Raw genomic sequence first — 121896 nt, forward strand, 5'->3', positions numbered from 1 at the left:
TTCCATTCCATTCCATTCTATTCTATCCTATTCTATCCTATTCTATATTGTCTTGCTTCTTATTCTATTCTGCTGAATACAATATGTCAAAAGTGATAGAATGCCTATTCTATAAAAAGACAAGGAGAGGGAAAGACTTCCAGCTAATAGACAGTGAGGAACTTTAAAGACTTAAGTACAACAGTCTACAAGAAACTGAATCTTACCAACAACAGGAAGTGAGCTTGCAGCAGATTCTCCCCCAGCTGGGCCTTCAAATGTGACCACAGCCCTGGACAACAGTTTTATTTCAAGTTCATGAGAGACCTTGAGCTAGAGGCAGCCAACTAAATTGCACCCAGATTCTTGACCTATAAAAACTGTGAGATAATAAATGCTTGCTGTCTTAAGCTGTTATGTTTTGGGGTAATTGTTACCCAGCAATGCATAATTAACACATACTCTGATCAGCAAAAATATTTGGAGTATGCGGTCCCACTATACGTATATTTAGTTATGAATTATAAACATGTATTACTTCCGTAAACCTTTACTTTAAATACAAGTAAAGCTAATTTTTTTTTTAAATTTTAGGTAAAAATAAATGCAAAGGAAAATTTTAATGACTTGTTATGGTTATGGGCCCTAATAGATTTATGGGCCCTATTAGCTGCTACATAGATTTGTTTGTTGACCCTTTGATGTTTCCACAGTTACTTTGGAGAATACTGTGATAGAGGAACATAAAATCATGACCCAAACTCTCCTAAAGTTGTAAACAGAATTTTATCTGATAACTACATCCTTTCAATAGAATCAGATCTTTCTGTCTAAAATATTTCATTTGTTCAGAAGTGTTAGCTCCTCATTTATGTTAATCAATGGACAACTTATCACAGATGTCACCTTGGAAACCTATACTTAGGTTTGTAGGAAATTTTCAGATGTCTAAGAGAGTTTGTCTATGTCTTAAGGGTTACTTGGTCACTGAAGAGGAATGTTAACAGCTGTGGGAGAAGCAATTAGTGTCCATTCTATCCTGATTGACAATTCTGTAAAATGCCCAGTAGCATTTTCTGTTTTACAAAATGGCGACCTTCTGTTTCAGAGTGCTAGGTAGTTACTGAGCTCTGGGTACAGTTATCATCATACAGATGACCCATGCGGCTTCCAATTAGGGAATCAAGCCTAATTTCACTCCCCAACCAGACTGAAATATAAAAGAGACAGATAAGACCATCACAGTGAGGTATGAACAAGATTTCAGGCAAGCAGAATACATGAATATCAACTTTTAGAAGCATTCAATTAAAAATGCAAAGGCAGAGCTCGCTGAGAAACTGGGAGGCTCTGGATGAAAGGAGAAAGATTAGTAAGAACCCTGCGATGAATGCACTATTTTCATACAATGTCCTAATCAGGAGGACAAGTGGTAGTTGTTATGAAGCAGTGAGATTCAGAACAATGCCCTTCCCAGGGAAGTAGTCACCATAAAACTAGGACAATACTGACTCATACACAGAAAGAGAATAATTATTTTATACATTATGCCTAACATCTGGTAAGCTTCCTTGGTCCAAAAATGAAACTACTAGAAACTTGAAAGTGGTGGGTTATTTTTCCCTTGGCTTCCAAACTTCCTATTTTTCTCAACATGCATTTCATATTATCCCAATTATCTAAGTTAGTGCATTAATATAGAAATACTATGATCTTCCATTTTCCTTAATTAAGACTATTAGGAAGACATTTTATGCTCTTATTTTTTTAATGAAATTCAATTTAAAGTCACTGTATCAGATCTTATTAGCTGCTACATTATAATATGTAATATTTCATTGGGGGCAAAATGCCTAAATCAAAAATTAGATCCAAACATCAAGAATACGAATTCTGATAGTAACAGAGTCATGGTCCTTTGCATATATTTCATCCTGCATAAAATAAAACTTTCCTTACCAAGTTTTAATCAAGAATGTCCCCAGGAAATACTATGGCTTGGGAGATGTGGGAAGAAATTTTACCCTTCCATCTTTTCACTAATAGGGTGTCCAAATTAAAGTTTGCACATATTTAAGGAGGGTGTGAGAGATGAATAAAGGAGTTGACCCACATCATACCATTTTTGTAAAGAAAGAAGATGGGGAAATTCTATTTAATTAACACAGCAAGTATATTGAAGTGTCATCTACATGCTGAGCATGAAACTAGTCAAAATAGGATTGAATAACATACTGAAGGACGCTATCCCCAGTGCCCAGCGCACAGGGGCTGCTCAACACCGGATTTTTTAATAAATAGAAAAAGACCTTACTGCTTTCCCTAAAGGAACATGCACTCTAGTTGGAATTAACAGACATTCCCTCATGTGACCTTCACCATGCCTCTGTGAGGAAGGAAATATTTTTAAGCTCATTTTGTAAAGAGGAAACTGAGGTTCTGAAAGGTTATTTGCTCAAGGTCAGAGAACTGGAGAGTGGTGGAGCAAGGAATTCACCCCTGTCTGTCCGACTCTGGAATCCAGGCTGTTCATTTGGACTAGAAGATTTCCACTGCCGATGTTTCACTACTCTGAGAGCTAAGGACTACCCTAATGATAGCCTGCTAATTTCAGTCCTGGATTCTTTTTAATGTATTTTCTTCCCTTACCTATTACATTATTCTCCCTTAGAAATGCTATAGAATAACAATTGAGCCTCCTACAGGAAATCTTTCAGCCATAATTATTAAAACACAAGTAAGCATGATGTACACCACCACCCCCGCCACCCGCAAAAAAATAAAAAATAAAGAAAAAGATTGAGGGAAAACTGTATTTCAAGTCAAACCTTGGGGGCTACCTGGCAAGCCACTTGGCATGTACCCAGGCCGCCAGGACAACTGATACTCAGGGACGTATTCTTTGTCATTGCTGAACAGGAGGGGCTTTCCTCAATGATTTTCTGTCACCACATGAAAGTGAGAAGTTCTATGAACATTTTAATGGCCAAATAAAGGATATCTGTATACCCCTTGGAGGGGATTCTCAATTTTGCTGTGCTCCCAGTATATCTCCCAGATACGCTTCAAGGACACGTCAATGTTCAAATTTTCACCAGGGCTCAGAATTCTCTATTTCTTAGAACAGCTCAGCACTGCCAGGGCTCAGCTGAGACTCAGGATACAGCATCTTAGGAAGCTGACAGTCAGTAAAATATGGGGCCTCATTTTTAGCTGATGGGGACAGAACGGTTTTTCATTTGAGATCTAATTTTTTAAAGCCTTAACCCATTTGAATAAAAGGTACTGTACAATGAATGAATATGTCAGAAAATAAAAAATGACTATTGGGATTCCTCTACCAACAGGAATCCCAATTACATGGCCAAAATTGTTTCCTGATTTTTATTTTTGTTTTTTCAGCATTATATATTTAAAATACACCTCTCTTTCTTAACACTCTATCACTCTTGAAGGAGGTTCAGCTACTCTTAGCCAAAAGACTTCATCCATTCACCCAGAATCGTATCTGACGGAAAAAATTGACAACTCTGATTCCCAAAAGATTGACAGATTGTCAAATGCAAAGTAGACAGCGTTTCCAGAAACCCCACAGAACTAGTCACACCCAATTCTTCTGTTATGCCTGATTTGTAGCATATGAACAGTCTACGCTGCATTTTTGCTGGAATCATGACTGTTTGAGGTCAAAGATTTGTTCTTTCTACCCTCTGGGAAGCCTTCCTTAATCTTTGGGTCTTTGTTCGTTGGACACTCTAGTAGGTAGAGATATGTGATTATGGTGAGAATTAAGAAAGAGCTTCAAATCTCAGAGGCTTTTTGCAACTTACAAAATGCTTTCAGATATATAATTTAATCCTTGTAGCTACTTTGTTATAAGAACATGCATTCTACAAATGAGGGGAGAAATTTGGAGAAATTCAACAAGGTTAAGATGATCAAAGCATTTAAACAGGGGAGCTGAAAACCTACCAGGTCTTCTGATTCTTCAGCCGGTACCCTTTCCACCTCCCCACAATTGAGGTTAGCTAACTCGGCGTATACATCGAGGGTTCTCAAAGGGGGCAGCAGCAGTAGCCTCACCTGGCAACTCGTGAGAAATGCAAATTCTCAGTCACCCTGCCCCCAGACCTGCTGAATCAGAAACTCTGGCATGAGGCCCAGCAAGCGGTGTTTTAGGAAGCCCTCCAGCTGAGACTGATGACCACCAGTGTTTGAGGACCCCTGACACACGCTTATGTAAACAGAGTAGTCCGGATAATACTGTGATTGACCTGCAACTTCCTATCAAACTTCCTAAGGACCATGCAGTATGTTCCTACGCATGTTCTCGTAAAGTCATCCCAGAAACAATCCTTATATCTGTAGTCCGTATATTAAGCCTCCAGAAGACCTCAAAGCCACGAGGAACAGAATGTTTAAAGCTTATCCATACAATGCAGGTAACGTGGCCTTTATTTGCAGCTTCTCCTCCCTTGAGGCCTATCATTTGGAGATAAAGGAAACTCCAACTATTTGTTTGAGTAAAAAACATGTATCCTTTGCAAGTCCTTTCTTATGAGTCTTCAATGCTTTCTTAGTCTGCCCAGAACAGGATTCTTACATGATTCATGGGCAGCCAGAAAACATATGACTTCTTTCCACCTTCGCCCACTCCAGGCATCACAAAAACCAACTCTTTCAAGGGCTTTATTCCACTATAGTTGAAAATGTGTGCCTTGGATTTCATCGAGAAAAAAGAAGGGAGGTTAGGCCCCCTGTCATATGCTCCATAGCACTCTGTACTTCTCCTTTACGGCACTCATCACACTTCTAATTACTTGTTCAATGTCACTGTCTAATTACTTGGTCCCCACATGTTCTCTATTAAGACTTTTAGAGGCCCTAAACTCTGACAAGATAATGGTGTCTCCTCCAACACCATATGGATTTTGGAAGTAAAAAAAAAATCAAAACTTTCAAATAAGTTTAAGATGTCAGACAAGGTTTTGGTAGTCCCCGTCATGACTGATGCAATGCTTCACTCCAAAAATGATATAATAAGCCTAATTTTCAAAAAGGGGGAGGAGAGGAGCTCCTCCTTTGCCGGTGCCCTAAGCATGGGGGTGGTCTTCATGTTGGGGACTCCAGTATCGTTTCCACATAAACGGTAAGCAGTTTCCAGAAGCCCCAAGCTCTATCCGTCTTCTGATACTGCAGCCCTGGTGCCAGCCCAATGCCCGAGCCAAGGAAGGTTCATAATAAATGACTGATGAGAGACTAAGAGAGTGAGTGAGTGGAGGGAACGAGAGGAAGAGAAAGAGGCGGAAAAGATTAAGCGACAGAAAAAGATAAAAGAAAGAAAGAGAGGAGGGTGACAGGGCAGGAGGAAATAAAACCAGTTGGTTACTCTCTTCATTTTGCTAAAAACTAGGAAAGAGATGTATTGGCACTATCCTCCCTACTCTATAGCTAGTGCTCAAGAATCATCTATTTCATTATTGCTTCATCCTAGAATAAATGTTGCCATCATCCTTTTATAGAATTAAGAACTGTGTCTTTATTTACTTACACGGAACAATTTTCAAATATGTGACAGCCCATTGCTCATGTTGTCTTAGAGACATGAGAGAATTAGAGAACTGTAGCCTAAGTTTAAATTTGCAGCTGCTGGCCAATCAATGAGGACCCACAGTGCAGACAGCACTGTGATACATGCAGTTAGCTATTCAACAGTCACAGTCTTGGGACTTCTGATTTCTGTCACCCTGGAAAATGAACAGCACTTGTGCTGACAAGTTTTCTTTTCCAATTCACCCCTTTCTAATGAATCTATTCCAAACCGAGGTATGCATGTAAATACATTTTACACGCATATCAAACCACCAATATTAACGGTGCACATTGCCACAAAATCCCCTGCAAATTACAGGGAACTTACACGCATGATACAGTTAGCCCAAATGGGGCTTTTTGATGACATTAATCTTAAGGTGTCAACACACAGCAATGAAGATACGCAGAATTTATTTTCTGCTTTTTCTCGATGAGAACAAAAGAATGTTTGGCACAGCATAGAAATTCATAAAATAGGCACCCAAGAACGGAGTTACTGCATGGGGTAAAGTTGAATAAAGAAGGCCCATATGCTGCGTAAAAATGCTTCTATATCTTCAGGTCCCCAGATCCTAATGTGACAAGGATATTATTATCCACCAGAGTCATAAAGCCTTTTATAGAGATATTTTCCCCTTAGCCCTGTTATTTTAATTTGTTCACAGATTTTAGCACAGGCAATTTCCCTCCGCAAGAGCTTTTCACTAATAGAATTATACTGCCTTAGCTCAAAATGGCCTTTGGTTCTTAGTCCACTGGGCTCAAAAGATTATTTTCTTGTGGTGGAGAGCTCTCCATACCACCTGGGAGCCCACTATTATCTGCATTGAACACCCCAATCCTGTACGTCCTTCAAGAGCCTTCACAGCTGGGCCCAGCATGAAAAGGACAGGCATTAGAAAGCTCCAGGAGTTTATTTTTCTTTGGTTGGGCATCTTGCCTTCTAGATTCCTGTTGATGCCATCACAACACATGCCTTTCAATAAAAAGAGATAGTAACAGGATTAAATGTAATTTAGAGTCAATAAGGAGAAGTTTTGCCATCGGGGGGAATTATAATAGACAGTATGACCAGAAAATAGAAAATCTGGAAGATTTTCAGGAGCGCGTACTACTGTAAAAATGAAGCACAGAAAAAAATGTTAGTCTCAGCCAAACCCTTTCACTAGTTTCATCATGCACGGAAATCAATTCATGGACTATTAAAGTCATGAGTCATGTATTGTCATTTATGGAGAGGAAAAAAAGAAAGAGAGAAGGAGAGAGACACTTATGGGAGAATGGAAGATACAGTAGATTTTTCATCAGTCTTCTTCAGTTATATAAGTGGTACATAAAATGTTTTCAGTTCTGCATGATGTGGAACACAAACCCACAAAAGGCACATGGAGGCCACTACAGAATCATTATTTGATACAGGGCAGTGTCTAAACCATCACTCCAAAGGCAGGAGCACTGGAAAGGCAGTTGCTCTCCTAGGAGGCGACCATCCTTTCCCTGGACAGCCTGGATCTGGAAACATCATGGAGGAATTGGGCACTGGACTGGGCTTGTGATCCAGGGAGAATAAGCCTCCACTGCAAGAAAAATGAGCTGTTTTCTTGAAGCTGCCAGGGAATGCCTGTCACTGAATCGACTGCTTTAGTGAAGATGGAAGAAATAAAGAAGCAAGGTACGCATGTAGCAAGAGTTGATTGCTTGAAATAATTTCCGAAACTTTGGAGTGTTTGCAGTAATAATAACAGAGAAAAACAATAATACCTAACTACCACTTCATGGACATTATAATTAGTGCTTAGTGGACAGTGTTCTAAGTTATCATACATGTATCGTCTCATTTAATTCTCACGTCAGTCCTATAAAGTCACTAGTCTTATTTCAATTCTCACTTTATAGATGAGGGAAATAAAAATCAGAGGTATGAGTAAGTTGTTTGAGGTCGCACATTCCATACATGCTGGAGCTACAACCCAGCCCTGGGTGATTGGACCCCACCCACGGGCTTAGCCACCACTTCTGCTCAGTCGATGAGTGGAAATGCAGCACTTTGATCATGGGAGGAATTTAGTTGTGGTCAGTGTCATTGCTGGGAAGAGTAGCTAGTTTATTAGAAGACAGAATTCAAAACCAAAATGTCCTGGGCGAGTGTTAAAGCAAAGAAAATAATGTTCAGTATGGACAATGGTCATCACAGGAAAGAAAGAAACTACGCTACTACTTTGTGAAAAGACTAGCTGGGAAGTGTGGAGAGTCAGGTGAGTTTTAAAAACACAAAGGATCTTCTACTGAAATGTTGCGATATGGCTAAATCATGAGTCAGGGAAGCTCTTTGAAAATACCCGGAGCCAGAAGCCCTGGGGCCAGCCCTATTCTAATACAACTTTATCATGAAAGAATATGAAGTAGCGTTTTGAAGTCTGGAAACAGATTGCACGGGTGGCAACACTGGCTCCACCACTTACTAGACAAATTACCTTCTTTCTGCCTCAGTTTACTAATCTGTAAAACAGGGATAATCATTGTAGAATTGACCTCTTAGGGTTATTGTTATTAATAACCCTTTAATGAATCCATCTATGTCTCAAGTTTCTAGTGATAATAAGAATTTGACTACCTAACATCCACTGCATTAATGATTTAATACATATCTGTAAATTGCTTAGATATGCCAGACATCATGCTAGGTAGTAGAAATATTAAGATGAATAACACCTCAAATTGTTCACCATCTAGAAGGGCAAAAACAAAAAAAAAATATGTATGACAGATATAATAAACTGGTAATTATAGTCTAGAGGCAGGAATTAATTTTTAAATATCTCAAAACTGTAACATGAACTTAAGAAATATTTGTTGCCATGATATGTTTAAAGTATCACCTAGAAAAAGTAATGTGTACTCTTGTCAATTTCTGTCAATCGTACCATTGTTCCCATACAGAGCCATTGCTGAACTATCTATCTCCATTACTCTAACATCCAATGAATCACCTTGACTGCTGAAGTTTGTCTTTAAAAATATTCTCTAATAATAAAAGAAAACAAAAGCAAAATAACGAAAATGTGGGAGCAAATTATAAAGTAGAAAAAAATTAGGTACAATACCACAACATAGAGAGAGAAAAAGGGAAATACCAAAGCATTAACAGTGGTATTTCTTTGTTGTCTTTTATGTTTATGTAGACTATATATCTATACTTACATATTCTCTGACTATTGTATTAACTCTTCCCATGTAAATTTTTAAAACTTTTGTTGCGGGGGGATGATTTTAGATTCACAAAAGAGTTGCAAATAAAGTAAAGAGATTTTCATATTGTTCACCCAGCTTTCCCTATTGTTAACATCTTGCATAACAATGGACTATTTATTTATCAAAACTAAGAAGTGTTTTCCAGTCAAGTAGGTAAAAGCTGTGCTCACCTCCGCTCACGACCACATCAAAATTACAACTACACTACAGAACAGTCATCATTGAGACTCTCCTGAAGTAGAGCTGAACTGAAGCCTTACAACTACAGACACACAGAGGAAGCCACCTCAAGACTGGTAGGAGGGATAGAAACTCAGAACGGGCTGGTCCCAAGCACACGTGTGACCATTAAAAGTCAGGAGGGATATCTTGGCTACGGAGGTTCCCCCCACCCAGGAGCCAGGGGTCCCAATCCCTCCCCAGTCCAGGTTCCAGTGCCAGGAAGAGAAGTCCCCAAAATTTCTGGCTGTGAAAACCAACAGAAATTGTGGCTGAGTGAGACAGAGTGTGGCTACATTCACAGGCATTCCTTTTAAAGGGCCCACGCATGGACTTACTTGTCGATGGACTCACTCACTCTGAGCTCCAGCGCTGGGGCAGCAGCTCAAAAGCCACTGTGAATACATGGGGAGGAAAGGGATTGTCTAGTGTCAGGGTGAGGGCTGGAGGGGCAGCTTTCTCCTGGACGAAGGAGCTAGTGGAAGCCATTGATTCTTTGTTGAGTCCTCCTCTTCTCTGTGTGTAGATGCAGGGAGACGCTGTATCTGAATCTCCATCAAACTGGCTAACACGTTTTGTTTGCCCCATCTAGGTAATTCCCAGAGACCATGCCCCAACCAACTTTGGGGCACACTCAAGCCACTTCCATGGGCTTCTGTGTATAAACAGCTTGTTTTCACCCATGCTGCAGACTTTCCTAAAATCTCCCAAAGGTTCACAAAACCCAAACAAGCAGCACCTGGCTTCGGCGTGTTCTGTACCTCTTGCTGAGCAGCCCTACGCCAGGCAGGCTTTAGTTCTTGGCTTGGCCTCTCGAGGCACCTCCGGGCTTAGCATGGGTGGCAGCCATCTGAAGATTGCTTTGTGGTTCATGCCAGGTGGCCCCAGGCAGCGCATAGGCTGTGAATGAAATTGGCCTGTGGTGGCTACCCTCCCAGGAGGCCCCAGAACTGGCACACCTGGTGGCCAGCTTCAGACTAAGCTGGAGCATCACCCGGCCACTTCTAGGGATGACACACCCACAGGGCAGACTGGGAAGGCACCAGAGCCCGACTAAAACTAACCCTGCTCTGTAGCATCAGCTCCTGCACCACAGGTCCTCTACTGTAGTTACAGCCAGTCTTCACAACCAATCAGCCTGAAGGTCACTACCTCCCATTGATGCTCAAACAGCAACTAAGTCTCAACTACAACAGAAAGGCAAACATAATGCACAAAAAAACCACACTTGAAGCTCCCGGCTTTGGTGACCAGAGAGACTGCACCACTGGGCTCCACAGGACACCTACTACATAAGGGCACTCTACTAAGTCTGGAAGATATAGCAGCCCTACCTAATACATAGAAACAAACACAAGGAAGCTGCCAAAATGGGAAGACAAAGTAACATATGCTAAATAAAAGAACAAAATAAAGCTCCAGAAAAACTAAACAAAATGGAGACAAGCGATCTACCAGACATAGAGTTCAAAACTGGTTATAAGCATGCTCAGTGACCTCAGGGAGAACCTCAACAAAGACATCGGAAACAAAAATGGAGATAGAAAACTTAAGAAAGAACCAGTCAGAAATAAAGAATACAACAACAAAAATGAAGAATATATTCCAGGGAATCAACAGATTAGATGAAAAAGAGGATTGAATCACCAATTTAGAAGAGAAGGTACCAGAAAACACTCAATCAGAACAGCAAAAATAAAAAAGAATTTAAAAAAACGAGGTTAGTTTAGGGGGTCTCGGGACAACCTCAAGTGTACCATCATTCATATCATAGGGGTACCGGAAGGAGAAGAGAGAGAGCAAAAAACTGAAAACTTATTTGAAGAAATAATGACAGAAAACTTCCCTAACCTTGCAAAGGAAATAAATATACAAGCCCAGGAAGCTCAGAGAGTTCCAAACAAGATGAACCTAGAAAGGCCCACACCAAGACACATTACAATTAAAATGCCGAAGTTTAAAGACAGAGAAGAATCTTAAAAGCAGCAAGAGAAAAGCAGTTAGACACCCATAGGGGAGCTCCCATAAGACTGTCAGCTGATTTCTCAACTGAGACTTTGCAGGCCAAAAAGGATTGGCAGGAAATATTGAAAGTGATGAAAGGAAAGGACCTACAACCAAGATTACTCTACCAAGCAAAACTAGGATTTAGAATCAAAGGACAGATAGAGCTTCTCAAACAAGAAAAAACTAAAGGAGTTCCTCACCACCAAACCAGTGGAATCTTAAAGGGCCTTCTTTAAGATTATAAATTAATTAATTAATTAATTAAATGGCAGTAACTACATATCTATTAACAATTACATCCAATATAAATGGATTAAATGCTGCAATCAAAAGATAGGGTTGTTACCCGACATCAAATCATACTACAAGGCTATAGTAATCAAAACAGCATGGTACTGGCATAAAAACAGACACTTAGATCAATGGAACAGAATAGAGAACCCAGAAATAATCCATGACTATATGGTAATTTAATCTATGACAACGGAAGCAAGAATTTACATTCGGGTATAGCAAGTCTATTTAATAAATGGTGCTGGGAAAACTGGATAGATACATGCAAAAAAAAAAAAAACTGGACCACCTCCTTATGCCATATACGAGAACAAATTCAAAATGGATTAAAGACTTAAATGTAACACCCAAAACCATTAAACTCCTGGAAGAAAATATAGGGAGTAAATTTGCAGACATTACTCTGAGTAATATTTTTACTGATATATCCCGTTGGGCAAGGGAAGCAAAAGAAAAAATAAACATATGGGATTACATCAAATTAAAAAGATTTTTCACAGCAAAGGAAACCATCAATAAAACAAAAAGGCAGCCATTTGAATGGGAGAAAATAATTCAGTAGGCACATCTGATAAGGGGTTAATATCCAAAAATTTATAAAACACTCATTCAGCTCAACACCAAAAAAACAAACAACAAAATTGAAAAATGGGCAGAGGACATAAAGAGACATTTCCCTAAAGAGGACATACAGATGGCCAACTGACATATGAAAAAATGCTCAACTTCATTAATCATTAGAGAAATGCAAATAAAAATCACAATGAGATACCACCTCACTCCGGTAGGAAAGGCTATCATCAATAAGTCAACAAACAACAAGTGTTGGCGAGGATGTAGAGAAAAGGGAACTCATGTTCACTGTTGGTGTTAATGCAGATTGATGCAGCAACTATGGAAATCAGTATGGAAGTATCTCAAAAAACTGGAAATGGAACTACCTTATGACCCAGCAATTCCACTCTTAGGTATCTATCCAGAGAAATGAAAGATGCTAATTCGAAAAAATATGTGCACTCCTGTGTTTATTGCAACACTATTTACAATAGCCACGCCTTGGAAACAACCGAAAAGCCCATTGGTAGACAACTAGATTAAGAAACTGTGGTACATTTATACAATGGAGTATTACTCGGCTATAAAAAATAATGAAATCTTACCACTTGCAACAATATGGATGGACATAGAGAACATTATGTTAAGTGAAATAAGTCAGTTGGAGAAAGACAAATACCATATGATCTCACTTATACGTGGAATCTAAAGAACTGAATAAATGAGCAAAGTAAACAGAAATAGTCTCAGATATAAAGAGGAAAAACTGATTGCTAGAAGGGAGGGGGGTGGGGATGAGGAAGAAGGGGAAGGGAATAGACAGCATAAATTGGTAACTACAATATTGCTACAGGATATGAAAGACAATTTGGGGAATATAATCAATAATGCTGTAAAGATTTTGTAGGGTGTCAGATGGGAACATGTCTTATTAGAGAGACCACTTCATGGACGGTGTAGGTGCCTGATCACTTGACTGTACAGCTGAAGCTGAAGTTGAATAATATTGCATGTCAACTATAATTTGATATATATAGTCATAGGGTATGGAGTCAATGGGATATAGTCATAGGGAATAGAGTCAATAGAGTTGTAATATGATATCAGAGGGAAAATAGATTGGGGAGGGGGGTTATCACTTTGTGAGGGGTGTCTGACTATTGTACTGTTTTGTACAACCTGAAACTAATTTTAAAAAATGGTTTAGTGGCCAGAGAACTGGACACACATAAAAGATAGGGTGGTTGAAGGGATAAGAAAACAAGACCCTTACATATGCAGCCTACAAAAGACTCACTTCGGATCGAAAGACACACACACACACACACACTGAAAGTCAAGGGATGGGGAAAATATATTTAATGAAAATGGAAATGAAAAAAGAAAAAGCTGGGGCAGTAATAATTATACAAGACAAAATAGATTTTAAAACAAAGGCTATAACAAGAGACAAAGAAGCACCCAGTAAACTCACTTCTGGGTATTTATCTGAAGAAACCCAAAATGCTACTTTGAGGAGATGTGTGTATCCATATATTCATTGCAGCACTGTTTGCAGTGGCCAAGATGTGGAGGCAGCCAGGGTGTCCATCGATGGATGAATGGATAAAGAGGAGGTGGTACATATATACAATAGAATATTACTCAGTCAAAGATGGGAATGGGTTCTTGCCATCTGCGGTGGCATGAATGCACCTTGAGGGTACTATGCTGAGTGAAGTATGTCAGACAGAGAAAGACAGATGCAATGTGATTTTGCTTAAATGTGGAATCTAAAAAACAAAATAAACAAACAAAACAGAAACAAATTCATAGACACAGAGAAAATTTTAATGGTTGCCAGATGGGAGGGGGCTTTGAGGATGTAGGTGAAAAAAGGAGAAGGAATTTAGAAGTACAAATTGGTTATTACACAGTAGTTATGAGGCTGTAAAGTATAACATAAGGAATATAGTCAATAATATTGTAATAACTATGTACGGTGTCAAATGGGTACTGGATTTATTGGGGTGATAGATGGTAGTGGGGTTGGGGAGCATAGTGTAAAAGGTGAAGGGATTAAGAAGTACAAATAGGTAGTTACAAAACAGTCATGGGGATGTAAAATACAGCATAGGGAATATAGTCAATAATATGGTAATAATTATGTTTAGTGCCAGGTGGGTACTAGACTAGTCACGGAGATCATTACTGAAATTATATAAATGTCTAACCACTATGTTGTACCCCTGAAATTAATATGCAATAATATTGAATGTCAAAAAAAAAAAAACCCTAAGAAGTTAACCTTGGTAAAGCACTATTAATTAAACTAAAGACTTTATTTGTAGTCCCTAGTTTTTCTGCTAACCACTAACATCCTTTTTTTTTCCTGTTCCAGAATCCGATTCAAGAGATCATTTAGTTTCCTGTGCAATTTCGACACATTAATTGTACATTAACTTTTCATAGATGCACTTTCCACCTTAAATAGGGCCCTTAGCACATCAACTATATGCATTCTGCTACAAGAAGGTTTCCATCTGGTGCCTACAGCCCACTTTCTTTGCCATCTTTCCACATGTTGCTTTTGAGGCGTCACTACCCTGCTCAGAAATCTTCAACCTTGTCTACAAGAAAAGCCAAAGGTGTTTGAAGCCTATCAGAGTCTCCTCATTCTAGTCCTAACCTGCCCATTCTTCCCACTAAGGTGTACTGGCCTGGGCACTGGACCCCACCTCCAACAGGCCTCATGCTTTCCACTTCCAGATTTTTACTTATATTATTTATATTATCTTAGTATTCTTTATATTATTCTTATGTCACATGATTTTCTCTTGCCCATGAAGTTGTATCTGCCCACCTCAGCTAGCAGAGAGCGCTCCCTCCTTTTGCTCTCTAGAAAATTCACCTGGCATGGCTTGTTATCATTTCATGTGTCTATCCTACTTCCCCAACCAGACCTTGAACTTCTTTGGAGAAATGTCTTGTCTGTAGTATAACATCTCTGTAATGCATTGCACAGTTTAGTTTAATAAATATGTACTGATTAGGCTGTTGAAACTTTCAATTCTGATTATAACAACAACAACAACAAAAAGATGGCGACTTCCCATTTGTGGTACAACATGTAAGGAGTTTGGAAATCACTGCTCTCTTCACAAGAAAAAGCCACATGTATTAAAAATTAACAGCTTTACTCAGATCAGTCAGAGAATTAAGGAAAAACCACTGCCAAAAAATTAGAGAGACAGACTATGAGAACGACAGTGAATCACCAGTAACCAGAGCAGACACCTCTGCAGGAACTGAGGCAGTACCAGGCCAGGAAAATCTCAACAGCAATTGATGATTTGCTGGCGGATCAATGTGCACAAGTCTGAGAGTTAAAAATAACAGTTCATACTAATTGTGGCCTTACCATGTTCCCTGAACTGTTCTAAGCATGTTACAACTAGCAGCTTAGGAGTATTTAACTCTTACAATAGTCTTTTGAGGAGCCCGTTATACAGATAGGAAAACTGAGGCACAGGGAAGTTCAGTAAGTTGCTTAACGTCACTTGGCTGTTAAATGTCAGAGCCAAGATCTAAATCCAGATGAATTGGCTCCAGAGCCTGAATGCTTACTAATCACACTATATTTGCCTTGTACCGGATACTGATAGCCCATCAGACAAGGTCATATAAGCCAGTCACATGTCAGGTGACACTGTGGGCACTGGAAAAACCTGGGACAACAGGCCTTGTCTATTCTCTACAAGAAACACTCAGTAACTGTCACCATTGGGAATTACTTTTCTCCAGGACCCTAGCCCAGCGCTTCTACCATGTGTCCCTTTCGCCCCCACTGCCAAGTGAATAAGATTTATTCTCTTTCATGCTGTGATAATTCTAAAGGACACCGTAAAGAGTCTCTATGTCAAACTTTCTTCTAATTTCATTCTTTCAGGCTCATCATGCTTTGTGCTCAGTACTATATCCCTCCCAGGACAACTGTAGCCTGAAATATTGTGATCAGTAATGAATATGCATTCTCCAGGTAAGGTGTATTGCTAGTAATTAAACAGTATTAATTCCATCAGCTTTGATTTATTCTGTTCTCTCAGTAATGAAGCTCAGTATTCTATTTTCTTTCTGCCTAGCACTGAGCAATAGAATTGGTGTTTAAGGATTATCATATAAATCTACTTTTTGGACAGTCAGTGTTGGGGAATTTTTTCAATATATTACAAATGTATTCATTATTCCCTCGTTCATAAAAATAATTAAAAGGTACAGCCCGAACACAAATTCCCAGAGCACAAAAGCCTGACTGGCACTCCACTGCCAAATACCAAGGTTGCCAGCTTTTTAGTTTATGGGTTTCTTAATGAGAACTCATACCTTCTCATTCAATAAAGGGCTTAGGTGGACATTTTCTGGTGTTTGCAGGAGTTATAAAACTAAAGCCCTCCACATCAAAATGAAAACAGGCTACTGTTATTTCTGCATGTTTTTTAGTAATTCAGAAATGACTTGCCCTAAAATAAAAACTATCAAAAAACAATAATTTAAGCGCTCCCCAGGATGTCAATAACGTGTTTATGTTCCATTAAAAAAAAAAAAAAGGAAGAAAAAAGCAAAGAAGGGAGGTAGAGAGAAATACAAGGAGATCCAATCTATCATTGTGATATACAAGTTTCTCCTTAGATAAAACAGACATAAAAAAATGTGTTTTACAAGCCTCAGATGACCTTCAAGACATCTAAGTACAGTATCTATGGATTTTTAAGTATAATTAACAACTCCTGTTTTTCCATTTAAGGAATCCAAGTTCTGTTTCCTTGACAGGCAAAAGCCAATCAATCTCGTTTTCAAATGTTAATACAAGCAATTAAAAATAACATTAATTACAATACTACAGAGGCTGTTAGGTTTTTGGTTGGTGGATCTTTTTCTTTCTTTCTTTCTTTACCTTAACCTCATGGCAATTCTAATTTACTGGACTAATTAGGGAAGCCCCCTTGGCTTGATCCATCTCTGGGATGGAGAACTGACCTTTAAAATGCAGTGGAGATCTGAAGGCCACCACACTGGAGGGAAGCTTGGAAGCTGCAGCTATAATACTTATGTCACCTGGTAGACCCAACGTGACAAATCCTTTTATTTACAAGCACAAACACTGATTTTCTAGTTTTGGTAACGAAAATACAGTACTGTTGTAAAACTTGTATATATGCCCTATAGGATAAGTAATCGTAAAAGCAACATCCTAATTAAAAGGAAAACTCAGTTGTCTTGCAAGATAATATAAGAGGGCACATAAATTCTAAATAAGATACATGGTAAAAATGAAAAAGACAGGCTGGATAGGAGAGGAATGAAATAAGATTTGGAAATGTGCTCTTTAAATGAACAAAAATTGTGAGATAATGTCTCATTGAACAATAAAAATAACAAACCAGTGGCAAAGATGAAATAGAATTTCCTATGTAGACCATTTTAATCTCCATATAATTTCCCCCTGTGCTTCCACATTTATTGAACTACTACAGCCATTTCTTTCTCATTCTGTCCAAAGTTACCGCAAGTGTTCTTTGCTGTAAATAATTCCCTGAATATGAACATGAAAATGATCCAGAAATTGATCACAGTTTTAAAAAAAAATGACATAGCATTTGCTGAGGGCCAAAAGCCTTATGAGAATGGCAAACTATGTGCAGTTTCTTCAAGCAAGCAGACTGAGGATACAGAAAACCACCTTCCCCACTTCCTCCTGCATAAGGTAACTCCACACCTCTGCTTTGGTTTTCCTCTATCTAAAAAATGCAGAGAAGGCTTCCATGGCAGCCGACCCACGGGTGCGCTGGACAGAAAACAGAGCTGATGCCAAAGAAGTGTTGGGTCCAGGAAACATGAACTAATGTGACTTCAGGAAGATGTCCATCAGGGTGACCTTAATTTCTCAGTCTGAAAAAGGAGGGTGATAATACGTACCTCTTAGCTTCAAGCCTGATACACAAACGAGTATTTAGTAAATACTACTTAAATATGAATGTGAGGGTCCCTATACCACATGAGAGGTTTGCTGGAGTGGAGATATGAAGTCCAGAGAGAGCCCTACGTCTATTACTAAGGAAGCTCAGTAAAATGTCCAACTCCACTCAACCCTATATGCATCTCAAGACATTTCAGCGACCAGTGTAATGAAGCCCCGCCCCCCCCCTTTGCTTACACTCCTGGGGGACAATCAATTGATGTGTGCATTTCATGTGTGTCATCAATGTTCTTTTTGCATCTTACATTTTTTAAAATACCTCAAAGTAGAGACCATGCCCTTGCTTATTATTTTGCTTTTCAATTGATGGCACTGTGGAGTAGGAATCCAGTTTCTCATAAACATCAACAGTCAAATACTGTTTCTGCCATTTACAGTCTAATTTGTTGTATTCATTTATTATTTTTTGAAAGTTCATCAGGCAAGAAAAAGACGTACTTGCTCATGCATAGATAAAATATGTGCCAAATTCATTAACAAATCCATTTTATTAAATAGGTTATCTATTAACCCCTTTGGTGAATGGAATGCATAACTACATAATGTGACTAACATTTAATTTTGATGTTTTTACGTTAGATTAAATAGTAGAAAAATTATGGATTACATGACAATGGATCTAATAGCAAACCATAGCTTATGTAACCAGAAAAAATAAAAAAATAATAAAAAACATAAGCTCTTAAACATGTCTTCTTATAAGTGGTCTGCTGTTAAAGATGCAAATCATGAACATACTGTTTATAAATTTTGCATTATTTTTTCTAGAAAAATTTTAAGGATTTAAATTGAAGTTTCTAAGTCTATTTGATTTCTTAGTATAAAAATTAATTTCAGTGGTTTACTGTTCTTTTTTTAAAAAAAGCCTCATTGATCCAAATGCAAATACAGTAAAAGCCATCATTAAATCCATCCTCATGCATTACCTATTCATACTTGACAATCACGGCTCACAAGGCAGGACCTGTAGATTACAAAGGCAACTTCAAATTGTCTGGGGATCACCAAAGCAGATTTCCTTTCCAAAAGCAGAGGCCTCGTCTCCCAGTGATGTTGTCCAGCCATCCTTCTTACAGATGTCCTTCCAGGCCATTGTTTCTGATGATCTTCGCATATTCTTTGGCTGACATGTAAGGGACTCGGGGTCTCGCCGGATTGTCAAAATCAACGTGGAAGAGACCAAACCGTATACTGTACCCCTGGTTCCACTCAAAGTTATCCAGAAGAGACCATACACAATATATTTTAAGATTGATTTTATCAAGCCGGATAGCTGAAATTTTAAAAAAGAAAAAAAGGAAAGGAAACATTACCGTTTCTGGGAAGGTTTTATGAAAGCACCGACAAAAATCATTGATGACCAGTGTGGGTATCTTTCTCCTCAGGGGATCCCAGTGGGAACAGGGAAAAAGAACTCTCAATCCCCTTTCCCAATTTTCTCTTTTAATCAAGCAGGGGCTTCATTGAAGACATTAAATGACATATTATTGTAATTACTTGGTTAGTTCATTTTGACATCAGTTTTATTTATTCACTCATTTACTCAATACACATCTTTTCAATATCTGTTGCTTTTCAGACACACACACACACACATTCTCCTAGTGCCTAGAATCATATTCAGTAAAGACACGGCCCAGCTTCTAAGTACAACTTCTGGATAATCTAGAAAGCCTAGTGGTAAACAGGTGACAATAACATGGCTAAGGAAGCCCCAGCGCTTCCCTCCTGTTCCCCTGACCGAATTGAGACATGTTGTGTAATTCTAGAGATAGAACCTCCAGAATGAAAAGGGTCAGTACACAGAGATGGCTGGGCTCAAACTTAGACTGAGTCAGCATAACAATGCTATGGCAGCCCCCTCACCCTGCAGCTCCACTCCGATGCTGCCTAAGAGCCAAGGCAACGGACCATCTGCCCCCCAACGGACCTCTAAGAGCCAAGGCAACTGACCATCTGCCCCCCAAAGGCACATACGCACAAACTCAATATTCTACGTAATTTTATTTGTGGATGCCACAAAGTCCATCCATATTAAGGTGCCAAAGCATGGAGAATTCTCTAAACAGTTTTACACTGCTTTCTATCACTTTAGTCAGGGAATTAAGATCGTTTTTTTACTAGTATTTTAAGTTTGGCAAAACTCTGCGGCTGTGTATATCCACACATTGAGCATTTCCTTTTTTACAACAAGACTAAGTAAGCCCTATCTGTAGGATACACTCATATCCATTTCTCAAGGCAAAAACCAAATTTAAAAGGCAGCTTTACTTTATAAGATAGACATACTCTAAAATAAGTTGGGGCAAAATGAACATTCATATAACAAATCAAATTTTAATTGTGCTGGGTATTGCTTTCAACCAAAGTGTGACTCTTCTGGCTTCAGCAAAGCAAAACCTGCCCTAAGTTTTCCTTTGGTGTAAATCTGTACATTTTCGGGCTCTTAGAAGCACTACACCCATATACTACTACACGTGTTGGTTTCCAAATCACCGTGGATTTTTTTTTTATTTTTTTATTATTATTATTATTTTTTTACTGTAGCTATTCTGTAGACAAAAGGTTATGAATGGCCTCAGGGCAGGAATTAAGGCAAGCTGGATTGGCTCTTTTTAAATGAAGTATTGTTGGAAAATGAAATATAACAGACAACCACATCAGGTTTTTCAGGAATCAAAACACTTACTAGACATTCCTCTTTCCCTTACTTGTCTGCCTTGCATGTGTGTCTCCTCCTCTGTCAACCACAATCTACAAAATACCAGTTTGTTTTTGCAAATAATTCTTTTTTAAAAACTAACTTAAGTTCTGGATGGTATATCTCCACGAACGAAAACAACCACGCCAAATATCAGGGCAGAAAACAACCACGTCCTCTGACGGCTTTGTAATTCAATGTGGGGACATGTGAGTATCTGTGTATTTTCTTTCTCCTTCCCAGAACTACTGCCACCCAGCCAGGCACCGGGTATAGAGCCAGACAGTTTCTGAAAACATGCACAGTCTCATGGGTCACACACAGAAGGACTGGATCCATGTGCTGAATCAGGGGATGAAAACGATGCCCTGACTGCGTGGAAAGGGACGAAAAGGAAATCCTGACAACTTCATTGTTCACTGCCACGGGTCCCACGGCAGGCACTACACTGCCCGAGTGACACTGGTGGGTGTCTCTGCGTTTTCATTGCAGGAACACTCAAGGAGAGAATTACCTAGTTAGGCCGAGCAGCTAGTCGGCTCGAGTCCTTCACACTGTGCTACCACTGGGAAAAATTACAAAACCCTGCTGAAACCTGCACGCCTCTCTTCTTCCAATCTCTTCAAGAGCAGAAAGAGACTGCCATCACATTTCTTGTCACCATGATTTATGAGGTCCCCACTCTAAGTAGGGAAAAAATAATTTCTGTGGGTTCACTTTCTTTCTTTAACCGGAGGTGGAGACAAAGGAAACATAGACAGACTGGAAGAACTGTGGAAAGGCACAAAGCACACTAGGATCAAAATGACGCCCATCATAGAGTCAGTTGGTTTTGGACTAAAAGGCCAGTGGGAAGGGTCTTGCAATGAGCATGTTGAATATATAGACGCAAAGGAAAAGTATTTAAGCCTTGCTAATGCCTATTGTAATTATAAGAACCCCCATGCAGAGAGTTGTATTACACAATCACATACACAGACACACACACACATGTACACACATATATTTACTGCCCAGTGCTAGCCAAATTGAAAAGGTTGAGGGCATAGTCTTCCACTAGACTGACACCAACTGCAACTTTAAGGGGTTCCCCAAATCACCTTCAGTTTCGATAATTTGCTATAAAAACCCACAGAATTCACTGAAACCAGTTATTCCCACAGTTATGGTTTATTCCAGATGTGGATACAGATTAACATCAGCCAGAGGAAGAAACACACTGGGCAGAGTCTGATGGGTTCTGAACATGAAGCTTCCATTGTCCTCTCCCCTAGGATCAGAACAAGTTACCCTCCTGGTATGGACATGTGACAGTACACTGAGTATTGCTACCCAGGGAAGCTCACCTGAGTTTCCATGTCCAGAGCTTTCATTGGAGTTTCATTACATTGGCTGAATTAATTGACTGAATTAACTGACTTTGATTAATTGACTGAATGACCACATGGACAAACTCAGTCTCCAGGTCAAGTGACACTGTGTGACCCAAAGCCCCCACCCTCAATCACATGATTGGTCTGTCTGGCAAGACCAGCACCCACCCTAACAAGGACATTCTGTCAGATATGACATAGATTTCTTCCCAGAAGCTGAGAGCAAAGGCCAATGTACTCTTTGGCAAAACCAAATTCTTTACTACACACACACACACACACACCTATTTTAGAAGCTCACTGTTTCATACTACTGGGCAGAATCTCCCCGGGTCACTGGCTTAGAAAGTGTCATGATTATGCTTGTGTTTGTCAAATTACAAAAGGCTAGAAAGTGGGCATGGCGCCTCAATCGGATTTATATCCCCCAGGTTACAAACAGAGATAGCCTTGTTTTCAAGATAGCCTGGGACTTATATGAGACATCCACCAATGTGGCACAGCTATCAGCAGACCAAACAAACCACTAAGCCACAGACCTAAGCTGCCATGACAGGAACCAGTGGAGAAGTTCAAAAGGCAGCAGACCTCACAGAAGAGAAATGAGAGAGATAAAGCTCCAGGAATGAGGAAGAAGAAAAAAATACAGCCTCTACATGTCTGTGTTCAGGTAACGGCAGGCTTCATTATTTGAGAAAACCCTCCTAATGAAAACAAGTAAATGTGCTAGGTAAAATAACGATGGAAAAGCAGACAAAAACGATGGAAAGCAGACAATTTATTAGGGAGATACCTGGCCAAAGCAACAAGTGGACACTGAGATTGGTAGACATAGCAGTTATCTTTGCCTGAAGAAATTTTCCCAATCTTAGGAAATCCGAACCTACTTCTGTTTTCTGGGGTAAGGATAGGTGTCAAGGTACAGAGCCAAACCAGGTGGGAAATCTAGTATGAGACCCCACACACAGAAATCTAAGAGAACCAAAGATGTAATCATGGGATAGGGTGAGCCAGAAGCAAACCAGTCATTCAAAGTTTTGAATTACTTGGTGTTTCAGAAACCGTCAAGTCTAGATTTTGGACTGAGGTGATCCCAGATTGGAAACACTCCACATGCCTGAAAGATACACATTCCAATTCTTTCTGAAGGGAGATACCTATATTCTAAACCTCCAATTATTACTTCAAATATTTTAAGTATAACGATCAGAATTTAATGAGATATAACAAGACATATATGGAAAAATGATAACTAAAACAAACAAACAAAAATCACCAGAATCAATAGACAATAAAAAACAAACCCACAAAGATCTCAGTTATTAGAATTGTCAGACTATAAAATAACCATGTTTAGAGACAAATAAAATATCTTCCAGTTTCAGGAACCTATAAGAAGTGACGAGGGTACACCTGAAATCTATGTAAATTTACTAACAATTGTCACCCCAATAAAATTAATAAAAAAAAAAAAAAAAAAAAAGAAGTGACGAGGCAGAGTTGGAAGAAGACTGACTACAGGCTTGGATTTGAACCCCAGGGCAGTAGTTACATAGCTGAGAGGGGACTCGCATTTCTCATGAGCACCGTGAAGACACTTATACCTACTCCCAGGGCTGTTGTAAGGATTCGATGCAATAGCATGGACCCCAGAACAATATTTGGCCCATGATGGGTTTCTGTTGCTTTCCTCTCTGGCTACCCCTCTGGAGAATGGAGAATCCAGGGTAAGAATACACTTTGATGAGCCCTATCCCCCCAGCCCAAACATTTTGATAAAGTAGAAATGAGCTTCAAATGAAAATGTCAGACTGTGTAAAAGGGGAGAAGGAGTCACAAGTACAACATCTGTCTGAGAAAGGTGAGTTTAAGGAGGAAGGGACAGGTATAAGCAGACTACAAGTATAGAAATCTGAAGACAGGGCTCTTTAAATTAGTTGGCAGACTCCTTTCTTTTCTCGAGTGGCATTCTTTTCTAGAGTGACATGTGACATCTCTAAGTCATGGCCTGTCGTCCTGCCTCTCTGCTTCCTGAGAAGCAGTCCTGAGACTCCCTAAAGCACTGGGTTTCAAGTGTGCAAGCTCCCAAACCTGCGTGATGTTAGTTGAGTGGGTGCATCTGGGGATTTGTTCCTGAGCAGCAAACACTCTCCCAGCTGTGGAAACAACTAGTAGAGTGAGTGTGAGTCAAAATCCTTCCGTAGTATGTGGCTAAGTCAGTATGAGAACAAGCCCAAGGGACAGGACGCAAAGCAATCACAGATTCCACATCATCGAAATAGAATGGAAACAGATCTGAGACAAAGGCACATCAGTTTGGGAGAGGTCGTGGGGACTGACTGCAAAAGGCCACGGAGTATCTTCTATTTGCATTAATTAATTGTTGAAAATATGGTGTATGGATGGCTTAGGATGATGTAAAGACATGGAGTCAAAGCCATGTCAAAACATCTCGAAGTGTTGACTCTGACCACCTGAACCGCTTGCCAAGACCTGGAGCACAACTTTAGCAGTTCATCGGCCCCACCCCAGACTTACTGCAATCAGAAGCCTTTAGTCTACCGCCATACCACCCTGAACGCGCCTGATCTCAGAAGCTAAGCAGGGTTTGGTCTGGTTACTACTTGGATGGGAGAATCGTTCGGATTGTGTCATGCATGGGTTAAATTCATATTTTGAGGCCCCAAACTCTAGTACCTCAGCATATGATTTATTTGGACATAAAGTCTGTAAAGAGGTGATTAAATGAAAATGAGGGCCTAATCCAATGTGACTGGTGTCCTTATAGAAAAGAGAGAGACTCACCAAGGGTGCATGAGTGCAGGGGAAAGACCAGTGAGGACAAAACAAGAAGACAGTTCTCCGGAAGCCAAAAAGAGAGACCTCAGAAGACATCAAACCCGCTACCTTGATCTTGGGCTTCCAGATTCCAAAACTAGGAGAAAATACATTTCAGCTGTTTAAGCCACCTAGTCTGTGGCACTTTAGTATAGCAGCCCTAGCAAAACCCCCCTGAATGATGTTTATACTTAATCTAGGTTGAGAATCGTAAGCCTAGAATAAGCTATGATAGTCCATGTCATGCGGGGCATCCAGCGGGGTCACAGCTCCCGCTCCCCACATAAGAACGTAGGACATGGTGAGGCCAAAAAGGAACACCCACGCAGCCATAGGTAGGGGAGTCATACCACTATATTCTCGCTGGCTGCTGGGTTGGAGGAACAGGAAGCAGGAGCCACACTATCTGCAACCTGCTGTCCACTTCTCTGCAATCTGTGACCTGCACTCCGCCATGCTAGCTGCAATCCACTCTTGCTAGCTCAGCCACCATCTTCTTGCTAGCCCCCATTTTTCAGCTAGTGTAGCCACAGCAGTTATATTAGTGCCCAATGGCTCACTGGTTACAGCTGACCGCCAACTAGCCACAGCTGATGGCCATCCAATCACAGTTGATGGACATTTACTACCTGAGCCAGCACCTTTCTATGTGAGGCCAAGAGCCTGGAAACTGCTTTCTGGGGCTCTGTCCCCACAGTCCACTACAATTTTTTGAACAGCTTCCAACCCCAGAGGTATACCTGTCCAGGCTTATCAATGTTGGAGAGTCTCCCTTTGCCCCTCTCCCTGAGAGTCAAAGCCAGAGGAGCTCTGTGCAGAGACACAGCTATGTGCCAGCCAGGTCACCCCAAACTTTCAGAAATGATGGTTACAGAGAGACAGAGGTAGAGATTCTGAATGCTCAGGAGTGTCAAAATGCCTTCTCATCCCACCGCTTAGTCAAAGTCGAGACTTATGCCAGTGAAGCAAGAGAAATCCTCTGAATTCACCATGTGTAATGGCTTGATTGGTAAATCACACAAAAGATTTGTTCATCCCAAACCTGTGAATATGACCTTATTTGGAAAAAGGGCCTTTGCAAATATAATTAAGTCAAGGATCTCAAGATAAGATCCTCCTAAGTAACGGGGAGTCCTAAATTCAATGACAAGCGTCCTTATAAGAAACGAGAAGGGGAAAAGACATACAGGGAAGAAAGTGATGTGAAGATAGAGGCAGAAATTGGAGGAATGTTTACAGGCCAAGGAACACCAAGGCAGCCACCAGAAGCTAGGAGAGAGGCAAGGAATAGATTCCCCCTCAGTCTGCAGAAGGAACCAATCCTACTGACACTTTGGTTTCAGAATTCTGACTTCCAGAACTCGGAGAAATTACATTTCTGTTGTTTTAAACCACAGAGTTTATGGTAATTTGTGAAGGCAGCCACAGGAAACAAATGCCCCACACTCTTTCAGAGTGGTTGCCAACTAGATTCTGAGTCCCAAACCACCCACCTGATTTTGATGAGGGCTTGTGAGAATCTCTTTCAAGGTCTGTCAAAGCTGAAGAGAGAAAAGCCTTCCCGGGGCACAGTTGGAAGCAGATTTCCTGGCAATTGCCCCCCACACTAACTTTAAAAATGTGTCTCTCTGAAATTGGTTAAAATGTACAAGAGCTGGAGGAAAGCTTTAGCTGAATAATAGTTCTTGCAAAAGAACTGGCACACCGGCTGTTTCCCCCTTTCTTTGGAGAAAAATAAAATAAAACATCAGGAAGATCTAAACATAGAAAATGCACAATAAGCTCCTCCCCATCTCCAGGTGAACATCAGTGGCTGGACAGCGTCTGTGAAAATGCCCAAATAATCCCAAGGCAGAAGGCCCCACCTTGCACATGGGAACTCCTAAGAGCGAAAACTATGACTCTCTGAAAAGACTGTCTTTGAAACCCGAGGGCTGATTTTTAAATATTTTATAGGAAAATGCCAATTAACCAGAAATAATTGTACAGATTTCTTAATTATCTGTATTGTTCCTACTAGTTACATTAGACTTTGGGGGAAAGAAGCTGCAAATAGCAAGCAGTTGAAAGGGATCATGTAAAAAATATCTAAATTATACAGCTGATCTGAGGATAGTACATATTCAGTGTCATCTTCTATAATTTCTCCATTAATATTACTTTTACAGTACTTCTGCTGCAGGAAAAAAATTTCTTATGGGAACCAAAGTCCTCAGCAAGTGAAGTTCTCTTCCACCACACAAACTTCTTTCCTTTTTCTTCCTTCCCTCCCTCCCTCCCTCCCTCTCTCCCTCCCTCTCTCCCTCCCTTCCTTTACTTTCCTCTGGGACTTACTTTCCCCTTCTGTAAAATGGAGGTCTTAGTGTCTTCTGCTGAGAATTGTGATGGGTATTACATAAATTACTACTGATAAAGCTTAATGAACAATGCCTAGTTTATAGTAAACACTCAACATACACCCCTTGTGACTGCCGTTGTTTTATGATTGTTGTTATTTTTCTCAGAGTCTGGGAGGGCAGTGATTAAACCCTGCTTTATCTCCTCCTCCCCTCTGGCTTCCAACAGCTTCCAGAGGGTGTAGAGTCAGCATAAAATCCTCAGTGCTGAGAACTAGAGAAATCAGGGCACCGACAGAAAGTGCGGCATCTGGGACAGGGTTTGTGCTCTGTGGGAATGGGTCAGTTGTGGGTCATGAGAAATAAATCACTAAAGGAAAGGAACTTTGGGTGAGGCCGCCAGGAAGCCAGTGCTGCTGACACTCCCCTGTCTCAGTGCGGTCAGAGGTGGGGATGGCATTACTCAAGGTTTCTAGGATCCTACACAACCCCCACCCTATGTCTACCAAATAAATACATATTGTGTCAGGAGCAGGGAATACAGTGATGGGAAAAAGAAATAGCCCCTCTTTTTATAGAGCTTAATAGCCTATGTGGAAGACATATCTTAAGCAAATTACCACGCGGAGAGTATTTAATGACGATCTGTATAAGGTATTACGAAAGGAAAGAAGTGAGGACTGTGAGAAAGAACAGCATACTTGCTAACATTTATTGTTCATGTAGGTACCACTTTAAGGGGTTCATGTATGCATTAATTCATTTGTATCTTTTACAGTAAACCTATGGGTTAGATGGATATTAGCCTCGTCTCCATTTTACAGATACGGAATTGATGCACAGAGAGGTTAGGTAACCTCTGCAAAATTCATGTATTGAGGCAGGAGAGTCGAGGTTGGAACCCAGACAGGTTAACAACAGAGGCTGCATGCCATGCCACGACACTACACTGAGTCTTGACAACAGGCTACAGTGGAAGATCGATCTTAGCAAGGGTGGGAGAATGGGGAGAATGGAGCAGTTTCTTGGAGTGCATAGAGCTGAGAGCTCATGGATTAATTGCAATTCTCTGCTGCTATCAGCCAGGGTTCTTTTTCAGCTGTAAGGAACAGAAATTGACCTTGGCTGATGAAGCAGAAAAGGGATCAACCTGGAGAACCAGGCTCCAACGAAGCTTTCAGGAACCTTGCACAAAAGCACATCACGAAACTTGTGGTGGAAGAAACTGCTGTAACTGCTAGGTGCACTAAGTCCTACGGTTCATGTTGCTGCCCAAACCCAACTCTCCTGCCGCCACAGAAGCCACCACCATCTCGGCTACTTCTGTACCGGAAACTAAACATCACAACCACTGCGATTCTCAAAAGCTGGATGCCTCGGCCGCTATCCTCCCCAGCACAGTAGGTTCTGCATTCTTCAAGCTGTTCACTTTCCAACCAAATTCTCGCATGGATAAGTCAGACCGGTAGACACTTGATCATGTGTTTGTCCTCTTGCTCCAAAGAGACCTAGGGAATGTCATACTTTACCTTACATAGGCAAAACTCTTAAGTCTGGGCATTCCTCAAATGCAGCAGGTATATTCAACAAGTACTAGATAGCCAGAAAATAGCACAGATGTTTGTTTCACTAGATGAGGAACAAGAGGATTCCAAGAAGAGCATGTGTGGAAGATCAGACATGGGAAAGATCACAGCACATGTAGGGAACTTACAGACGATAGTTCAATGGATCAGAAAGAATTCTCAGGAACTTGTAGAAATAGAGAGTAGGATGGTGAGTACCAAAGGTGGGAGGGTGGGAGGGTATGGGGTGATACTACTCCAAGGGTACAAACTTTCAGTTATAAGATGGATATGTTTTAGGGATTTATGTACGGTGATTATAGTTAACGATTATGTAATTATAAATGTGAGAGTTACTAAGAGACTAGATCCTAAATGCTCTCACCATAAAAAAAAAATGGTAATTATGGGAGGTGATGGAAGGTGTTAGCAAAGGCCATGGTGGGGATTATTTCGTAATAGTATATGTAAGCCTATCAAATCAACACATTGTACATCTTAGACTTACACAATGTTATGTGTCAATTATACCTCGAAAAAGCTGGAGGAAAAAAATAAGTGTGGGGAGAGAGCCTCAAGGCAGGGGCTGAGACATGTAGGTCCTTATAAAAATTGTATGGATTTTGATCTTTATCCCAACAGCAGTGAAAAGTCACTGAAGGAGTTTAAGCATGAGAGTGACTTGAGCTAATTTGCATTTTTAGAAGATTACTGTGACCTCTGTGGAGAATAGATTTGAGTGTAGCAAGAATGAAATCCAAGAGGACATGTAGGAGTGACTGCAGTAAATCATGAGGGAGATGACAAGAGCTTGGTCTCGGGTGGTGCAAGTGAAGATAGAGAATCAAATGGATTCAACAGATACTCAGATAAAATCAACAGGACTGAACCATTCACTGGAGGTCAGTGGTAAAGGAGATAAGGTAGCAAAGTTAGCACAATCTAATGGATAATATTATCAGTCTTTGAGGTAGAAATATTGGACATTGACAAGTTTTGGAGGAGAGGCAGGGAAGACAATAAATCAAACATTAGCTATGATGACTTTTAGGTGCCATTTTTGACCTCTATATGAAGTGCTAAACTGGTAGTTGAATAAATAAATCAAGTGCTCAAACTAGAGTCTAAAATGGAAATGTGAATTTTGAAGTCATCATGTAGAAATGGTAATTGAAATCATGGTTGTTGAACAGAATTTACAGAATAAGAAAACAAGACTTTTGTGAAAGATTTATGGTATTCCATCATTTCAAGATAAACTGGGAAGAGATATGAAAAAGGAAGGTCAAAAATGTCCTATGTCATTGACCTAATACCAGCATAGGTGACACTTTCTGTGGCTGTAATTTGATCACAGTCATTCACTAAAAGAGGAGACTTTGGAAATGAATCCTATGGCTGTCTGACTCCAAAGTTCATGCTACTTAGAATAACATGGAAAGATTGAAATTCTAGAGAGATTGCAAATCTAGGACAGTGCATGATACACAAGGATCAAAGCCACCATGGGAAGCACAAAGCCAGACCATATGCAGAGTGTAAAGTGGGTGGAGGCATCTGTAACATCAATCCCCTAGGGGCAATATCTGGGAATCGTAGTGCAGGGAAAATTCTGAAGACTTCGACACCCTTTCTATAATCCCTCCCCCCATCTCCTCTGGAAAATATCAGGGTCAAAACCAATAAACTTGGCCCCAGTATGAAAGAGTAGCACCCAATTTAGAGGACAATAATTTCACTAAGTTTTGTTTTGTTCTGTTTTGTTTTGTTTTTCCCCTGGGGAGATAGTTTTAGAAGGGATCAGATTATGAAGTTATAGCCTGTAAGGGTAAGGATCTCATGTCATGCATGCACTCTTGAAGTCAGTGGTGAGATGGCACGGATTCTCTCGCCTTGGAGCACACTTCAGCCATGCTCATACTTGGTTCAAAGTCTCTCTTTCCCTTTGACAATAAGCCCAGAGCTTCTTGTCTTGCTTAGAGCCAGGGCTGAAGCAGGCTTGGTGGGGCTGGGCCGGGGGGTGGTGTGTGCACTCTCTCCTGTTCTCTATCGCTCTCCTTCCATGTCCTAGGACACAGTCTAGTGATGTGGCTTTTCATCCTATAAAAAAGATAGTTCAGAGCTCCGAAGATGAATTCAGGGGAAACTGTGGCCTTTTCAGCCTGTTTCAACTTTGGGCTTTAGGCTAATTCTAGCCTGCCTCGAACCTAGGCAAAAAATAACAAAAATAAAAGCAGCTCACTAGACTTCTGAAGACAACTGAGGACCAAAGACCCAACTAATAATAAAGTTTTACTTTACCTTCTTCATCTTTTTAGTGTGGATATCTCCGTGAGCAATGGCTCATCTGTGGCAATATCTGGGTCATCTGGACAAATACTGTTATGGTGACTCCACAATTTATATCTTCAGTTCTGGCATCTTCCTAACCTACAAAATCTATGATTAATTGCCTATCTTCTGACTTCTCCTTTTTGGGTCTAAATGAAATTTAAAATTTAACACGTATATTTGTACGCAATGCAGTATTATTCACAATAGACCAAAGATATCAACAACCCACATGTCCATTGTTAGATGAATGGAAAAACAAAAGGTGGTATATACCTACAACGAAATATTATTCAGTATTTAAAAAGAATAAAAATTTGATAAATCTAAAATATGGATGAACTTTGAAGACATGGCAAGTGAAATAGTCAAACAGAGAAGACACATATTATATGATTCCACTTATTTGGGGTACCTCGAATGGCTAATCCACAGAAACAGAAAACAGAATAGTAATTACCAGGAATGGAGGGCAGGAGGCAATAGGCGGTTATTGTTTAATGGGCACAAAGTTTCACCTTGGAAAAATAAAAATGTTCTGGACATGGATGGAGGTGATGGTGGCACAGGTGAGTGTACTTAGTGCCACTGAATTGTACACTTGAAAGTGGTTTGAAATGGCAGATTTTACTTAAATATTTTAACATGACCTTTAAGTGTGAAATTTTAAAAATTAAATTTAACATTTAAACATTTATTTCAAAATTATAAAATAAAATTTAATGTATAAAATAGAACTCTTGATCTTCAACCCATTCCTCAAAACTGACCCCACTCTAGCTTTTCTAATCCCAATAAATGGCACCATCCATCCAATTCTTCACAAAAAAAGACCTACAAGTCATGCTGCTCCCACACTACACCTCTAATTTTTCCATATTCTTTCACTGCCGCTCTGTAGCTGGCTCTGCCACTCCCCCTCTAAACTAACACAACAGCTTTCTTATTGGTCTCCCTGCCACAACTCTTGCACACAATGGAGCCAGAAAGTGTCAATCTTTGAAAAAAACAATGAGCTTACCTTATTCCCCTGTTTAACTCTCCCACTCAATGGTTCCCTGTTTCACTTAGCGCAAAATTTCAAATCCTTACATAACCTCGTAATCAGGCCTCTGCCTAGCTTTCCTGCATCTTTTCCTTCCTGAGCTCCACCTGCCGTTCTCCAGGTAACGCTGGGCTTCTTACTCTTTTTGAAATTCCTTTCTTGATTCCCATCTAGGTATTAGATGGACAACTAAGACGTCAATGGACATTGACTCCAAGTCCCCACCCAGCCCTGGAATCCATGTGACTGCATGGCTGTGCTGGCTGTCCCTTCCCCACAGGAGTCATCCAGCCTCTGCTTCCAGTCCCGACCTGGCGATTCCAACTCTCCACCCATTCAGATTTGTGGACCCCTGTCACTTTCCACTGGCCTTCCACTGTCTGACATTTCCCAAAAGCTCCACTACGGTCTCACCTGCTGCTACCAAACTATACCTCTGATTTTTGATATATCTCAAAGAGCCCTTTATTTGCTGCTTCACTGGATTTCTAGGCTAGTTCTCTTAAGCGCTTCCCCCTTCTTGAGGACTCTGGAAGCTCTCAGTACTATTGGTCAATATCACTCCACGCTCTCGGACACGGCACTAAGCTTGAATGGTGGCTCCTCGACCCAGAAGTCCCTTAGGTACCACAGTAGACACCCAGAGGAGATTCTATTCTATGACCTTATCCCTAGGCTTGAGGCACACACTTTGGAATAGCTATGGTTTTTTAGGCCATACGAATATTGATCTACTCGTATCTAAAATAACCTATCTCTAGTAACTACAGCCACCTAAGAATAGTCCTCAAATAAAGTAGCTTCTGACCCAGATGGCAATATCAGAGTCATGTACTTCTATACGCAGGTGAAAGGCTATGTTCTAGGATCTATGGTTCTAGAAGTGAAAAAATAGGCACCACGGGTGAATAAAAAATGGCCTAACTGCATGTGAGGGCAAAGGAAAAATACACAGTTTTGCTCTAAAACTGATTTAAGGCTTGAGAACGGTAATTTGTCAAATCGTATCTTGAATACATGGACCAATGCAAATATTTCCTTCTCAGCTTCTTTCATTTCTCTTATCCACAAAATACTTTATTGAGTATCTACGATACACGAGTTATTGTTTTAGGCAGATTGAATCTCATGCAGGGAGGAAAAAACCTGACGAAGACCCTACCCTCAAGGTCAAGTAGGCAAATGGAAGAGGAAAGACCCCACATGGTTGCCTGCGATGCACGTTCACTAAACAACACCCTTACCTTTTGGCGATGTGAGTAAGACATGGGATTAAACATTGGTTCCGTGTGTGCCATGTACTCCAGACTCTATGCTCCACGAGGGCAGGGAGCACATGGATCTTATATTCCCAAAGCTTATTAGCACGGAGGCTGCTGAGGGACAGGCGTTTAATGAATATCGCTGACATGAATGAATGAATGACTACAAATACATAAAGAATACTGAACGTAACGTTAGCAATATAAGAATAGAGAAAAGGTAGTTCTCAAGAAAGCAGGATACCTTGACCAAGATGACAAAATTCCACTCCAAATTCACCTTGTCCAAATAAAGAGAAAGATATCTTCTTTCAATCTGATCACCTCACGGCTCATTGTGTATGCTAGAATATTTTTCTGGGATTGCTTGACTCCAAGATCACGTCTCTTGTCAGTTACTGATATTCCTATGCATATACAACAAATGGTGAATAAATTATATTAAATGCTCCTTAAAAAGCCATTCTCAGAGGAGTCAATGACACCTTTTGTTAATGACAGAGGGAGAAGAAGCAAACGTTAGCATTATCCTCACCGCAAGAACACCACAAAAACACTTCCAGTGCTTCTGTATAGCAGCCACGGTAATTGCACCGCGTCGAGAGTTACAGGAAAGTGAGTAATAGAGAGTTGAGAAGAAAGAACGATGACACCTCTTTAAAATGCTACCATGTAAGTTTTCATATTGCTGGCACTAAGTTCAAGCCCAGGTGGGTCCACCTCACCCAGACTGCCTGTCCTGGCCTCTTGTACAAGTCTCACCAGTCTGCTTTTTAAGGACAAGGAAGGACACTGCTTGGTGATGTGGCCACAAGCTGTTCAGGGAAGAGACTTTGCTCAGCACATTTCAGCTACTGAGCAGGGCTGGGTTCATTTCAGAGAGCCACATAAAATAAATAATCATGCAAAAACAGATTCGTTCTGATAGTGCTCTGACAGCTGCTCCGAGAGGTAGGTCCTTGCAAGCCCATCTTTCAACAGTGAACTGACCCAAAGATCCAGGAAAGCTCCAGACAGGACCATATGGCCTGGAATAAAAACATATTTCAAACTCTGTTTATTATGCATATCTTTCAAAGGTTCACTACTCTGCGATGAAACATTGCACCTGCAAGGCTTTAATAAGCTTTCCAAGCAAGTGCAATTATAAAATTGCAGGCACTTGAAGAATTTGTCTCCTCTTCCACTTAGCCATGCACTGCCCACCAATGACTGGTCTCATTCGTTCTAATTACACAGGTTTGCAGTATTTTGTACGTTGTGATCAATACTTATTCACCAAATAAAATTCCTCATAGACCTTAGAGTGAGGGCCATGAAATCTCTCTCCTTCTAAACTTTGGGGACTCCAAGATTAAGGAACATAGAACCTTCCAGACTGCCTAGAAAGAAAAGCAGCAGGTCAATCATGCAGCCCTGCAAAGACAGGGGAGTATGTGACATGAATGTAGGCTGGCCATTCCTCACCAGCAATGGCAGGGGAAGAGGGGTTACGAAAAGTTTCCCTTCACAAGTGAGTTCTGGACTCCACAGTTTGTTCATCAGTCACTCAACAAATAGCCATTGAGCAGCTATTAGGTGCCAGACTCCCAACTAGGTACGGCGATTCAGAGATAGACAGCAAGTAGTTTCTGGCTTTGGGAGTTGACCGTCTCACTGAGAAGACAGACCCAAAAAGAACTTGTTTGGGAACATGAAGAAACACTGAGGGGGTGACTTGGCTCTCCAGGGACAGCTTTCCAGAGCAACAGACATTTGAACCAAAATGTGAAAGATAAATAGGAGTGGACTGGCTAGTCAAGTAAGAGAAGGTGTGAGCCATATCAGGGTGGGAAGGTCCGTGTGTCGACTATAATGGAGTCTCCCACGGCCACGAACAGGGTGATGCAGTTTGAGGCTGTGAGTCCTGTTCCTATCTCTGCCTCTAATCAGCTTACACACAAACGTGTGTGTCTGAGATTGCTCAGATGATCCAAGGATAGGCACAGGATGGGTGATTTTACAGGTCTGTTGGCACTAGGATCTCTCCAAGGTTCTTCCCAAACTAAAAGTCTACATGAAATTTGGAACTCTTTCATTTCTCTACCCCAAAACAGTGCATAGGGCCCCACCTTAGGATTTTAGAAGTGGGTTTTATATAAGATGGCCTAGCCTAACCATTATGCAGAGGGATGGAGGGGCTGAGTCTTGCCTGCTAAGATCCTGTTGTAGTCCTTTTGAACCCAGAGTCCCACATCAAAACAGCCTTTGGATTATATCGTAGAAGGATTAGATCATACTCAGCCTCCAAAACGAAGAATGTGGGGCCAATAATGGGAGATGAAATAAAGATTTGGACTATGCAGTTACATGGTAGACCTACATACATATAAAAAGAGTACCTGTGGTTTGCTATAGGTACAGATGATGCTGTCAGTAATATGCAAGAAGATGAGCTTCTTCGACCAGAGGATTTATTTGACAAGTACATGAAGGCACAAAAGTAGAGAAGGGAGGAAGTAAGAAGGAAGGAAATAAAGGACAGAGCAGGGAGAGAGGAGGAAGGAGGAAGGTAAGGAAAGAAGGTGAGGAGGGAAGGCAGGGAGAAACATCTCTACAATCAACAGTATCTCTCAGCTGTCTTTAGAGAAACAAACAGGCTCTCAACAATGGCTCACAAATATGAAGCCAGAGCATTGTCTTTCAAGACTTTTCATGTTCAAGGACAACAGTAGAGATGTTACTGAAAGATGGCACATGGTACTGCCCGCGTACACAGAAAAAGGAAGAGCTCTAAATTATTGCTAAAAAATTATGTTGTTCACAAGAACCCTTAAAGATTGATGACGTTATGCCCATTCGACAGACACAGAAAATGATGTTCAGAGAAAGCAAATGTGTTCAAGAGAACAGGTACCAGAGAAAGGATTGAAACTCAGGTGTCCATTTCCAAAGTCCATATTCTTTCTAAATCCCTGTCGTGCCCTTTTACTGATTCACCTTCATGAGAGTTCACACCCTGCTTAGGAGGTAAAGAACTGCCATTTCCCCCCTTAATTTTACTTATTCTTTGAAAGACTGTTGATCACAGCTCTGTAGGTGGCCGCAGTAGATGAAATGCCAGAAGAATTCTGGACGAGTGCCTGACACGGAACCTGAACTGACAGGGGCAAGTCCAACCAGTGCGTCCTTTCATTTGACCTCATGGTGTCTCATAGATCAGCTAATCTTTTCTGGTTTTGAGAATTAAGAAGACAAAAACATTCCTAAGAGGCATCAGCAGAAAGAGAGAAAGAGTAGAGATTGTGTGTGGGAGTTGAAAATCTTGTATTGTTACTGTGAGCTGCAGGGCAGAGAAAAACATCCAACAAAGAGAGAATGGGATCCACAGATTTTTGTTGTCTTTGGCTTATGCCAGGACTCTGTAAGGCTTTGAATTCTATTCTTTTTCTTGATATTGGCTTTGTTTGGATTTTAGTCAATATACTCTTTTATGAGCGACTTCACTGAAGTGAAGAAAACTTACAGATCACCTCTCCCACCCAATCTTTCATTGACCACCTCCAAGAGCAACTTTCCTGAATGAAGAATAGGATGAATTTACTTCTCCTTTGGAGTTAATAGGAGAGTAGTAATTCACATTTACTGGGTATTTACTGGATACAAAGCACTGTTTTAAGAGCCTTATATGCATATTGTATTTATTCTTTCCAACAGTCCTATAAAGTAAAAAGTCTTATTATCCCCATATTACAAGATGAGAAAAATGAGACGCAGGAGATTGTGTCTTATGCCTAAGATCAGGCATTTGATAATGCATCTCAAGTATGGTTTCTTTTGTCAGCCTCATGTAGATGGGAAAGGATTAGCAACTTGGAGATGACACTTGTTTGCAGGACAACAATATTATGTGATTTTCACTGAGTATAATATTCATTCTTTCATTCAATAAACATTGCTGGTTTTTGTTCCAAGCTACTGGGAATGCAAAACAAGCATAATAAGATTATAATCCTCAAGGGTTCCCCTGTCTTATAAGGAAGAGGGACACGTAAAACAGTAGTTATGATACAATGCAATTAGGGCAAACACTGGGTTTCATGGGAACACAGAGGGAGAGTCCAACTCAGTGAAGATATTAGGGAAAGACGATGTCAGACAAGGCTTCTTTAGAGCAGGTGATGCTAAAATAATCTTGAAGGGCAGGTGGAAGATAATGAGGAATAAAAGGCCAGAAAGCACAAGAAAAAGACAAGGACATGTTCCGGGAACTACATCTAATTTGGTGTGACACAGGCATCGATAAAGGCAAAAGGGCAAGAGTGACCCTGGGGAAGTACGTAAAGAGTGTGTAAAAAGCCATGTCATGGGAGATCTTGCTTGTCATGCTACGAAATTGGAATTTTATGCTGAAGGCAATGAGAAACCACTAGGGAGTTTTAAGAAGAGGGATGAGAAGATTGAATTTGTGCCTTAGAACCATCATTCTGCCAGGAGACTCAGAGACTGCAGGCCAGAAGGCCAGTTAGGAGGCTTCTAACGCCTTATATTTAAGGAAAGTGCAGTGGGATAGGAAGGAGGGACCAGATACCAAGAAAAGTCAAATCTTACAGGCCACTAATTGGGAGGAAGTGTTTATGATGACCAGAGGCTTTTTTTTTTTTTTTTTTAGCTGTGTCGACTGGTTTAATAAGAAAGAGAATTCAATAGAAAGATCAGGTTTGGACAATTCACAGTAATAACAACCATGAAACTTGAAGGTTTACAAATGAAATTGACAGACATTATTTTGTTATTCCTTTAAACAACCCGGTGAGTTTGGTGTTATCCTCATCTCATATGAGAGCACTGAGCAGAGAGAATAATAGACTTGTTCGAGCTCCCACAAGCAGTAAAGGGGAAGAATCAGACCCTGAACCCTTTCTGAATCCCATTTTATTTCCACTACGTAATCTAATACATATCATAGTAGCAGAACAATAATGATGATAGTTCATGTGTGTCGAATGCCCAGGACCTCTTCTAAGAACATTATATTTATCAACTCATTTAATCCTCACAACCCTACAAAGAAGGCATTATCATCTTCATTTTGCAGCTGAAGAAAATGGGGCACAAAGAAGTTCCAGCGATAATCTGTATAGTTGGGGCAAAGGATCCCCTGTGGCGAGAGTCTAGTGCCATGGCAAAGAGAATCACATCTCTGTGTTCCTTACCAGAGACCACGTTTCTTTCAGAGCCTGTGAACTAAGGAAAAAAATGCAGACACAGGTCCTCATTGTTTTAGCTCGCCTATGAAAGATGAGCGCCATTGCCCCCCCCACCCCCCTCACCCTACCTCCAGTGCTTTAAGTGTACAGACCAGGATATCCAGGACCTCCTTGCTGGGCTGCCAGTGTTGCCTTCTGAAAGCTAGTGCCAGGCTCACTTGATACAGTTTGACTTTTCGGTAAGGAGCTATTCTCCAGCAGGATTAGTGTTCTGGACTGTACTGTCCTGGAGCGCGATAAACAGCCCGACCTGACTGCCCAATGCGTCAGGCTGTGGAAACAGCCCTCCTGAGGACAACACTCCCCCAAAACCCATTAGACAACTACTCAGAGCCCGTTTCGTAAATGAGCTCTTTCTGTGTACTAATTGGAGACCAGTACAAGTAAACTTGCAGTGAGAAGCTAGCGCTCTCTGGCCACATTCTTTGTGTGCCGCACCTCAGCCTCAGGTGTACTAGAAAAGGCAGGATGGCCTAGTGGTACAGGCACAAACTCTAAGCCTGGACTGCCTAGATTCAAATCCTAGCTCTGGTACCTACCAGCTATGTGGTCTTTAGCAAGTTATTCTGGCCTCAGTTTTCTTACCTGTGAAATGGGGATTATACCATGTTTCTTCAACAATAAGACCTAGCTGGACAATCAGCTTTAATGTGTCTTTTGAAGCAAAAATCAATATAAGAGCACAATATATTATATTATATTATAATTATATTATATTATATTATAACCGGTCTTATAGTAAAATAAGATCGGGTCTTATAGTAATATTTGCTCCAAAAGATGCATTAGAGCTGACTGTCCAGCTAGGTTTTATTTTCAAGGAAACATGATAGGACCTATTTCATGGAATTTCGGGGTCTCAAATTAGGTAATACACCTATGTCCAGCACATAGGAACTATTCAATAAATGTTAGCTAGTATGATTTACTGCCCTAGCTTATTTATGTGGCACAAACCACCTTATTCTAAGGAATGTGATATAAAAAAACCATCAGATAAGGGAGATTAAATTTACCCAAGTTTGAATAAATAAATAAATGTACTCAGGTCATCTGTGATGTCTGCAATACCTTTCATGTTGTAATTAATATGTACTTTATTATTTTGTATTACTATGTTGCTAAGTGATTTTTCATATATAGTAGCATTAATTATCTCATCAATTTGATTTTATGCTCCTTGAAGACAGTTTTCATGTACTGACATGCATCCCAATAACATCCAAACACTCAATAGATATTTGTTTGCTGATTAATAAATTTCTTGAGTAAACTACTGTCATTCCTGATGAAAACTCCCCGGAGAGAATGTTGGTGAGTTAGCTTTCCTACTCATGAATACTTAATTCTTTGAGATTGAAAGATTTCAAACAACTTAATCTCTGTTCATGCTTTGGTGTCAAATTAGACATACATACAGTCAGACCCATAAAACACAATAGTAATAAAATAAGCCAAGGCAAGAGCTTATACTCATGAGCCACAGGTAGTTTATTTTATGTGGGCTTCATAACAAAGTAAAGTAGGTGAATTCCAAAGCCTTCATGGTCTTAACTCCACTGCAGTTGGAGGAGGGCAATTAGCCCAAGAGGTAAAATGACTCTGAAAAAGCAAACTGAAGTTCTGCCTGAATTAATTGTAATTGTCACTGAAATTGTGCAAGCTTGATCAGCTTTACTGCCTACAACATTTTAAGTATATTTCAATATACATAAAAAAAATAGGTTTGGTGTTATTGAAACAATATTAACTCAGTAACTTGTGAGTTTGAGTACTTGATTATTATTTTTAATTAAAATTTATTGGGGTGACAATGGTTAGTAAAATTACACAGGTTTCAGGTGTACAATTCTATAATACATCATCTATACATTAAATTGTGTGTTCAACACTTAGAGTCAGTTATTCTTTCATTACCATATATTTAACCCAGTTTACTCCCATCTACTATCCCCCTCGAGTACCTGATTATTTAAAATTATAATTCTCCAGGTAAATATTAAAAATAATAACTCCATAATGTGGTAAAATCCAATCATTGATATTTAATCTATTTTAAAACTATGAAAAATATGTTGACTTGTTTAAGGGAAAAACAAGAAATAAATATGTCACGTCTTTTGGTAAACAGTTTGGTAGCAGTTGAATGGAAAAGTCAGAACTGAATTTAGACTTGTCATTAAAACCGACTTATATAAAGAGTCAAATTACTCTTCATTATCAAGTTTCTATGGAAATAATTGTACTTTTTAAAAAGGGAAAAAACTCCTGAAATAGCTTCCTTTCTTAAGTGTGGTCATTTTGCTGATTCCACAGGCAGAAATAAATACTTTGTGACTAGCTAATTACTAGCCGTGTAAAGATTGGAATTCATGTCTGAGCACTGGACAATCAAATTATGTAGTAGCACAGTAGCCAGAAATAAACCCAACATATAAATACAGTTTATCCAATATTATTAAATAAAATTTGCACCTACAAGTCTGTGCATTAAAAATAATTTATCTCACATCAAATAGAAGTATTTTGTTACGTCAATCAAATTAAACCAGCAGAAACATACAGAAAGAAATCAATTTTATAACCTTCGAAAATTATGGCATTTGTTATGCTCAACACAGGTTAACTATAGTTCTAAACAAACGCTATCCTTCCAAGTGGGGACTTTTGTTTTCTGTTCTTTTCTTTTCTATGTTGGGATTGTACTCAACACAAATATTCTGTCAATCTATCCATAAAACCCTTTTCTCTCACTCTACATGGATTAAAGGGAGAGAAAACAAAAACAAACCAAATAGATGTAACAATAGACATATAGGTATCGATAGATTAAGATGTAGATAGATATTCAGTAAGTCCTCACTTAACATCATTGATAGGTCCTGCAACTTTAAGCAAAACAACATATAATGAAACCAATTTTACCAGAGACTAATTGATATAAATAAGAGTTAAGTCCCTATAGCAACTCATCAATGTTGTAATGAAACAACATTATTCAAGGACCTGCTGTGTGTATGTATAAATATATGTCTTCACAAATAATCTTATTAGACCCAGAGAAATTTAACTGCATTATTTTTTGGCAAAAGTGAACTAAATATTAAATCTGAAAATTCTATTTGAAAAGTGCTTAAAGAAAAAGCCCTGCATATAATCTTCCAAGCCTGAATCATGAAGAAACAGAAAATCTGAAAATACCTAGTAAATTACTAGTAAGGAGATAGAATCAGAAATCAAAAACCTCACAAAATTCCAGGACCAGACAGCTTCACTAGTAAGTTCTACCAAACATTCAAAGAAGATTTAATACCTATCCTTCTCAAATGCTTCCAAAAAATTGAAGAGGAAGAAATGCTTCTAAACTCATTTTATGAGGCCAGAATTAACCTGATACCAAAATCGGACAAGGACACCACAAAACAAGAAAATTACAGGCCAATATCCCTGATAAACTTAGATGCAAAAACTTTTAACAAAATCTTGGCAAACCAAAGTTAACAGTATATTAAAAAGATCACACACCATGATCAAATGGAATTTTTCCCAGAGATAAAGGATGGATCTTCTGGAAATCAATAAATGTGATATACCATATTAACAAAATGAAGAATTAAATTATATAATCATCTCAACAGATATAGAAAACTCATTGGACAAAAGTCAACATCCATTTATGATTAAAAAAAAATCCTCTCCACAAAGTAAGTATAGAGAGAATGTATCTCACCATAACAAAGGCCATATATACCACACACGCATCTAACATCGTACTTAATGGTGAAAAGCCGAAAGCTTTTCCTCTAAGAGCAAAAACAACACAAGCATGCTCACTCTAGCCACTTTTATTCAGCATGGTATTCGAAGTTGCAGCCAGAGCAATTAGGCAAGAAAAAAAAAAAAGTCATTCAAATTGGAAAAAAAGAAGTAAAACTGTCACTGTTCGTGAACATGACTTTCAAAACAGCCAGCCCTCAATATCTGCAGGATTTGCATTTATAGATTCAACCAACTGCAGATTGAAAATTTTTCCACCAGAAATTTTCAAAAACCAAAACTTGAATTTGTCATGTGCCAAGAACTGCAATGAATCCAAGGGAATGAAGTGATAAGTAGGCATATCCTGCTGTAGAATATATGCAAATACAGGTTAAATGCAAATACTGTGCCATTTTATATAAGGGACTTGAGTATCTGCAGATTTTGGTATTCACAGTGTATCTTAAACCAATCTCCCACAGATATGTGGTATGACTATATAGACTCCACCAAAAAAACTGTTAGAATTAATACACAAATTCAGTAAAGTTGCAGGGTACAATACTAATATACAAAAATTGGTTATGTTTCTATACACTAACAATGAACTATCAGAAAGAGAAATTAAGAAAAAAAATCCCAGTTACAATTGCATCAAAAAGAATAAAACATCAAGGAATAAATTTAACCAAGGAGGTAAAAGATGTGCACACTGAAAAATAAGAGATTGATGAAAAAAATTAAAGAAGACACAAGTAAATGGAACAACATCCCATATTGAATTGGAAAAATTACTATTGTTAAAATGTCCATATTACTCAAAGCAATCTACAGATTCATTGCAATTCCTATCAAAAACTCCAGTGACATTTTTCATAGAAATAGAAAAAAATAATACTAAAATTTGTACAGAACCACAAAAAAAACTCAAAATAGTGAAAGCAATCTTGAAAGAAAAGAGCAAAGCTAGAAGCATTATGCTTCCTAATTTGAAAATATATTTCAAAGCTATAGTAATCAAAAGAGTGTGGCATTTCCATAAAACAGACACAAAGATCAATGTAACAGAACAGAGCGCCCAGAAACAAATCCATGCATGTATGATCAATTAATTTATAACAAAGGAGGCAAGACTATACAATGGGGAAAGGACAGTGTCTTCAATAAATGGTGTTGAGAAAACTGGACAGCCACATGCAAAGAATGAAACTAGACTATAATTTCAGCCACAAAACTAACTCAAAAAGGATTAAAGACTTGAATGTAAGAACTGAACTCATAAAACTCAGAAGACGACATCAATGGTGATGTCTTGACATCAGTCATGATGATCTGATGGTCTGACTCTAAACACAAAGGCAACAATAGCAAAAGTAAACACATGGGACTACATCAAACTAGAAAGTTTCTGCACAGCAAAGGACCATCGACAAAATGAGAAGGCAACCTAGTGAATAGGAGAAAATATTTGCAAATTGTATATCTGATAAAGGGTTCATATTCAAATACATAAGGACACATAAAACTCAGTAGTAATAAAACAATCTGATTTGAAAATGGGCAGAGGACCTGAGTAGATCATTTTTCCAAAAAAGACATGCAGATGGCCAATAGGTACATGAAAAGATTCTCAATTATCATTAATCATCAGGGAAATGTAAATCAGAATGACAGTGAGATGTCGCCTCATACCTGTTAGAATGGCTATTATCAAAAAAGACAAGAAATACGTGTTGGTGAGGATGTGGAGAAAAGGGAACCCTCATGTACTATTGGTGGGAATGTAAATTGGTACAGCCACTATGGAAAACAGTGTAGAGTTTCCTCAAAAAATTAAAAATAGAATTACCTTATGACCTAGCAATTCCATTCCTTGGTATTTACTTGAAGAAAATGAAAATGTTAATTTGAAAAGAGATCTGCACCCCTATGTTTACTGCAGCACTATTTACAATAACCAAGATAGGAAAACAATCTAAGTGTCCACTGATGGGTGGATGAATGGACAAGGAAGATATGGTATATACATACAATGGAACACTATTGAGCCATGTAGAAAAATCTTGCCACTTATGAGAACATGGATGGACCTTGAGGGTATTATAATAAGTCAAATTAGTCAGACAAAGACAAATCCTGAATACTTTCACTTATATGTGGAATCTAAAAGACAATGCAAGCAAACAAAAACAAAACAAAGCTCATAGATACAGAGAACAGAATGGTGGTTGCCAGAAGGGAGAGGGTTTGGGAAGTGGGTGAAATGGGTAAAGCGGGTCAAGAAGTACAATCATCCAGCTATAAAATAAATGAGTCACGGAGATATAATGTAAAAGAAAGAAAAAAACCCTATCCCCTTGTTCCCTGTCAATAGCTTCAAAGACTTACTGTAAAACCAGCTCAGCAAATCTACTTAACTAAAGAGAGAGAAGCCCCCCTTTTTAAATTAAAGTTTATTGGGGTGACAATAGTTTAGTAAAGTTACATAGGTTTCAGGTGTACAATTCTGTATTACATCATCCACATATCACATTGTGTGTTCACCACCCAGAATCAGTTCTCCTTCCCTTACCATCTATTTGACCCCTGTTATCCTCATCTATCACCCCTTCGCCCCTCACCATGGCCATCAAAGCCCTAAATTCTACATCACTCGACAGATGAAAACTGATGGTTTCATCTACCAACAGGCGCAGCATCCACACTACCTGAATCATATTCTGAAATTAGTGGTCTCCACAGCCACCATTAACTCACATTTGAAAGACGTGGCCAAGGCCAGTCTTCAAATCATGTACCACCATAGCCTCCTCTGCAATGATGAATGGATGGACAATACAGATGAGGCAAAAAGGAACAATGTCTGCTGTAAAGTGCATACAGAGTGAAGTGGAAGGAAAAGAAACGCACAGTGTGCACATTTTAGACCAAAAAAGAGACTACGAGTTACCTAGTCTGGGCCTGTAGCTTCCATCACATGAGAATCGAGAAGTAAAACGTGGAATGTAAAAACTTTCCCCATCGGCAAAGAAGAAATGAACATAGAGTGCCAAATGCCCATGGGGCTTCTCAGCATTTGTGCAGATACCTGGTTATTCTTCACAAAAATAGAAACAGTCAAAACTATTATGTCAAAATTAAGAGAGAAGTAGGGTTTTCTGCTGGGGTTTTGAAATTTGCATTCTGTTAAAACCAGTCAACTGAAACTTCAAAGTAAGTGTCTTTGCTTTGTCTCAAAGTTACCATACACATACTAATTAATTCATCAGGCGTTCACTTATTAATTCAACAAATATTTACTGAGAGCTTCCAAGTATCAGGCACTGCCCTGGATGCAGGAACAGCAATAGACAAAGCAGAGAAAGTCCCTGGGATGGCTATCACTAAACAAGTATAGATATGTATATATCAAGTGGTGATAGATGATATAAAGGAAAAGAAATCAGAGTAAGAACTGAGATCATTGGAAAATGCTATTTCATACAGCATGGACCAGGAAGGCCTCACTGCTAAAGCAACATTTGAGACAAGATTTATTAAAGGCAGGGAGCAAATCCTGAGAATATACTCGTACATCACGAGGGTTCAAGGCAGAGGAAACTGCAAGCAAGTGCAAAGGCTCTTGGGTGAAAGCATTTTTGATGTGCACGAAGAACAACAAGGACACCAGGTTACATTTGAATGAGCAGAAGAAGAGCGTTAGAGCAGGAGTGAGAGAGCAATTGGGGCCAGACCAGGTAGGGGTCTCGTAGGCCACAGCAAGAACTTGGATCTTACTCTGACTGAGATGGAAAGCCATTAGAGTGTTTGGAGCAAAGATGTGACATTATCTGACTTGACTGCTGTAAGAAGAATGGACCACTAGGAAGCAAATACAGAGTAGTTCAGAGAAGAGTCAGTAATCAGAAGCGTCCAGTTCCCCACAGAGCTTGCTACATTCAGACCTCAGCTCATCACCAACCAGCAAGATCACTGTCAACACCTCCACCCAGCCCAGTGTATGTGAGTAGGACCAGGAGGAGAGAAAGGTCACTGTATTACAGTGTGTAGAGCAGCAAGCATCCTTTCTGGACCTCTCCACCCTTCCCTTCTGTAATATCAAGAGGACTCAATGTCCTCCCCTACTAAGCCAGGGAATGTCGATCATACCTTGTCTGCAGGGCTGAGCAATGGTGTCCAAAGAGTGCTCAGTGTTGCAAAGAGGTGGGACAAAGGGCAAGAGAACAATGGCAGAAGTAAGACAGACAGTGGTTTCGGGGCAGCCTGCACTCCCACCGATCATTATGACAAGGACGTAGATATTTACTATGGGTCGACCAGATGCCAGAAGATAGATGGATTAAAGCACTTCTACGAGGGTCACTCAATGAATGAAGTGACCCTTCAGCAAGAGGCCAAAGGGTGAGTGGACCGCCCATGCTGTGGACCGATGCTGGCAGGAAGAGGTCAAGTCTGAACCAGGCCTCCTGGGCCAGTGCCACTACGTAGGAAAAAATGTGAAGTGGGCTCTCCTAGGAGCACTCTGAAAATGTAACACTTTGGGAAACTGCCTCAGAGAAGAGGGACAGTCAGTTAGTAAAAGAAAGCAGACTAAAGTGCGCTGAGAAAGGCTGAAAAATCTTACCCTAAAACTGATGTGTTTATGTAATAATAACGTAATTCTAGTGATATCACATTGATGAGTTTGCAAATATGGTTTTTCACGCATACAATTTAAATTGTGAAATTATCCCAGTGAAAATTTTTCCCATTAAAAAAAACACAAAATATCATCATGAGAGACTGATGAAATACAGTATATATATATATGTGTGTGTGTGTATATATATATATATATATATATATATATATATATATATATATATATATATTCTTCCTTTACAGAATTAAAGTAGAAACAATTCAGGGAAAGTTTTAATAGTTCTCTCATAAAGTCATATTCCCTTGCTTTTGGTTACTTTCCAAATTTTTGAAATTAGACAAAAATATCGCTTTCAAAAATTGACTATTTTAGAAATCATCTCTATTATTTATCCTAAGAAGTATCCTTGTCTGAAGGAAGAGCATTAGAATGGTGAGGCTGCCTCTTTTAACTGTGATATCACTTTCACTTTTCAGAGGTTCTATCCTCATGAAGTAATAGTTGGGATATAGAAAGTGTCCCTCATCTGTGTATTTACAGTCCTCTGGGGAGGGTTCTTCCTAATATATCCTACCTTCAATCCTGTCAGTGCTACAAGGTATCTGGGAAGCCACTTGTGAGCCACTTCTCATGGGCATCTGTTAGTTCTGCCTCCCTGCATCTACCTCTTCCCACCAACCACACGGAAGAACACCCCCGTTTTTCTGGAGAACCCACACTGCCCACATTCAGTGCACACAATTTAGATGGGACTGGCCCCATCCCCTGAAACCAAGTGAGGACACAACACCTTTTTCTGGTCAATGGATATTTTCCAAAACTGAAGGCACAGTAATGGTTCCAAGGATGAACTCCTGACTCAAGCTGGCTCATCAGAACTAAACCAAGCATTGGCTGGAGAAGCTGGAGAACATTGTTCTCGTTCCTCCGATCTTGAATCTTGAGGATGTAAGTCTAGATTTGCTAGCAACCACCATAAGGATTGAGTCTGGGAGTGGAAGAAAATCCACAGAAAAGCAGAGCCAGGAGACAGAGAAGAAATAGAACTCTTTGAGCCTCTGAATCCAATTAGTTTGAAAAACTATCCTTGGACCTTTCAGTCTCATAAGCAAGTAAATTCCCTTAGTTCTGTTAAGGTTTTTGTAACTACAAGAGATATGTTTGGTGTATATAATCTATAAGCTGAATAATTTATTCAGTCTAATAGAGATAATACAAATACATATATATATATATATATATATATATATATATATATATATATATATATATATATATATATATATAGAGAGAGAGAGAGAGAGAGAGAGAGAGAGGGAGAGAGAGAATCCTAATCTAAACGTTTTCTAAGCCTTTTTATTAGGATGTTTTCAATGTATAGTAAAGGTACAATTGGAAAATTTCAGCAGTCCCTTCAGGTTATAAAATCCTACAATGGTGAAGAGCCTTTGCATTATATAAATCAAGGTATAAACCTCTGCATAAAACAGCACAGGGGACATTTGTCCTCAGAGATTAATCAATGAGCAGCTGTGTACCTTGTCCTGATATGGTGAAATGCGATAGCATTGATACACTGATGTTACACTACAGGTTTTGTAGGTTAGCGACATGGAAATAAGGCTGTGAATTCTGAGTAAAACCCCCCAAAAATAATAAAATAAAATAAAATCCGAAAGATGCTTTTTGTTTTGATCCTTCTTTTGGTGCCAGTAGAGATTTCACACTGGGTAATATAAATTACCGATGTGCTAATTAAGCTGTGTTTCTCACTTTACGGTCTTTTTGTGTTTTGCTCAAAGTGATAACAAATGGAACATCATCATTTTCCTTAGATCTGAGATCACAAAATGTCCACAAGCAATATACAGTTGTAGTGATACAATAGCCAGCATAAAAATATAAGGCTTTAAATATCACCCACCACAAAACTTGGAATATAAAATGTGAAATTTGCAGAGGTATGACTAATGGGGTGATTTCTATTTTTCCAGCAACTGAATACCCAGTCCATGAACTGAGCACATATAATACTTAGAGAACAGTCTTAGAGAAAACTGACAGATATATAGGGCATTTTATCTTGCATTATGTGATTTGTGGAAGTAATCTCAACTGGAAGCACTTCAAAGGAAGGCATTAAACAAGTGTAAAATAACTAATCTACAAGTATTTATTAAGTGTTTGCTATGTAGCCAGTCAAATCCAAGGTGACTGAGGAGGAAATAAGAAAGTGAAATCTAAGGACCCCACTGAGAGTTACCTGATAATTCCATCCCCCTCTTTCAGCTTCACCCCTCCAACCACTAGGCATGTGGGTCCCGGGCTAATTGATTCAAAGCACAGTCTGACTCATTTCACTCTCCCGCTCAAGTATCTTCAGTGACTCCCTGTTGCCTCCTAAATACAATCTGGATCTTTTGGGTTGGCATAAACTAGTCACAACCTAATCTAGTCTTATCTCCCAGTATTCCCCTTTGGGTAACATGGACACGGGTTAGCATCTTTACCTAAAGATGAATTGGTTCTAGAATGCCTATAACAATGTCAACAATGATGATGGAGAAGAAGAAGAAGAGGAGGAAACTGACATTCTTTGACTGGTTTCCACGTGCTAAGTATCAGTCATCGTGGGAATTATTTGACATCCATAAGTCTCACTATAACCTCATGAGGTGTGTACTATTTTCATCCCCATTTTGTTCTATCCAGGTGAGAGTCACCTAACATAAAATTAACCATTTTAAGTAAACAAGCAGTTAGTACACTTACAATGGTGTTCAATCACCAACTTTAGCTAGTTTCAAACTGTTTTTATCACCCCAAAAGGAAACTGGGTATTCATTAAGCAGTTCCCCTTCATTCTTCCCTCCTTCCAGCCCCTGGCAACCACATATCTATATTCTATCTTTATATCATTTTAAAAATGAAGAAATTCTGTCTTAAAGAGGGGAGGATACTACTCCAACTTCTCACTGGCAGGAATAACAGAGCTGGGATTCTGTCTTCTTCCTTAAAACAACTAAGCTTTGAGGCTTTTGAAACATAATTACTTGAAGAATAAATTTACCATGAACATTGGGTTAAACAGAGGTTGAAAGGTACAACATGGGGGACTAATAAGTAAAAAATAGACCAGTTCCCCACCTACCCCAAAGAGACCACACGCAATGGGCCAAGATGGCTTCACCAGCAGCTGTCAGCACCCCGAGGGCTCCCCCCAAATAACTGTTTAGCTAGTGTTTGCTCGCACCATTTATTTATTACGTAATATGTATTGAGCACCTCTTATTAGCTCAGTGTATAAGCATGATGTGCTGATTTTTTTTCTGCCTTTAAACTCCCGGGGTGATAAATTTCAAAGCAAAATATCTTTCAGCCTGTGCAGCCAGATTCAGTAAAATGGGTCATTTTGTTTCTCTCATGTCGGGATCCCATTTCTTTTGTAGAATATAGTATGAAAATTATAAAATATTTTATATAGGAGATGTAAATTATCCAAACTTTAATATACTATGCATACTTCAACATTATACAACATTACATATTATGGTAATTTAACAGAAATCTAGATATAATATTATTATACATAAGAAATCATACAAATGAACTATAAGAGCATAATGTTGTAAAGCATCTCACTTGACCCTGGTCTAGATGAACAATCACAACAGCTGTCTGACTTATGACCCTAATCACACCCTTGCTACCTGTATTAGAGTACTCCAGACAAACAGAACCAATACAATGTGTGTGTGTCTGTGTGTGTGTGTGTGTGTGTGAGTGTGTGTGTACATGCGCACGCTCACTTATGTGTATGAGAGAGAAATTTATTTTAAGGGATTGGCTCATATGATTGTGGGGACCAGAACGTACAAAGTGTGCAGGGAAGGCTGGATATCCAAGAAAGAGTTGATGTTGCAGCTCAAGTTCAAAGGCAATCTGGAGGCAGAATTCCCTCTTCCTTAGGGGGACTCAGTCTTTTACTCTTAATGCCGTCCATCAACTAATTGGATAAGGCCCATTCATGTTATGGAGGGCAATCTGCTTTTCTTAAAGTCCTGATTTACATATCTTGCCATGTATAATATACATGTTTTTGCCCAAATTTGTGAGGGGAAAATAAGGATGCACATTATACATGGGTAGTACTAATTCCAGATATATATAGATGTTTTTAATTATTTTATTTATGCTTATGAGTTAAAAGTGTAACTCTAGACATCAATAACGATATCCATACACAAAATAATACCCTGGAATTTGATAATCGCTTTGGTTGAACTTACAACAAACTTGCAATGATGAACAGTTCTTGGCCTTCTATGATATGTAAATATTGTAAATTTGTTACTGGTATATAAAATTTCTTGTACCTTTTCTTGTGTTTTGTAATTTGTTACATAAAGTTTCTTGTACCATAATATGTTAAAAAATAAATGCTAAAATTCCTTTATAATACCAAAAAACAAGTACTTAAATGTAAACAAAAAAATATTTGAATTAAAAAAATTGAGATGAAAGATTTTTTCCCCCTGAATGTTTGGGCCTAAAATGTGGATGCGCATTATATACAGCAAAATATGGTAACTCTTAATCACAACTACAAGATACCTTCATAGCAACATCTAGACTGATTTTTGGTCAAACACCTGGCCACCATAGCCTAGCCTAGTTGACACACAAAATTAACCATTAGGGACTATCTATTATGGACTAGATTTTTCTCTCCCTCTCCACAAATTCTTATGTTGAAGTCCTAATTCCTAATGTGATTATATTTGAAGGTAGGGCTGTAAGGAAGTAATTTGTGTTAAATGAGGTCGTAGGGTGGGGCCCTAATCTTATAAGACTGGTGTCCCTATAAGAAGAAGAGACACCAGAGATCTCTCTCACTCTCCCCCACTTCCCATGCACACAGAGAACACAGAAAGAAGACAGCTATGTATAGTATCTCTCACCAGAAACCAACCCTGCAGGCACTTTGATTTTGAATTTCCCAACCTTCAGAAATGTAAGAAAATTAATTTTTCGTCTAAGCCACCCGGTCTGTGGTATTTTGTTATGGCAACCCTAGCAGACAAATATACCAGCCACATCTTTTCTTGGTGGAGTAGCCAGAGATCTACTGAGAACACACATCAGATTGTGTCCATCCTCTGCCCAAAACCTTCCAGTGACGCCTGTGTTCATCCAAGTAGAAGTCAATGCTGCTGAAGGCCTACCCTTTCTGTGGGATCTGTTCACACAGGTCCCTCTATCCCTCAGTGACTTCTCTCCCAACCATGCTGAACCCCCTTCCTGTCTTTGGGCCATACCAGGCCAGATCCCAACTCAGAGATTCTGTGCTGATTCTTCCCTCTGACTGGAAGCTTTTCCCCAAATGTCTGAACTCTCATTACCTCCAAGTCAATCCTCAAAAGACCCTTACTCAACAAGAGTTAGATTGCAACCAGCCCTTCACCTCCACCCACTGCTCTCTGCTCCCAGCATCTCTGGTCCCCTGTTCCTGCTATACCTCATTAATCCTCTCATGAACCCCAAGAAGAAAGTGCTATTCTTGTCCTCATTTTATAGACAAGGAAGCAGAGGAAGAAATGGTTGGCCCATTAATCCCAAAAGTGGAGGGACCAGGATTTGAAGCCACATAGGTCTTATTCTAATTCCATGATCTTAATCACTCAATTAGGCTGTAGCTGTTTGGGGAGAGCAAAGAAAATGCCATTTTTAAAAACTTTATTGAAATATAATGTTGTGTGACTTTAAAGTGTTCAACATAATGATTTGATATATGTATATATTGCAAAATGATTACCACAGGAAATGCTGCTTCCTGAGTGAACACAATGCATCAGGCATAGTCCACAGCCCACGCCAATGCATAACTTTCATACATTGTTTATTTAATTGCCAAATAATTCTGTGAAATCTGCATGGTTCTCTTTGTACAAATGTGGGAATGACCTTTTAGGAGAGATTACATAACACAGCAAATGAGAGAATTCGAATCTCCTTTCCAAAATCTGTATCTCCACTACTCCGTGCTATAGCCAGGCGTCTGGCTGTGGATAGTATGGGTCTTACATAAATGTGAATCTAGTATATGTTCAGAGGCAAGACTGCCATATGATTTAGGGTTTTCTCAAAAACAGAAATTAGTAGAGTTCACGTGTATACTTGTATATAGGGTCTGATGGACATATGCTTTATAGGATTTATTCCTTGTGGTCAGGGCTACCCTTTTACATGGCCTACATATTATGAGCTAAGAGATGCTACAAATTCTGTCACAATGCATGTAATTCTATCATTAAAGATGAATTCTTTTGAGTTACGGCTTTGCTATATTCCAGTAAACCTTTGAAAATTACAATATAGTATCTTCCAGAACTCTTTCTTTTGAGACAGTCAAAGACCCAGACCTAAACAGTAAAGGATTATAGACATAAGTAATTAAACTCTAGAGCCATACTCGCTAAAGGTAAGGTTTGATCCAGAAGCTCAGATGATCTCACCAAGGGACCAGGTTCTCTCCATCTATCTGTTCTGACTTCCATGATATATGCTTGTTTCAGAATTCGCTCAATGCCCCCAAACTTCTAGGCTCTCCCCTTGTGAATGGAACACAGAGGTCAGAATTTCAGACTTCTCTTTCTCATACCACATGAGAAAGACCAAAGGGCTGCTTTTTGGAAGGGAGGAAAATCATCCTTGTAGAAATACCAACAAACATCTTCTTGCATCCCTTCATCCCTTACAGGGTTACACCCTGTCCATGCTCCAATCAGTATCTTAGGAATGAGAGTCTCTAATTGACTTGAAGTAGCTAAAGCTTCTCTCTGAAGTTAAGGGTGGAATCATTCTTGCCGAAATTAGGTGGCTGGAATGGGGACCAAAGGAATCGCTCAAAGGAAATTTGGAACAACGTAAGAGAGGTAAAACATGTCCACTAGAAAAGGGTAAGGTATAAAACCATTTTAGGGTAATCCTTTATCAGGTTACTGATATAGTCACTGATTGCCAATGGCGGCACTTAGCCTAGTACAGGCATTTGAGAAGAAAGGTGTGCAGAGGATGTAAATCTGGTTGGGTGTTGTGGGGTAGGGGCACATTTCATCTCCTGAAGTGAGAAATCGATAGAGCAGGCAAATGTAAGAACTGGTACAACCTGAGAGGACTGAGTGCTGGCCTGTGACAATCAGAGTGTCGTGAGGCAGAACAAGAGGAGGAAGGCAGAAACATGCAGGAAAGAGGAACTGCCTACTTGACAATTTCGCCTTGTGTGTGAGGCATGGGCTAGAAGATGGGCAGGCTACAAAATGAGAAGAGAAAGACTCTGCAAAAACAAGCATACATTACAGAAATTCTCCAATGGGATGATCCTCCCGAGAATTTTGTTATGTCCTAGCTAATTAGACAAGTAGATAATTCATTTCACTCTTGAGAATCCAGTTTTCTCCAAGGGGAGAGGGGGGAATATTCAAGGTCTGCAAAAGGATATTCCCAGATTACTGTGTTACTAAATACCAAACATCCACCCTCCAGGGCCTGAGCCCAACAAGGACAAAGCAAAGACATGTTGTCTGGCTCTGGGAGTAGCCACTCCCCTCACATGTCCCTTCATTCCTATCCATGTAATTTTTCTGTCCCCTAGCATTTAGGCCTGGAGATATCCCAGGCTGTGGGAATGCAGATCTTGGAGAGAATTCCTTTTGTAACAAAATTCCGTTTGTTACTGCCAAAATATCAGGCAGTACAATGTGGGTGGGACACGAGAGGACAGAAGATGTGCCCAGTGTTCAGTGGGTTAGAAGAGCATCGCTGTACAGCAGTGGGTGGGAGCAGACAACTGCCACATGCTCTTGAGAAACACAGTTTCCCCAGGTGCAGAACAAGGCTGAGCAGGGGCCTGATGAAGGTGCACGGTTACACCTAAAGACAGATGTAACAAGAAAAAGGAAAAATCCGCCATGAAAATATCTGTGTCCAGCACAAGGAGAGACTGGCTGTCCTGGGCAGCCAGTACAATTTCTTGTTTTGCCCCATGTAAGACATACCATTATAACTGAGGTGGGTGCCTCAAGCTAGAAGATTACAATGCTGTCAGTCCACGTCGTGCCATGACCATCTAGCCAGTTTCTAAGTTTTTCTTCTGCTTCACTAAAAGCTTTCTTCCAGGAAGAGAATGTGTTGACTAATCAACACAAATATTTTACGTCCTTGACAGTTGTATTTCAAGTCATAAATTAAGGAATTGATGTTTTGGGTTATATACCAGTGTCCTGCAAGTTACTAGATGAGGCTATTCCATGAAAATCTGATATATTCTGGGAATTCTGACAACATTGCAGTTTCTGAACATTCCAAGCTGAAGAACATGGCTTCCACTGGCCATGATAACGTTCTTCAGAGGGCCTTGCCCAACTGTCTGGATGGACTCTCTAGGGATCATTCCTTTTGCTCAGGCCCTTCATATTACAATATCAACAGAGTCATCAGGAAGGCCAGCCTCATTGCAAAGGATGAGTCTCCCCTGTAATAAGAAGTCTAAGACACCTTTATATGTTGAACATTTGTGGCCATTTTATTCAAAGTAGCCAAAAGTCAAAACATCATACAGAATTAAAGAGCTGTAGTGAACCCTTATTTTCACACATGAGGACAAAGTCTCAAATAAGTCAAATGACTTCTTCATGGTCACACATTTTTGGCAAAAGCAGATTCAAGAATTCTTGTTTTAAGTCTAAGGTTCTTTGCAAGTAACATGATGGTTCCCAAAGACCATCAAAGTTATCACCATCCCCACAAAAAGCCGTGCTTCTACAACATCTTTTGCATTCAGTTATTCTTACATGAATTGAATTTGAAAATACAGCCAACCCTCCAACAAAAGTATAGAACTTTTTCTTGTATTTCAAGAAAAAGGTGACATGCTCTGACTAGTCTGTAACCAAATTACAAATGCTCCAAATGGTCCTCCATTTCCTTAGTACAATGATCCTAAGGTTTCATATAAAATTTCAATATAGATCAAGTGAAATCTCAACCTCAGAATTGTCAATTCAGCATGAATTCTTATTTTTACATGGCACACAGTTATGTTACTGATGAAGTTACAACCAGTCAAGTAATTTTTTTTTCCTTTTTGTATGTTTTTCCTCTTAAAGGACTGATATGCATGTTTTTATTGGGTAAAGAAAATTATGCAGCTCATAGTATTTTCCTTTTTGTCCTGGCTGATATCCCTGTTTCCTCAAAAATAGGACCTAGCCGGACAATCAGCTCTAATGCATCTTTTGGAGCAAAAATTAATATAAGACCCTGTATTATATTTGACATAATATTTGATATATATATATATATATATATATATATATATATATATATATATGTGTGTGTGTGATATATGACATGATATGAAATAATATTATACCAAAAGACGCATTAGAGCTGATTGTCCAGCTAGGTCTTATTTTCGGGGAAACACGGAAGGTGACTCAGCAGTGAATATATAACGATCAATCACAGGAGTTGTGCTCAAACAGTGTTTTGGTATATCACACCCTTCACTCTGAGCGGGCCATGCTGGGCTCCAGCCACATTTCGGCTGAGCTATGGATCATGACGAGTGCTATGTTGCATCAGGCCTGAACAAGCTAACTAAAATCTTAGCAAGATGAGAAACCAGGAGCTTAGTACAAACAGTGTATCAGACTAGAGAGAGACATTACAGGCAATAAAATAGGAGAGAAACACATGCTGGCTAAAGATCATGAAATCTTTAGTTTTGCACTTTTGTTACTAATCTGTCTAATGGAGTATGTTAATTTTGTTTTGACAAGAAAAAACAAAAGCATTTGAGATGTTCTAAATGAAATTACAGTGAGCTGGAGAAAGAGAGAAAGAGCAGTTAGCTTGTGAATAGCTGGGGGCCACCTGACAAAAGAGCGCTCCCAGGAGTCTACTAGCAGACCACTAGATGGGCCATCACATCCTGCATATGCATGAACTTTCTGGACCCTTGCCCGAAGTACCCAATCAAAAGTAGTAAATATTTCTTCCTTATAGACTGTGCTCCTATTATTGAACTGACCCGCCTCACTATATCCTGCCCCCCCCTTAGCTGTAGCCAATGTAAATTCTTTCAAAATGACTTATATCTTTCATACCCCTACTTGATGTACATATTAAAAAAACAAATTCAACTCCACAATGGCAGATGTGGGCTTTTCCACCTAGTGGTTTAGACTTAATTCTCCAGGACCTGCTTCTCTATGGCCCAATAAACCATTTCTTTAAAGAAGACTTTCAGTAATGGAAGTTAAATTTGTGTTTAACCATTTTAAGTTTCCTTACTCCTATATTAAAGCAAGGAGATAGAATACAAAATACTCATTTAAGAATGTATGATATTTGTAGGAGCTAACTTGTAGTGCACAAACTATATGCAGATGGGCCAGAAAATACCTTTCTTTTTATATTGTGACTCCAACCCTCACTCTAGGCAGTCATGTGCCTGGAGTATTAAGGAACAACAGGAAAGCAAGTGTGGCTGGAGCAGGCGGATGCAGAGAGAATAATAGGAGATGAAGTCCCAAACTTTGAATAAGAAGGGGACTGTGGAGGACCCTGTCAATCAATTAAGGGTTTCCACTATTACTCTGTGTAAAATGGAAAGCCATTGAAGAGGTTTAAGCCGAATATCTATATGACTTGACTTACTTTTAAGGAGGATAACTGGCTGCTGTAAGATGCAGAAATGGGAAACCAGTTAAGAGCTTATTGCATTGCTCCAAGAAAGATGATGGTAGCTTGAAGCTAGGTGTTTGCAGATTCATTGGCTGAGAGAGCACAAAAGAAAAAGAGGAGAGAAAAATGACTCCATGATTTTGGGCTCAAGTCATTGGAAGCTCGGAGTTGCCACTGAATGAGATGGTGTGGCAAGGTAGCGGGTATATACAGGTGAAGAAAACGAGGTGGCTCTGAGAACCCACTGTCTGGAAGAGGAGATGAACAAGAAAGAAAAATCAGTGAAAGCAAGTTCCATTTCTTCCTGTACCAGGCACTGAACTAAATATTCTACAGATATGACCTCATTCAGTCCACATAATGACTTAATATGGTTGATAAAATTAGACCTATTTTACAGATGAAACTGAATGAAGCTCAGCAGAGTGAAGTGATTTGCCCAAGATCTAAAAGCTGAAAAATAGAGATGGTTTGAACCCATATCTGTCTAACCTCAAACTTAGGTTCTTAAGTACTGCACTTTAGTTTATCTCTGACTCAACTTAATCTGAGGAAATAAGGCAGGCAGGATATATGAAACTGGCCCGTGAGTACAGGGAGCAGTTAACCTGTGACAGGATGATTGCATGATCACTTTTAATCTATAAACCAAGAAGGATGGACTCGGTGATTTCCATGGTTCCTCTCAGCTCTAAAAGCCTATAATTTTAAAACATGGTGATGCTTCTTCTCACTAAAGTGAAAGTCATTTTTATTCCTTAAGATTGAATAGCATATAACACAATTCTCTTATTTATACAAAGCTATTCCAAGCCAGGCTGAATTGAGCCGCAAGCCTTACAGTTTTCCCATTTTAAAATAGAAAGAGTGTTAAGAGTAAAAGAATAGCAGTGAACACAGAAGGGGGAATGAGGAAAAGAAAAAAAGCACATTAAGGAAATAAAACTGAGGTTTGGAGAATTGTCATTTTCCAGAAAAACAGAATTTTTACATTTCTTATACTGAGGCATCTTGACTGTTGACTAAAAAGTTCAGTGACAACTGAAAAAATATTTGCATGTTAACAGAAACTTTAATTTTCATACTCTTTGTTGTTCCAGATCCTGGTTTGTAATATTACACCTTCAATTTATCACAACAGCAAAATCATCTGAACATATTTTTACCCAGAAAGGACATAAATCATATACAGACAGAAAAAGATAATGCAATATATTTATGTTTGCCTTCGATTTGGAATATGTCTGTGAGATTAAAGTAAAATTTGGCCTAGATTTAAGGAATCATAAAAACAAGTTTGGGTTTAATTAGGATGTACCAAGCAGAGTGTTTTTCTTCATCATCATCATTACTAAATTTATAACAGGCATCCATAATGTATGTATCTCTGTACCAGTCGGCGGCTATGAGGATATGCCACTTGATTTGCTGACACTGAAGGCAAATAAAGTTACAGTGACATGATACCAAAATGTTCGATTAGAATAAACAGAAAAGGAAAAACTCTAAACTCTGGTTTTTAAACGGTACCTCATGGAAAGAGAATGTCATAGTCCTGAAGGAAGAACTCTCCTTTCTCTCTCTCTCTCTCTCTCTCTCTCTCTCTCTCTCTCTCTCTCTCTCTCTCTGTCTCTCTCTCTCTCTTTGTTTCTCTGCCACCCCCTCTCTATTTCGCTCTCCCTCTCTATCTCCTCTTTTGGATATCTTCATAAGATATCATTTTTTATAACGACATCTTAAAATCTCATTTTAAGCTTTAAAAATATGTAAAACTGCAAGTAAGATTATAATAACTGGATTCAATGATTTAAAATGTAAATAAAATTGAAGACTTTGCCCCATACATTGAAAACATCATTGTCTCTATATACTTTCTGGGGATTTCTAGGGAAAATGACATTCAGTTATTATAATGGCTATTCTTTTCTTAAAACACATGCTAAATAGGAAAACCACAATAGAATGTTCAGAGGACATGAATAGACACCTCACAGAAGAAATTAAAATAACTAAAGCATCTAGTCTTCTCTGAAATTAAAATAAATGCAAATGAAAACAACAGAAACATATGCAAATGTATGTCATATGAAATTAGCAAACTGTGTGTTATATGTGTGTGTTTTTAAGATAATACTTGGGATTGGTGAAGAAGGGGGACAAAATAGGTGTGCTAACAAGTATTAAGAGAAAAAAATTCTAGAAATCAATTTGAAAATATATATCTAAATGTTCTTAAAAGTGTATTTTTTTGACCCCATAACTTTCCATGTAAAATTATATCTTGAGGACATAAACAGAAATTGAGTCCAAAATTTTTTCCCAATAGTTTATCATGATTTTATATAAGCTGTCAATGTGAGCAAAAGCATTTAACTCTCCTAATTTCCATATTCCTATAAATATTTCAAAATATACAGTAGGTTAAACCTGCATTAAGTATGGAAACCATAAAGGATTTGCTCCATTTGCCAAGAAATGTAAGGTTTCTGGTTTGTCTGCTGGAGAGAGATGGCAGGTAGAATCAGACTGAAGGAAGAAAAGAGGGTATATCAGTCTGGACAGGAAGTAAATGGAGAATACCCATCTGGAAGGTGGATACCACAAGTCAGAGAACCATGGCCTGGGTTCCTCCCAAATGAAGAGAAAAACATTAGACCCCTGGAAAGGTTTTGCCTCTCATAAGAGAGCTACTCCTAAAAATTATACAAAATGCTTCACACTAAAAGAGACTTACTTTAAGAAAAGTATGAATGTTTTGAAAATGTCTCCCTGCCTCAAAAATATGTGAGTGTTTATTATATTTATTAACCTAAAGTTATTAGTCAGTCATGCAATCTGGAAAGAACACATGGAGAAAATAAATTGCTCAATCAAAAATCACCATGGCAGTAGAGATCAGATAATTGGGCATAGCCAAAATTCAAATGAGTAAAACAGAAGACACGATCGGAAATCTATCCAAATCTCACAGAAAGGTAAACAGATTTAACTATAAGAGAAAAAAAAATAACAGCCATGGAGAACAGATTCGGAAAAGCCAATATTCTATAGGTAAAAATTAGAATTTTAGAGGTGATGGTACAGATGAAGAAGACCTAATTGTTAAAGACATCATAGCACAAAATTTTTCTGAGCTTAAGACAAACCCGAAACTGTTGTTCCAAATGGCTTACTGGCAGACTACAATAATGAAAAGGCAGAATCATCTGTTATGCATCTCAAGAATAAAGAAGTATTTCATAAGCATCCGTGTAGATGCTTGATCACTTACAAAGAAACACAAATCAATCTACAAACTTTACTTCCACAACAGTGACATCCAGAAGAAAATGTATCAAACCCTTAATTTAAAAACAAGAGGAGGAGAGTTTTAGACACATCCCAGCTCCTATTCGTGTGCAAGGGCAACAGATATGCACTCTCAAACAGTACACTTCAGAAATGCTCTGAAAACATGACACCTGTATGAAACCCTTCCTGAAGTAGTTTTCAAAAAGCTTCTACCATTTCACAATGGCTCAAAGTAAATGAGAACACTGGCCTGAAGGGTCTCTTGGAAACTAGGTCTTTTTCAGTTCTCAGATCCAGACAGTCTATGTTCAATGCAAATGATGCTCCACAAATAATAACACGGAACATTTTAGATTGCTCTTTAATATTAGCATATCAAAGCCCTTAAGCCAGTGAGTCTCAGCATGATCCGCCCATTAGAATCTCCTGGGGAACTTGTGAAATTGCTAAGGCCCAGGCCACACCTTCAACATTTAAATTAGAATCTGCTTCTGCACTCCATATTTATTGTTGCACTATTCACAATGGTCAAGATATGGAAACAGCTTGTCTGTCTACAGACAAGTGGATAAAGAAGATGTGAGATATATAGATGGATAGATAGATAAAATGGGTAAAGATGTAAGAAATATAGACAGATGATAGATGATAGATAGATAGATAGATAGATAGATAGATAGATAGATAGATAGATGATAGAGATAGACATACACAAAATGGAGAATTATTCAGCCATGAGATAAAAGGAAATCCAGACATTTGTAACAATATGAATGGACCTTGAGGGTATTATGCTAATTGAAATAAGTCAAACAGAGAAAGACATAGATTATGTCACTTATATATGGAATTTAAAAAAACAAGCAAACAAAAATGCCATACTCGTAGAAACAGAATAGAATGGTGGCTGCGAGGGGCAGATGTTGAGGGAATTAGGGAGATGATGGTCGAAGGGCGCAAACTTCCAGTCAGAAGACGTCCTAGAGATGTAATGTACAGCCAGGTGACCAAGTTAACAGTACTGTATCATATACTTGAAAGGAGCTAAGACAGTATATTTAAGTGTTCTCACCACAAAAAAGAAAGGGTAAAAAGGTAAATTATCTGAGGAGATAGAGATGTTAACTACCCCATTGTGGTAATCATTTTACGATATATACATATATTGAAACATTACCTTGAATACATTAAAATTACAGAGTGGTATATGTTAATTATATCTCAATAAAACTGAAAAAAATAAATTATAATCACTGGGGATAGAACCCAGTATTTTTTAAATCTCCCAGTATTTTTTAAATCTCCCAGTTTATTCCAATGTACAGCCAAGAGTAAGAAGCTCTAAATATTTCCTCTATATAGAGCAAAAAATAAATAAATAAGAGTGCTAAGAAAGGAGTAATACAGGGGTAATGATTTCTTTCCCAGTCAGAATGTGCCAACTTCCATTTCAATATTTAAAATTTTTCTAATGTAGTGCTTTTTTTGGCTACAGTGCCTTTAAAATATTTGCATGCCCTGCTAACTGGACACTTAGCCCTGCTAGGTGATCCTCTTTCATGAATCCAAAGAAATGCCTTGGAAAAGTTGTCCCCATCACATGCTCCCTCTGTGCTATTTTCCTGACTCAGAACAGATTAATCTGAACTTCCCTCGAAGAACATAATTTGAAACTGGATGCATTTCGGGGTCAAGATATGAAAAGGAGATGCACACAAAGAGACCTTTACCAGAGGTCCCCAGACTATATGGTAAAGAAATATTTTTAAAATCTGCTCAAGTATCTTATGTATTTACTAATATAATAATGAAAGCAAACATTAAATACCTGGGGCTGTAATCTATTCAGGGTCAAAGTAGCTCCTAATGTCATACGAAGGAAGCACATTAACCCCTCAGGTCACTGTGATAGAATGTGGATCAGTGACTGCAGGAATTATTACATATATTGATGAGATTCTAAAATACTTGTGGCTGAAGTGTGTGAAAGACAGAGAGGCATATCCATGCAACAGTCAAGGTCATGTCTTTGGCGTAGGCCAGAGGATTCAGATCAATATGTTATGTTCATAATGGGATATCCAAATCCAACCCCCAAATATTCTGTCCGGATATTTACTTATTAATGTCCTCTACTGCACTGACGTAGGTTTCCAAATCACTTTGTGATCGATGGAGCAGACATGACTTTCAAGCATTAACTGTGCTTACTTATGATCTCATAGAGTCTCTACTTTATAATTCATGTTTTTGTCATCGGTGCGAATCACAGTGATCCAATTCTAATGAAAACATATTTGTCTCCACAGGGTTTGATTAAATAAAGCTACAACACACGTCATCCCGAGCTCAGCATTCACATTAAGTTTCAAGACCAGAAGGCAAGTGAACCAACAACAACAAAAAAAAGAAACTGATTTTTATGTGCTATAATCTTCCACGTCACAAAAGCAAAGGCACCAGGTCTTAACTATGCCCCAAACTGAAAATAAATGATAGTCACGTGATGTGATAGGGGTGCTAATTATTACTACAATGGCGATTGTATTATACATAATGTATAAAGGTATCAGATCAATACATTGTATACCTTACATTTACAAAACATCATATGTCAAATATACTTCATTAAAAAAAAAAAAAGAAGCCAAGCTTGAGCTTATATAGGGAGGCAAAAGAAGGAAATGGCTCTAAAATGGCATTCCACACTACGTTCTTCCTGCAGCGCATAAGGTTAAATATTACCAGTTGGTTGGTGGTGTTTTGAGACCTCCTAACTTCAGACAGCTCTAATGTGGAATTGGTGAGAATTACATCAGGGCTTTGGCTAGAACTCCCTGAGAGTCACAGAATTGAGGATTCGAAGTTGATCATGTCCAGACAGCAGCTGTGCCTTATATATCTCTGCAGCCCCTCACAGAAGCCAGAGCACCACGGGTACTCAATAAATATTAGGTGATTGCATAGACTTGTGGAACGACCCTCCCACGTGGGGCAGACAACCTCTCAACAGCGTCTTTGACAGATGGGCATCTGGCATCTGCTTCCATGCCATCTATTGACAGGTATCTAATGATCTCCTGAGGACATTCATTCCCAGATTCCGGCACACTAATTTTTAGAAAGCTCTGTCTCATGTTGAACTGAAACTTGCTTTCATGTAATGGGCCCCCACTGGCCTGAGTTCTGCCCTCTCCAACAGCACAAAATGAGTCTTTTTAGTCTTCTACCTGACAGTTCTTTCACAATTTTAACAAAAAGGAACAGGCCTTTCCCTATATGAGCTCATCCAAAACATTCTTTGCTGGGTCCAATTTAAACTGCTAATATTATCGTTATTACTCTACGGTGACACAAATGGAAAATAATACCCCAGATATAAATGGAGAGTGATGCTTTACATCTTATAATCAGGCGATTTGACACTGTGAATGCAAGTAAGGCAAATTTTTAAATGACTACACCATCGATGTTTGCTCCATGAAGCATATTCAACAATGTCTACCAGGCTTCCATTCTTGACTCCTTCCAAGTTTTATTTTCATACCAGGAATCTGATCATGTCACTTCCTTGCCTAATATCTTTCAATGATTCCCACGGTTTTCTTTCAATCAACAAAAAATTTAGTAAGTTCCTGTCATGTGCCAGGAACTATTCTATGTCTTTGGGTTCTAAAAATGAGCAGGGAAGCAGGGTTCCTTCTCTTGTCAAGCTTATAATCTCTAGAAATGTGTCAGGAAACCAGTAAAAAACTAAGAAATACAGGTTTAAAAAAAGATAAAAACTGATTAAAAATGGAGGCCACACATTAGAGTTGGATCCTCTGGAAAGGGTCTGTGAAAAGGTGAAATTTAACCTAAGACCTATTTGATGAAAATGAACAAGCCATCATAAAGTAGCAGCAAGCTAGGTTTTGTTCTCTCCTAACGAGTTTTTCATCAGCTGCAAATTCACATCTGCAAATTCGACATGCATTCCCTCAACTCTTGACCCAAATCATCGATTAAAATGTTGTATGCGACCAGGATCAAGAAAAAAAAAAAGAAACTTTACACACCGAGAGAGTTCCCTGCTAAACTGTCCTAATTACAAGGACTTTGCAAACAAAATGTTTTCAAGATTTCCAAAGCAAGGAAGAATTTCTCCCTTATGAAACTCCCATAAACAATAGAGGGTGCATTGCACTGCCTGTTGTGGGGTTGTTTTCCTCTCTAGGCAAAGCCACATAGTGAGGACCAAAGGAACTTTAGATGAACACATTTCAATGTATTGATACTTGTAGCTCTAGTTCCAGGGGGAGCCTCACAGCTTGGTAGCTCACAGCTCGATACAATTTAAAACGTCCGTTCCCAGAACAAGGGCACAATTTGCCCTTCCTTCATAACCTACTGTTGAGATCGTAGATAAAGCCCAGCAAAAGCCTACACTGTATATGTGTCTAGCTAGAAGGGGCTTGGGGGAATATTTTGGAAAGAAGGAAACGGGAGGGAAATGGATAGCTCACGCCTCCACACATCATCACTTGGTCCTGCCACTGGTCCTCTGTGACCTGGAAAAAACCAAACACCTTCTATTTCTTCCCTGTGTTCTCCATTTGCAACAGGTTATCTCTACAGAAGGTACAACTTCCCCCAGCCCCTACCTTTAGCTAGAAAAGCCTCACATAAATACTAAGCACAAATCTTTTATTTAAATTATAGTAGCTAACCTGTTAAGCACACTCATTCCTCCAAACTCTATAAAGCTTATGGGTTTTCACATTTATAGCTTCCTCGACATCCAGGACAGCTCTTATGATTATGCAGCTTTACTCTGCACGACTCTAGAGGAGACCTCGACATAAATTCACTGTAGATTTGTTTTGTCTTTGTGACCTATTTCTGCAAAATGTAAAGTGTTCTGAGAAAGGGGAGACTCATTCTAAATGGTACAGACACCATGCGGGTTGGTTGTAGGGCTGCTTCATGAACTCCCAGGTACGAAACGTCTTTCAAACACAAGAGCTACTCAAGGATATTCAATGCAGCACGGTTTATAAAAGTGAAAAATGTACATCATCTGTATCCCAAATGTCCCTCAGCAGGAGGAAAGAATACAAGTGGTCTGTTCCTATATCAGAATATTATAGATCCATTAAAAAGAATGGCTTACAGCTAAAAGTATCAACATGGATAAATCTTAAAGAATGGAATGCTGACAATGGATATGTATAGTGTGGATATGTTATATAAAGAGTGAAATGCACAATAAATACACAATAGGTTATGGAGACATGCATTTGTAGCAAGATGTATATCTAGTTCTCAAGTAGATACTTATCAACTTCAAGATCAGGGTTCTCCCCGGTGAGGGAGGGAGGAGAGGGGATTTGGGAAGGGTACAAAGGGGTTTCATCTGGATCAACAGTATTTTCTTTTTTTTAATGTAAATTATCTGTGGAAAATATTAACATTTGTTAAATCTGAGTCACCATTATATGGGTACCTATATTTTTCTGTACATCTGAAAAAACTTTTTTTTTTTTTTAAGTTAAAGAGAAAGGAAGTTAAGCTTCATTTCCCCAAAGGAGCTACTCTGGTTCTTCCCTTCTGATAATGAGATCCCTATTATGCAGTGCCTTTCCATTTTTTTTTCTTTTTTTAGCAACAGAGTCTTCCTTTCAGATGAAAAATGTTATGGATTTCTAATATACACAACCAATAAAAGCTGAGGTGCCCTGAAGCCCTGCTTTCTCTCTCTGCAACCTAACAGAGTCCCCATAGATATCTCCACAGAAGCCAAGGATCCACGGAGCACAGGTGGAAAAACTCTGATGTAAGTAATGGTGAATCCCTTTGACCCAGATGCCAGGAAGCTGAGAGCTGGTTTTCAAACTTCGTGTCAACATTTATTGTCAGGACATTTGCATTCTCCTTTTCCCTCCTGTTTCTGGCTTACCAGTTGGTATTTCTTTTTATCAGGAACTTGACTGTTGTATGGCCCATCTTCAATAATTCATAAAAATTTATTCCTCTCAACAAGTTTAAACCGGTATTTCTTAGCAGTCCTCCTTACCATTATTCTGAATGACAGAGATTTAATGGTGCTTGTTATCCAAACAATATTTTTTTAAAATGGAAGTACAAAAGGAAGATAATTTTTTTTAAAGCAGCAAGTTTCCCTTAAACAAAAAGAAAGCAATAAATGACTTATAAGAGTGAATGCAATTACACTTATTTAAAAGGGAATCCAGCATTAGGAATGTCAGAAGTTAAAAAAATGCCTTAGGCCTGTTGTGGTGATCATGTCTCAGTAGATAGAAATAACAAATCATCCTGTTGTACACCTGAAACTAATATAACGTTCTATGTCAATTATACCTCAATAGAAAATTTTTTTTCACCTCATAATGGTCTTTATTTTGTAAAATTATTTGAGGCAATAGGGTAAAATTCTACTTCAAAACAAAAACAACACAGTAAATTTCCTTAACAGCTATCTTTTGATTACACAAACAAAACAAAACCTCACAACACTGTAGATGACATCTCCTAATTTCTAAAGTTATTTTGAATGACTGCACGCCTTTTAGGGTGTTTGTTTTTTGCAATTAACTTTCATCCTTTCATGAACTCGTGAAGCACAGCCCACTTGAAAGTAGAAAAAGAACTGTCAGAAACAGAAGTTGTAACCTGGTAACATGAATCTTTTTTTTTTCAGCATTTTTTTTTAATTTATTACAAGACAAGGTAATATTTAGGCGTTCATCATTTATATCCCTCACACTGTGAACCACCCTCCCCCCATCCACTATCCCTCCGACCTCACACCGAGCCATCACATTATATATATAAAATTATAGTTGGCATTCATTAATGTTTAGCTTCTGGTGTACAATGTCGTCAAAAATAAATTCAAAATGGCTTAAAGACTTAAATGTAAAATCTATAACCATAAAATATCTAGAAGAAAATATAGGAAGAAACTTCATGGACATTACCCGGAGTAAGATTTTCACTGATATATCCCTTCGCGCGAGGGAAGTAAGAGAAAAAATAAACATGTGGGATTACATCAAACTAAAAAGTTTTTTCACAGCAAAGGAAACCATCTATAAAACAAAAAGGGATCCTACTGAATGGGAAAAGATATTTGCCAATGATATATCTGATAAGGTATTAATATCACAAATCTATAAAAAACTTAACTCAACTCCAGAAATTTTTTTTTAAAGTTAAAAAATAAGAAACATATAACTTCCATCAACTAGTGACCAACCCAAATATTCAATATGACATTTCCATGACTAATGTATTGGCACAAAAAAACTAATGAAGATATTTTAACTTTGATTTTGTGGATGCTCTTGTTTTAACATTTAGTATTAACATAAATTCATTCGTTCTGCCAGGTAATCTTATACTACACTTATGAAAATGTCAGATTTTGTTAAAGAAGCCTATTTAATAAAGCACTGCAAATGATTATTCTAATGTACCAAAGTTCAAAATAGTCGTTCCCAGAAGATTCAACATAGTCCCGCAATGTAAATATGGTTTGTCAACATGAAACACGTGTGCACAAGTTACATAGATACAGGTCTGCTGTATTTAGAGAAGCAGTGACAGTGATACCATTGAGTTGCCAGCTTTTAATATATGTCTGTAGGAGAAAAAAAATCACTTTGGGTAAAAATCACACACAATAGCAGTAACAGGCAACTTACCTTATCAGCTGAAGGACAGCTACCTAGTAAGTTGAGTCTCAGATAAATCACAGGGTTAGAGTACAATGCTAACTGTTGCTTTGAGGCCATGCATCCAGGCTGGCTAGCCTCACCTAGGACCCACACAGCCGTCACCAGGGAAGACTCCTCCATTTTGACCAGAGCACTCTAGCCAATCCTTCCTTCACACAGGGTCCAAGAGTTGCCTGGGATTGGAAAACAAATTAACTCTTCACTAGCTGTTTCCACTTGGCCTTATTCTCCCTTTAACGAAACAATTCAGCCTCCTCTTACTACGACCACTGCACTCACGACACTGGGGAGGTCAGCTAGGATGTGAAGGACAGTATGAAAGAGAAGACTGTGGGGTTGGCAGGGGGGATTTCAGGGCAAGGCAGAGATTTAAGGGAAAGCAGAATGAGGCCAAACAAAGAATGAACACTATGTCCTATGGTAATCAATTAAACCACTAAATCCATCTGCTTGCCTGAAAATATACTTATTAACTGAGATCATAAAGGGACAATAACTCTGATAAATTTTTGCAGGGAGTTTATTTTTAACACAAGACAGTTGTCAAGCCATCTTTTAAAGCAGCGTATTACATCGTTTGGGGGGATGAGGAAGGAGAGAAAACGTGGTCAGTTGAAAGAAGAATCACAAACATGATAAAATGCATGGTGAAGTTTTCATCAGGAAGGTTATGTAGCCTAAAAAGCCCAGTGAAAATAAGTCTAAAACACGATTGGATAAGAGTAAAGGTTGATGAAACACCAAGATAGATTGATTACTAATGTCAGTTGAGATGACCATCTCTAGAAACCCAGAGGAAATGAACAGACAACCCTCAGGGCTAGAAGATTTAGTTACTCATCTTCACAAAATCAGATTCAATGGCCAGCAGCATTATGACCTTGTGATCGAAAATATGCAAAGAAGGCCTCATGGAGACTCAGACGATTGTCTAAAGATATTTAAAGATTAATTCTAGAATTTCTAACAGGCAAAACGTCAACGCATTGCTTCTGAGAAAGGATGTAAGACCTGTGTGAAGTGAACCCATCCAGCAAATGCCCCGTTTATCCATAGAGCATAGTTTGGGGTCCAACAACACACAATAAACTCTTAGTTAGCCAGATAGTTAGGAAGTGAGGTGCTCCAGCTAATCAAATATATTTTCATTAATTGTTACCACATGCAGAAAGATTACAAATTTTTAAAGAATGAGAATAAATTAAAATACACTTACCACTGAAACTAAACTGATTATAATTTAATCTTTCTCTAATTATTCAGAATGCATTTCAGGGTCATCACGAGAAGCATAAATTATCAGTGCTTGATGACTGTGCAGGAAGTCACAGTTTTATTAAAATCCTGGTTAATAGATGCTGGGTAACAAAGAATTCACTGCAATAGTTATCATTTGGGGGATTTATGTGCCAGGCATTTTGCTAGGATATGAAGTATATCATTAATCCTCACCAAGAATAAAATTTTACAGATGATGAACTGATATTCATAGAGTCAGAATAACTTGTCCAAAGTTACAAAACACATAAGGGTGTGAGAGCCTGGTTTTGAATGCAGAACTGTCTCTACAGAATATTTTCTTCCACTGTGTCAAACAAGCAAGTCCTTGTTGTATAAAAGTATTCATAAAATTTGCTGCCTGTCTGCGCAAAACTTAAACAGAGTCAGTGGGTCATGTTGTGGTTTTTCCTGGAACGCTGAAGGATTTTTCTGAGCCATTCTTGAGATTGCTACCATGTATTCATGAGGGCAGCAAACTTTGGCCATAAACTATTTCTGAAGTTCTTTTGTTTTTGTGTTTTCCTCCTTTAAATGAAAGGCCAACAAACAACTTGTTTAAAGGATCAAGAACAGAGCTTGAACATCTTTGGAAGAAAAATGTTTTAAGAGACTAAATCAGCAGAGCCTCAGTCACATAACAAAATGACCTACCGATGAATGTCTATACTTAATATACACTCATTTACTCATGTTTTATAGGGCAATCTAATTTTTGTGTTTTCCCATTTATTTTTAACTATAAAACGCATTTGACTTGACTATTACTCATAAATGAACCTGGTAATTTAAAATTCTTTAAGACTTTAAGCTGGGTTTAAATCTATTAAAGAAATGAATTCCACTTGTTCGGGGAGGAAAAAAAAAAGTTATTTCATTAACGGAGGTTGAGACAGTCTTCTTCCCGTCATCTACCTTTTAGTTCCAAATGCATTAATGTTCTCCCCTGAAACGTTTGTGGCTTCTTGTTCACCTTCACTCACCAGTGCCCATGAAGTCTGCAAGGTTCAAATGTCTTTTCTTCCTCCACCCATAATAGTTTCACTTATCTCTAAAGCAGGCAGTGATTTCTATAATGAAATTTCACAAAAAGGGGAGAAATGTGGCAGAACCTTAGAATGGCACAAAATAATCTCAGGCTATGATATTGTTTCCTTAGCTAATCTCAGTCACACACAGGAGACTCTGCTGTTGCTCAGGTGACCCTATTCAAAGAGACAAGCCTTCTCCCACCCCTTCTTCTGCCCATAGCATTCATTCCCAGATAAGCCGTAAGAATTGCTTTCTGTTCCAAAAGAAACTATTTTCATCTCTCGCACCAGGCTTATATTTTCATTGCATTAGAGACAATGCTACCTAAACAGTGACTTGGGATAAAAGGAGTCCTGATTGCAGTAAAGTCCATACTTACAAGTCCAGAGGAGGGAAGCAGACTTCCCATATATGAAATCTCCACACAGAATTATGGTGGGAAGGGAATCCTGAAAATGCTACCACTTGATCCCTCCTAATTCAGGATCTCACCCAGAAACAAAAGTTTCATGCTCAAGTTAAATTTAAGGAAAGTTAAAAGTACCACACTGCCTAACTGAATTAAATTATGCATTTATGGCAAAACTTGGAAACCATACTTAACTGTCTTAAAACTTGATAGGTTAGGTAGCACGTGCCATGATGGTGTTTTGAAAGATTTCTCTGCTTGGGATTGTAACTGCCGTGGAGTTGTTCAGCCAGAGATTTTACTGAATGCTTTGGATGTATTTGTTCATTTACTTTCCTTTCTGAGATTGGATGCTTTCTACAGTAACAGTTTTAAACTTGAATCCGAGGTAACCCTTCTGATTCTGAACTCCAAGGGATAACTTTCTCAGGGGAAGAAAAGTGAGGTTCATTTTCAATATGAGTGAATAGAAGAGGAAACACCCAGATTGAAGGTCAACAAAATGTCACTTGGAACCTGAATCAATATCAGTAGAAACAGTTCATTGAAAAGCAAGGTCTAATTTTATGTCCAGATACGAAAGGTGTTCACATTTCAAAACTAAGCAGCTAGATGAGAAGAATGAACAAAATTTTTTTAAAAGACTATTAATTGTAATTCCTTAGACTTAATTTTATAGCCTAAGAAATTATCGGGAGTTCTAATAAAACATGATCCTTGACCTTCCTAGAAAGGATATTTAGAGGGTCACATAATTCTTAAACTGGAAGGAACCCAAAAGATTAGCTAGTTCAACACTTTTATTTTTAAAATGAAGAAACTGAGGCACAGAAAGGTTAACAGTATTTATATAAAAAAGTTTAAAAACTTTAACATATGCTTTAACGACTATCACAGCAAACCCAACTTTACTACTAAAAGGGTTTAATAAGCACCCACACATAATCTCAATGCATATAAACTGTTCTTATAATAATAGTCAAAGCAATTTACCATTTCTTTAAAAATTAAAAAAGCAAAATGGTGACATAAATCTAATATTTCACCGAAATTCACAGGAGTAATTCAATTTTCCTGCTCATCTAGACTCAATCTCCTAATTACTCCTTAAACATTTACTGAGTACTTACTGAATGCTAAGTATATAGCTTAAAACTCCCAAATTTTATTCTAGTCAGAATCTTGTCTTTAAAAACAGTGAATAAAATCTTTACAGACACTGTTCCTATGTATGAGTGCTTATACCTTTTAATAACCTCCATTTTCCCCTGAAAATAGTTTTCTTCCTTCCTTTCAAGGATTATAATGGGTATTGTTATCTATAATCAAAGTGCCTGTCAAGTTTCATATCTTAAATTGTCTTATTCAACAAGTACTTTGTGACAGGGTTACAGTTGTGCACGAAACCCACGAATCAGTTTTGGCACCAGTTTTTAATGTATTTATTCAAAATATTGCTAATTTTCTTCTACACAGTGTCAGACTCCCTACTGAAAAAATAACATAAGGTGTAGTTAACGAGTACTTCAGCCAATTATGAATCGGGGAGAGCTGGCAGAAACAATATTTATGTCACTGTAGAGTGACTGATCATGATAAATAATGTTGAAGTAGTAAATAGGTAAGATAAGAAGACCACAGAGAGGAAGGCTATAGAACCAGTGAGAGTCACAACGCTTAAGGTCTGATTGGCACTAGTTCAAATCCAGAAACTCATTTTTTAGTACATCCAAAGCTACCCCCACTGATGAATTTGCAAGACCTTGATTTACAGAACATAATGGCAATGTGTTAATTTATAATGGGGAATGTCGCTTTGGAAACTCACGTCAATGAGCTTCGGAAAACTCATGTTAAGTTTCCTGAGTAGGAATGGCTAACACGTGGCCATCCACATCTCCCTATTCTTTCCTTAGTCCACAGTTGTCCAACAGAATCCTTCTAACAGTTACCCAGGCAATCCCTGCAAATACTACGATAAATTCCACTAGCCTTGTTCCAAAGGAGTGCTTTTCCATTCTTAATAGGCCAGGGAGTAATCAAGTTATTTTGGTAGATCAAGAAATAACAGCTAATATAGGCAGACGCTTGAGGACCATTTCCCCTCGGCCCTGGGAAAAACCTAAGTTCACCTTCTCTCAATTCCAACAGTGTTCTCATCACCTGAACATTTCATCATTGTTTTCTCCTGGTACAGGTTCCACAAAACCATTATCTCCTCAAATTCCTGTTTTCATTTCCTTTGACTATATACCCAGAAGTGGAATTGCTGGATCAAATACTAATTCTATTTTTAATAATTTGAGGAAACTTGATACTTTTTTTCCATAGCAGCTGAACCAATTTACATCCCTATGAATAGTACACAGCGTTCCCTTTTCTCCACGCCCTCAGCAATACTTATCTTTTGTCTTCTTGATGGTAACCAAGAGAGATCTGCACTCCTATGTTTACTGCAGCATTGTTCATGATAACCAAGATATGGAAACAATCTAAGTGTCCATCAATGAATGGATAAAAAGTTGTAACACACACAAGCATACACACACACACTGGAATATTATTCTGCCATGAGAAAGAAGAAAATCCTGCCATTTGCACCAACAGGGATGGACATCATTCAGGTCATTATGCTAAGTAAAATACGTCAGACAGAGAAAGACACATACTGTACGAGACCACTTTTAGGTGGGATCTAAAAAAGTCAAACTTATAAAAACAGGGACAGAACGGTGGTTACCAGAGGCTGGGGTATGGGGGAACTGAGGGTACAAACTGGGAGCCAATAGACCAATACATTTTGGAGAGCGAATGCCCACCATAGTGATTAGAGTCCATAACACTGGAACCATAAACTTCAAAGTTGCTAAGAGACTAGATCTTAATTGTTTGCAGTACAAAATAAAATTTAAAAAAAGATAATTAGGTAACGAGATAGAGCTGCTCACTAATGGTAGGGTAATCATATTGTAGTATACAAATGTATCAAATAAACATGACGTACACCTTCCACTTAGAAAATGTTATGTATCATGATATTTCATTTAAAAAGGTCATTATCCAATTCTTCCTCTTTTTCCCCCTTTTTTTTGGACATTCCATTGACCCTACTCTTCATATGGGAAAAGTAGATTTTCTTCAGATAAATTATACTTCAATTACTTTACAGTTGTCTTTTAAGTTATAAAAATGAAACTGAGATTCTGTTTGCTGCTATACCACAACAAAAAAACCCATTGAACAGACTGTCATTAAAAATGGAGGGTACATTTGGAATGGTCTGAATTTTTTTAAGAAGGCTTCATAGTAGTCATGTAATTCACCGGGCCTGGGGTAGTGAGGAACCCTAAGTAATTAACCCCTCAGAGAAGCTGCAACTGAGAAAAGGAGCCAGAAGGAACGTCCACTGGAAGTGGCACAGCTTAAGCATTAGAATGTTACAGAAAGGGAAGATAAAGGGTGGTTTCCAGTCAGAAAGCACAAGGGCAGGTTCTCTGGTGTGTCACTGAGCTGCTTCACACAAGGGCAAGTTCACGAAACCTGTTCCCAGGAGGCGGATACATTGGGTTCTATGTCTGTATGAGGGTGTGACAGCTAAATGGTGTATGTCCCTGATCATATCAACATGTGCCTCACCTGGATAAGCCTGGTGAAAATGCTCAACAACAACGTGCGTGTGTGTGTGTGTGTGGTTGTGGGTGGGTATTATTTTGAGTATTACCAAGCACTGCACCAGTCAGTCATAGTGCCTGTTCCCTAAAATCCCTCCACTGACCACCGATCATGTCATCATGACCGTTGAGAAATGTGCAGGAAAATAAAAACCATGGCACCTGAAAACTGTAGATATTGCAAGGATCATGAGCACTGGTTCCCTCCCTTTGCAGTGGAAAACTCTGGTGAGTCCAGATGATGCATTTTGGCCAGAGAGAAAATACTTAAATGTGTACATATGTCAAATACAGGAACCATATCTAACCTTTTCAGGTTACACAGACATACATGATCCCGTTTTACTTTCACAACCGACTTTGGGTTAAACAGAATAGCAATTTGCATTCATTCCATTTACTAGGTGAGGAAGTTAATCTTCAGAGAGTCCTACTGATAACTACGCAAAGACGCGGCACTAGGACACAGGATGTAGCTCCTGTCTGCATTCCCCAGGCTCCGCAGACATTCTAGTTTGGCACGCTTCATATAGACAGTGGAAGGCAGAGGTAAGCATGCCACTGAAAGGAAATCAAGGAGAAGAACTAGGGGGAGGTCACCTGGCATGTCTCCGTCTACGAGGATCCCTGTAATGTCCGGCTGTCTAAGTTTCTGTGCGGTGTGAAACTTATGGAGGGTGGTGAAACACACATATACGGGAAATGGACTTCTTTAGGACTTTTCAAATTCCCCAAGTCTGTACACTCGAGCACACTACCCATTTTTGTGCACAGCCTTCAAATCTCATTCTTCCTTCTCCAGTCTGACGTTGAGTCCTCTTGGCCAACTGCCATCCAGTCTAGCCGGGAGCAACGATACCGAGTGAATCCATCATCCCACTCCACACAGCCCCAAAGCTGGGAGCTCTCTGTGCTCTATGAGGTGAACTGCTTCATAGGGGCGAAGTTGACAAAGGTTTCCTTTGAGAAGCACTGGAACAGTAAGTATGGAGTGGGCATCGATTCGGGTACTTGGGTCTCTCTGCTGAGCTTGCAATGGATTTTTAATTGGTTCGTTTTTCGAAAAGGTCCGTGTACTCACCTTTCAGATCTTTCCTTAATTCTTAGGATTTTTTAAATGCACGTTTTGAAAAACACAGGTGCTTAACTCATTTTGTCCAGTTAAATGGGACCCTGTGATCCGAAATTGACACAGGCAGGTGGCTGCCAGGTCTGCACTACTTTGGGAAATGGATGCATTTCTCCTTTACCGGCTCTCCGTGGGAAGGGGAAGGAGAGGGGAGGGAGAATGCTGACAGACAACAGCAGGGTGATTCTGTGCTCAGCATCTCATCTGGGTGTGATACCCAAGCTGCAAGATTTATAATCTTCCTGTTACAATGCATCAGCTCCACACTGTCAGTGAAGTCTTCAATAACTTTGATGACATCTTGCTGAGGGGTTTTGTCATTAAAAGCCTAAAGCTGGTCATTAACAAACCTTCTCGGCAATCATGTACCTGTGCTAACTCAGGCATGGACCTGACTGGAAAGTTGGGCTGGCTCAGAAACTTTCCAGAAGGCTGCAATTTTTTTTTTTTTTCCTGTGTGGGCTGTATTTCTTTAGGGAAAGAAAATACAGTTCCCAGTCATTTAATCATTTATTTCTCATTATCCGTTGACCAACTCTTCTCCGAAAGACACAACCCAATTCAACAAACATGTGTAGAACACCTACTATATGACAGGGATGATACTCAGGACTGAAGATGTAATTATGAAAAAGACACAGCTCCAGCGCTGAGAGGGTTTACACGGCCTCCCCCCTCCACTCCACACACACACACACACACACACACACACACACACACACACTATCATTTACAGAATCCTTTGGAATATGCCAGACTCTGTATTTAGACTTTATTAGCATCGTCTTGTTAATTTTTCACCACTCTTTAGAAAATAGATGTTCTTCTTATCCTCATTTTAAAGATTATATGGCTAAAGTGCTGTACTATCTAAGAATTTTCCCCACATTATTGATTATTGAGCTTGCAAGTATCAGAACCAGGTTTCAAACCCATGTCTTGTCTGACTTCCAGCAAGTTCATGTACTCCACGCAAGATGATTGGGCCTGGAAGTAGGCAAAGACCATGGGAGTCCAGGCTAAGGCAAGACCATGAGCCAAGTCAAAGGTATGAACACAGGAAGGGAAGAACACAGGCTCAAATCCCCTTTCAGGAGAAGCTCGGTCATGAGTGGAGTAGTGTCCACTGGGATTAACCTCCCTGGGCTCCTCGCCTCCCAGAAACATTCCAATTTACCCGTTTGCATGCGTGTACATCTGAACTTAAACTTGCCTGCTGGCTCTGGAGCAGCAAGGACTGATATCAATTTTATGAATAGAATAAAAATTCCTATATTGTGAGAAAAGCTTACCTATGTGAAGATAACTGCTTTCTGAACTTCTCCAAAAATTCACTTGGCAGAGCAATTTCAGCTACCCAGTTGTTTGACAGTTGTTTCTGCTGCCAATGATTTGATTTTTTTCACCTAATCAGGCAACCTCTCTGATGGAAATAAGGAATGAAGGGAGGTGCTTGCTGCTTTCTCCTTCACAGAATTCAACCATAAATAGCCAGAGGGCCAATGTTACAACACTCATTCAGAGGTTCCCCAGAAAGAATGATAGAGAAACATGCAGACATAGGGAAGTATTCTGCTATAATTTAAAGACATGGGGGTATGTGTGAAAAAAAAGTCTTGGGAGTGACATTTTTTAAATAACAAGGAAAATAACGGGAGGTGATAAATACAGAGGGTGCCAAAAAAAAATGTATACGCATTTTAAGAAAGGAAAAAACTATTAAAATTGTAATACTCAGTATATACCGATCACAAAAGATGAATACAAGTCATATGTGTGCGTGAATATACATATATATATTTGGCATCCCTGGTATATTGCTAAGAATATACATTTTGTAATAATAATAATTACTACCATTGTTTGAAGGCCTCCTGTGTGTCAGCCAATTGCAGGGGGAGGGGGATGAAATTACACAATAGCTCATTAAATAAAATCTTTACAACTATCCTACCAGGAAAAGTGTTATCTCATTTTATAGATGAACAAACTAAGAGCTTGGGAGGTTTGGACAATTTGCCAAATGCCTCTCCTGGAATATTTTGCAGAGCTGGAATGCAAACCTAGTTATAGGTTACTGCAGGTTTTTGGTGTCCTCACTGTTGCTTTACTCTTAAGCTAATTAAAACACAACCCATTTAAAGGCATTTACATAATGCAACAATTTAAAAGACATTAGCTTATTCCCCTTTTCTTCCCCTTGATATGACGCTTTCCTCTTTTTTTTCCTTTCCCGAAATAAAACAGAAACGTTACTTTTTATTGCTCAGTTAATTGCTGTGGGATTTTGCCCAAAGAGATCAGTAAGGCCTCTCTGTGGATGCCCGTGATCCAACTCAAGTGGCCTTATACGCCCATCCATACGTGTGATGTCGGAGGGAAGGCTTTGTTCCTGAGAATCACAAAGCCATCATCCATCTGACTCCCTGGGTTCTGGCAGGTTCTCACCTGCAGCACTTCCCACGACTGTCTTCCTTGGCCTGTTATTATTTTTAATTGCTCATGGGGTGCTTTTTACTAGTAAAATTCTCTCCAAACAAGACCATTAGTGCTACCTCAGAGAAGTCTCAGGAAATCAATTAGTAACTACAACTCTACTCCTCTGACTAGAGGCAGGATATGGGATGTCTGAGTTTTGCCCAAGGTCATAGGGTCTGTCAGCTCTTGCAGAAGCAGCATGAGGCACTTCCAAAGAATCTATGGGAGCCCAGAGTACCAAAGGTGAGGAAAAGGTTCTGTGTTGTAGGGCAAACAAGCACCCTGAGTCAGAATGCTCTGAACTTCCAGATCTTATCAATCACCTAAATAGCAGTAGTAACAATAAGACACACACTCCACCTTGTTTCAGGAAACATTACTTAATGTTTCAGGAAACATTAGTAACTTTGTAGTCAGGAGCAAGTGACTTAGCCTCTTTGAAACTCGGTTTTCTCGTCTGTAAAACAGGAGCAATGACCTGTTTTGAAAATGAAATGAGATGGTATCAACTAAGACTCTGTTTGTCCCAAGTGATAGAAGCCCAGTCAGAATGAAGCAAAGCACAAAGAGCGCTTAATTATAAGTAAAAGTAATGTCTCTCAAAAACATGCACGTAGCTGGGCTTGAGGAAACACTGAAACTAGAGGCGCAAATGCTATCTGGGGATGCTTTCCCCATTTCTTGTGACCATTTCCTCTGATACACCTGCAGCTCCCCTTCTCACTACTCTTAAGCTGACGGGGCAGGACACAACCACCAATGGCCCCCAAAGTTACATCCCCCGCCGACCCAGGCTAAGAGGCAAACAAACTGATCGGTCTAAATTCTAAATCCCAAGAAAGATCTGAGATTGGCCCAGCTCGTCATGTGCCTACATCTAAACCAATCAATTATCTATTGACAAGGAGCAATATTTTATTCTACGATGAATAAAATGGCTGTCCCTGTGGTAAGCCCAAGAATAGGGGGAGGTGGGTATTTTGTAGGAGAAAGAGGATTAGCTACTAGAAAAGACAGTTTCACCACAGATGAAATAGTTGGTGTCCACTGCAAAAATATATGCATGGAAAATAGCTACCATTCTACCCAGTCAAGAATAGATATGCTTATGTATGGGTTTCTTTTTTTTTGTCAATATGTAGATTTCTGCACATTTTGAAAGGCTACATTTCTTTAAAAGCAAAACAAATACAGTATTATGTTAATTATAATGAATATAGATCATAAAATGTTAAGAATCAGAAGAGACCATAGAAGCTGTAAACAACATTTTAAGTGAGTAATCCTTTTTCCACGGATTTAAAGACAATAGAAAAGAAACAAGTTGAAAAATGGGATTTTGTTCCCAAACCCTATTGTCCTTTCCTGTCCCTCAGAAACCCACATCTTCTTACATTTTCCACTCTCGCCTTCAGTTACTTTTCTATCTTTAACTTGTCTTAAGTTGGGGGTCTCCAGATGAGTTTTTAGCATTAAAGATCTAAGGGACTGTATAAAGTACTTGGAACTATTTCAAAGAGCAATTAAATGTGCTTATATGGTTATCGATAAACAGAGCACCAAACTGGGGAAGAAGAAAGCCGATTTCTGTTTTTCTCTCCGCCCCCCCCAAAAAAAAATAATTTTGGACAAGTCATTCATGGTCCCTGTGTCATCCATACATCTACCTGATGGTAAATAGCCTACTAGTCTCTTAGGGTGAAGCTGGAACCATCGATGAATAGGTCCATTTACAGGGAGGCCTGGGGAAGAGTCAGAAAACGAGATTCCCCTTTCTTATTAGAATGTGAATTCTCATCTAGAGGAAGAATCTGTTTTGCACATATAAGACAAAATAATTATTTTGCTTGGGACAAATCGTAGAACTCTAATTACCCTCTACCAATAAACTCCAGGCCTGCGTGAGGCATCAAGTCAACACATTTTAGGTTTTAAAAAGATAGAGCCTGTGTCACTTTCCAGAATTCTTTCTGGCTGATTCCAATATATTACTAATTCATTTTTGAAAGAATAGTTTAATGACCTTTCAAATAGAATGATGGGAGAGAAGTGTGTCTATCATGGTAACAAAAGAAAAAAAAATTGAAAGTCTCATTTCACATTGCATTTTGTTATTACATCATTCTTCTGTAGGGAGGAGAAAATAAAGTTACAAAGCAACAGTATTCCAAGTGGTAGCTAAAAGGGGGGAATTAACTGGTATAGAAATGTGTGTTGCCAGTTAAAGATCATTCCTTCACATTTGTTTTCAAATATGAAAGTAATTCCAAGGGGGAAAAGGAGTTAGCAGAATATCAATATTGTCTTGAAACAAAACTCACAGATTCTGTAGGACACAAAAATATTCTAACTGGGCTGTTTGGTTACAGCTTAAATAAAACATACATTAATCAAAGACTCATGCCACTTTAAAGTTTATTATACAAATGCTTAATTTTTGTCCTTTAGAAATTCTATCAATTCATTTCTTGGTAGTTAAGATAGTAAAATACGCAAATAAGCATGCTCTAATTGGTCAGTGCTAATCTTTTTGTAATAACTAATGTTCTCTCCCAACAGCCACCACTCCTCCTATTCATGTCACCTTCACTGAAGAATCACAAAACGTTGAAGACAGTGGCTTTTTACTTGATTAAAGTTCAGGAGGTTGAAGCTAGGCCCAAATCCTCACCTTCCCCTTTCCTAAATACTTTTTCTCCTCTCTTTAATTACATGGCTTTACACTGATTTACATGAATTTCAGCTTTCAAACTCATTGGTCTTTGCTGAATGCAAATAAGCACATACGTTTGCACAATTGATCTTTCATCATTTCAAATGGTACCTTTGAACAGTTCCTGAAATGTCTGTCTGAAATATTCCCAGCGCTGAGTGTCATCGAGAGATGCGGGGTCACCCTGGGGAAACCCATTCTCAGTGATGTAAATTACAGGGTTATTATACGTATCCTGAAACAAGAGAGCAGAAGTTTTATTCCAAACAGATGTAAAAAAAAAAAAAATGCTCATAAAATAGGTGCATTACCCTCTATCTTCTCTAAGCTACAACGCAAAACTAGTTTTCATCAAATTGCACTGACCCCATTAACTGAATTTTCCACACACTGACCTTTTATGACTAACAATGGAAAAGAAAAACTGTGCAAATGTCCATGAAGACAGTCAAATGACTATTATAATGAGAAGACAGAAATATCATTCTTCCATCGCATCTGTTGATTGCCACTGCTCCTTAACCCTTTGGTCTTGCCAGTAGCTACACTCTCTATTCCCCCACTGGAGGGGTCCTAAAACTGATAAATTGAAATTTTAACTTCAGCTAGCTAGATGCCATCCAGCATGACAGAGACCCAAAAAGGATCCAGCTATTTCAACCTTTAATATGCTTTTTCATAATCACAGTCATGAAAAATGTCCAAGCTATACCTAGAGCCACAGATGACTTGAATGGTGAAGCCCAACGTTGACCATGGTTTTGAAGCCTTTTATCAGCTCATTGCCCCTCACCAGTTTATACTCCAATCTTCTCTTCGCAGGCACACAAAAGTATCTGCTATTTTAGGTTCTCATGCACACATACATATGCTTGTCTTCCCATCTTCATATCTTTGGGTGTACATAGACACAAACAAATGTGCTGGTAAAAGGTGAAATACATTTACCTTAATGTAGTTCAGTAGTTTACGTAGTCCCCATGGCACCACACAGATCCAATCCAATTTTATCCAAGATGGGTCTGGGAAAATTTCAATCTCTACATCCTGGAGAAAACTCAGTTCTCCTTTATCGTTCTCCCGGTACTTGACTAAACGACTTGAATAATACTGCACAGCAAAGAAATCAGCTGTGCCTTTGATCATTCTCTTCTCTTCTTCTGTAAATTCTGGAAGCCTTGATGATGGATAGCCTTGCTTTTTACTCATGGAGGCAATCTGAGACTTGACAACTTCAGGATAATCGCCATCAATAAATATGGGTTTCGCAAAGATATCCAAATGGAAAGCCATGGCCCTTTGAGCAGCTTCCTGGTCAGATGCTGAGTTGGGATCTGCTGGTTCCACCCAGCCAGCAAAAAGTTCCAGGGACACCATACCCTTCTGCCCTTTTCGGAATAAGGAATCGTAGCTGTGCCAGGATCTGGCATGGGCCTTAATCAAATTATGAGTTGCCTGATAGCCTCCGGTTCCGGGGTGAAGCACACAAGGAGGAAACACACCAAAGTCATATGTCAACAGGGCAAATAAATTAGGCTCATTTATGGTGATCCACTGTTTGACTCGATCGCCAAACGTGCTGAAGCAAAACTGGGCATATTCATCAAAGGATTCTATGATGGCCTCTGACAACCAACCTCCTTGGTCTTCCAAAGCCTGAGGCAAATCGAAGTGGTAGAGAGTCACTATGGGTGTCACCCCATTTGTTAACAAATCATCAATGATCTTGTTGTAATAGTCAATTCCTAGGAGAAAAGAACAAGAAGATATACAGAGAAAAGTTATTTTTCGTATGTTGCCAGTAACTTTCCAAAGGGAGAGGATCGGGAAGAATGTTCTAAATAACTTTTATTCAAAATAAAGCTTATCACTTCCTACATATAATCAATTAAAGGCTGGGAGGAACCGTGAAGACTTCCAAGGAAGACTGGCTGATCAGGCAGTGAGAGCTTGATGGGATGACATGACTGAAAGGCATATGTTCGGGCAAGTTGCTATCACGTAACTTTGTGCTGTGGCCACGCATGGAATTTTATTTATTTGTTTGTATTTGTGATTTGTCTCTTAAGTCCACTAGAATGTCAAGCCCATGACAGCAGAAGTGTGTCGATCTAGTTTACCTCTACATTTCCCAAAGCCTGGAACAGTACCGAAAATTTGGTAGATACTCGATAAATATTATATTTGTTGAGTGAATGAATAAATAAATCTCAATGGTATTAAATACACAGTAATGGATTGAAGCCAGATATCTGTGTTCATGCTTTTCAGGATCCTTCAGTCTCAAAAAGTCTAGAAAAAGAGACCCACTGAGCATGAACAAGAAAGAACTCAGCATCCGTCCCGGGATGTGGGCTCCGTGGGCAGTTAGGACATTAAGGAATACCTGGTTGGGGTGTCTGCTCCTAACCTCTGACACAGTCCCTGGGAATCCCCCTGGCTCTGGCTTTCGGCTGATTTTCCCAGCACTGCGTGTGGCAAGAGAGAGCTTATAGGATTGTGGTAGAGTTCAAAAGAATGTTATTAAGTTGGAGATGCTATACTTCAGAAACCAATGCCAAGAACATGTTGGGTCCAACCTAACGATGATACTTAACTTGGAAGAGACTTTCTGAGGAGAGGCTGATATTAGTACTTCATGTGATCTGATATCTAAGACTATGGAGGCAGCCTTTGCTTACAAGAGAGAAACTGTCCTCTCTTTCGAAAAGTTGTTTCCTGGATAATAATTATAATTTCATACGTAGAATTGTGTTGCATTCAAAGTTTGCCTAGGAACAGGGTCTCTTTCCCTTTTCTTAAAAACTTGGTATCCTCCAATTAAAAAATAACAATTATTTTGTATGTGTTTCATTCAATCAATCATTCACTTATTCATTCCTTAAATGCACATTTATAGAGAAGCTACTATATGATGGAGTTACAATCATAAGTAAGATAAACACTGCCCTTATTCTCAGGGAACTTAAAATTTAGTGAGGACTCCAGATCATTTCATAAACACAAACATTACAGTATTACTAGTAAAAATAAAGTACAGAATGCTATTTAAGCCTGTGAAAAGGAATACCCATCACAAACTCAGGGCATTTGAGAATTTATTTTGAAAGCAATGCAGCATGATGGTTTCCAAAGCAAACTATGGTGCCAAGCTACCTAAATTCTATCCCAACTCCTTCGCTACTGTCTCAACAACCTTGGGCAAGTTACTTTATCTTTCTGAGCTATCTTTCCCTTCTGTAAAATGTGGACAACAATAGCAAACTACTTCAATAATCGTTATGAGAGTTTAATGAGTTGATAAATTGAACATGCTTATGACAGTTCTTGGCCTAAGGCAAGGGGTTGGTACAGGTTAACTGTCATTCTAATAATAATTATTATTGTTACTGTTGTCAGTGACATCTAAGCTGATACTTTAAAAGATGAATGTAAATGACCCACATAAGGCAGAGAGGAAAGAGTGATCCATGAAGAGAAAAAGGGAAATAGCAAATGTGCAAAAGACCAAAGGAGGTGTGGAAATAAAAACACCACCCGAATGTGAACAAAGCTTGATATAACAAGGGAGTCAGCCATCATCCCCTGCATTCGGCAGATACTCAAAGGCTTTCTTTGAGGGAAAGCTTTAGAGTGAAAAGAAAAGGAGGCGCCTTCAGGTATGGTCTAATGAGAGGTTGCTGGCACAGGGCAGAAGTACGGCATCCTGTACAGGCATTTTGGGAAATATACTTGACTTTCTCTGGCTGGTTCTGAGTTGGACGCTTGGGGCAGGGGAACCAAAAAACATAGAAGCTGGCAATTGTTGACCAAGTTCTCATGATTTGGGGTGATTGCTGTAGAAGATGTGGTTTGACTTCCTGGGCTTCTTATATGGATTGGAGTTTTATTGTCATCGACGGCCTGGCAATTGTTCATTTGCATGTTTATTTTCTTACAAGAGTATGGATTTTTCTGGGAACTGGAAGTTCACTATAAGGAAAGTGTATAGCTCAGCAGAAAAGGAATAAGAATGGTGAGAGGTAATTTGGGTAAGCAGAAGCCAAATTATGCAAGGTCATGTGTTGTCTGCCTATCTGTCTATTAAAGTGGATATTTTTTTTTTAATTAGCTCACTTATTTTTGCAAACTGACACACAACATGAGTCATGTATAACAGCTCCATACTTAGAAGACCCACTTGAATGCCATGAATCACCTCCCCACCCCACTCCCAAAGATGTCCATGCCCTAACCCACAGAACATGTGAATATGGTACTTTACAGGGCAAAAGGGACTTTGCAGATGTGGTTAATTAAGGACCTTAAGATGGGAAGATTGGTGTAGATTGTTCAGTTGGGCCCGATCTAACCATAAGAGTCCTTGGAAGTGACGAGGATGGCAGAAGAGTGGGTGAGAAACATGCAACAGCAGAAGAAACAGGAGCGATGACAGCCTGAGAGGGACTCAACCCATTATTGCTGACTTTGAAGATGGGCGAAGGGAGCCATGAGCCAAGAAATGCAGATGGCCTCTAGAAGCTGAAAATGGTCCTCAATTGATAATCATCAAGGAAATGAAGACTTCAGTCCTATGACCACAAGAAACCGAATTCTGCTAACAATCTGAATGAGCTAAGAAATAGACCACCTCTGGATCCTTCAGAAAGAAATGCAGCCCTGAAGCCACTGGGTTGTAGCCTGGCGAGACCTGTGTCAGACTTCTGACCTAGGTAATAAATCTGCGTTGCTTTAAGCAGATAAGCTTGTGATAATTTGTTACAGCAGCAGTAGAAAACTAATACACTCAGCAAAATTTATAAAGCTTTTCTTTTCTCTCTCAATGAAAGAGCATTCCATTATCCTATCTCTGGGCCTCTGTAAATCCACATGTCTTCATTTGTAAAGTGGGATAGCAAAGGTGGTGTAATGGAATCAGTTTTGTATTCGTATGTATTATGGTTGTCATAGCAAATTCTTTCCATTGTCTTTGAATATAAAAATAATATCAGCTTTCATACTTAAGCCCAAGAAGTGTGTATTTTTATCCTCAATAAACATATGAGAAAAAGGAGAAAGTGAGTACCGGACATAAAGTGACAGTCAACGCTGAAAACACAATTTGTCTCACTGCAGACTGAGCCATTCCCACTATGACATTCTACTTCTCCCATTTACTAATGTTTCAGAACCAGAAACCCAGGGACTCTGTTTTCCTAGCCTTAACAATCACCTACTTTGAAGCTGATTTATAACATCAGGGTTTTTTGTTTGTTCGTTTGTTGTTTTGTTGGAAGAATCAATGATTTATCTCTTATAAGTGTCATTCATTAGACGTGGCATGATCATTAATGATGGCAATCAATGTCATTCAAACAGCATGATAATCCTCAGTTGAACTGAAGATTTAAAAAAAATTTAAGTAACTTTTTTTCTCACTCATCAGCATGGCAGAGCAACAAAGCACTGCATAATTAATATTTAATATCCCAGGATGCGCTTTACTTCTGGTTTGTACAGTTTATTTGGTATTGTAATGAAATTTTCCAACGAGGCAGTGGACTGAGGTTTGTAAGAGCAGAGCTCCAGAGTGAGGCAGTTCAGTCAAAGGATCATGGACAAATCACGTGGGCCCTCTATGCCCAAGTTTTTTTATCTCTAAAAGAGGAATATATGTGTATATTCACAGTTTCTAAGAATTAGGAGGTGGATATCTTTGGGGATGGGGGTGGCATTATCCAGCCTACCACACTGCCCAACAAAGAGGGAGAGATTAATACAGGTTTCTGTAGTTAATTTACTTAATTACCATTTCTGCTAAGTGTGCTTATGTTTTAAATCTTAAAGGAATAAAAAATTCTGCCAAAACATTCCTTTTTCTTTTTATTTCTAATACGTGGGTTCCCTACTAATCACCTGAAACTTACATTTGTGGCAATATGAACGCACACTTGAGCAGTTGAGAAATCGAGAAATATGTGATTTCAGTTGCCAGCTCAATCTCTTCTTGTTAAGCCTTGAAAACTTGACATTTGAAAGAGAAAGACTATGTAACAATTCCATTTTGTAAAATAGTCTTTTAATTTAGGAACACAGGATTTTACAAGTTTCCAAACGTCCTCTAATCAAGCTTTAAAATAGGGAGTCAAACACAAAAAAGGGGGTTCCGTGGAAAGGATAGTGACAAGGATTTTCCAATTCTTTACATGCTCTTTGAGAAACTAATTAAGCAAAAACACAAGTGATGGTCTTTCTGAGCAAAAACAGTTCCAATGGCTTCAACACATCACTGAACAAAAGTGAGCCACTGCTTACTGAAATTCTGCCTTCTAGAAACACCTCCAGGACCCTCTTGCTCATGCAAAAATCTGTAATATTAATCATCGATGGCTTTACAAAGGCTGGAGCCAAACACAAAGAGCTCAGTGCTGGGGACATGTGATCCCCAACTGGGATTTGCCCAGGTGGCTTACCCCACCTTGTCCAAGAGACCCAGTGATTCCAGTTCCACCACCACCACACTCCAGCTTTCCTGCTTTACTGCTCATGCACTGCTGATCTCCAGTGTGCTTCATTAATGTCTGTATACCACAAATTTGTTTCAAGTAGCTTGATATGTTAACATGGGTTCAATAACCCTTTATTGAAAATCGTGGTGGCGAGCATATTCAGAATTTTTGAATTTTAGAGAGGAAACACAGAGTAAATACCATACATGAAGTTTAACACCCCAGCCCCTGTGCACCTGAGTCAGTGTCTCAATACTTCTGTAGTCAACTATTTAAATGTTCTCATCAAGCAGAATAAACTGAGATGATTAAAAAACAAAAAACAAAAAAAACTTTCACATCAATTCAGTTCAGCATTTGCTGCCAAATTGGTTTTAGAACTAAACCTGCTATAAAGGATTCAGTATTCAGAGCCCTTTTGGACTTTAGAATTGCAGATAATGGATGATGGACCTCTATTACGAGCTGGTGGGTTGTTTATGGTTTCATTCTGTTTTCCATTTTTCTGTTGTTTATCAGCCAAATGGAAGCTAAGTGACAACTCCAAACTCACAGAACCATGGATTAGAACAGAAGACAGAGTTGGAGGGATGCAGTGTGTCCATTTTATTTCATCAACAGGGAAATAGGAGCACAAAGAATAGAAGTGGTTCGGTGAGGCTGTAGACGGGTCGAGACTGGATACTCAGTCTTTGATGTCGGACAGACCTAGGCTGACCTCACCCGGAGCTAAAGCTGTAATCTTGGCAAACTCACACCCAGCCGTACATCCAGGTTACCATGATTCCCTCTATTTAGAGAAGGCCCTCACTCATAGAGCTGTTAGGAGATTCCATCAGCAAACGCAGGTACAATGCAGGCACAGTGAGTTGCTCACACTGCAGGCTCAATAAAAGGCAACCATTCCTACCCTTAGAGTAATTTTCATGATGGCTATTGACCTAATTCAACTAAATTCAGTCAATGTTTACTGAATTCCTCCCTGCAAGACACTGGACTAGATCACAGTGGTGACCAAGGCAGAATCATCTCCCATTACACTGTAAGCAATCTGCAATTTGGGGGATTGTCTTCTATCTATGGTATGAATACTGAGCACAGTCCTTGACATGCAATAGACATGTAAAACACAGTTCTTGAACTGAATTCACTCAAGGTGCTTATAGTCTAAGAGGGAATATAATAACAAGAGTCAAGAATGTGAGAAATACCCTAAGAGTTTTACAAAGTGCTATGGAAATAGAAAAAAAAAAAAGATCTCTACTGTCTTGGCATTGGGTAGCTCTAAAGAAGAGGAAACTTCTGTACTTGGCCTTAATAGGACAGTAAGTGCATAGGTGAGAGTTAAGGAAAGGCCATTCCAGGCAGGAGAAAGAGCTTAATTCCAACCAAAGTGGAAAATTGTGCAGTATGTTTAATAAGTGGTGGGTTATGTGTTCTGGGAATTGCATGGGTCATACACATGGGAGAATTTTTTCAGCCTGTGATGAGTCAGGGGTGAGTTAAGACTAAGTCAAATACAACCCAGAATGATATATGAAGGCCTGTAGACTGTACGTTGAGGCTTGGGGTTACTTAAAAAAAAAAAAATTATCTTGCTTTGTTTTTAACAGGAGATGATGCAAGGACTTGGGCCAAGCTTTAGGAAAGGACTTAGGCCAAGCTTTAGGAACGTTGCTGTGGTAGCATTCTGTACAAAGGATTAAAGGACAAAGAAAGAGAATGAAAGTAGGTAGACCTGTCAATGTATAGCAAAAGGTCCTTGACAAGAATGATAAACACCTCAACTAGGTCAGGGGCAAAGAAGATGGCTAGGAGGGGAGAAGTTAAAGAGACATTAGTAGACTGGATCATATTTGGCAACCAATAGATGTCAGAAGCAAACAAAAGAGAAGATTCAAAGATTACTCTTAGTTGTTAGACCTTGGAGGTATGATGGTGCGAAAGAGCAGAAAGGGTAAGGAGGATGGATTAGGAAGGTGCGAGATTGTGCGCTCAACACCTGCTAACCTTGCGTTGTTGCAATTTTGGGGAGGCTACTCTAAGGCCACAGGCTACCTACCTGTGAGTTCATGACTTGCAGTTCCATGTCACAATGTAGAGATGACCCCACTGGACAGAAAAGGTGCATTGCAAGTGTACAAATCTATCGAGAAATTGTTATCACAGGTTGTTCTTACTATGCACAAAATCAGATCATTTACTCAAAAGTAGTGATTTAGTATCCATAAAGCCTCTTTAGGCTGGAAGGATGCTGAGGAGAACAAGTGCCTTCACTCAGGTTCCTACAAGTACCCGTCTTGTACTTGCGAGACCCTGAGAGGAATGCCTCCTTAAATTTTGCACCTTAGGCACGTTTCTCCCCTCATCTCATCCTAATTCTAGGTGTAGCGTGATATCCTTTCCAGGACAAAATAGCAATAAAGGTGTTTTTTTGTTTTGTTTTGTTTTGTTTTTATGAAGAAGCCATTATGTTGTAGCGCAGGGGTCAAAACCCATTCCCATAAAGAACCAGATAGTAAATATTTCAGGCTTTGCAGGCCATACACTCTCTGCCCCCCACTATTCAATTCTGCCATGATAGTGGGAAGGCAGCCATAGACAACATGTAATGATTAGGAATGACATGTTGCAATAAAACTTTATTTACAAAAATAGGTGGCAGGCCAAAGTTGGCTCTTAGGTCATAGTTTGCCAAACCTATTGAGTGGAAGGAAGTAGTCAGACTCTAGGTTTAACTTCCAGAGCCACAGTTTACAAAATATCTGGATTTGGACACGCACCTCTCTAAAATGTGATAATGAGATAGCAGTGTTTCAAATAGGTCAGTAATCTTTTTAATTACAAGGCATAATACAAATAGTAATAGCTAACACTTATTGAATTATTCTATCATATACCAGCTAATGTGTAAAGACTTTACAAAGATTATTTCATTTAATCTTCCAACAACTCTCTGAAGTAGGAAGTATTACAGTATCCTTTTCTACTTGTGGGGAAACTATGCACCAAGAGATGCCCAGGAGTTGCTTACGCAGATAGTAAGTGATGTAGCTGGCATCTAACCCCAAGTAAGGAGACTCTAGGTGCCTGGGTGCTAAGCTCTCTGTATTTAACTAGCTCCATTAATTCAGCTCCTATTGACAGACTCAGAATCGTCTCAATTCTCCAGGCTTTTCATAACTCATCACTGTGCAACACAACTGAAAATAATTTATACACAACTTTTGGAAATTCACTTTTAGGTTAACAGTCAAATAACATCTTATATAAATAAAACACTTATTCTAACCCTCTTCCTGCCCATTGATCTGTCCTCTCCCAACAAAAATCTTCAGTTAAGAGAAACCAGCATATCACTGAGAAAGCGAATGCAAACCCATTTCAAAAAATTTATCCCATAATCACTCTAAAAAACTTGCAATTTCAAAGCTACACTGCAGACTAGCATACTGGATTAATTATGCCAGGCCACAGCAATAACCTTGAATTAAAGCTGCAACCTTCTATTTTTTAAGAAACACTTGCCTTTTTGGTTGATGAAACCTGTCGTCCCATCAGGTAACAGACGTGACCAGGAAAGAGAGAAGCGGTAATGAGTCAATCCAAGCTGTTTGATACATTTCAAATCTTCCTCCCACAGAGTGTAGCTGCCACAAGCTACATCGCCAGTCTGGTTCTTGAAAACTCTCTCTCCTCCCTGATGGGTGAATGTGTCCCAGACACTAGGGCCTTTTCCATCTGCATCCCAGCCTCCTGAGAAAAAGAAGAAAATGAAACAGTTACACTCTTGACATCAAGAGGCCTATGTAGAATGTAAATATTTGTCGCCAAAAGAACATACCTCATTAACTCAATGTACCGTATTTATAACTTTAAAATGTGCCTTTAGAATAACATGCATGAGTGGGGTTATGTGTTTAGCCGTCCTTGATCCCTGAAGCTGACTGGTAGCAAATGAAAAATTATTGTATGGTGCTGCCATGTAGCTGGATTTCATGGCTCATTATCTGAAGATCTCCTGGCTGGGAAACATAGGCAGGCCCCTGCTGATGAATGTCTGAGCTGAAAACAACTCCTTGTGACCATTTCTCTTGGCCATGACTGACAGGCCTTGTTTTTGAGGGACACGCCCAAGTCTCAGAACCTTATCAAGGCCTTCTACTCTTGACTCCTATTCTCTTGTTATTTAATAATGGAGCCAGTGATGATCCAGTCAATTATCTGTGGTAAAGTGCTAGTTCCCACCATTGCTGAGAGGATATTAGTGTCCTGCATTCATCCCTTCATAATGTTATGTGTCAGGCACCATACCGAGCACAGAGGACACCAGCGTGAACTCTGCATGCTTCCTGTCTGTGGGGAATTTAGCAATAGGCAATTGCAAAACTGCCAAAGTAAAGGCCTTTGCAAGAAAACCAGGAGGGGCCTTTATCCAGCTGTTGACGAGAGTCAGAGGTCTCTTAGAGAAGTGACTTCTAGACTGAAACCTAAAGGAAAAGTTGGATCATCAAGGTGAATTGCTTGGAAGTAGGAATAGGAGGAAAAGAGTGAAAAAGAGCTAGGGTTCAAGTAAATCTACAGGGAAGAGAGAGTGGTGCCCATGAGAGGAACAGCAAGTAAAGGTTCCGTTAGATTTGGAATATCTGTTCACATAGAAATCTTGTTTAAAGAGATAGTTAGAATCCATTTTATGACAGAAAGGATTAATTTTTTAAAGCTCATGACTCTCTAATTCCACTTCTAGGTGCATACTCTGGAAGAAAACACTCATATATTTTCACAAAGAATATATATGAGATTATTGAGGCAGAGAAATCTATAATAGCAAAATCCTGGAAACGACTTACATCCTATCAACAGCAAAACAGGTAATTAATTTAAGGTGTGTCCATAGAAAGAAAACATGAATCAACAGTTAAAATGAATGAGTCTGAGCACAGATGACCATCCACTATGGTCTGAATGTTTGTGTCCCCCAAAATTTGTATGCTGACATCCTAATGCCCAAAATGATGGTATTAGGAGGACAGCCTTTGGGAGGTGCTTGGATCATGAGACTAGAGCCCTCCTGAATGACATTAGTGCTCTTATAAAAGAGACCCCACAGAGCTCCCCAACCCCTCTACCATGTGAGGACACAACAAGTCGGTGAAGCGAAGCAGAGCTCTCACCCAGCCATGCTAGCAATCAGATCTCGAACTTCCAGCCCTCAGAACTGTGAGTAATAAATGTCTGTGGTTTATAAGCCACCCAGTATATGGTATTTTATTATAGCAGCCTGAATGGACGAAGATACCTTCAAAATTATAATGTTAAACAGCAACAATAACAAAGTCAAGGTTAAAAAGAATGGATCTAGGAATGAATAAGTGGAGTACAGAAGATTTTTAGGGCAATGAAACTCTTCCATATAATACTGTAATGGTGGATACATGTCATTATAAATTTGTCAAAACCATAAATGTTAACTTTAGTTAATGATGTACCAATATTGTTTTATCAGTTATAACAAATGTCCCACACTAATGCAAAATGTTAATAAGAGTAAGGGGAAATTGGGAGAATGGGTTATCTGATAACTCTCTGTACTTTCTGCTCAATTTTTCTGTAAACCTAAAATGGTTCTATGATAATAGCCTTTAGTGTACTAATTTTTTAAAAAATAAATATATATATAAATATATATACAATATGTTTATCATGTTTTGTATATTTAAAAATATGTACAATAATCCACGTATTTTATGAACATATAAACCTGAGATAAACATGCAGTAACAAACCTTGGAATTATAAAATTAGGATAGTGGTGACATTTACTTTCCAGAGCCCACACAATCAACCATTATAGCACATGGGAAAAAAAAAAACTAAATAAATCAAAAAGAAGGCAAGAAAATCATAAAGAAAAAAAAACATAAATGGTAGGACAAGGTATAAATTATCACTTATAACAATATGAGTGAATGGACTAAAATCTCCAGATGAAAGAGAAATATTGTCAGACTAGATTTTTTTAAAAATTCAATTATATGCTGTCTACCCATTCACTTAAGACATAAGAATATCGAACAATTGAAAGTCAAAATATGGATAAAAGATATCACTGCCCACTCCCACCCCCCAAAAAAGCAAAAGACTTCAAGGGGAAATTACAGAAGTTAATGTGGGTAAGTACGTGACGATGATGCTGTCTTACATTTAAACGTACCTAAGAATCTGGTTTCAAATTTGTGAAGCAAAATTGACACAACCAAAAAACAACATTGACAAACCCACCTCATAACAGGAGATTTTAATTTTTAATTAATGTGAGTTCTAACAAACATGTAAAAAATAACAAATACTTTTCTTTCTTTTCAGAGTGAAAAATAAACAAAAAAACTTCTGCCTTTAAAAACAATGACAAAAAAAAACAAAAAAAAACTTCTGCCTTTAAAAACAATGACAAAAACAAACAAAAAAAGAACCTTTCTCCTGCACAAATTATTCCAGAAAATAAAGAATCCATCAATTCTTTTTATGTGACTAGAATAACCTTGATACCAAAACCTCTCTCAGAATCTGAGAAAAAAGAGAATTAGGAGGGCAGATATCATTAACAAGTTTGATCTAACTGATATAAATAAGGACACTACACAATAATGAATACCATAAATGCAGAATATACTCCATTGTTTAAAGGAAACAAAAACATTATAAATGTTGAGTACCATAAAGTCTCCATAAATTTCAAAAGGTTCGAGAAATGCAGATGACAATCTATAATAAATCATGTTAGGGTTCAGTATCTAAAGAATATTAGAAATCCCAAAAGGTCAGAAATCTGAAAAGGTACCTCTGAATAACTTAAGGGTTAAAGAAGGCATAATAAGTCACCAGAAAATATTAGAAACTAAATTAAAATAAATAAATATTAAAACATTGTGGCAGCTAGTGTAAGTGAAATTTGCAGAGAAAAGTTTCATGCATGTATTAGAAAAAAAGAAAAGACTCAGAGTTAATGAGCCAAATATTTCACATAAAGGTTTTAAAGAAGAAAGAGGAAAAGGAAGAGGACAAAGAAGAAAGGAGGAGAAAGAGAAGAACAAGGAAGAAAACAGAAGGTGACACAAAAAAATAGGAGAAAACATTAAGGTAAGATCAGAAATCAGAAAATAGAAAACAAACCAGGATAGAGAGGATTACCAGAAGCAAAGGGTAGTTTTCTGACAAAATAGAAAAACACCTGCAAAATAAATTTTTTTAAATGAGAGAAAAGAATTTAATGTAGGTATTAGTAATACAAAAGGAAACATAGCTACAGAAATTGCAGGGATTATACTGATGAAAGAGTACATTATTTTTAAAACTTTATAAAAACACGTTCAGAATGTTATATGGAGATGACAAATTCTAGGAAATTAAAACATCACAATTGGCTCAAGAAAAAGTAAAAAAACTTGAAAGTTCTTTTAACTATTTAAAAATTAATCAGTAGTTAAAATGTTTCACAAAGACAATGCCACGCCAATTGGTTCTACAACTGACTTCTATTAAACATTTTTAAACAAAACCTCTACTCTTGCACAAGTTATTCCAGAAAATAAAAAAAGAATTTCTCAACTCCTTTTATGTGGCTAAAATGGCCTTAATTCCCAAAATGGAAAATGGCCCTACCAAAAAAAAAAAAAATATTATAAACCAATATCACTCATAAACAGATGCAAAAGTAAGTAGAGACATGGAAAATTTGGGGGGAAAAAGTCTAAATTGAACTTCAAGAGATAAAAACTGCAGTGCCTGAGATGAAAAATACACTAGGTGGGATTAATAGTAGATTAGAAGATTAAACATTGCCAAAGAAAAGATTAGTGTACTAGAAGACATAGCAATAGAAGCTCTCTAAAGTGAAACATAGAAAAAAAAAAAAAACCTCAAAATATAAATAGAAGACCTATGGGACATCTTTTGTCAGCTTAATATACATGTAATCAGTATCGCCAAAGGACAAAAAAGGAAGGGCACAGGAAAAATAACCTGAAGAAATAACAGTTGAAATTCTTTTTAATGTGATGAAAAATATAAACTCAAAAATCAATGGATCCTAAGCAGAAAATAGATTTAAAAAAAACTATGTCAAAGCACAGAAATTGCTCAAAAGGATGATAAGAAAAATCTTAAAAGCTTTCAGAGGAAAAAGACATAATGTCTAGAGCAGGAGTGTCCAAACTTTTTTCAACATTTTTCACCAAGGGCCATATGCGGTAAAATACACAAACAGCCGGGCCACTCACTCGAGGTGAAGTACATATTGCCTCACCTGGTTTATTTAAATAAACTAAATATATTTTTGGAATTTGTTGCGGGCCAATTAAAAATGGGTTGTGGGACATAGTTGGCCCGCGGGCCGCAGTTTGGACACCCCTGGTCTAGAGAAAGATAATAATACAGTAGATGTGTTGTCAAAAACGATGCAAGCAAGGGAACAGTGGACTAACATCTTTAAAATAATGACAGGGGGGAAAACTGTGTCCAACTATAATTCTATACCCAGTAAAATATATTTCAAATATGAAGGCTAAAGACTTTTTCATACGGCTCAAAGAATTCATCACCAACAAACCCTCACTCTAATAAATTCAACAATGTCATTCAGGCAGATGACAATATACCGTGTTTCCCAAAAATAAGACCTATCCTGAAAATAAGCCCCAGTTAAGATCGTCAGACATACGGATGCATTTAGTACGTTATAATGATGTTCCAGAAGATGACATGACTGTATTTGAATAAACATAGATACAAGAAACTTACTTTAAATATAAAGACAAAAGAAGGCTAAAATTGACAGTTTGAAAAAGATGTACCATGCTAACACCAATCAAAGAAAACTGGAATAGCTATGTTAATACCAGAGTAGATTTCAGAGCAAAAATATTACCAGGTATAAAGAAAGTTCATTTCATTATATTACAGGGGTCAATTTATCAAGAGGACTTACAATCTTAAGTGTTTATGTACCTAGTAACGGAGATTCAAAATACGTGAAGCAAAAACTGATAGAAATTGCGAAAAATAGACAAAGCCACAATTATATTTGGATATTTTTATTAAAAAAAACAAATGAGACTATCGAAAAAGGGACCAAAAATGTGAATAGTTCCTTCACAGAAGAAGAAACACTTTCTAGCAAACATTTTTTAAAATGTAAGAGATCATTAAAAATCTGGGAAATGCAAATGAAAACCACAATGAGTTACCTACCATTCTACACCCACACAGTTGGCATAAATTTAAAAGTTGGGCAATATCAAGCATTAGGGAGATTACTGCATGACAGGAATGTTTGTACACTGCTGGTAGGAGAACAACATGGAAATAGCTAGTAAAGTTGAAGAAGCACATATACCAAAACCCAGTTATTCACGTACCACCTATACCGTTTCTACAAATGTAGACCAGGAGACACATATAGCCATGATTGCAATAATAATGAAAGCAATAATAAAACCTACACTGGAAACTGTCTAAATTTTCTTTGTCAGGACAATGAATCAAGGAAAAAAATAAATGAACTATAGAATAGTCATATAATGAAAGACAATACAGGAGTCAGAATGAATAAACTACATCTATACAGATCAACATGAATAAATCTCCCAAATGTTAATACTGAGAGGGAAGAAGCAAGTTGCAAAAAAATGCACACAATATATTTCCATTTATATAATGTTCAAAACATGTAAAATTATATAACACTTCGTTTAGCTGTACATTCTCATGTGCTGAAACCATATGAAAAGCAAAGACTTGATAAATGCAATATTCATACCTTTGGGAAGAGGGGTAAGGAGAGCATACTTGGGAGGGGTTCTAGAAATATGGTAATTATGTGGATATTCTTATTATTTTATACTTTGTACATAAGTTATAATTGTTATTTTATCAATTTTTATATGTCATTGTTTATATTATGGTAAACACAATTGTTAGTTCTCTCTCAATCCTATTCCAAAAACTTACATAAACTACCTCATTCTTTCCCTTACAATAACCTTTCAAAGATGTACCATTAGTATTACTACATAACAAGAACAAAAGGAAACTAAGACTCATGAAGACTGAGTAACTTTTCCAAGATCACATATCATGTAGCTAATCACTGAATACGATACACCAATCCTACCTTTATCAATGTCAATAGATTAAACTCTATTAACTCTATTATTGACAACTTAGGTGAGTCCTGGACTGAATGAAATCTTTCTTTGTGAATTAATGTTTCACTCTGCATCGACACATTTCACACATAATTATTGTCTATCCACTTTCCTTTAAGGATGTCACAATCTAGTTGACATCAGAGAAATAAATTCTTAGACCACATTCAGATAAGAGTTATATGAAGGTCATGTAAAAATACTATGGGAGAGTCAAGAAGCAAGCATTTAAGAGTTACTTCTGTCATTGGAAGTCAGATAGGCTTGCCCAAGAGAAAACATTCTAAGACAAGTGTTGAAAGATAAGTAAGAATTCTCACAGTGGACCTGACAAGGGAAATAGCAAGCGTGTAACTCAGTGGCAATGCGAGGGTGAGCTGCACAAAGAATGCACCGTGGGCACAAAGGCCAGCTGGCAGGTGATTGCAGTAATTGGGGCAAGAAATGATAAGCTCCTGTATTTCATTTTATTTTTAGTAATTTGGAAGAAAATTAAATTCTCTGAATTCTCACCATACTAGGATGTAGAAGGGATTCCCACAAAAATGTACAATGTTGATATTACCTACAAACCTAAAGATCAAAGACTTCCAAGGCTGCAAAGCATTATGGGAAAAGCACAGGCCCCAGAGCTGGGCATAGGTGAGTTTCAGTCCAGTTTCTACCCCTTACATGACTTCTCTGTATGTAAAGTGACAGGATAACATCTACTTCACTGGGTTCTAGAAAACATTGACTGAGCCGAAGCAAAAGGCCTAGTTAAGGACACAGCAGATGGTATGTGCTCGACAAGTATTAGTTTTCTCCTCTTCTAGACTCACCGCCTGCTCTGCATATCAGAGTGCACATGTAGGCAATACTCTAAAAATATTTGCAAACTTGCCCCTGATGAAGAATCAGGTGTCTGGGCTTGTATGCCTTGGTCTGCAGGGCCCTCAGCTCCTGATTTAGAAGCCATTGTTACAAATGGTGTCATGTCACTTTCAGTTCAGCTGTGATCATCTCCCTGGAGAGGACACAGACCTACACAGACCTCAGTCCTCTGTACACAGGAATTTATGTCAAGTGAAAAAGAAATAAATAAGTGTATGTATACTGTTCCTGCAAAACCCAAAAATGACATTTTACCACATCACCTCTTTTTAGTAGCATTGTTTAACTCTCCAGCACCATCACACCCTCCTTGGTGTGCCCACTATACAAGTGACACAGAACGTTAGAGTCACCTTTAAAAATATCTTTGCCTCCTTCACACTTAGAGCTTTGCCAAGGCAGGGTCCGGGTTTCACTCACTTACCTGTGTCTTTCCATTCCCATGGGTGGTATATGAAATAGTACATGCTGACCAAAATCCTTGTTGTGTGGTGTGTTAACACAAAACAAGAATAATGGTGTTTGTTGTCTCATTGCTTCACAGCGAGATACACAAGTTATATTCATGCTTGTGAGTTATTGCACATTCTTTATTTGAAAGATGAAATGTGGCTAAAAAGTCAAATAATGGCCATTTGTAAGTTATGACTGAGTGTGCTTTCAGATGAAAACATTTGTTTATTTTTACAACTGACATTCATTAAGTGCATTAGACATAACTTATGTGAAACTTTGAGGTTGTGGTGAACAAAAATACTCTGATCTAGAAGTAGTCCTCTATATTCAAAGCTAATCCAGAAGAGAAAAGAGCCCCAAAGTGACAAGAAAAAACACCATACTGCATGGAAACACATTTCACTATTGTATCACCAGGGGATGGAGAGTTCCAGAAGGAGTGTCTCCAAAGGGAAAAAAAAAAAAAAACACGATAAAGCATCTGATGTATCTGAACATGTCAAGGAGCAATTTACGTTTCTGGCAGACAGTGTGGGGATGCATTAGTGAAAGAATTTAGAAGAGGAAGCCAATAGCAACAGACAATTATTAACTCTCAAACAAAACAAACACTGTACAAAGGGAAAAAAAAGGCTGTTAGGTGGCTCAGTCGTGCACAATATTTACATAAAACAGCAATGTAAAAACTGAGCAACAATTTAAACAACATTTGTTAAATAACCAACTTGGAAAAATTGTGACGAGAAAGTTTGTTTTGTGAATATGATGCTGTAAACAGGCTTTAAAGAAAAAAGCTCATCTTGCATAATAGGAAGTTAATGTGTTATATGTTCACCTAGAACATCAAATAATAGCTGTATATGCATGTTATTTAGAAACACAGAAACAAATACCAGAAAATGATCATGAAAAGACTCAAAAGTGTTGGCTTTGTAGAAAATAAATAAGAAGTAGAGAGGAGTGACATAAAAAAAAATCCTTTCTTTGTTGTTAGGTGTTATAACTCTTGCAACACTATTTGAGTTCTTCGACTATGCACGTACGTTACTCAGATAAAATTTAAAATCAAGTTGGAAAAATGAAGATAACCACTAAAGAGAGAAACTATAGACCTAGGTCCCCGACTAGTAAGTGCTGGTTCAAGGTCAGGAGTAGCATGACACCTGAAGGAGGACATGGACATGGGCGGCTGTGCTTTCGGTTGACCCAGTGACTAAATATCGCTACTGATATTTAGTGGCATGGCCAACAGCGAAGTCTTGCCAAGGTCAGAGCAGCTACATACAACCAAGAAATGGCCAGATCAAATGCCAACAGCACCTCTATGGGAAACACTGCACTAGATGGGAAAAAGAGTAAAGAAATGGTGGGACCAGGGGGACAGAAGGAGGGAGCAAAAGGAAACGAATGCACTGAAATATAAAATGATATGGCAGAATAAACTTAAAACATTGGTAATCATAAAAATCACACATCCATTAAATCGTCCTATTTGAACAAAACTAAAGGTTGACAAAAAATATTTATCATAAAAATACTGATAAAAATAGATGTAGCAATATTAATATTATATAACAATGAATAGAAATAAAAAGCATTGAATGGAACAAAATAATATTCTCATAGTAATAAAAGTTACAGTTCACCAGAACTATATCGTAATCAGGAGCTTCTTTGCATCTAAGAACACAGGTTTGAAATATATAAGAAAAAATCCTGCCATGAATGCAGGGATATATTGAAAACTACACTAATACAGTGAGAGACTCGCTCAGAAACTGACAAAGAGAGAGATAATTTGATTAACAGATTATAAGCTTCTTCTCTTATGGACAGATATTGATGTATGACTTTATACATATAGGTATATATGTATGTATGCATGTGTGTATGTATATGTATATATACTTATATATACAAATATATGCAAACATACGATGAACACATACCTGTGAAAGAGAGACAAATTGTTACTGAATAACAGAAAATTATTTTCAAACACTCTTAAAGTATTCACAAATATTATAATTCAGGTAGGCTACATTCTCTGACAATTAAACCAAAAAGAAAGAGAAAAGAAGGAGGGTGAGAAGGAGGCAAGGATAAAAGGAAGGCAGGAAGGGAGGGCAGGAGGAAGGGAGAATTAACAGAAAAATAAGCCGATCTAGCCACTTAGATTTGTTTGTTTGTTTGTTTGTTTGTTTTTCATTCTAACCAAATCTTGGAGTAAACAGAAAATATGTTGTTTGTTTGTTTTTCATTCTAACCAAATCTTGGAGTAAACAGAATGATTTTAAAGAATGCAGTATTACTACAATTACCTTAAGAAAAGGCAAAAACCTGAAAACAAACAACTTTAATGCAGCTAAACGCTTTGAAACAAGCTTTTCCTCAACAGAAGGAAGTGGAGGTTCATGGCTGGAGAGAGGAAGTAATAAGCTGGAGGAGACAGTGTCACACATGTCACATGCCTCTAGAACATTAGGATACTCCCCAGCAATGGGGAGGTCTCTGAAGAAGCCACAGACATGTCCATAAGAAAAAGAATCCGCTCGAAATATATGCCAGATGTTGTGAAACCACTTTAAGAGCTTTCCTTTTTATTACTTCACCTTCAACCAGATTACTCAGGTTCAATCAGGTTGGAAGTCTTGGTGAACAAGTGGCAGTAAGAGAAGCAGGGAAAGCAAAAAGATGGCCACACCCTCTCCTCCAATAGAGCTAAGAAAGGGACTTAACTCTAAGTCAGATTTGGAGTTTTAACTATTTTGTAGATTAATTATTTTAAGTACCCAAACTGTGTTTTGCAACTGAAAGTGGCCATATGTATCAGCCAGGGTCCTGGCAGGAAACAGATGGTGCTCAAACTGAGTAACTGAGGGGAGGTTCATAAAAGGACTGTTTACAGCAGTGTGAGCAGGGCTTGGGAAAAGGCAACAAGGGCTGGTGCAGTACCTCAGGGCTCGCACCAGCAAAAGTCATTGGAGATTGCAAGCAGAATCAGTTTCCAGAACCTGAAGCGTGTAGTGGCTTGCTGAGAGCTGCCTGGCAGGAGAGAAGGTCTTTCCTAGCGGACCACAGCCAACCCACTGCAATCCATCAGGGAGGGAACCAGAAGAACAAGTACTTGGGCTTCTCTCTCCTCCTACTCGGCTCTGCCGTCTCCTGCTAATGCTTCCCATTGATCAAGTCCAAAGTAAAGCCAAAGGATAACGCTACCCATATTGGTTGGCCACCCAAGGCAAAGAGCCGGGAAAGGTGAAGAACAGATCTGGAAGGGCAAATAGAAAAGATCTAGTACACAATAAGACAATGCCACCAGAGAAACAGAGGCCCCATGTGTTTTCTGCTAAAGGGAAGAGCTGACTCCACCAACAGACAGGGGTAAACCAAGACAAAGTGCCCTGAGATTCCTACTTGTGGACTGTACTGATATCGTCTATAAGAGAAAGTGATTATCATTCAAATAACCATTCAGTCCTTCAGAGAAGTGATTCATTCTTTTAGGAATAAAGAGTGAAAGGAAACACTTCATTCTGGTTCTGGGACTTGACGTTGGTGTCTGGGACTTCACACCAACCCTGTACTTGTCCTGTTGGTTGTTTTCTGATGACCATGTCTTTCGCTACAAAGAATTCTCAGCATGCTTTTTCACTGACTTCACTCCTGCTTAACATATGCAGCTTTGTGCCTTAACTGCTTTTGGCTCTGCTATTCTGCTGCAATTATTCTTTTATCTTTCAATTAAGTCTCTTTGCATGCAGCCATTAACGCATGAGATCCTTCCACCTAAGGAAAGACACTTTTCTCTGTCTTTGAAGGAGCACCTCTCCTTTTCATCCATCAGAGAACTACGTGAATCCAAGGTAGCTTCAGCTTGTGATTGCCACTATGCGGATCTGAGCCTCATTCAAAAGGATGGAAAGTCTACTGGAAAAAACATGATAGCAGTAATAGCTATCATTGATGATTAAGCCCTTACAGTGGGGTAGGGACCTTGCCAAGCACTTTACCTGCGTAGGAAAGGAAAAACATTTCCCTTCACCGTCTCAGAGTCCCTCGCTGTGGCTTAAAATGAAACTGACGAAGACAGGTTAACAAGAGAAAAGCATACAAATGTATCTAAGTTTCTACATGAGACAGGAGCCTTCATAAGGAAGTGAAGACCCAAGGACATAGTTAGACCTGTGTGTTTTATGCGAGGCTTGTTGGAGAGGGAAGGGTCATGGAGGAATGTGATAGGTTAAGGAGTATGAGGTAAGTGTAGGAAATGGGGGGGCATTTAGCAAGGCTTGTTTATTCAGATCCTCCTCAGTGTCCCTCTGTTTTCAGAGCTAAGGATGCTCCCTTCTTCCTTAGGGAAGGCACCTCTCACATAAGACTTTTATAACCCATTTCAAGGGAGAAAGGGGGGATGAAGGTCAGAGTGACCTTCCTGTTTCTGCCATTATCCCAAACTCCTTCTCCTTCCAAGGTGCCATATTTTGTAGTAGCATGCTCTGATTTGGAAAAGATCACCGAGCTGATAACTAATGAAGCTAAAACTGTAAGCTGTTGTAACCGAACTAAGACTGTCCTCTTGTCTACATTCTATGGCCTTTCCCATATATTAATTTATCTCTACGCCTTACTATCTCTGTGACCTTTGGGAAGTCACTCAGTCTCTCTCTGTGCCTCATTTTCTTCATCTGCAAAATGAGAATGATAGTAATACCTTGGGTGTCCTACCTGGCAGAGCTGTGCTGAGAAAATTTACTGGATGCATGGCTGGAGTCAATGCACTTAAAAGAAGAAAAGTATAATGTTAATTAACAGGTTTCGTACCTATTGCTCTAGGCTATCCTGTCACGCCTAAGAGATGTCAGTGTAAGGAGTCCTTTTAGGAACCCAGCCTGTCTTCGCGGCCTCCTAGAGGATTGCAGTCCTGGTTCCCTTTGCTGGAGCGGCTGGCTACATTGGCTCTCCGGGCCAGTGACCACCCAGACCCGCCAGGTGTGCCCAGCGCATACTGCCTGTACAGCTCCAAGGTTCCTCCATGCCATTCTGGCCTTCGGCACCTTGAGAAGGGATTTCTCCTGGTCCAGGGCTTTGGTGCAAGAGGAAATGGCTCCTGGACAAAATGCACGATAAAAGCTGTTCCCTGGGAGCAAGTATTTTTCTCAGTGGCCTTTTATTCTGTTTTCCTTTAAAAGAAATAATAATAAAAATAATAAATTCCTTATTACATAACTATGGGACAAGAGATCAAACATCAGTGCTTAAAATGGAAAAAGTGCCTTGCATTCAAACTGCTGTTGCCCAGAAAAACACCCTTCACAACACTTAAATCCTTTAACTCTTTCCTACCTCTAATACGTAACAATTGCAAAGAGCATGCTATTAATCTCTTACTTCCTAGTGACATCAAGTGAGACATAAAATACCCCAAGAAACCTTGACTCCTGGGAACCTGCCTGGCTTGATTCCACAAGCAAATCAACCTAAGAATTTTATAAACACGAATTGGATTTTCATTATTTTCTTACCAACCATGAATCACAGAGTTTCACTGTCTAACACAACTGAGCAAAAAAAAGGGGGGCTCCCTAAAAATATTCCATCAATTGGGCCAGGTAAATCAATTCTACTTTGTTTGTTAAATTCAAATATCTTATTTTAGTTAATTCCGTTTTGATATATATGTTTTCTAGAATACCTATATCAACCTGGCATTCATGAAAATGGGCTAAGGGCATGCCTTTTGGAAGAATGAAAACCACACTCTTCAGAGTCTGCTGGGTCTGTCTTCTGTCACACCAGCCTGTACTTAGGGATCTTACAATACTGCAGACTGAGGCATGATTCTGGGATTTCAATCGTTGTTCCCATTTCCCAAGAGAAGTGAGAAGCACTGGGGGTAGGTAGACCTGGAGTGTCTACCTGAAGAGAGGTGGGTCATATCCAGATATTCATACCCACCAACTAATGAGAGTGAATTCCTGACAACCTGTCTTAGCAGGAATACAGGTTTATTATTATTTTTTGTTCCTGTAATTAAAAAAAAATAATCTAAAACTTCCACACACTAATTTACCCCGGGCAACCTCGTTTTTTTAGTTTGTATGTTCTTCTGTAAAAAGGGAAAAATTCTATAGGAAGTATGTCAAATGTCTGGCATGGTGGCAAATAGTAGTTGTCTAAAAAAGGGTAGCTATTATTGTTATTGGTGTTATTCTTGTCGTTCCCATGATAACAAGCTTTTCCTACATGCGTTTTTTATGTTTTCAACTATCTCATTAGATTTGCTAGAATGTATTTAGACCCGTGCAATATCCAAATGCATTGAATGACAGGCTATGTCATAAGACGACTCTGCTATAGCTTTCTGTCTTTTAGAAAATTTCTTCAGAAACAATGTATCATAGAAATTAAAAGCCAAACTTGAGGTATTATTGAATGTAGTCCATGGCCTGAGGAGAGCAGAACTGTCCATCCTCCACAGACTACAAGGTCTACACCTTGGTACTAACGAATCTCAAAAATCTGTATGTGACCTAAGTTTTGTTATATCTGAAATGGTTAATTAGAGGAGGTAGGGGAATCTGAAATGTCATAGCAAGTTTCTCTTGGCCTACTGTCACGTTTCATGAATTCTTGTGCTGAATCCATTTGGACTAAGCAGTGAACTAATGCAAACAAATTGTTTCTGTGTCTCTTACCTCCTGTCACCTATTTATGTCCCAATACATCTGCATTGTGTAGCTCCGTAAGATCCATTAAATCCTTGGAAAGGGTTTATCGCTAATTTTATTATTATTATTATTTTATTATTATTATTATTATTTCTTTGAGGCTTAGATTTCTCACAATCAAGTGATAGAAAACTACTGTGCAGACAGTGAGTAAAATACTTTTTTAAGAAAAGGGGGGGAAAGAAGTATAAAATACACAATTTCATCCTGGGAATTCTCAGAGCAACCCTGTGGGTGAGAGACAATAATTTCTTATACGTTTTAGGTAAAGATATAATTTACATTTATTTGCAGACACGAAACTCTAAGAAAACATTATTTGCTGTCGACTCCTCTGGCTTTAAAAATATTTATAAGATTGAAATAGCTACCTGGAGGCAGACATTTCATTTCAATGTCATAGGTCAGGCACATTGGCTAACACCCCAGAGAATATTGATGTACCTTCAAAATTTAAAATAATGTTTATACCATTTATTTATTCATTCATATATAGAGCACCCATCCTGAAGTATCTGGGACACTGAACAAGGTTTACATAAATCTGACTGTTTTTTTCCTCTGGGCCATTTGGCTCACTCTGGTAGACCATAAATATTCAATAATACTTTACAATGACAAAGCATCTTTTATGCAAACATCTCTAAGCACATTATTCACCAATATTACAATCTCCTTTTTAACCTACTGGTAAAGTCACAGAAACTAATTGACTTTCTTCAAGGTCTCACTGCAAATTGTTTATTTTGTAGATAAGAGTCCATGTGCCTCATCTTCGCTATAACTAAGAGGAGAAACAAACAAACACATTTTTAGGTGCTTAAGCTGATGACCTACACTAAATATTTCTAAATTGAATCTATTAGACAAAACGTCCTCCTTAAAGATGTTAAATGTTGTGATGCATCCAGCTGGATTTTATAACTTTTTTTCCAATGTGCCAAAGGCCAGTTACCATTTTCAGAGCCCCAAGAATGACCTATTTTAATTGAATCCTGTTACAAACACTTAAACTTTTACTCTTTAATCAAATCAAGTTTTTAAATGGAAATTGAAGTTGGAGCAGAAAAATAAAACTTTTCATGGAAAGGTTTAGTTGAAGTAATAGCAAGGCTGTACCAAAATATTTAAGTAAAGGGAAAATGTGGGAATTACGCTGAGATTTGGGCACGTCTCAAACAGTTCAGGTCACCCAAGCAAAAGAATATATTTTGAATTTTGTATTTCACCTCTTTGCTCAAATATTAAAGGAATGCAAGTTAAATATAGAAAACTAATAAAATAGCAAAAAAAAAGGGAAGATTTTTTTTAAATCACAACAGTTACGTCTATAATAAATTCTACATAAATCTGTAGAATTTACACACACACACACACACACACACACACACACACACACACACACACACACACCACAAACCCCCAACTTCAGGGAGTATAACTGACTTACAATCCCTTCTGCTGAGTCCTGCAATCCATTATACGGGATGGAGTTTGCACTGAGGCCACATTTCCCCACGCTGATTCCAGCCCAATGCTGAGTGTGACAAAGCCACTGTCACAAACCTGTAACCAGAAGCTGTGGGACAATTCTGACAGGCGATTTCGGATCAAAGAATCCCCAAAGACCTTGTGAACTTTCCTATAAACTGTACTGCAGTCTAAATCCTTCAGACTTTCTCCTTTCCTCTCTCCTTCACTCACCACTTCTGCATCCCACCCTCTCCTAGCTGCCGCTCCAGTTTCTCTCATGGGCATTTCCCCTAATAAACGTGCATGTTCAATACCATTCTGGCATCTGATTCTTGGAGGACCCAGGCTAATACACCACCTGATGGCGCTGATGGTAATGACAGTTCTGATGATGATGGTGGTGGTCCTAATGCCGGTGAGGAGAGCCACGATAAGGACTAATATTTACTGAGTTCTTTTTTAAAATACCAGTCCCTGTGCTAAGAGATTGTCTACATTACTTCATGTGGTACTCCTCCGAATAACCTCCAAAATGTAAATATTACTCACCTGAGGGAAGTAAGTCATAAAGGGTTTAAGTAACAAAACCAAGACCAATTGCTTGTGAAAGTCCAGTTGGAACTCTTGTTTTTCCTAAGCCAATAAAGCATAGCAGCACTGGTGCCAGGAAATACTACATTATATTACCACTCTGCATTCGTATTTTGCAGTGTAATGGTCCAGTCCGTCTTCTGGGTAGTTATTACATAGTTCTAATTACACTTAATCAGTATCGTAAGTTAGCCTTTTTGTAAAAAATTAAGTTTTTACTTGAACTTCTTGATTCTGCAAAAATTTGCAATTATCTACTTCATTTTGTTTATATAGGCCTGGTCCAATCATTCAAATATTGTTAGTGAACTTATTCAAATATCTTCCATATTTGTATCACAAATATGAAGAGCCAGTATATCAACTCTGTATAGTTGGAGGAATTTTTTCCAAGCCATGAAAACAAACAAAGGTCAAGCAAGTAAGTCAAAACCAAGTAATTTAGACAATAGGGATCACTAAAACATCTCAAATAACAATAGCCAGTCTCCAATTTTAGAATTTATTGACACTATTAAATAGACCACTTAATAACAACCCAATGGTGCTTTTTTCCTAAACAAAACAACTGGTACAATGAAACGCACTTTAAAACATTTATATCCCACAGCGTCTTTCTAAGAAAGACACCAGCTTGGAACTTGTGTCTGTTTGCTAACTCAAGAGCAGAACTTTCTGCTGACAGCAAATGCCATTTAGAAAAATTTGAGGTTCATCAGATACATAAACAAATTAACTTTCCTCGAGGTCCCCCAGGAATCACTGGGTCAGTCTTTAGTCTCGGCAGATTTCTGCTGATATCTCAAAACAACTCCCTAAATCTAAAGTTTTCTGGGCTTTTCATGTTAAAGACTAATTGTAGTAGCTACCAATACTTTCTACTGAATGCCAACTGGCAGAATAAAGGGAGGTTCCATTGGCAACCCTGCAAAAGAGCCTTCTTAAATAAATATGTGTTCTCATAAGAAGAGCACTCATACTTTGCAAATATTACTGTAAGACAAGTTACCAATACGTTACCTCCCAAACAAGTTGTTGCTCTCAAAGTCCCTCCTCCACAGAAAGGAAAACTACTGCTCTCCTTCTCTCTGACTCCTCAGCTTATCCCATCATTCAACTGCCACTTCTACTAGAATTTGGATAGGCTCTGAGCAATAATTGGGATGTCACATAGATGACAATGGCCTCCACTTTGTAGACGTTGGAAAGGCCCACCTTTTAACTTTTTCCAGTCCAGCACAGACTTTAAGCTCTAACTTTTACATGGACAAGAAACTGAATCCCTACATGTTTTCCTAGTCTCTAAAAACCAACACCTCCGCAACTCCTTCTGACTATCAGTACCCAGAACACTAACCTCTCCCTTGGAACCACATCTTTTCTACACTATTCATTGTAGCCATGGGTTCCACTTTGACTTTTGTTCCTGTGTTTCTTGTATGCCTTAGCACATCATGGACCCACTACGTCACTAATAAGTTATGAGACACTGATCATGTGAATCCATCTCTCTGGCCTCTATAAAATAAGGAACACACATCAGTGTTGTAGAAACCATGGAGAGGAGTCAAGAATTGCCATGTAGGGAAGAAGCAATAGGTCGAATAGGTACAAGTCCTCCCATTCTTCCCTTCAAACAGAGAAGCTCCATCTGTACCTGTGTTATCAGAGTTCTGTGTTAAGAATTTCCTTGAAAACCTAGTTCTGCTGCATTAAAAAAATGTTTTAAAACCATTGGACTGGAGGTTTCTAAAGTTCTTCCTACTTGTTTCAATATTCTGAAAAGATGACTCTTCCATGTGGGCTGCTTCTGAGTCTTTTGAATTCCTCTCAGCATTGAATCCAGACTTTGCAACATTTGCTCCTCTTTTCGTGTACCTCTAACACCCTATTTCAAGCATTCTCTTCCATTATGACTGTAACTATCAGCTATCAGCGGGTGACTACCTGCAAATCCAACCTGAAATGGAGATACACATTTCCAGTCACCTCCCAGGCATTTCCACTTACATACCCTAAGGGAACTGCAAACCCAAATTGAACCTAATCACACAAACTCCCAACCTGCTCCATCTCCAGGGTATTTTATGTCTATTCATAGCACCATCAGCCAGCTAGTTACCTAAACTATAATCACAGGACTCATCTTAGTCTTCCTCCCATTTCCTTCATGCCCTACATTGTTTTCATAAACACACTCTCCTGGTTTTCCTTTACTGATGCCTCTTTATGTTTTTTTTTTTTTTTGCATTCTGCCCCTCCACCCAAATGCAAATCTTCATCATCATATACCTCATCCATTGCAATTTCCTAACAACTGTTCCCGAGCCTACATGTCTCCTTCCTTCAATTCATCCTCCACACTGCTGTCGAAACTCTTTCTTAGATACAGATCTGATCATATTACTCCCTTTGCTTAAGAATACTTTATGGCTAGCAAGAATCTATTGCACGTGACCCTAACAACGACTCCTTAGCCTGGTACCTTATGTACATTAAGGTGTGTAACATGGACCTCTTCTATGAATGCCTTGCCAGCGTCAGGTCCTGCCAATCACCCCACCATCAGAAAACATAGCCTGTGGCAGGCTTTCTCAAAGCATGAGCCATCTACACCACAATCACACAGAGTACTTACAAAAAAGTGCCAATTCCTGGGCTCCATCTGTAAACACTGCTATTACATAGCCTGGTATGAGCCCCCACCCCCCAATCTACATTTTAACAAGAACTTCAGGTGATTCTAATATATTCTAAAGTATTAGAATTCTAACCCATTGACCTACTGTCCTGGTGTGACTACACCCTTTCCCAAATACAACATAAGTATTCATACTTTTGTGTCTTGGCTCAAAACATTTCCTCGGCTTATATGCCTCTCTCTGTCTTTCCCTGAAAAACAAAACAAAACAAAACAAAACAAAAAACCAAGCTTTTTCTTAAAAGTCTAACTTAGATGTCCAATCCCCCAATTTTATTCTTGTATTCCCACCCGTCCCACCTGTGCTCCAGTAGCCTTCTGTCTGTCTACTATTAAGAGTTGTCCCTTCGTATCATGTGTACACCTGTCTCCCTCACTGAAATATTGGACTCAAATGATCATTTTATTTACACTTCATACTTCTAGGCTCTCGTATCCACAGTAAACGAAGGTCTAATTGGGATTGGCTACACAGCAGTAATTCAAATAAATATTCATTCCATTTAATTTAGTTATTAATTCATGCCAGAGAACCCAAGTCTCCAAGCACATCACATAAGACAGACCTTTTCTGAAACTTCTTGCAAAATTTCTCGCCAACCAAGAGAAAAGTCATCATCTAACAGCAAGCCAACCGTATCATAGTTTTAGTATGATTGTGCCTGGTCTTTATTTGTGTCATAGAGAGTGTTCTCAAATGACCCTGGAAGATGTCTGGCCTCTGCTGTGTAATGTTTACGCTGAAAAGCCCTCCGTTCTCCCTTCACCAAATCAGTTGGGTGACAAGAATTGATTGTGGACCTACATTGGCCAAGTTCTCGGCAGTACAAAGACCCAGAGGATACATTAGAATCTTCAACACCTCCATCCCCATATCTTGTTCTTTATACAAACACAATAGGCCACGCCAAAGCCCCTTTGTAATATTTCACCCTCTAAACGGGCCTTAGTCACCCACACTCTGTTACAGAGAGCTGATGTGCACCCCTACCTGTGCTTGCAATCTAGACCTTGGTAATCATTTACAAGACATATGAAGTAATAGAGCATGATGAGAAAATGTTGCTCTTTCAAAGATCCCCAAGTATGCCTCCGTAAGATGGACTGCAGAGACTCCAAAGGGAGATTATTGTCTTTAGAGTAAATAATGCACTTTTCTCCTCCAAGTCTCAAAGCCTGGATTTAAATGATTATTCATGGGTGTTGTGGGAGACGTTAAGCCTTAGCTTGGCAATTCCCAACATAAAAATGGGTAATGTTTCAAAAACCTTGTTTATGAGTCACCTGCCCAGAAACTCACCATTGCCTCTTACATTATGTTCCAAATCCCCAAGCTAACCCCCCAATTCAATTTATCTCATTACATACCTGAAGGGTATTCAGTGACACCTATCCCTGTTTACAGCATTGTTCTTTTGAGAAAATGTCCTCTAAATTCCCAGTTAAGTGACATGTAAATACATTTCTCCCTGCATTCGGGGACACGGGTAGAAAGATGGGAGGATGACATTGAGAAGTGAATGAGATCAGATAGTCCCAGGAATCAGAATCCTCTTAATTTTACACATACATTTTAAAAAATGCCCTTCTCTACATGACGACTGCTCGTTAGGGGTAAAGAATGATAGCCTCCACTATCAAGAGAGAGATTTTCAGAATTTGAAGTGACTTCCACCCTCTCCCTGCGACAGAGTTGAAACATGAATGTGTTTATAAGAAGATTTGCCATTGACTCTGAAACTGCCCAACCTCTTGGCTGTCGTTTCAATTTTTCCCCTAAGTCTATTAAGCACATATTGTAATTAGTATACACTGTGAATAGATTTTTAATGGGTGTGTCATAGGAAATATTTTCCTACTTTCAATCAACTTAAACCAAATAAATTTACAATTTCTAAATACAAAATAGGCCCTTTTAGATTAAAAAAAAAAAGTACACTAGTTTGTTTTTCTTTTTCTATTATTAAAATGTAAAGGATTTTTTAAAATCTCATTTATTTTGTCAATTGGTTCTGCTTAACATTCTTCAGCCCAGTCCACTCTCAATTATCCATGCTAAGGAAGTGGGATCAGTGGCCTGGATAATCTCAAACAGCAGACAATTTTAAAAGCCCTTGTGTTTGGCCTGGGCATACTTTACAATCAAACTCTGATTATCCACACTAATGAAAAGAAGAACAGGCACCTTGAGAGAGACCCGAAGCCAATATAGATCTGCTCGTCGGGTTTAGGGCACCTCAAGGCAGAGGCCCATGGAGCACCACAGAACGAAAACAACAGGGCGCAAGCTGCTGCCCACCGCAGCCGCCCATGCCATTGAAATATCCACACAGCTACAATATCTGTATCAGCATCTTTCATGATAGTAGTCATTCTTAGAAGCATGGCATTACATCCACATGCCCCCAGGTAAAAAGCCATGCCGTACCAAATAAGGTAACAATAAACTGTCCATATGGACGAATAGCTTCTTTAGGGGGTTCCCTTTGAGGTGGGCCTCACCCCCAGACCCTTAGTATCTCTACCAAGTTCAGAGGAACACACTCGGAAGAGTAGCATAAAGGATGGAAATGAAAGAGGCAGTATGTGGGGGTAGGAAAAGATCCAGGATGAAGGTTAGGATGCCTGGACCTTCGTCCCTGTTGGTCTCTGCTTATGCCAATAGCCAATGAGGGAGAGGGAACAGTGTGTGTAACTGTACATTAAATGTCATGGCACATTTAAAGAAGTCTACATGTTTCTTTTTGGTCAAAGAATAACGTACAAATGAAAAACAAGCAACAGATAAAACTGGGGATGTAGTCAGAGATAAACTTACAGAGTTGTGTTTTTTTTTTTTTATGTCATACAAGAAATTCAGAAATTATTCTATAGAAGACAATAAAATTGTTTTAATAATTGTTAAAATTTATTGAACACAAAAAGTTTGCCCAGCACTATTCTAAGCATTTGATGTCCATAAACAACTTTAATGTCTACAACAACCTGAGACAGGCACTATTACTAAGCCTGTTTTACAAGTGAGGAAACTGAGGAATGCAAAGCTTAGAGATCTCCTAAGAAGATTGCACAACTGAAACGTCAGGGTTCAGTCTATTTGATTTCAATGTTCATGCTATCTCTCTAAAGAGAGAGAGAGAGAGAGACAGAGACAGAGACAGAGAGAGACAGAGGGAGACAGAGAAATGATGTGGTCAGAATTTTAAAAGACCATGCTAGAAGCAATGTGCCAGAGAGACTGGAGGAGAGTGGAACGGAGGAAAGGAGGCTTTAATAAGACAAGAAATGGTGAATTTCGGAACTAAGGGAAAGGTAATAGTAATGCAGACGAAGGGTGGAGTCAAGAGGTTTAGAAGACATAAACTAAAAAATAGTTGGTTAAATAAAGGAGAGAATATGAGGACGGGTCTAGCAAAAGCCCCATATTTCTGGCTTGGACATTGTGTGATGGCCTGGTAATTTTTAAAGAATTCCTGAACTTTGTGCATCAGTGAACTTAGCTGGAAAGCAACCCCTACCAGATGGGCAGGCCCAGAAGGAATAGCACAGGCAATGCCTTTCCCCGCGCCTCCTGCCCCCACAGTATGTTGTCAGCACATATCCATCCAAATAAATAAATGTCGTATCGTAAGTTATGAAATCACTGGTGATAAAAAAAAAAGAGTCATGTACAAATATGTAGGACGCTATATGGGACTTATGCTCCACATAGATTATGGAAATGCACCAGATCTTTTTGTGGTTCTAGGTTAAATATATTGAGTCACATTTCGCTTTTCAAGTCATATCCATGTGCAACTATAGAAAGATAAGGGAGAAAGGGCACTGGAAGAAGAGAAAAGATGCAGACATGTTATAGCTTATCAAGACATTTGTAAGCACCTTAATGAAACCAATACCATTTATAGGGTGCTTCCCTGAGGGTGAAGCAAATAAGAGGGAGCATATGCATGAAACTCTAGAAAAAGACTGGAAGTACGTAGTCAAAATTGGAAAAGACCTCTCTGGCTAGTTTTTCCTTTTATTTCTTCCTTGTTTATAAGTTTGTAATGTTCTACAGTTATCTAGAAGTACTTTCATAATACAAGATTTTTGTTTTTTCTAAACATATGTGATGAATATCCATTCCATATTCAGAACATTGTCAATACAAAAGAACATACAAGCAGGGAGGCCCTTATTGATAAATAATCTGCATATAACAACAGTGATGGCAGCAGATACCTTTCAACATGGCCCACAAAGCCAACTGACATACTGGGAAATTCAATACCTGGAGAATCTGTGCGTTGAGAATAAAGGGAGGTAAGAAATGATGAAAAGTGCAAATGCCTTTGAGAAGCTGACCTGAGAAGCAGATGCCTAGACATGTGGTCTTTCTTGGTCTTTCTATAGCTTTCCTCTCATTGGCTGACTATCTCACTTTATCTTGTTAGACTGTCTGAAATTCCATCAATTCTATGTTATCTAATCCTATTACTAAAAAGCATAGAGTAGAAAATTTCCAGAGGTTAGATGTGTTAGAGGTGATGAGGAGGATGATAATGGTAAGAAAAAGAAGGGGAAATTCATACTTCCTGGTTTATGAGGCACTTTCACATATTAATGCATGTTAATAAAGACTTCCAGTTCAAGATGTGGAATGGAATATACATATCTAAGCCCTTTCCCTCTCACGACCCCACTGAAGTGACAGCAAATTCTTTTAAAAAGGAATCTACAGCAGACCTGAAAACAAATAAACAAAGAAATCGAATACCACATTTATTGAAGTATTTCTAGATAATTGAAAGAAAATAGGACTGAATTGTCTGAGAAACTAGAATGAAGACTTACAATATAATCTCACACACTAAAGATGGCTGATCAGGATTTAGGGGAGTTCCCTAGAGAATCTGTGGGTCAACCAAGGCAGAGAGCAGCAGAGCAGGTCTCAGAGCAATCATTAATGAATGAAAGGGTTACCTGTCAACAGATGCCAATCTCAGGTACACCCAATGTTTACAGTCGGCATCCAATTGGTCAGTATATCAGCTGATGAATATTTGAATATCACCCCTGAGTAACTCCATTCTCTTCTAATAATGCCCACATAATTTCATTGTACAATCAAAAAAGAAGGCAATTATTGAGATTCTTGTGGCTCTCAAATTTGAAACCAGGGGAAAGAAATAAGGGTGGTTTCTGTCATATCAATGTTGAAGCGATGAGAAATTTCACGGAAAAATGCTACTTTCTTTTTCCTTACGCACCAAGAAATGAATGACCCTGCTTTAGGTCTGTTTCCCCTCCTCTATCTTAGGTGGTCCAGACAAAGAGCAGGTCTATCTGGTGCGCCCTATGCTAGAAGCCAACCAAGGGCAGCCAGGACATCAAGCCCCACACTGGGATATATAATCCAAGTGGTTTAGCAAAAGATAGGAACCAAGGCGCATGGCCAAAATTGGTTGAATGGAGAAAGCAAGTAGGAAGTGGCCTAAGGCTACATGGAACCTGTGCTGACACCTACTGCAGGTAGATGACATGTGCCTGTTGCTCAGATTTATGTGGACCAGCTGAGTTGTTGAAGGGTACCAGAGAAGAAACAGCCTGGAGAGGTTCACCACAAAATGGACGTAAAATCAACAAATGCAGCCACCTTGTTTATTCTCGTTTTTTCTTTTCTTTCTTTCTTTTTTTTAAGTGCAAAATTAACCCCAAATGTCTTAATAATAAGAGTCCACCTTTAACACACCAAGGTAAATAGGTGGCCAAAATTTGAGGCCAGCCCCAATTTCTGCCATCACAAAGCCAAAGTCAAAGTTAAATCACAATCCAGACACTGTTCGGTACCCAGGGCAGCACCGGGTTGGATAATGGCATTCATGAAACTGAGGACTCTGCCTTTTGAAGCACCACAAGCTCAGATCCCACAAGGAAGCATTAACAGACTTTGTGTAGGATTTGTGGGATTTTGCAGAGCGTGTTGACCCCTTAAGAGCCTTCCTTGAAATCACCGGGACTTACAAGTTCATAAAAGCGGTAGGATTGGGTCCCAAATGTCATTTCCATAGTGCCTCCGTGGCTTATCGAAGGACTGAACAAAATGCCGCTGAGCTACGTGCTGTTGTGTGTCTCCCACTCCCTCCAGCCAGCAAGAGAGGCAGAGTCAGCTGCACAAAGGGTTAAACGTCATGGGAGTCGGTCTATACTTTGAAATATGGCATGAAACTCACTTCTGGGCAAATGATGAGTGCCGGTATTTCCTTCACCTGTCTCCTCATCTAACAAATACATGTGCACGGGTTTTACAATGTTCTTTACAACTCAGCTAAAACACATAATTTTCCTCCTGCTTAGACCACTTGTTTATTTTTTTTCATTTTTTCGATTTATAGTGTGCTTTCCTCCAAAAGGCTCCAGGCACCACGCTGTCAACTCTTATATAATCAACATTACATTAAACTCACCTTAAAAACCACACACAGGGAAGTCACCAGAGTGGAGATGGAAGGAATGGGCATGTGGACAGAAAGAAGAAAGAGCCGTGGGTCTGGTGGAATATGCAGCCAAGCAGTCAGGATGGGAGGAACCCAGTGATCTAAGCTGTGTCCCGCCCCTGTCAATCATCCCCACCTGCAAAGCCCCTGACAGTGACTTCTATGCCAAGTAACAGAGCCAAGATATCTCCCTCTCCTCCATGCAGGGGTGAGGTGTGGGTGTGCAAGGGAGTGGGGAGATGGTGGAGGATTCTAGTTATCAGGCAGAACTCTGGAGAGGGTATCTGAAAACAAAGATACCTACACAGGCAAGTGTGTTTTGAAAATCAGTGGGAAGAGACACATGGTAACATTTTATAACAAATCGCCAAAATGTTAGATTTTTTTTTCTTTTTTTAACAAATAGTTCATGCTCAGTTCTGCTGAGTGCCTCTGACTTCCAAAGGCTGTGCAGACTTTCAGAGGTCAAGGCAGCCCAACAGTTCAAAGATTCTCAAAATCAAAAAGTGACAGGGTGACCTCAGCTTTTAAATCCCAGGCCACATTGATTTAACAAAGCCCCAGGATGATGGCCGTGCAGCGGTGAAAGGGGTACACAGTCACTCTCCCTGCTACAGCTGGTAGAATAAGAAAGGAGGGAGTGTATTGTAATTTGCAGGCAGAAATGACCGTTCCCACTAAATGGAGCAGACAGTGTAATTCCTGTCAGTACAGAGTAGGAGAGACTCCAGCCAGGAGGAAGAAAAACAATAATAATCCTATTGTCATTATTACCAGGAGGAGTAGTTAGTACTAGAAGTAGTAGAATTAGTGACAGCATTGTTGTAGTTGTTTTATTTCATGGGTACTCTGTGCCAGGCATTCTAGTGCTCCCATTGCATATATTAACCGGTTTACTCCCCACATCAAACCTACAAAGAGGGAATGACCATTTTCCTAATTTTACAAATACGGAAACTAAGACTCCAATAAGTTGTGTACCCCAAGTCACTCAGCTAATTACAGGCTTGAACTGGCATTGAGACCCAGCGCACAAGGAGAGGTAAGGGGTGGCAAACAAGCCAGCACAGAGAAGTCCCTGTGTGAGTTGACAGAGAACATTCAGCGGGATCCAGGCCCCCACCCTGAAAGCTGTTGACAGATAGTCAACAGCACAAGAGCCCCTTTGAGGCCACAAAGAAAGACCTTAAATAAGGCTGCAGCAAGTGGGTGCAGAAAAGCATGGGATAAACTGCCTCCAGAAGACAGAAGAGGCGAGGCGCGGCACCACTGAGCCCCTGTGAAGAGAGGAGCTCCTGCCATGGTTATCCCAAGGCCTGAGGGGGCGGCGCCTGGACATCGGTACCTGAAACCCATTGTCTTGTCTTGTAGGACAGATTGCGTATTCATGCCATGTTAACCGTAATGTTTCATAGTGAGTCATTTTTAGTAATCCTTTTGTGATCCTCCTAAATACACATGCCATGCATTGAGCACTTACCAAGCCCCACACACCTAATACACATCATTGTACTTAAACCTCACAGTGATATTATAAGGTGGATACCATAATTATCGCCAATTACGGATGAGAAGGCACAGAGAAGTTGAGTAACTTGCCTAAAGTCCCACAGATCTGGTAAAAAGTAGAGATAGACCCCAAGCCTAGGGAGTCTGGCTGCACAGCCCATTGTCATAGTTGCCATGCTATGCTCCTTCTAGAAGCCGATTCTGTTCACTCCACTCCAGCTCTCTACCCCTCTCTGCGAACCCCTCTCTGATCTGTCTGACCTCTCTTCTGAGAAGGAAACTAGCCAAGGTGGTCTCTCTTGTTTTCATTCCTAGAGGGCCAGCTTATTTAGTCAACCAATATTTTTCAAGCCAATAGGGGGGAAAAATATTTTTGGTGCGGGCGACAAATGTAGTGAAAAAAACCAATGACCAATGCCAAAAGCAGTTGGTCCAATGTAAACTGATGTCTCAGGTAAGTTTGGTCTGGCCAGAAATACAGCTTACAGCTGCAGGTTGGCCTTCAACCCTCACCACCATCAATTACCCTTGTGCCCAAGGGAAGGGTCATAGAATATGAACCTCTTCTCTGTGAAAAGTGACACAGGTTCATTTATACAGTTACAGACTCTGCAAACCTTTTCCTTCTTTTCTTTTTGCCGCTCCATCCCCACCTTCCAGAACCCACTAGAAGTAATCCATCCTAGCCCCAGTGAAGGGCAACGAGGTTCTCCTACCTTCCACTTGATAAGCTGCGGTGGATGCCCCCCATCCAAACCCCTCAGGGAAAGCCATGGTTTCAGGGAGACGGCTGGCTGACTGGAACACTCAGCCAGCAGTTCGTGCCCTTTGGTCGAGCCTGGCAACTGTGCAAACAGTAAGGGAACTCTCACCCCTGACCAGAGTCTCAGAATGCAATTGTATTTGCAAACAAGAAGGGAGTGGAATTAAAGGATCCCTCTTGACTGACTACCACCTTGATAGGAATCCAAGACACTTTGTACCAGGAGCCTTTCTCCTTTCTTCCTGGGCATTCCCTGACAACAGACCAGCCTGGGGGCTGACTGAGTCCCTGCTTTGGCAGGGCACCCATTCCTCTGATCCTTTCCCTTTTCATGAAATGCATGGACATGGTTTGCAGTAGTCGCATAATCCTTCTAGAATTTTCCCTTTTACAATTCTTACCAATTCTTACGCCCCATTTTTTAGAGGTGACTATTTTCAACTGTTTCTCCTGGAACAGTAGCCCTCCCCTTGTCTGAGGGGAAGATGTCCCAAGACCCCCCAAGTAGATGCCTGAAACCCTGGACGGTACCAAACCTTACAAATACAATGTTCTTTTCCTTTATGTACATACCCTATGATAAAGTTTAATTAATACATTAGGCACAGTAAGAGATTAACAATAGCAAAATAGAACAATTATAACAAGATACTGTAACAAAAGTTAGGTGAATATGCTCTCTCTGTTTCAGAATATCTTACTGTCCTGTACTCACCCTTCTTGTGATAGAGATGATATAGTATCTAGGTGAGGAGACAAAGTGAGGTGAGGATGCAATCAGTGTGACATAGCATTAAGCTACTCTTGCACTTTGGGTCCATTTTTAAGTAAAAGAAGAGTTACATGCACACAAGCACTGCGATACTACAATAGTCAATCTGGTAACTAACTAAAGGCAAACTGGACAGAGACACTGGACAAAGGGTTGATTCATGTCCAGGGGAAGGAGCCTGACATCAGGAGATTTCATCACCTACTCAGGAAGGTGCATCGTTTTAAACTTATGCATTCTTTATTTCTGGAATTTTTCATTTAATATTTTCAGACCATGGTTGATCACTGGTAACTGAAATCTCAGGAAATGAAACAATGGATAAGGGACAAACACTGAATTTACTTCCATGTAGTTTAAAAAACAGGCTGATACTGGTGCTTCTTATTTTTTGATTCTAGATAATGACTGTTGAATATAGGAATGGAAGATCCTAGCCTGTGCTTGTGCGCACTTTCTCTCACTCTCATCCATCCAAAAGGTAAGATTACCTTGCAGTTAAATATTCAATATTTACATTACTATGACTATATATGGTTCAAAACTGAGCCATGTAGTATACCATGCTTACATGCAAGTTTTTATTTTCTCTGGGGTTAATCAACTATCTGGTTTCTATATTTAAGTTTTCTATACCTATCAAACTAATTCATCCCCAAACACTCTAACAGAACTATAAATCTCCAAGTTGTTCAAACACCTCTGTTTTCTGGCTCCATTCTGCACTATTTTGTAAGCAGCCACAAAGCTAACTATATAGCTTTTCCCTGTCTCCTGGGCTTTCTCCCTCTTTGTGTCTTCTCCCCGTTTAGAGAAGCAAATCCTCGAATAACTTTCTGATAAAAGGGACATGGAAGGTACATTTTCTGAAACGCTGTAGTTCCAGAACTGTCTTCATTCTAACGTCACACTTGATATGTAATTAAGGTTTTATGGGTGTTTATGATGGAAATAATTTTCACTCAGAATTTTTAAAGCATTGGTGCATGGATTTCTAGCTTGCGGTGTGGCTATTGAGAAGACTGATGAGAATCCAGGTCCTTATCTCTTATACGGAACATGTTTTGTGTCCCAGCTCATGCTCCCTGCTTCCCAAGCTTCTATTTCTGAGATTTCACAACCACCTGCCTTAATGTGGGGCTTTTGATCCATTGTGCCAGGTGCTCAGTGTGTGTTCCATAATAATGCAAAATGGTGGCAAAAGGGGAAATGGGGTGAGGGGTACACAAGAGCTCACTGTACTATCTTTGCAACATTTCTGTACATCTAAAATTGAACCAAAATTAAAAGATTTTTTTTAATGCCCGTGGAGACAGGAGTCAGGCAAAATCAAAGTGAGGAAAGTAAC

General features: G+C 39.0%; 1 protein-coding gene across 2 annotated transcripts; it reads right to left on the bottom strand.

The window, feature by feature from the left end:
- Positions 1-18987: 18987 nt before the first annotated feature.
- Positions 18988-119787, bottom strand: LOC308497260 (cytosolic beta-glucosidase; the record flags this gene model as incomplete). Of its 2 annotated transcripts, XM_081047731.1 has the most annotated exons (5): positions 18988-19190; positions 81619-81742; positions 82456-83252; positions 91524-91751; positions 119730-119787. In XM_081047731.1, 5 exons carry the CDS (start codon positions 119785-119787, stop codon positions 18988-18990), a joined length of 1410 nt encoding a protein of 469 aa, XP_080903857.1. The 2 variants fall into 2 exon arrangements, with proteins under 2 accessions (XP_080903857.1, XP_080903858.1); XM_081047732.1 differs by lacking the exons at positions 81619-81742; positions 82456-83252.
- Positions 119788-121896: the final 2109 nt, after the last annotated feature.

This window comes from Rhinolophus hipposideros, assembly GCF_964194185.1.
Source record: "Rhinolophus hipposideros genome assembly, chromosome: 1".
Classification (NCBI taxonomy): Eukaryota; Metazoa; Chordata; class Mammalia; order Chiroptera; family Rhinolophidae; genus Rhinolophus; species Rhinolophus hipposideros.